Source organism: Copadichromis virginalis, linkage group LG3 (assembly GCF_057382275.1).
Source record: "Copadichromis virginalis isolate Kocher_CV1m ecotype Utaka linkage group LG3, C_Virginalis_male_GT1.1, whole genome shotgun sequence".
Lineage (NCBI taxonomy): Eukaryota > Metazoa > Chordata > Actinopteri > Cichliformes > Cichlidae > Copadichromis > Copadichromis virginalis.
In genome coordinates, this window is record NC_140620.1 from 29,811,078 (window position 1) to 29,915,455 (window position 104,378).

The following is a 104,378-nucleotide window of genomic DNA, read 5'->3' on the forward strand; positions in this document are numbered from 1 at the left end:
ACGAAACAATTTCTGGTGCCTTTTTAGTCACATCAATACAGGATTTCTAACAGGTCTAAGAATTAATCCTTGGAGACCACAGAAAACCTCTGCTATGAGTAAAGAGTAAGTATCCGTTAAGTATTCAGTAAATCAAATTGCCCCCTGTGTGCTCATATAATGATCTGTTGTACTGTTATAAAGTATTAGATCATTATTACGCATGCATTGATGCTTACTGCAAGTAGAGCTGTACTCTTTTGATGTGGCTGATGTGGAGCTAATTTATAAACTATTTTGTATTAAAACGTAAAAAAAAAAAAAAAAACAGTGAGAACTCCTCATCAGTAACACAGTGACAGTGTCCCGTTGAGTCCCAGTAACTTGTTAAAAAGTATCAAATCACCACATTTCGTGCAAATGATGATATTTTTAGTCTAAATAATCAACTTTTAAGATCACAGTGTTAGAAGTCACTCTAAGCACTTTTTAAAGGTGAATGCAGTGAAATGCGAGTAAAGTTTGTTTATTAGGCGATTTTTAAAGACAAAGCCCTGTGAGTGTAAAATAAATAAGAAATTGTCACAATAGCCAATAAAAAGACACATAGATGAGAAGGTGGGAGCTGTATTACTCCTCTAAAGTACAAGTACATGAAAGTGTGTTTAAGCGCAGTAATATTTATGTGCAGTGAGTTTAATCCAGTGATTTCTCAGTGAACGAGAAGCTGGATGAGGTCTGGCTGTCTGGAGACAACGTCAGCGTGCCATTGCGCATCCGGAGAGCGCGCGCTCCAGCGGTAGGAGCGAAGGGGAGGATGAACACGATCGTGGAGGTTTTGGTGTTGATGGTAATGGCGGGGAGCGCGTGAAGCCGTTTCTCGTGGGATTAACTCTCGTGGACATGGATTTAATGGACGATCGTAGTTGTTTTAGTTGTTACTTCTCCTGAGAGACGCAGACAAACAGAAAGGAGCGGGAGAGATGGGGGACCGACAGCGGCGGACCGGGAGACTCGAGAACCTCACTACCAAGTCCCGGGTCTCCAAGGAGACCAAGCTCCGGTTGCGCGTGGTCTTCCTGGATGACAGCGAGCGCACGTTCGAAGTGGAGGTAAGCCCTTCACAGGGGGCAGTGAAAACATTCATATTTACTTTTCTGAGTGGATCCACATACAGCACGTGTCTCTCTTCAAAACAATATTATAAATGATCAAATGTGTCGAATATGCGTTTTAAATCTGTCTGGATATTATTTTTTCCCCGTTTTGATAAAGCTTTCTGTCACTTTGTTTGCAACTTTCTTCCCCTCCTTCCTGAAAAAAGAAAGAAATCAAAGAGGGGGAATCCACCACGGGCTCTGTTCAGACTGGATTCTTCTCCAACATTTACGCTTTAATATAATATTGAGGATTATTATCTGGGAGTACCTGGTCATGCACTTCTCTGGTCTGACAGGGTTTAATCTGCTGTTTAATATAAGTTAAACCTGCTTTATAGACACTATTTTAGGTTTTTATAGCGTGCTTTATGCAGCAGAGAGTGTGTACTTGTACTAAAGTATTTATTTAGTTAGACTGCAAAACAGAAACTGACCATTTAAGCATAAATGTGCTTCACATTTATGCTTACGAGTGTTCCTTATTCTTAGGCACCAACATCCGACACAAACCCCGTGTCTCTGATTATCTCTGTTGAACAATCAAAAACAGAAGAAGAGCGCTGCAAGTTATATTTAAATAAATAGCAGATCTGTGGTCAGTATACTGTAGCTATACTACCATATTCCCATGTACTTATTTTTTCAGGTGGGTTTCAATCAGTGGCAAAACTGCAATCAAAGATACAAAAGCACAAGATTGCTGCACTCAATAATCAATTAATTTATCTATTACAGATAACCACAGACTGTATAAAAAGATGGAAAGAGTTTCAGGTCTGTCAATCTGGTCTTTCGGTGATGACGTATGAACCCTGCTTCCGGGTCCAAACTACTCTGAGTTTATTAAGGCTGTTGTGTTTTTAACATGTTTTAATGCTTTGCATCTTGTTCTATTTAATCTGAACAAGCACCTTTAAAAAGTCAGTGATAACTGTGAGACTCTCTCTGTGATTATTGCCACTATTCATTTTAGAGCTCGGTTTTTAAAACCTTACAATGTAACTACAGCCCAGCCCATGCAGCAGTATATGAATGTCTAACCTCGTATTGTGGATGGATTATCTCAGTTGTTCTCCTGACTGAAGTTTGGTCCGTTTACATGCAATTACATTTGCCCCCGGCAGCTTTCACAGCTTTTGTGACATAAAAGAAATGATGGATTATATGATATGGAGAACACACAGGAGATAAATGTGTGTTATGTCCTTTCCTGCTTGCACTTACATAACACCGTTTTACCTTAGTGGCTCACAAAGAGAACTACAATGCGAGTTGCTTGCCTACTAACATTAGCAACTTGAGTTTTAGTGTCATATCCAAGTGCAGTTTAGCACAAGTGAGGAGAACAATCAAAACCTCTCCCACCTGAGTTACTGCCACTCTTGACTCTCTCTCTGTGTTAGTTTGTCCAGTAAAATAGGGAAAAAGATGAAATAGGGAAACAAACTCTCAAGCTTTCTGACAACACTGGTACAGCTGTAACAGTTGATTGTTTGTCTTGCAGGTGCTGTTTAGCGACAGAAAAGTGTTTGTGAAGGCAGGTTTGTGTAGATTTATGCATTGCTAGGACTGCTCTCCCCCCTAAAAACTGAAATTAATGCATTAACGAGGCTCAAACCCCAGTTTCTTCATTAGAAATGGTGTGTTTGAACCACCTCCTGTCTAAACTTTCATTCTTTAAAAATGGAAAAGCTCCAAAATGTCTTTTCAGAAACTCTTACGTGGGCTGTTTCACATGGTAGGCACAAATGAGAGAAATTGTCTTTAAATATTAGTATTAGTCATCACAGTGACTAATACTGCCATTACTAATACAGTTTAATTTTCACTCAGCATTAAATATACTGATGCAGTCTTCAGTAACATAATGACAGGCAGAAGTCAGTTAAAAAATACCCTGTAACCTGATTTTTAAAAAAAAGTTTCATTACAGTTGTAGGTGCTTCAGGATTGCTGAACAGCATCCTACAGGAGTGCTTCCAAATCCGCTGTTTAGCGTCAGATTCTCCCAGTGTCCCTCCGTGATCGTCTCAGCAACAGCGTGATACGTAGTCAATGTCACCAGCAGCCCTCAATGGAAGAGTGGATTAGGAAGTGACTGCAATGATTTGGCCACATCTGCCGCATCACCTTTTGATGCAGCAGCACCCCGCCCACTGGAGAATCAAGCGTGGCTCGCCTAAGAAGACTTGGATCAAGCAAATTGAAGACGATTTTAAACAATGACGCCTAACCCTTGAGCAAGCAAATGTGAAGGCAAGAGACCACAAGGCCTGGGAATGCATCATTGACCAAAATGGAAACCCTACGGCACCCACAGCGATGTATTGGCTTCGTGGACAACCACCAGCTAGGGACAAAAGAAGAAGAAGAAAGATAGCCTGTACTGTTTGCATTCATACTTGTGCATTGATGTTCCTGATCTGCCATCAGGACTGCCTGAGCTGTTCATGTTGGACTTGGAGCTGATAAATGTTGAATGACAGCTGATTTTACTGTCACAGCAAACAGAAGACTTCAGAATCACCCCTGGCCAATAAGCGTGTTATTAGAGCTACGGAAACCAGAAAAATGGCACATGTCAACATTGTCAGAGAACTAGCTATTGGATTAGCGATGTTGGCGAGCTACTTTAAAGTTACCATGATATAGATTTCAATATCAAATCTATGCTGTGGGTGTGCTGGAAGTTGATAGGTACCTACCTAGAAATGTTACTATATGTCAAATCGGCGCACTTTGATAGGTCTTTTAAGTGCTCCTGTTTACTCCTATGCATTTCTGGTTGTTCTTGAACTCATTTTTCTCTTTTATTAGAAGAGAGAAACTTCACTGCCAGCATGTGTTTTCGCAGTGAAATAGCCGTACAGCAGAGAAACGCCATCCTGAGGGATAAAAGCAGGCCACAGCATCAGGCTCTTACATATGCAGATGCATATACATATATGCCATGCAGTATCATCACTGTGCTAGCATGTTTCCAATGTTAGCATGTCAACAATTCCAGTTAGAGACACATATAGCCATTTGGGGTTGCATCAGGAAGTGGATCTTTCATGAAACGCTGCCTGATCTATCTGACATTATCAAGTGATACCAAGCAGAAATATCACAGTTGTTAACATCTGCATTGCTAAAAGTTATTGGAAAAAGTTTTGTGGTTGTATGTACAGTGTGTCTCTGAACACCTCCTAAAACCTGAATGTTGTTACCAGCTTCATAAGTCATGTGGCTGTAAGCACATCCACCACAAAGTAATGACAGAGAATTAAACTTAGATGGAAAATTCAATTTAATTTTATTTAACCTCCTAGGACCTGTCGTCCACATATGTGGACATCACATTTTGGGTTATTTAGACTAAAATACTCAATTTTGCTCTACAAGGGCCTGATATCCACTTACGAGGACATTATACTGCTACTGTTCTATCAAAATATGAAATGAATATCCTCATATGTGGCTCTTATTTTTCTTAAAAAAAAATAAGGTAAAAAATAAAATAAAATCTGGTAATTCTTTGTTTTTACATTCATCAGGCCCCAATCAGCCCAAATATCAAAGAGAAATTAAAAATGCGTGTCGTGGAAGAGTTCGGGTCTTAGGAGGTTAAAATCACAACAACAGTCACTTCTTGGTGACTTAATTAAGTCTGTCAAAAGAAAGATTTATTTTATTTTTTTAATGGGCCAAACAGCTGCAGATGTTTACCAGCTGTGTGAGGTGTAAACACTCTGCTGTCTATGAACAGCCATGTGCTGCTCTACTATCCAGGTCAGAAAAAGCAGACCAACAGGCCTCTTTTTCAACATGGTAACGTCGCCTGCAAGGCAGTATTGCAATCTAAAAAGAATCTGTGTGTGAGTGTGTGTGAGTGTGTGTGCATGGCTTGCAGTATTGTGCTAGCAAAGGAGCTCCATTTTTCCATGCCCATGCTTTCTTCCCTGTCAGTTTCCCAGCGGCCTCCGGGACATTAGCAGAGTCTGTACAAGAGGAAAGAGAGCTGAAGGAAAAGGCATGGATGGACAGAATAGGGAAAAAATAAAATGTGATAAATTTAGTAAACACCCTGATCAGGCATAACATCACAACCACCTGCCTAATATTGTGTCGGTCCCCCTCTGTACTGCTGTGGGGTCTTTACCTTATGATATAAAGAACCTAGAGGTGACTGTAGTTGGGAATTAGTGTGATATGAATAAAATTTAATTTAGCTTAATTTTGCTGCCAAAACATCCCTGACTCACTGAGGCATGGACTTCACTAGACCCTTGAAGGCATGCTGTGCTATCTGGCATCAAGATGTTAGCAACAGATCCTTTAAGTCCTGTAAGCTGTGAGGTAGGGCCTCCGTGGAACGGACTTGTTTGTCTAGCACATCCCACAGATGCTTGCTTAAGATATGGGCAACTTCAAGGCCAAGTCAACACCTCAGACTCATTGTTGTGGTCCTCAAACCATTCCTGAACCATTTCTGTGCAGTCCTAAAAGATTGATTCTATTCATCTGTATGTAGCATTTTCAGTGGGAGAAACGTTTCGTCACTCATGCAAGTGACTTCTTCAGTCTCAGCTGACTGCAGGTTTCCCCAATCTTATAAACAGTACATTTGCATAATGACTGAAACCAGCCCACTGAAGGAACAATGGGCTGGGAGGTCAGTTCCTTGATCATTAATATGCAAATTCTCTTGAGCATTGATCAACACCACTGATCAAGGCTCATTGATCAAAGATCACTGATGAATTGCGATGAGTACCATTCACAAAGAGTTTGGGAATGGCTGCAATCACAGCATTGTAAGATGGTGAAAGATGTACCCTTAGGCCCCCTCCTCGATTCAGAGATGGTCTTTCCCTTTTCAAGTAAATGGCCTCATTGACTCCGCGCTCATACCAGCGTTCCTCCCTGTCCAGGATGTGTACATCCTCATCCTTGAAAGAGTGTCCACTGGCCTATAGGTGTAAATAGACTGCAGAGTCCTGGCCTGACGAGGTAGCTCTTCTGTGTTGTGCCATCCGCTTCGCCAGAGGTTGTTTGGTTTCCCCGATGTATAAATCCTGGCAATCCTCCTGGCACTTAACAGCGTACACTATGTTACTCTGTTTGTGTTGGGGGACCCGATCCTTGGGCCGGACCAGTTTTTGGCGCAGCGTGTTTTGGGGTTTGAAAGCCACAGAGACCCGGTGTTTAGAAAAAAATGTGTCTCGACTGCGCCGATACTCCTGACACATATGGGATCACTGCAGGTTTTCGCTTGGGCAGCGGTTGTCTTTCTCTCCTGGATCAGCTGGAGCTTTCTTTAGGTGCCTTTCCAGCTTTGACAAAAGTCTAGCTGGGATAACCACATTTACTCAGGGCCTTCTTGATGTGATGCTCTTCTGCTTCTGTGGCCGTTGTGTCAGTGGGGATGGTGTTCGCTCTGTGTTGTAGCGTCCTGATGACACCCAGTTTATGCTCCAGTGGATGATGAGAGTCAAACCTTAGATACTGATCCGTATGTGTAGGTTTACGGTACACGTCAGCTTTTAGATATCCCCTATTACTGATGGAAATCTCACAGTCTAAGAAGGCTAACCTGCCACTTTTCATATCCTCCCTGGTGAAGTTGATGTGTTGGTCCACCGAATTAATGTGATCCGTGAATTGTGGTCCATCCTCAGATTTGATTTTCACCCAGGTGTCATCCACATATCTGAACCAATGGCTTGGTGGTGTTCCATGGTAGGATAACAAAGCCCTCTTTTCCACTTCTTCCATGTACAAATTGGCCACGATGGGTGAAACTGGGGAGCCCATGGCACACCCATGTTTCTGCCTGTAGAACTGACCCTTGTGAAGTAGGTTGAATGAAGACACAGTTCCAAAAGCAAACACACTTGGTTGATGCTGAGAGTGGTCCTGTTGCTGAGGTTGGGTCATCCGGTAATCGCTTACGAACTACCTCCAATGCTTCCGTGACTGGGATGCAAGTGAAGAGAGATGTAATGTTGTACGAGACCATGGTTTCATCTGCCTCCATAATGACATCTCTCACCTTCTCAACAAAATCCAGGGTGTTCTGGATGTGGTGTTCAGAGCTGCCTACCAGCGGGTTGAGGATCAAAGCCAGAAACTTGGAGATGTTATAGGTTGCTGGAATTTATTCTGTTTCAACAGGAAGAACTGAATATGTTACTCATCATAGCTTAATGGTACAGAAATACACAATAGTGTTTGTTTGCTACAGTCTGCTTAACAATTATGGCAGCACCTTGTGGATATTTAGCAAAGCTTGTGGTAGCTAATCCGTAAAATGTTAGACATGTTCTGTCATGCTGAATTTTTCCCCGATGTGCATGGTTCAGTCACTCAGGTCATGTTTTCTTAACCTTCAGATTAGTTTATCAAAGCTGTGACACCAAGACTGAGGTGAGTCCGCTGATTAAAACAGAGAACTGTGACGCGTCACTGGACCATGACAGCAATTTCTATGTTTGGTTTATGAACAACTTGTGAATAAAGCTTACACGCTTGAGTTTCCTCTGGAGTCTCTGGTTTCAGTCCAAAGCTTTTAAGGTTAACTGGTTTGGGTCAATGACTGAGTTTTAATTTGTATTATTTTTGCTACATCTGGCAACTTTGTGCCCTCTGGTGCATGAAATACTGATCCCTGGTGGATTTTCTGTGAACTGCATGTGTCCAATTCACAGAAGTAAAATAAATAAAATGATGTGAAAGAATAATAAGAAATAGAAATAAACAGCAATAATGCAAGAACTATATATCAGGGTAGAATTAAGTCCAAATATAAAGTACAATTAGATGTACATAGTCATACTAAGGTAGGACATACAGATTGTACAGGTGTTATTATATAAAACTGTATTATAATGTGTACATCACAGTTCAATAATCAGGCAGTGATTCAGTAGCCTGATGGCCTGTACAACCGCACATGTTGAAAAATAATACTTAACCAATATGTTGAAATTTAAACTTGTCCGTACGTGATGAGCTGGACATGTTCAGTGTTACTGCTACCTCGCAATGTGTCATGACACCTATGACAAAGGTAACTCTGTGCCTGTCTTTGAGATTTGACAAAACTGCGTTTGTTCCTCTGGAACCAGCTTGAACGAGCTAACACTCCACTGCTGTATGCAATGAAGGCCCTTCACTAGTCAAACAAACACGTGTAAGCTTGTGCAGATATCATTAATGAAACTGTTTTGCTGTTTTCTGCTTTGAATTCACATCCAAAGTTGCACATCGCTCACTTTTTCCTCTGTTCTGCTCTGCTGGAAACTAACTGCTCTGCTGATCTGTGGGCGGCTGTTTGCTTCCAGTAATTATCAGTTAGGCCTATTCTTCTCTCTATAATCAGTTACAGCTGCCATGTCCTTCGTCATCCTCCCTCTCCCCTAATAACCTTTCTCCTTCCCTCATGACAAGTTAATGAGGGACGTCCAGTGACCCCCCCAACAGGGCACTAAACACCAGCTATAAGACGGTGAAGGCTAAAAAAAAAGCAAAAACGTGTCACTGCAGTAAGTGAACACCGCACAAACACCAGAGACAGGTTCAGGGCTTCATGTGGGCACACACTACTACTTTGATTTAATCCTGAATTAAATTTAAGACACAGGGTCTTCAAAATAGATAAACAATAAGGCAGTACTTTTACATGTTTGTAGTGTCCTTTGTATTTTTGTCTAATGTGGTTAAAGTGACCCATTCTTCTGATCTGACTCCACATTTCTATTCTTGGACTCTACTAGAAAAGCTTTGCATGATCCAGAGTTCAAAATAATCATGACGATGTGGGAGATGCACCTGACTTTACATTTTCCAGTGTGGCTTGACGCCCCAACCTCGCTTTAACTGGACTTTCTTCTGATTGGCTGCCCCTTAAATACAAAATACTTAAATAACAAGTGATTAAAATAGTAAAATATCTGGTTATATAAGATTGTGACAAGATTGAATAAATATCAGTTTTTAGAAAATAACAAAAGGGGGGGGGGGGGGAATAGAGGAAATATAACTGTTAGTTTAAAAGACAGAAATGGAGGTAAAAACAGGACATATCAAAAATAATCACCCAGTTTCAAAGTGATTTAATTTCTGGCTGGAGTCACAAACTTCATATGGATGTAGGGGGTCACACCAATTAGGTTGGTGTGCAAACAAAAGTAGTAGCAGAAACTCTTAAACATTGTAATTTAACAACAAACATTAAAGGAAAGATGCACAGCTTATATAGACTGCGTTCCAAATTATTATGCAAATTGTGTTTAAGTGTCATAAAGAGTAAATAAGTTGTTTTTCAATTAAACTCATGGATGGAATTGTGTCTCAGGGCTCTTTGTATCACTGAAATCAATCTCGGACACCTATGATCATTTGTTTGCCAGGTGAGCCCAATTAAAGGAAAAACTACTAAAGAAGGATGTTCCACATTATGAAGCAGACCACCATTTTCAAGCAATATAGGAAGGAAAAATGATCACTCTGCTGCTGAAAAGAGTGAAATAGTTGAATGGCTTGGACATGTAATGAAAACCTTAGATATTTCACGAAAATTTAAGCGTGATCACCATAATGTTAAGAGATTTGTGGCTGAGTCAGAGCACAGATGGGTTCATGCAAATAAAGGCACAATGAGGAAGGTTTCTGCCAGACAAATACATCAGATTAAGAGAGCAGCTGCTAAAAGGCCATTACAAAGCAGCAAACACATATTTGAAGCTGCTGGTGCCTCTGGAGCCCTGTGAACATCAAGGTGTAGGATCCTCCAGAGACTTGCAGTTGTGCATGAACCTTCTATTCGGCCACCCCTAACCAATGCTCACAAGCAGAAATGGCTGCAGTGGGCCCAGAACTACATGAAGACTAATTTTCAAACAGTCTTGGCCACTGACGAGTGCAGTGCAACCCCGGATGGTCCAGATGGATGCAGTGGTGGATGCAGTGGTGGATGGCTGGTGGACGGCCACCATGTCCCAACAGGGCTGCGTTGTCAGCAAGGAGGTGGTGGAGTCATGTTTTGAGACAGAATCACGGGGAGAGAGCTGATCGGCCTCTTTAGGGTCCCTGAAGGTGTGAAAATGACCTCTGCAAAGTATGTGGAGTTTCTGACTGACCACCTTCTTCCATGGTAGAAAGAGAAGAACTGTGCCTTCTGCAACATAACCATCTTCATGCTAGTCAATGCACCATCTCATGCTACAAGGAACACCTCTGCATCAAATCAAATCAAATCAAATCACTTTTATTGTCACATCACATGTGCAGGCACACTGGCACAGCACATGAGAGTGAAATTCTTGTGTGCGAGCCCCACAAGCAACAGAGATGTGCAAACACAACAACACAAACGAGCAAAATACAAGAATGGCCAACCTGAAACTAATAAATATATGTACAATATATAATAGTGTATGCATTTCTGGATGTGTATACTAAATATTTTCCTACGTGTGTGTGTGTGTGTGTGTGTGTGTGTGTGTGTGTGTGTGTGTGTGTGTGTGTGTGTGTGTGTGTATACACATTTTTACAAATTAAATAGTAAAAAAATAAAATAAAACAATAATAATAATAATAATAATAAAATATATAAAATATACAGAGTTGAATATGTGCAGAACAAGTGGCATTTATATACAGTATGGAGTGCATAATGTTGAAGTTCCAGTAGTGAAGCTGAGGTGTCTATGACGTGTTCAGCAGTCTGATGGCCTGATGGAAAAAGCTGTCTCTCAGTCTGCTGGTACGGGACCGGATGCTGCAGAACCTCCTTCCTGATGGAAGCAGTCTGAACAGTTTATGGCTGGGGTGACTGGAGTCCTTGATGATCCTCCCCGCTTTCCTCAGGCACCGCTTCCTGTAGATGTCTTGGAGGGAGGGAAGCTCACCTCCAATTATCCGTTCAGAGCACCGCACTACTCGCTGGAGAGCTTTGCAGTTGTAGGCGGTGCTGTTGCCATACCAGGTGGTGATGCATCCAGTGAGGATGCTCTCAATGGCACAGTGATAGAAGGTCCTGAGGATGCGGGGGCTCATGCCGAATCTTTTCAGTCTCCTGAGAAAGAAGAGGCGCTGCTGCGCCTTCTTCACTGTTTTGTTTGTGTGTACTGACCACGTAAGATCCTCAGCCAGGTGTACTCCAAGGAACCGGAAGCTGCTCACTCTCTCCACAGCAGCGCCGTTGATGGTGATGGGGGTGTGTACTTCTCTGCACCTCCGGAAGTCCACTATCAACTCCTTTGTCTTTGCGACGTTGAGGGTGAGATGGTTGTCTTGACACCAGTGGGTCAGGGCGCTGACCTCCTCCCTGTAAGCCGTCTCATCACCGTTGGTGATAAGACCCACCACTGTAGTGTCGTCCGCAAACTTCACAATGATGTTGGAGCTGTTAGTGGCTGTGCAGTCGTAGGTGTAGAGTGAGTACAGGAGAGGGCTCAGTACACACCCCTGTGGAGCACCAGTGTTCAGTGTGATGGGGGATGAGGTGATGCTGCCCAGTCTGACCACCTGGCGTCTGTCAGACAGGAAGCTAAGGATCCAGCTGCAGAGGGAGCTGCTCAGTCCTAGATCCTGCAGTTTCCTGTCCAGCTTCGAGGGAACGATGGTATTGAATGCTGAGCTGTAATCTACAAACAGCATCCTCACATACGTGTCTCTCTTCTCCAGGTGTGACAGGGCAGTGTGTAGTGTCAGGGCTATGGCATCATCAGTGGACCTGTTGTGGCGGTATGCAAACTGTAGAGGGTCCAGTGAGTCGGGTCATTGGCTGCTATCGGCGTAAAAGGAGAGGAACTCATGTTGTGGTCCCCATCCTGACTTCAATCCTACTGAGAACCTTTGGAGCATCCTCAAGCAAAAAACTATAAGGGTGGGAGGCAGTTCACATCCAAACAGCAGCTCAGGGAGGCTATTCTGACATCCTGCAAAGACATTCAAGTAGAAACTTTCCAAAAACTTACAAGTTCCATGGATGCAAGAATTGTAAAACTGCTATCAAATAAGGGGTCCTATGTTAATATGTAACTTGATCTGTTAAGATGTTTTTGATTGAAATAGCTTTTGATTTCAGTGAAATTGATCTACTAATGCTGCAAATTCAACAAATGACTATTTTGAATTCTCTACAACCTATAAAATCTTTTGAAGCTCTGTGTGCGTAATAATTTGGAATAGTGCATTTTAAGTTTTTTATTTTTGAAGAACATACTGTTTTCATTGGGAGTTTTGTTCAGCAACATTTGAATTATATTCTGTTGGTCGATGACTCGAAAATGATGCCGACTGTCATTTGAATCGACTATTTCGGAAAAACAGAGAAAAATATAATTTGCATAATAATTTGGAATGCAGTGTATATATCTGTTATAATCAGTTCATTATTTCCCTTCAAATGGAGCCACGTTTGTAAGGGAAATACATTTGTGAGTTGAGCAGCAGAGTTGAGTATGCGGGTTTTGTCCATGAAAAACAAGCCAGACCTTCTCTGCCAAGGCCAAACAATTTATTCTTGAGTCTTGTTTGGTTTAATTTAATGGATTGGATAATTGAAGTCTGAAGAAACAAGACATAGCAACAGTTTACAGTCTATTCATTGAACAAATGGACCTCAGTACCATGTGGAAGAACCATACACAGCCTGGTATCTCCTCCTCATGCTGGTCACCAGCTCGTTCACACACTGCTGTGGGATGGCATCCCATTCATCAACCAGCATTTGTCACAAATCAGCCTGTATAGTTGTGCTTTTGGCATTGGCAGAGAAGACCCCTTAGGTTTATATATCTATACATATCTGCCAGCAAACTGAGTTTCCAATGACCCAAAAGTCACTGGAATCCAGAGTCAGGGACATTAGTTGAAATACACCATTTTTACAGATTTGTAACCATGACGGCAAAAGAAATGTGTGAGACTTCATGTTTAAGGCAACACCTTCTAATATTTGAAAATGTGCCTAATTAACAAACTAGTGAAAAAAACAAACAAACCTAATCTTAACCTTTCGCCTGACGTGTTCACCATTAGGAGGTTAAGTAAGACGAGCAATGAAGGTCTCAGTTTCCATGGATACAGTTCAAAATTTTCTGCCGTTGTCCTCTGTCATGCCTCAACTTTTTCTGTCTGTTGTCTTTTAATCATTTAATGTCCCCTATGCATATCTTCCACAGATTAATTAAATATGAAAGAAAAAAAATGGCCATGATTATGCAAACTCTCATTAAGCAAAGTATTAGTGGATAAAGTAACTGAGCTGTAGCACATTTTTCTGGGCTCCCAGGAGCACTCCCGGACTTTAGTTTTAAGAACGTCTCAATTAAAAAGTCCTATTATCCTTCTCACTTTAATTCTCTCCCACTCTTTCAGCAAAAGGTTTTAGGTGGCGACTTCTACAACAAAGTGTGCGGTCATCTGAAACTGCTGGAGAAGGAGTACTTTGGCCTGGAGTTCAGACACCACAGTGGCAATTATGTAAGAAATGCTGGATCACACAGATACGCACAGATCAGTGCGGGAGGTTTTTAATGTCTTAACAAGTTTCTGTTGCAGGTTTGGTTGGAGCTGCTGAAACCTTTGGTCAAACAGATCAAATGTAAGTCATATCTGTCCTAAGATTAGTGCTCTGACTTCATATTTCCTCCAAATATTTCCAGATCTCAACGTCTCCGTTGGCACCATTGTCCTACGTCTATAATCTCTTTTCTTTTCCCCTCTGTCAGACACCAATGATTTATTCTTCAGGTTTATAGTCAAATTTTTTCCACCAGATCCTGGACAACTCAAGAGAGGCCTCACCAGGTAAAGTCTGAGCATAGATGTGATATATGTGAAATGCCACAGTAGGTGTACTCATACTGTTTTGTGTGTGCACAGGTATCTTTTTGCCTTACAGATCAAGCAGGACTTGTCTAATGGCAGTCTGACCTGTAATGACAACAGTGCCGCCCTGCTGGTCTCTCACATACTGCAGTGTAAGCATCAAAGTGCATCACACCTGCTGTAATTTTTTTTTTATTTTTTTTTTTGCGGAAGATTCAGAAAAGTATGGAGCCCCGCAAGGGACATGGCAGAAAAAAAAAATTACGATGAAGTTTTGCGAGATCTCGCAAAACAAACTCGGGATCTCGCAAAACTTTTGCGAGATGTCGCAAAACTTTTAAGATATTTCGAGGTGTGAATGTAGCTATGTAAACGTCAAATATCTGCTGGGTTTACAAGACATCACATATTTGCAAAAGTGCTCCGACGTTTTTGGAGATCTGACACCCACCATCTCGAAGCTAATGGGAGGTCGAGACCTACTACAGCCGGGAGGAACACCGCTCTCCCGGCACATTGTGCCTCGACCTCCCGGTCGGCTTCGAGCTGGCGGCCACCAAAGAATGCGGCTAAAACTTTTGTGAGATCCTGAGTTTGTTTTGCGAGATCTTGCAAAAGTCAGTCTTAATTTTTTTTTCTCCCATGTCCCTTGTGGGGCTCCGTAGAAAAGTACTGGAAACGTTCCTCAGACATTTTGGTCCATATTGACATGATAGCATTACACAGACGCAGGTGCTCATCCCAGAGGTGCTCAGATTCAGATGTGGTGATTGTGCAGCGCGTTTGAGTACAGTGAACTCATTGTCGTGTTCAAAAAAACAGTTTGAGATGATCTGAGCTTTGTGACATGGTGTGTTATCCTGCTGGAAGCAGCCATCAGAGGATAGGCATAGGCAATGGCATTTAAACAATGTTCAACTGTTTAAATGTGTATTTTAAGAAAGTATCCTCTTACAATTACACCGGCAGTTTCTTGGCCTTCACTGACAACAGTGGCACCTGGTTTGGTCTTCTGCGGCTATAGCCCATCTGCTTCAAGGTTCAGCATGTTGTGCATTCAGAGATGCTCTTCTGCATACCTTCATATCACGTTATTTGATTTACTGCTGCCTTCCTATCAGCTCAAAGCAGTCTGGCCCTTCTCCTGTAATCTCTGGAATCAACAAAGTATTTTCACCTACAGAGCTGCTGCTCGTGGGATATTTTATCTTTATTGGGACATTTTCTGTAAAGCCTAGTGATGGTTGTGAGGGAAATTCCCAGTAGATTAACAGTCTCTGAAATGCTCAGATGAGCCCATGTGGTACCAACAACTGTGCCACACTAAAATTTGAACTTTGGTAGGAAATCTATATGTTTACATGGCTACATGCATTTTTCTGCATGTGTACCTAATAAAGGGTCCGGGGAGTACATAGTCATTATATACATTATGTTTTTGAAAATGTGTTTCATATACTGCATTTACTTAGTCAAAGATTTCCCTCTAGAGCAACGACCCATTCCGATTCTCTCCTTCCCAAATGGCTCAAAAATGGTGACTATACTGCAATTAAATATTTAAAACGCAGAGAAACTAAATATGTGTTTGCATGCATTTGCATTTGTGCTACAGCAGAGATAGGGGACTATGATGAGGAGCTGGACTGCCAGCATTTGGAGATGAAGCACTATGTTCCCAACCAGGAATATCTGGACCACAAAATCATCAAGTTTCACAAGAAACACAGGTATGAAGTGAAGCAGAAGACACTGGTGCTCTGTAGTATGCGGACAGTTTTGTCAAACTAGTGTTAATTTTGACCAGAGAGAAAGGGCAAAGTATTAACTGGACGTAGGACTGCGCCTCTTTCCCCCATCCCACCCATAGATTCTTTTAAAAAGACGATAGATTTGAAAATATGATGGTTTCCAACCAAAATGCCACTTTTGAAACATGTGTTTGACGTGTTGTTTGAGTCTAACTAGGAGAAATTTTGTTGGAAAAGCAGAAGTGACTGCTGGGTCAAATTGGCAGCAAAACAACAGCAATGCATCCAACTCTCCATAAATCAGAGGCTGGATTGTAATTGTGATTCTTTGTTTCTGTCCATAGAGGACTCTCTCCAGCAAACTCCGACATCCAGCTGCTGGAGGTGGCGAGGAAGCTGGACATGTATGGAATCAGGCCTTACCCTGCCTATGATGGGGAGGGAATGAGGATCAATCTGGCTGTCACACACTCTGGAGTGCTAGTCTTTCAGGTGTGTCCACTTCCACATAAAAGGACAAATCTTTTTATTTTTTTCCATCAGAAAAATTTCCTCTTCTTCTAAGCTAGGAGTTGCTGTTTTAGCATAAAAAAGTTGGTTTGTGAAGTTACAACACAATAAATTTAATGGATCTAATAAACTAACAATCATTCATTGTATGCGAGATAAAACAAGATATGCGAGATGTGTAGAGATAAAACCTGAGGACGTCGGTGATCCTTTTTAGTTTTTACAGTACCAATAAAAGTTTACAATTTCCATGTGCATTTCTCAAAAATCAACTAACAGGTTTAGGAGAGGAACACTGTTTGAGGCTAAATATGTGTGCAGATGCTACACTACACATTACATATAATCTCTCATTATTTTTTTCTTGTGTTTTTCCAGGGAAACACAAAAATCAACACATTCAGCTGGGCAAAGATCCGCAAGCTAAGCTTCAAACGCAAGCATTTCCTCATCAAACTACATGATAAAGTTGGGGTGAGAAACTGGTCCAATTTGGGCCACACGGTTTTGCTTTTTGTCCTATGAAGATTTATCTTTGAGGGGTGTACCCTGCCTCCCACCCTAAGACAGCTGGGATTGGCTCCAGCTCCCCCGCAACCCTGAAAAAGGAAAAGGGGAAGCAGATGGATGGGGGTTTTTTTTTGTCCGTTATTCAATAGTTGAGCTGTTAAGAGTAGAAAAGAAAGGGTGGTGGTGGTGTGGGGTAGACATGTAGAAATGAGCCATGGGCCAGACTCGATCCTGGACATCTGCATTTCAGCCATATGGCATGTGGTCACCTGCTCTACCAGTTAGCTAAACTGGCACACCTACCATTAGTATTTAGTATGGAATAATGAGTGAGTTTATGTCTCACTCCCCTGTGAGTGAACAGGGGACTCTTGTGATGGATGCATGAAAAATGGGCAGGTCCAAATATTTAAGAGATCTTTGGAAGGAACAAAACATTCTGGCCAAAAGAGTAAGGCTTTTGTGGAGCTCTCCTGGCCAGTAGTTCTAAGTACTTGTGAACAGCATGCAAATAGGCAATGTAAAGATCAAATCCGATCCATAGCAGCTACCAAGTTACTAATGTAAAGGTTCTACAGCTAGAGCACTGGTGCCAGTTCCCACAGAGCACCCTATGGGGGCTTTTAAGTTCTCCGGTAGAAGACTTTTTGGGACTTGAAGTGCAGACAGCATGCTATACAGAGGCGGTTGTAAATATTTGACTCATCATAGTCTTATTTCATGTCCATCCAGCCCTCGTGTAAGGATACACTAGAGTTGGCCATGGCCAGCCGTGATGTGTGTAAATCATTCTGGAAGATGTGTGTGGAGTACCATGCTTTCTTCAGGCTGGCTGAGGAACCAAAGGCCATACACAAAACTCTGCTGTCATGTAAAGGCTCCAGCTTCAGATACAGGTAAAATGCAGACAAGTGCACATAATGCTATAATCTGAAGGTGCATTCAGGCTTTTGTATAATACATATATATATATTAATCATCTTTTGCCCAAAATCAAAGTCATTTACTTCCAGTGTCTACTATGCATGAATTGTTCTCCAACCATTTAGTGGTACATCATCTGGATTTAAGCTTGTACACAAATATTTTGACTCACAAAACTTTTTACTTACCTACTCTTGTAGTGTTTGAATAAACCATCCTGAGCTTTCCAGCTTATCCAAAGGACAGATCATGTCGTGGTGATCAGTCTGTCCACAACTCACAAGAATCCCTACTGATAGTATTGGTTAGAATTGAACCAAACTGTGCTCAAAGTCATTTGCTGATTTATAAGCAAAAACCTGAGAAATATGATGGACTGTGAGCGTTTTTTTATTACCCTTTTCTTCTGATGAATATTCAGACTCTTTGTTTTCAGTCAGGTGTGGTAGTGTGTCCATCTGATGTTAGTAATGTTGTTTGGCAGTGGTCGGACCCAGAAGCAGCTGCTGGAGTGTCTGGGATCAGGGGAGAAGAAGCCTTCACACTTTGAAAAGTGAGAGAGAGATTTTATTGATGCTTCAATTTCCTTTTCATAAGCAAGAAACTTGCATAAGCAAGTTTCATAAGCAAGAAACTTGCTTATGCATGTACTTCAAAAGCAAGGCGCTTTAAGTACTTGAAACGGCAACATATTTTATTAAGCCATCTTATGTAAAGGTCAAAGGATCTGGAACAGAGGAATATTTTGTGATCAATTTTTATAGTCTGTGTATAACATCCGTTATTTTATTCCTTTCTCTGTCTGTCCAGGATGTACAGTCAGACTGACTGTGACCCCAGACAATGTCGATCTTCTCCTGATCTCCTCACAGATGTCTCCAAACAGGTAATAAATATGACTGTTCAGTCTTTAAAACTATTACTTGACACACAAAGCATATTCATGTCTGACAAAATTAAAACAGCTACTGTTCTATTATCTGTTTTTAATGATTTTGTTTAATTAACTTGAAGAGCTATGGGTTTTTCAAAATTTCATTACATGTTCTTGGGCCGTTTTTTCTTCTTTTTTACAGTTCTCTGATATTATCTAATACATACATACTCTGATATCATATGAGCGAATTAATTAATGGTAGCATAATCAAAATATTAGTAATAAAAACAACTCGAGTGTTCGTGCCTTTTCTTCTCAGGTGTACGAACATTCCCACCCATTCCCACGGTCAAGTCGTGCTCTGGCAATACACAGCCAGGATCAGCTGGACCCGCATCATCGAGACAATGATATTGAAATCAACGAAAGAGTGGCTAAACGCAGCCATTCATGTGTTGAGGTCAGCCAGAGGCCTCGCCTCCTCTCCCAAGTCACTCCTCTTTCTCCATCTGTCAACCAGACAACGCCGCCTTCACCCTCACTGAAGACGAGATCTGCTTCGATATCTGTAGTAGAGGACGCAAGGGGGGTACGAATCGGGACACAGCGCCAAGCCCAGCGGTTAGCTGGTGTCTATGGAAACCGATCTAGACGTCGACCCAACCCTCAGCCACATCCAGATGCAGGACAGCAGCTGGTCCTTCTCTACCCTAACAGCCCTGCCTACCAGTATCATCCTGTCCTCCCATCGTTCCCATTAGGTGGCTCCTCGCCACTCAACCGACATCCCTACTTGTCGGAATTTGTTACCGTTTCCTCACTGGAACGAATTCCACATACAAGACGGCGGGATTATGTGACAATGGATGGCATAACACGGCCATCTTTTTACCCAATGTGTCACGATTCGCCATCTAGTTCACCAATCAGGAGAAACCTCCGCTCCAGTGGTTCAGGTGGGCTGGGATTGGCCAGAATGTACCAACCAGGAAGCAATGGTGCAAGAATCAGGGGCGTTGGACATACAGAGGCGGGTCATTACAGCGATGACTCCAACTTCCTTCCTGGACTGCCTCGCCGTGTAGCCAGCCAACCTGATGTCAAATTAAACCTCTCGAGGAGCTCAAACACTGCCTTTAACCCTGCTTCTGAGTTTCGCCCTCTTGGTTACTACCCCCACCTGACGCGCCCCTCCAGACCCACCTACCTCCCACTAAACTCTTCCCCTCTGCCTGAACGCCCCAGTTCACTATGTATGATTGGCAGCACTGCGGGAAGCTACAGCGACTCAGACCCGGAGGTTTTCTATCCATACTACTGCCCTGCCCCTCAGGTAGGCAAGATGGTACGGTCCGCTGGACTAGCCAGGATGAGGTTTTCATCGGGGAGTCTCCAACTTGATGAGGAGGAAGAGGGGGAGGAGGAAGAGAAGGAGCATGCAACAGCAAAAGAAACTGCAAAGAAGGAGCCAGAGGGTGAAGAGGAGAAGAAAGAAAAGAGTGAAGGAGGAGCGGATACGAAAGGAGCGGCAAAGGTTACTGAAGTGACGCTGTAGAAAAGATTAAAACATTAAAGCGATTGATGATCACAGTCAAAACTGGAAGGATAATTTAAAATAGCACATCCTCTGCAGACTGTAGATAACACGATAAATGTATTAGATAAGAAGTGTGTCGTTTTGAGGTGCACTGGCAGATGAAATGTATTTTTTTGCCTTCTTCAAGTGAAAACCTCAGATTTTGAAAAGGGGCTACTGTTTTAGTGGCTATTTTATAGGTGCAAGCTTACAAAAACAAGTAAATAAATAACAATAATAATAATAATAATAATAATAATTAGTATTTTAGAAATTAAAGATGTTTGACAAATTAAAGCAGACAACAATTTAAATTTTTTGTTAAGGTGTTTGAGCCACTACAACATTAACTCTTCAAACATTCCTTTACCAGAGGGGTATGGGCACCATGTTTCTTAAATATTTTCCCTCATTTCATGTCTTGATGATGATCATCAAATGGAGACACATTGGTCTCCTGAAGATGTTAATTTTAGTTGCAATCTGGTGACTGTGAAGTTCATAGGCTACTCCTTAAGCCGTGTTAACTATAAGGTAGGCCCATATATAGGTGGAGGCACTGTCATCCTGAAATAGACCACTCACATCCCATACAACTGGTCAACCAGAACAACTTTCTATTGGTTTTCATTTTTCGTTCCCTCTAAGGCAGGGGTGGGCCAATAATTTTTCCAAGGGACTACATGAGAAACTGGGACTGCAGGGCTGCATCAATTAAGCTTATTGGTGTGGCCATCCAAAAAAGTCCCAGTTTCTAACGTGGCCCCTCGGAAAAAGGAAACCGCAAAATACCCCAAATGTCTTAATAGAGCCAACAGATGCTCTAAGGGCCGAGCATTCTAGGCTGTGCTTTTCTCTTGATGTCTTTATGTGTGTCTTTTATGCAGTCTCTCACTTATTGACAGTATGGTTAAGGATGGCTCACCCAAACGTATCACTTTTCCACATTTCTGCAGACCAGTGCCTATGTTGCTTTTTTGCTTTGTAACCCCTTTCATTGAAGCACTCTATAGCTATGTGCAGTACATGTGTGAAAAGCATACCTAGGTTGAAAAAAAAAATGGATGAAGCAACTGTGACGTTAGCTTTTCGGCCACTGTTACACTAGTTTTTGGAGCCAGAATTTACCATATCTGGACAAGTTATCAGTTGCTGGTAAAAAAAGGAGAGTGTTTGGTCACAACCCCCCTGAAATCTTGGTAGATAAAGAAAATCTGTATTCCCCAATTGACTGGGCAGTGGATGCCAAGTGAGAGCCGCTAAATGAATATGGTACTGCACTGAAAACCTCTTTTTGATTGATTTGCTCACTGGCAGATCACTACGGTGATCCAGTTTGCGTGGAAGACGGAGACTTGACTACAAACAATCACCTAGTGGTGGTGAAACTCTGAAAAGTGCATCTATTGGAAAGTGTTGATTTTATCATCTTTGACGTTGCTAACCACAGGCAGCAACCTCCACTGCCAGCTGGTAAGGGAAAACATATTTTTTGCATACTAAATAGTTGTTGCCAAGGGAACAACAACCGATCTGTGTGTAACTGAGTTTTAAAGTACAAAGAATACGCCAAGAATCTGCATTCTTGGCATTACCTTTAATCGTCCATAATTGTCTATATTTCTATGTGATCGTCCTCACTGACTGTCCAAAGTAAAACATAAGCGACATGTGTATCAACAAAGACCCTTGTTGCTACATCCAAAAAACAAACAAACAAACAAAAAAAACACTAAGAGAGAATGAAATCCCTGTTGCCGTTTATATGCATTTATAGTTATATGCAAACACTAGCCATACCCTTATCAGTTAATCCAGCCTATCAAGCACTGGAATCTAACATTCACAGATTGTGTGGATTGGACTGAAATCATGTGGAGTCTGTTTTGATCCCACTGGACCAGCGAACTATTAGCAATGTGGTAGTTGTGCTGGCTTTAACCTTTCCCACAGACTAAAATGGTGGTCAATTTGATCCCGATCAGATCATCTGAATTTCAGGTTGTGTTATTTAATGTTGACATACTGCTGTATTTGGAGACATTATTTCAGACTAATGGCAATGGTTTAAAAACAGAGCAAAACAATAATAATAAATAATCAAACACCAATAAAAATAAATAATTTTTAATCTGTGTGAAAATGACTAAATTAATCTTGATGTCTGTTGGAAAAGGACCTTCTAGGACTTAAATATAAAGTCTTTGTGTGTGGGTATGATGCCTTCATAATGTTGGTGGAATCATTTTCTGGGTGATGTAGTTATATAATGTATTGTTACTTCTGTAGAAAAAAGTGAACTTTGGGTTTATATATATATTACAGTCGCATTTTGTCATTAAAGGATTAAAAACAAGAAGACAATTGTGTTAAAATTAATAAAGTGCAAGATTGTAAAAAATATATAATAAAGGAACTCATAATCACTGAATAAAACCCAGTGAAAGCAGTTGAATCAAACTTAAATATTTATTCATAAAACTCTAAATCCCGCTACAAAAAATGAGTACATTGCTGTAAAATCTTACATCTTTCACTTTACATCTACCCCTCAACAAGCATTGTATCCCTTATGATATATATAAAAAAAACGAAACAAATATACAGCGACTGAATTTTATATAGTGTCTTTGGTACAAACTATCAGTAACACCTTCAACTGCAGGTCCCTTCATGCCCTTGAAAAAACCTGCGCTACTTTCCAATGTTGTCTATTAAGGAAGATATCGTAAAACTTTCTGACACAATCTGAAACTTACCAAGTTTTCCAAAATGCTACATATAATGAAGCAGCCACTGGAAGACCTTTGTGTCATAACTACATGTCAACATGTATTCTTTAATAAAAAAAAAAAAAAATTAAAAAAAAGATTCCTTCAATCTTACTGGGTGTGGGTTATCAAACGTAGTTACACTCACCAAATGGCAGCCATTTTCATCATTTTAACATCCTGTACCTCAGTCAAAAAGACTGGTCAGTGACTGCATGGTAACCTCCAGTTGCTAAGAATGAAGGCGTATCCTCCTAATCAGTTGGCAAGTGATAAACGTGTTTGCATTGAGTGTGTTGCACTGAAAGACTCGTGACTGCTTCAGTCACTTGCAGCTTGCCATGTTTGCCAGCAGTCTGCATGGAAGATGGCGACTTATCTGCAAACACTAACCAAACACCGAGTGGTAGTGAAACTGGAAAAAATTTGTAATGGAAACAGAGGACATGTGCCTAATGAAATGTATTGGTTTCAGTGGTAAGGCAAAACTTACAAAGGAACGTTCTTTGTTTCCAGTTGGCACCACATTTTTCAAGGTTTCATTACCACTTGGTGTAGTTGATCAGTGTAGACAATTTTTGCATCTTCTGTACAAACTACAAACAACTGTGGCAATCTGCTAGCAACCAAAGCAATTGGTAGGAGGTTTGCATTGAAGCTAGCAAGTGCAAGAACACTCCAGCAACCACTTGCCAATCAATCGGGGACTACACATTTCTTTCCCCCCTCTACTAGGTCACCGATTGGTCTCTAAGCCTCTGTGATTAAAGCCTTAACTGCTGCTAATTAGAGAAGGGCAGTAACAACAACAGCTATCTAGCTTACTGTTTAGCAAGCTACTAACTATTTGGCTAGCAAGACTAACATAACAAAATAAATCTGGACTAACAGTTGTGTGCTGCCAGTGGCTTTGTTACTAAAACTAACTAAACCAGCCTTATTCACATGGCAGCCATTTTCAGCATTTTAACTACTCATATCTTGCCAGCAACTTTGGGTAGCTACAATAACAGCTAGCCTACCAGTTAACAGGCAACTGGCTACCTAGCCAAGCTAGCCAGAGACTGGAGATAAGCTATTAAACTTGATGGGGAAATTTAAAAGTTTAGGAACATTTGGACATTAAAAAGTTCCATAAATTCACCACATTTGTACCATTTTAGAGTAGGAGGCTTTTCACCTTGAATATTCAAGAAAGTCGCTGTACAAAACAGTAAAATTGAAGGATCTACACTGCTTTAACAGAAACCACCTTGAATGAATTCTGGGATCAGGGAACTGTAACTGAAAGACATTACTGAAAAACAAAAATAAAAAACAAATGTAATATTGGCATATCATCTGTCTCAAGTGCTACTAAACAAGAATAAAGACATCTACAGACTCCAGGCAACTCATGACACAAAAACATGACACAAAAACATACCACTGCTGATGGACGAGAACCTTCTTTGGTATTACATTTCCTTCGTGAGCCATTTCTACAAAAACCTCTTAAGAAAACAAGTGACAGCAGAAAATGTAGAAAATGACTGATAACAAAAAGAACTAAGGCACATTATGGTAAAGGCAGATCAGAAATAAAAGCTATACATCAGATTTTATTTTCGTTATTGTTGTGGATTTTTTTTTAATTAACCATAGGGAGATAAAAGGTTTTCAACCAGCAGCAGGGAATTTATATGTATATGTTTAATATAGTGTATATATTACATTGGTAGTGTGTGTGCGTGCATGTGTGTGAGTGTGTGTTGAGATGTGTGTGTGTACAGCAAGCAGATACTGCACAGCAAATCTGCCTTATTTTCATCATCCAGCAGCGTCACCGTAAAGGAAACAGTCTCTCTCTCTTCATGTTTTTTCTTTTTCCTGGGTCGATCCATCCATCTTTCAATTTGTTGTGTATCTGAGGAGGAAGATATTTGGTTAACAAATGAAGGAGGATACAAATGTTCTGTTCTGAATAATGTAAAAGAGGGAGAAAGAAACAGGACGAAGGGCAAATAAAAGCATCATATTCTGGCATAAATAAGAGAATTAACTTCCAATAAAAGAAATTGAGTAATGAGAGAAGGTTGTCATAAATAATTGAAAGAAACAGGAACGCAACGCTGTATTTAGAAAAGGTTACACTTCTGGTACCTGGCAATGATATGCGTGACCATCTTGTCCGTGATGCCTGGACAGATATCTTCAGCTATTCGAATGTTACGTTCCAGCTCCTCGATGGCCAACCGCTGCTCAGAGTGCTCCTTGTGCTGTTGCTTCAACTACAGAAGAAGTTGAACAATAAGAATCATTTTTGAAAATCTTTTATTTTATTTTATTTTAGCTCACTTCTCTCAGGTTACCACAAAACCCTCCAACAAAAATCAGCACAAAAGCCCAAAATCAATGGCAGGATAACTACATATTCCCTGATCCCAAAAACAGTGTCTGAAACAAAAGGATGAGTGTATTGATGTTTAGGAGACTTGTGTATACCAACCTCTGTGAAGACGGGGGAGATGACTGTGGTGAGACTGGCAGATTTACTCATCTGATCCTGAACCCAAGGATGAAGAGGACAAGAAAACAAAAGACTGTGAGAATCCAAGTTATACTGACCTCCGACTTCCTCATATTGCATTAAAAAAAAAAAAAATCCAACCCAGTACTAGCAAGGTGTAACTAATAAAGTGGCTGGTCCGGCTAGATGATTGAGACTGAGGCATTACTAGCGAGACCATTATGGACCATACTTCTGATTTGACTTTAAAATACAAGTAAAAACAACTACAAGTTAAAAAACAAAGTAACACACACAGGTGGTACTAACATTTCCATTGAGGATGGTCCTGCTATCTGACTTGTCCTGCTTCTTCTTACGGACAGTGGTGAAGGACCACTCTGGAGACTCGTTGTTTTCCTTATTACTAGATTCACTTAAAGAAAAAATGAACACATTTAAATGCACAGATAGATGTCGGACCTCTCTGCTCACACACACCTGAAGACGAAGTTCCAGCTAAATCAAGAGACAATACCTGTCAGAGTCGTCTGAACTGTTGTCACTGTGGTCCTCCTCCTTCCACCTCCTGTACCTGTCAATCAGCTCGCTGAGATAGGACGTCTTCTTGCAGTGTTTGACGATGAACTTGTGTTTGAGCAGCTCCTTGGCTGTGGGACGCTGCAGGACAAGAAAACTGATTGTAATTTTTTTAAATTTTTTTTTTTTTTGAAAAGAGATAAAAAACAAAAAACAAAAAACAAAAAAAACAGGTCATGATGTTATTAGTCTATAGATTTAAGATGAAAAGTTAAAAAAGCTTCAGCTTTCCTGGAGGAGATGGAGAAAAAGAATATCAGAAAGATAGGCTGAAAACAGAAGTGACCAGCAGGGGGCAGCAGGATCCAACGTAAATCACACACACAGAGAACAGGGAAGCTGTCCTGAAATATTCAAACCACCCTAACTGTAGGAAATGAAGCCATCTGCGCCAAGCTCACAAAATACTAAAGGGGGAGTTTACAAGGATGGCGGCCCAGCAGGTAAAGCCACCAATCAGAAGCCTAAGTTGCCCTTGATGACCAATAGAGTTTGTGTGTGGGTGATTGTTAGATATTACGGGCTGCATGAATGGGACTTTTAGCAGAAAGCACTCTGTGTGCTCAATCAGAGTAAAAACGCACAATAGAAGTCCCAGTCCATGCTACCATTTCCCAACACTGACACAGCTTATGAATAATCTGGGGTCAATAAAGCCACATATGTGGTAGCGCGTCTCTCCATACAGCAGGAAATGCTAACATTTATGACTGATATAACATTAGTACAAATGTAAACTAACTTCCTTAGTTATTCATATTACTAGCTAATGTAAACACAGTCTAAGACGTGTATGCCGACAGCCTCGTCACTGCCAGGAAATTGAACTCGTAAGCTTTGCTAGTAAGTATACAAAACACTGTAAATAGTGCCTAAGTATTGACACCAGCGCCACTTATCCAAGTGCTTCCCACACCCCGGTGGGCCCAGCTGGGAAGCAGATGGTGTTGACTCAGGCTACATTAACTCAGCCCCAGGTTCACCTTATATCGGCCAGATGTCAGGTGTGTGGCGATACCTGGACCACGTTGAGCTAACACAACTTCTAGGTCCATAAATGAGCTGTAAACGCCAAACGTAGCCCAGGTTTGACACCTGGAAGCGACTGCCATCTGGAACTTGTTACAATCTAACAATTTTCTTAGCTGTATGTGGTCACCAGTGTAACAAATACCAAGTAGCAAATTAGTTTTGTAGTTCAACCTACTGGTTATTAAGTTAATTTTTCAAATAACCAATCTGCTTCTGTTACAGTGTTTCTGGATGCTGCTCATAATGTTATTCAGTTTCTCAGACTTCTTTCTAGCTGAACAGTGACAAACGCACGTGCCAGAGGCAAGATTAGGGGAAAAATTAGTCGAGGTATTGCAATAAAAAAAACAAAACAGTGGACTTTTTGAAAGCAGGTGACTCATAATGTGTCATTGTCTCATAGACATCCAGAGTCTTTTGGTGACTCACAAACTAACAGATAGTAAAACTAAGGATGTTTTCCTTTGCATTTTTATTTTAGCTTAGTTCTCTAGGAAGTTCAAAAAATTGTTTCACTTAGTTTTCATTTTTTTCAAAAGTTAATTTTTTTTATTTTATTTGAGTCAACTAAACTGTATGTTCCACAATGAGTTTTAGTTTTAGCTAGCTATAATAACATCGCATCTTTTACACTGTCAGCTAGTAAGGAGCTCCATCAGCCAGCTACATACAGACCGAGTGGGCTAAATTAAGGGAAATCAAAGCTAGTTTCTCGTGATGTGGTGAAAGAAATGCTGCAAATATCAAAACGCTAAGCAGTGAGTTAAACTCAGTACATTTAGAGGTAAATGTACAGAAGGCTACATGAACTCTGGGTTTACAACAAAACATACAAGGCAGCTTATTTTGGGTAATTGAAACCCCCCCCCCAAAAAAAAAAACGACCTCAGAAAGTTACCAAGACTGTTGGTCACATAAATGCAACTGCTCTAGCTCTTTCCCCATAAAAACAAGATCTGATGACCTCTCCTGTACACTCAATGGCATTTGATGCCTCAGTATATATCAATAAAGACACGGTTTGACAACCATTGGGATCGTTTCTGGGTTTTTCCGAAGTCCAGAGACCACCCTCACTAACTTGTGATGCACACAAAGTTATTTTGTTCGACAAGCAGGAGCGAAATGTGACAGAAATTACTTAGTTCAGAAAAGAGAAATATGGATTACTCCAAGTAGGAATTAAAGGGATAAAGTGCTAAAGTAAAACCAGAAATGTCACAGAAATGCAGAGAGAAAATTTTAAGCACTTTCCACCAGTGTTAAAATAACATAGATTTTTAATGTGAATAGAACTCAAAGGATATGGCAGCTAAATACTTTTAAATTACAAAACCCCCAAAGGTTTATTGCATTAAATGTGTGTGTCAGCTGTGAGTCTTACAAAAGAAGGGTCCTTGTTGAGGCAAGCTTCTGTGAACTCTTTGAAGCTTTTGGAGAAATCACCAGTCAGTGTTGGAGGAGGGGATTTGGGGATGTGGAAGAGCACTCGCATTGGATGCATGTCGGAGTTCGGCGGTTCCCCCTTGGCGAGCTCGATGGCCGTGATGCCCAGCGACCAAATATCCGCCTGGGAGGGGCAAACAATAAACACATTTACATGTTATTGACAGTGATCAAAGCTTTAAACAGACTTTTTGCATGTTTATAGGTGGATTATGGCTATGTAAAGCAGACATACTCATACCCAGACAACACAGGGGATTTTGTATTCTTAACAACAAACTGACAGAGACACATGAAGGAATCTGATTTTTTTTTTAACCTTATAAATGACTTTAAACATTCATGTGATTGGGTAAAGATTATTTTAGCACAACTTTGATACAGGAATACAGGCTGTGCAGCTATTAATACATAAAGGCAGAAACACGCCAACATGCTGAGTCAGGCTGACTTTCTGTTTGCACGGTGGCTGTGACACCCACTAAACATATGTCAAGCTGGTAAGGAGGAACACACTCACACACACACAAACCTGTATTTATATCCTTGTGGGGACATCTCATTGACATAATGCTTTCCCTAGCTGCTTACCCTAACCATCAAAAATGAATGCTTAACCCTGACCCTTACCCTAAACCTAACCACAACTTAATTTTCAACCTGACACTAAAACCACATTTTGAGTCTCAAAAATGCCTTCAAACTTGTGGGGACCCTGATTTTGGTCCCCACAAGGGCTGTTTGTCCCCACAAGTATAGTAAACTACCAATTTTTGGTCCCCATGAAGATGTTAATACCTGTCCACACACACACACACACACACACACACAGCCGTTACTCATGCATGAACGATTGAATATCCCATCTTCTCAACTTGCTCTAACAATCATGTGGCAGACCAGACAAGAAGCAGACATTGTCTTATATATGCACACACAGTCACAAAGACTTCAGCTGTAGCAGTGCTGTTCAGGGTCACATTACTACAGGATGCTCAGTCACTATTTGACTGTTAACTCTGCCAGCTCCATTACAGTCACACTGACCATATGGCAGCATGTGGTAGGAATACACACACACACACACACACCCACCCACCCCGATGGACACCAAATGGTATAAAACAAGTTAATTCTCAATAAATACCTACAAAAATGAGAAAACTACTCATCTAGAGATTATTCATGATAAGGTTTTATTAGATTTCTTCCATGTAAAGAGGAAAAAGACCAAATTTGTGCCTGAGTCTGGGTCCCGTAAGTTGCACTCAAAAAAAAAACGAATAAAACTCCAGCAAATAGAAAAATGCTGCAAAAGCACTAAAAATACAGAGAAAGTAGAATAAAATTTTATTCATATTGGCGCAAACCAGGAACAGCAATGTGCCGTGACAGATTTGGCGTGAGGGAAGAAAGACAGGGCAAAAACAGAAAGGTTCCTGGGGACACAATATCGTGACGGACCACTGGCAGAAGAAACAAAAACCAAAACATGTAAAGGACTGCACTGAGGCACGCTTAAAAGAAGCACAGATTTCATCATTGTTGTGAGAGGAAAACAAGACGAGGTAACGTGTGTTTTAATCAGTGATTCATATAACACTGTATATTCATGTTAGCCATTTACTGCTAGCTTGTCACTTCATCAGGTCGAACATTGCATTATTGTTTCCCCAATAACACGTCTGCTTTGTTTCATCATTTATGTATTTATTTATTTTTTAGCTTTTGCAGTGTTTTCTTTTCTCTAATGTGATTTCATAAATTCTGTGATATGTAGAAGGATTTAACAAAAATTTGTTCTGTGCCTGGAAAGGTTTTTTTTTTACGTAGAAGAATAAACAAAAACTATCCAGGTGAGTGTATGCACAACTCTCAACTGTAGCTCAACACAACATAAAGTGTAGGAGGCACCACCTTTTTGAACTATTACCCTAGCTGGAGGCAGACCACTATTATTTAAAAAATAGATAAAAAGAAAAAAAAAAAAAAAAAAAAAAAGGCGAACCAAGCCTCTTCCACCTCTAATACAACCAGTGATGCAGAGCAGCTGATCTGTGCATCAGATGAACCCTTACACTTATCTACAGTTCGATCTAGCTGAGGTTCCCCCCACTTCCGGTCTGCTTTTTTTTTTTTACTTGTATGGACTAAACCCCACAGGAAACTGTGGTGTTAGTGGCAAACAGTAGGGCAGAGTTAAAGAAACATATTCAACTTGTAAAAACATTTACATTTCTCAGTCATGTCACTGTCCTGAATCAGCCTCTGGCAGGCTTTACACTGCTCTCACGCTAATGGCTGTTCAGGCCAGTCACTGAAAAACAGGGCAAGACTTCTTAGAAATATAACTGAATTATGGGTTATGAGTGGCTGTAACATCAACTAACAAGATTATTTTGAGAAAGTTGAAAATACTGCTGGTTGACAGAGGAAGTGCTTCTGTAAATGGTGCGGAGATTCAAATACCTCTGGTCAAAGTCACATGGTTGATGTATTAATAGGACAACTGACAGTCTGTGACCGAGACTGATATGAGATTAGGCAACACACACACACACACAGCAAAGTACAATGGCTGTCTTCTGTTTGCAGGCTTGTTCTAACTTCTCAGGTTACATTTACGTAACCGTTGGCAAAGTCTCCAAACCGCCTTCGGTATTTCAACAAGTTGCACTTTGTCTTCCTTCCCTTTAAAGAGGATTTTAAAAACAAAAAAACAAAACAGTACAGACTCAAACATTCATTCATACTTGAACCTGTTTTTGTTTTTCACAAACTACATGATTATTCCTTTAAAACGTAAAAAAAAACCCTTTAAATCAGGGGTCCCTAATCTCAGTCCACAAGGGCCGGTGTCCTGCAGGTTTCAGATGTGTCCTTGATCCATCACAGCTGATGTAAATGGATAAATTACCTTCCCAACAAGTCTTGAAGTTCTCCAGAGGCCTGGTAATGAACTAATCATGTGATTCAGGTGTGTTGATCCAGGGTGATCTAAAACCTGCAGGGACACCGGCCCTCGTGGACTGAGATTGGGGACCCCTGCTTTAAATGATGGTCTCCTGCAGATATTTGAGCAATTAAACTGTGCCAGAGAGATAATGAACGAGTCCAGCTTAAATGAGTTTTTGGTCACATTTCTAGATCATTTATAGACCTTTTTTGTTACCTGATCCCTCTAAGGCCAAAATACACAATATAAATCACAAAGGCACATGAAGGCAGTGTTACATATACGCACAAAGACACATGAACCAAACCACATCAAGAGGTCAAGTGAAAACACCCTAATGGATCTGCCTTATTTCCAAAGAACACACTTATAAAACAAGCAGACAGAAAGCAGCTCCGCCTCTTTATACAAATTTCATCAGTTTTGTTTGCTCTGTGACTTGCATCAAAACCTGCGTGTTTGATGCCAGCAGGTGCAAGGTGCATTTCTAACTCCATTCACTGCTGAAGTCATTGTTTTGATACACAAACAAAGGACACGGTGAGGGAATCCCTTCTAAACTGGGGACCAAGTGGACGATCATCATCATCATCCTCATCAAATAAAAGCTAAAATCGCCACGATGGCAGCAGCGTCTCTATTGGATGCAAATAAACCCTAGAGGACTGTGGAAATAATGCAAAGTGGGCCACAACAACAAATCCACATGTGTTGGGTTGCTACAGCAACACGCAAACAGAGTAGGAGGAAAATCACAAAGCGGGATAGTCTATTGTTTTTATTTTTTAAGACCTGGTGGACTTTTAAAGGGTGAGAAAATGCCTGTCTTGGTATAAGGATAGGTGCTGTTTGAATTAACTAGGAAAATTTGCACTAATCTAAAAGATGGTTCTTTCAAAATAAGTCTCAAACACTGATTAGAAGTTTTCTGTTAAAGGCTGTTATGTGACTACCGACTACCAATGCAGCATCACAATCAGGCCTTTAGCTAGAAATGCATGCTAACATGCTAACAAGCACAGGTTTCTCCATTCCTTAGCATTTGTATTTTTGACTATGAGAAGCTATTAGCTTAACATAAGAATAGTTTTATACTTTATTTTGTTGTGAACCTTGCCCAAAGTCATTAAACTTATGAGAAAATAATTTTCTCTCAAGTTTAACAAATTTATTAGACAACCACCCAATATTAGGATAATGCCTAACTTAACAGTATAGCTAATACACCAGTATGTGCAAGCTCTTAATTTGATTAGTTTTCTTAATTTTAGCGTATATTTTTTGGAAAAACACACCCAAAAACTATATGCAAAAAGCAACAACAACAAAATAAAGTCTAAAAATAAATGTGAAAATATGCTTTGCCTACTGTCCTTTTGTGCAAATAAGACATATATAGAAAGGTATGTCTGTCGTGCCTTGCATACTTATGGCACCTCAGACATAATTGGATAATTACAGTTTCCAAGAGAAGCTGAGTGGATGTGAAGAAGGGCAGCACAATAGAAAGTATTTTGTTTGTTTTACATTTAACTCTTTCGTGTTATGCCTCCAGGTCCAGTGCAGACGCAGTTTGTACAACTGCAACTATGTTAATGACATTTAATTCTGATCAAATTTGGCAGTTTTCTTTTGTTTTCAAGCACATGCTCAGCAGAGTCGTCAAGCTCATTGTTACATGGCTGTTGTTGACTTTAAGTTAGAGTTTCATTGTTAGATGGAAGTGGAAGTACAAGCTTCAGGTTTTGATGGACATTTTCAAAAGTTCACGCTGTCCGGGTGATGTAAACAAGCAGAACTGTTGTATAAGACACTTCCTCTAAATGTCTCTTATTTGTACAGCCAGAGTTTGCTCATTTTGAATGAATATGAGGTGGTTCTGCATTCTGAAATTCCCACAACTACCTTCTAGTTATAAGCTAAAGATTATGAATGGCCTTTATGAAATCTGCAACGGTATAAACAGGTGTCTTACCTTGGAGTCGTAGGCGGACTGCTGGATGACCTCAGGAGCCATCCAGAACGGCGTTCCCACAAAGGTTTCCCTCTTGATCTGCGTGTCTGTCAGCTGACCTGCCACTCCGAAGTCCGCCAGCTTCACCTGACCCTGCTCCGACAGCAGGACGTTGGCAGCTGCAGAGAAGCAAATAATTTAACCTTTCTGCAACATCATCGGACTGAGTAACATCATCAACTAATGGTAGTTATTTTGTGCAATAAATGTAATTCTGATTCTAATGCTGTCAAATTAAGTATAAAAATCGCAAAAGAATTCCAGATTTCCACTAAAGCGGCTGTCCTTCATCTCTGAACCCCTACAGCTAAGATGTTGAGTACAAAGTTAGCACATATTAAAGAATAAGTATCAAGTAAGTATCAATTTCACAGGTTTGAAAATTTTTTTTTCCATTTCCTCCTTCTGACGACTTCCCCTGTACTCTTAAAGATGACTTTTGACACATCAGGATATATCAATAAAGACGTAGTTTGACAAACATTAGAATCGTTTTCTGCGCTTTTCCAAGAATATCTGCACAGGCAGAGATCACCCTCACTAACTTCTGATGCACGCCCAGTCATTTTGTTCCATAAGTAGGCTGAAATATGATTTAAACACATCAGGGTGAATCAAACTACTCAGACCTCATGTTAAACCTGCTCTCAGGCCTGTGTGGGTGGATCAACATCCTGAGAGCTGTTTCACAGTTGGTAATGAGAACATGTTGAAGTTCTTCATTGTTTCTATGACAGTGTTTACTTCAATACCCAGCTCAGTAACGCTCGAGTGTCACAGCCTCGCAGAATATGAAAATCTTTTGTCAAATGTGAGAAAATCAAGTAGTGATCAGCGATCAAGAAAGCTTTCTGCATGGATCCTGCGACATAAATTAAATGGACGGGCTTCCAATGAAAGAGGTCGTCAATTGTGGGAAGTTTCGTTTCCCCTAAGGCACCAACACCTGCACCGATTCTCAGATTCTGAATCTTACTTTCATTTAAATGATATAATATTTGAATCGGTGTTAGAGGTCCGGGCGCTACAGTCTAACCAGCACCTGCCGCACCTTTGATGTCTCTGTGGATCTTCTTCTCAGAGTGCAGGTAGTCGAGCCCTTTCAGGATCTCCTTCAGCATGGTGGCAATCTGAAACTCATCAAACGGACCTGCCCGCAGCTGCACACACACACACACACACACACACGCAGAGTGATGACACGGGTATAAAATACACTGTGATATGCCGGAGGCTCACAAACACACCCTATTCCAGTTTCAATCAAGACAAGTCCCAACACAGAAAATTAGACAATCAAATGTTAATGAATCAGATTTTCTCATTTTAAACAGAGTTTTAAAAACTTTGTTTTTTATTTTGATTTAAAAGAATTAAAGTTTAATTTCTCTGTATTTATGTGCAAAGAGATGTTTATACTCATAAGTGAGAATTCTCCAAAACAGGGAGGATGAAACTAAAGGATAGGAGATTAAACGCTTTCTACATCTATTAGCGAGACCTCACAAACATTGGCTCTAGTCATTACTTGATATTATTTCACTTACTAGGTTTCATGGACAATAAATCCTCTACAAATGGACATAAAGACTCACCAAGTCGAGTGCTGAGCCCCCTCCAAGATACTCCATGATGATCCACAATTTACTTCCCTGAAAGACAGAATTACAAATAAACTTCCAACAATGTGCCTATAAAAATGACTCAACTACAATATACTGGGAATAAAAAAAAAATCCTTAGTTCGCAGTAGGTGAAAAATTTTCCGTGGGAAAATAACACTCCCCACTCCTGTGGAATTCCTTTTAAACCTGACTTAGATCGGCTTCCGGGCTGAATGAAAATATCCGCCTTACCTTCAGGTAGGAGCCGTAGTACTTGGTGATGTACGGACTGTCGCACTGACTGAGCACCGTGATCTCCTGCTGGATGTCCTCGATTTCATCCTCTGCCTCCTCCAGATCGATCGTTTTGATGGCGACGACGCTCTGAGTGCGATTATCGATTCCTTTGAAGACCTGCAGGAGGGAACGGGAGGCAGAGAAGTGAAAAAACATGGATGTAAGAAAACAAAAGAGGATCACCAGGAGAGGAAGAAGAGAAAGAGAGAGGTGAGAAAGAATAAAAATGAGGGGGATAAAGGAAGTGAATGTAGGAGAGAAGATGACAAAAAATAATAAATTACACCCACCTCTCCAAAAGATCCTTTTCCAATGCGATCCAATTTAGTGAACAGCTCCTCTGGATCGAGCTGAGTACTCTGAGGAGACGACGAACAAAGAGTTAACAGCTCCATAATAATAATAATAAAAATAATAAACTATTAGCAAAACTACAGGTCTCAAACAAATTAAGATAAATGCACCACACGGGCTGAAACACAAACAGACTCATGCTGCTCATTTGCAAATAGATTAAAAACACATTTCTATCATTTATAATATCCAGAAGCAGATATCCAAGTCATTTGCATGCTTGGAATATCGGACAGACATCATGACGTGGAATGGCCAGTCTGGTTAAGACAAACGTCTCTCTTATTATTAAATAAGCTGTAGCTTGAAATTGAATGTATTTTTACAATTCCAACAACAGCAACAGAAAACCAGATTTCTGTTACTGAAGCTCAGCAGCGCTGTGACATTTGACGTCAAATTGATCCAAAAACATCTGCACATCCTGCGTGTTTATTACACATTTGAATATTATATAACTTCCAGTAAAACTGTTGGCTCATGAGTGTTAATGCATCGACACACTGAGCCTATTCAGGCGCGCCACCAGGTGTAACAATCATGTGTAAACTGATCAGGAATTACTAGTAAATAATTAACTCTTATTTTGAAAGTTCAGGCAGTTCTATCGCTCCTTCCTTAGTTTAGGGACTTATCCTCTTAACTTCACATTCAACCTGTGCTTTACACTGTGCTTCTTCCCAAGGTGCATCACCACGGTAACTTGAGCTGCAGATGAAACCTCCTCCAGAGCAGGTCACGTGTGAGCTCAACAGGTATGCGTCTATTCCAAGAAAGGCCTGTGGATCTCAGCGCTCAGTTGCCAGGAGGGTTTCAAGAGTGTCTAAAGTTTTTGTCTGTCTCTGATGAGCATCATTAAGAAGTATAGCTTCATACGAGGATCCTTTTTTTTCCTGTTGGCTGCAAGCTAGTTAAAACAAAAAAAACAAAAACCAAGAACCTAAATATGGTAATATGATTGTAAAACAGGGAACCTATTTGTACCAGGTGACCTTACAGACTATTGTTCTTCATTTGCCATCGCAGCTGGAAAGAACAGGCCTAAAACTCTGTTAAGCATGTCAATAAACAGCCAGTTAATGTAATGGATTATCACCTGTTAGATCCTCCCTTGTTTGCTCTATAAATCTAACTTCTAAGAAAGACCTGGTCAAGGTAGCATCCACACCCTAGCATAAAACATTACAGGCCTTTCAATAAAAACATCCACCGGCCTCCTTCATTGCATACCTGATGATGCTTTAGATGCAGGGATGTTTAAAAGTTCAGGTGTGTGTTAATTATTCCTTGTCAAAGGTGCATAACACACACCAGAACCTTCAGCACATCAAAAAGCAACCATCAGAGCATCACAGCTGGTGCCTACTGGGTACGAAGACAAACTGGGAGTAGGGCAGGGCAATATTGCAAAATATTTATCACCATATATATTTGATAATTTGCGATAACGATATAACTGACAATATAATTGACACAAGACAAAATACTTTACAACTCCACAACTTTATTAGTGCAAAAAAACCAGCATCAATTTATTTCCACTTAAACAAGCAGCTGTTTCTTTATAATTGCATTAAAGCGATATAAAAACTTTACAGTGCAAATTCCTTGCTGACAGTTTAACCAAAAGGCATTTCCATTGGAAATGGGCCGATATATCCCGAGCATAACCATGTATGATATCCACACAATATAAAAAGAGGTGCTTTGCAACATGAAACTGCAGTGTGCCAAATAAATAAGTCAAATACGTATTTTTTTGGACCATAAGGAGCATGGAATTATAAGACGCACTGTCGATGAATGGGTCTGTTTTCATCCATAAGGCACACCAGGTTATAAGGCACATTAAGGGAAACAAAACAGTCAGATAAGTCAAACTTTACTCAACTTTCTTCTTGCTTCCTCCACTTGCGTCCCATTGATTCATTAATGTTGAATTCTTTCACAGCTGCTCTACTTCCATTAAATCACAGAATTAATTATAGTTAAAAATCAGCTGCTAATAGACCAGTCTACGTTTCTGATGTAGTGACCGACTTATCCAGCTGATAGCCGCCTTTAGTCGCTAAGCCTGATTGCAGATGTTAGTCTAAGAGAAGCCCAGAAAGATATTGTGGGTGTGCTGACCTTGCTGTGTAAATACAGGTGCCTGCTCTGCAGATTCGCTGCAAGCTGGAGAGTCACCCTTACTGGCACCAGGTACGATGAGGTCAGCGAGGCTGAACTACCCTCAGCTGAATTCACTGAACAAACAGCTGCTTATCATGCACAAAATATTTCAGCTATAAAGATTCGCAGAGGAGTTACTAATGAGTAATTGCTGCCCTTGTTTTTGCAGGATTTGTTTTAAATATAAAAATCACTGAAATTAGGCAGAAAGACAGAATAATAAGATATTATAGTGACTTTTAACATCTTGATGCATGCTCAATCTTCCAGGTAAGTAAATCCAAAAGATTGACTGTGTTCATCTGGACGTAGCGTTTCGTCACTCATCCAAGTGACTTCTTCAGTCTCAGCTGACTGCAGGTTTCCCCAATCTTATAAAGTCATTGCACAATGACTGGAACTAGCACCACTGAATGAACAATGGGCATTTCTCCCACTGAAAACGCTACATCCAGATGAACAGAATCAACCTTTTGGTGTAGTGACTTTTAACATTTTGCATTAATTTGAGTATTGAAACAGCATATATTGCAATTTATAATCATTTTTAAAATGCAAATTACATCCTCAAAGTTAAAATCTTTTAACATCTGATTTATTCAATAAGAATGATCTCACTTCAGTTTTATTTGCTGCATAATGAGACAGAAGAATGCAACACTGTCACTAAAACCTGCCATACGTAGTGCCACAGGAGTTTAAAGACGTACGGAGCTGGTTGTAGTATTTTTACTCGTGTGACTGAGCCGTTAGCTTGATAAAGCTACTTTCTAATTCAGAGCAAACCCAGTGTGTTTAGTGTTGGGTGGTTTTTCAGTTGAGTTAATGCAGTCTGGACCCCCAACATTAGTATCCTTGTATCGATACAATATAACAATGTAAAAAATATCAAACACTATACTGTCTTCCACCGCCCAAATGTTTTGTACGTTATATTTTAAAACATGCATGGGTTCTCTCCAGGTACACCAGCTTCCTCCCACAGTCCAAGACATGCAGTTAGTGCAGTTAGGTTAATTAGTAATTCTAAATTGGCCAAAGCTGTGAATGTGAGTGTGGATAGTTGTCTGTCTCTATGTGTTAACCCTGCGATAGACTGGCAACTTTTCCAGGGTGTTCTCTGCCCCCCCCCGTATGACCCTGACAAGGGTAAGCGGAAGAGGATGGACGGATGGAAACATTTGGATTTTTACATCCCTCAAAGCAAACTAAAACGTTTTGAGGACACAGAGAGAATTTTTTAAAACAGTATTTATCATTTGATATAATGACAGTGACAACTTTATTTATATAGCACATTGACTTGTCATGTAAATTAAATATACTTAACAACAAAAATGAACACGTAAAAATTTAAATGTTGGTTTAAAAACCTTTAAAAGGCAGTGAAAACAGCAAAACAGAACAAAACAAAAACAGCTATAAGATATAAGACTGTATCAATATGGATCCATTAGTGAAACCAAATAAAAGATGAATTATTAGAGCAACAAAAAAAAAAACCCGCAAAAAAACTTGATCACATTCCCAGCGACCTGCCTTATTTCCTCACACGCAAAACTTTGCAACATGAATGCAATGTTGTTACCACAGACTCACACAGACACACACAAACAGCAATGAGGTGCAGAAGGAAACAAGCATGACAGTTGAAGATAACAGGAACTGAACACACACAGCTGCGTGACCACACAAGCACACACACACACGCGCGCACAGTACTTATCTGAGTTACACTCATTTCCTAAAAGCTGCTGCGGCTCAAAGCGCAGCACTTACACTGAAATACACGTCATTTCAGTTCATTTCTCCCGTTTCTGCATTCGCACAGACTCAAAACCCTGCACGAGTTTCCAAGCAAAGCCGTCGTGGCCGTGACAGAAAAAAAAAAGAAGCCCAAAAAGGAGTCAGTGCTCAAAGCTGAAAACTGACAAGTAGGCACAGACAATTTCACAGAAATCTTGAAAAACAAAGAAAGTTTTGATCGACAGGAAGAAAACATCCGTGTTTATCATTGTGATGCTTCACATGTAGAATGAGCTCAGCAGTTCAGACTGATGCAACTTCCAGTTATATTTTAAGACTGCAACGTTCTTGGGAAATACATTTACACTCAAGCCACACTTAAAAGTTTGACACTTTTAATCACCTAAACCAATAAAATGTAAAGCACACCATCTTCATTTTGCTGTGCAAAGTAATCAGAAACACACATTTAATTCTGTGTCACACACATTTAATTCTGTGTCACACACATTTAATTCTGTGTCACACACTGCGTTAGGGCTGGGCGATATGGCCTAAAATCCATATCGCGGTATAATTTGAAGCACGTGCAGTAACGATATATATCGCGATATATTCTTTTCTTCTGTGTAACGTATTTTACACACTATAAGGCACACTTAAAATCCTTTAATTTTCTCAAAAATTGAGAGTGTGCCTTATGTATGAATTCTGGTTGTGCTTACTGACCTTGAACAGATTTTGGCGTGCAGAAATCTGTTAAAAAATGTTTTAGTACAACTTTGGTAAGCCGCACTGCTTGATGGATTGTCAGAGCATTACGGCTGCCGTAGTGAGGAGCTTAGTAATCTGGGTCCAAAACTCCGTCCGCTTCAGGTCCCAAAGTCAAATGAACACTGAGTGTTAAAAACTGACTAAATTATTTCATATAAAATGATCAGCGTTGCTGCTTTACCAGGTGTAACAATTAAGTTTAACATCCAGGCATCCATGAAAACTGAATTTATTAAATTTAACGAAGTTAGAAGTTTACAGGAAGTTAGCTCGCTAGTTTCCACCTAAACATTTCATACCATGTTCTGACTGAGAGATTTTTTTAAACTAATTAAAACGTACAGCTCTGCTACCACTTCCAACATAAATGAAGACAGAAAACTAAACAGCAGTGGTGTTTGCAGGGTTACTGAAGTTGGACTACCTGGTATATAATGTTGTGCTACGTGATTGCTAGCGACACAGCTATGTTAGCATAACATTAGCACAGTGAAGCTGGAGGATGAACTTTTTTTCCACTCGATAAAAGTTAATGTGACGGATTCTGGTGGTTAGGGACAAATGCAATTGCATAACAGGATGCTATACACGGGGCAAACTTCAGTCAGGAGAACAACTGAGATTATTCATCCACAATACAAGGTTAGTTATTAATATACTGCAACAACATGGGAATAGAGCAGCTGCGAGAGAATTCAACATTAATGAATCAATGTTACGGAAGTGGAGGAAGCGCAGTTTTTGGCTTTCCCCATATTTCAAAAGTGCTTCATCTCTTTGCTATGACTGTCGCCCGGCATAATTTGCAGATGATAATGGTTGTAGCCGCTGCGATGCTTTCGACCAAAACAGGTGCAGCTTGATGACATCGTCAACATGCGCTATTGCGGTAGAGCGGTATAGTCAAAATCTCTATTGTTGGCCAAATTTATATTGTTTCTATTGTATATCGTTTATATCGTCTACCTCTACACTGTGTGTAATTCACTATTCTCTGAGCAGTTTCTACAACTATGGCTACGTTCACACTGCAGGTCTTAATGCTCAATTCCGATTTTTTGATCAAATCCGATTTTTTTGTCTGCTCGTTCACACTACAAATAAAATGCGACAGCAAACGCGCTCTAGTGTGAACGCTCAAAGCGGCCCGCATGCGCAAAAGAAGACGTCACACACAACGCGCTCTGTTTAGACCCAGAGCAAACTATATTGTTTGACTGATGGCCCTTAATATAAATGGTAAATGGCCTGTATTTATATAGCGCTTTACTAGTCCCTAAGGACCCCAAAGCGCTTTACATATCCAGTCATCCACCCATTCACGCATATAAAGACTTCGGACTTCATGTTTCCCAATTTTTGCTTTAAGTTATTTTGTTATTTACATAATAATGTAGATAACCTAATAATGATCCTTATTGCTGTTTTAGGGGAGCGGTGCTTCAAAGGATAGTTGCAGATTTCTGTCAGAATCTGCAGGTTATGCAGTACAAATAAAATGTTAACGTTTCTCCAACGTTGTCTTCCCAGCAGTTTCACCGGATGGCCAGGAAGCGTTCGCGATGTCTTCTCTGGCACTTCTCTGGCGCTGATAATTGGCGTCTGTCTTGTGTCAGTGACGTAAAAGACGGATTTAATGCGACATGACCATTCACACAGCAGTCGCTTTCTGAAACATCGGATATGTATTGGATTCAGTACCACATACGAAAGTGACCCAGATCGGATTTGAAAATATCGGATTTGTGCCGTTCACACTGTCATACCATGATCGGATATGGGTCGCATAGGGTCAAAAAAAATCGGATTTGATGCGCTTTCGCCTGCAGTGTGAACGTAGCCTAAGTCTTCTCGGAGTATCACGGACATAAAATGGCTCGAGTTTTGCAAACATGGAAGCTGCATTTTTGTTAATGACCAGCAGGAGGCAACTCATCTGGTTGAAAAAAGAAGCCAATGGAAAAATGTCCCTCTGCTATGACCGCAATAAACACCTTTTCTTTATAAGCTCAGTCTCAGAATAAAATACAAAGTAAATCTGCAGATTTTTCTTTTATTGAGAAACTTCTAAAAGTCACAAAAGAGGATAATCCAGGATGTCGTCACTGGCTAATGCCTGGCAAATTGTGAGATTTCCATCTGATATTTTATTTTCTGGTTAATTTTGTAACTAGGTTTAATGACTGCATCAACAATTCCCCAACATCACTGTGAGAAAACATGACTGATGTTCGGGCTTATCAGCTTCCTAGCACTCTGTGTCTAAAGCTATGTTCATGCAGGAGGCCGTTTGCAGCGAAGTGATGGCCAAAGTCCGCAGAATGTTGTTGCTACGATGGGCGAAAGAATTGAAAGGATGTGGACAAAGATAAACTTCTAGACGAGCGACTGAACAACTACCTACCATGAAGAGTGAAGAATACTGGTGGCTGACATATGACATAATATCAATCCATTAGAGGCTCAGCTAGGCAACCAAAAAAAAAAACGGTCCTATTTACCAGCTTTCTTTCTGGTTCACAATCAAATTCTCCTACGTTTCTATAAAGAACAGCTCTAAACTCTCGGACTGTTCCCACCTACGCTCTCTCAAACCTGCTATCAAAGCCTCACTGCCACAGTTCGCGGTTGGGTTACGTCATGTAACTCGTTCTTACTCTGAGCACTCCATAAACAGACATATCTGATAGATCTAGATCTCTGAGGCAATCATTGCTGCAGTTTCCTGCCTGTTTTTCTTGATTTTTACCACAGTTATGGGACCAAATCTGCTGCTGCTGCTGGTCTTTCTGGTTTTATCCATGTCAGTCAACAGCATGACAGCATAACCGACTTCCTGCAAACAAGCAATGCTTTACCTTTCCTCTGACCTCACTTGACTCATCTTTATTTCGCGGCCATTTTTTGCAACGGGTTTTATCAACCCACTTCTATTATAATCTGTGGGTAAGCATGTGGTCTACTGCATGAGTTACAGATGAGAAGCAAGTCTGTAACTTGTCCATGTGGTTTTTTTAAAACCTTTCACAATAAAATGTTTCAATTTAGTTAGATTACATCATGTATAATATAGATCAGCGGTCCCAAACCTTTTTTGCGCCACGGACCGGTTTATGCCCGACAATATTTTCATGGACCGGCCTTTAAGGTGTCGCGGATAAATACAACAAAATAAAACTAGTACCGGTACCGAAAAAAAGAACATTTATTCATAACACACGTGAAAAGACCAAGGAAAACCGAGTAAATGATAAAAACGATAACAAAATAAGGCTGAAAACCGATAAAAGCCCTGACAACTATACATTTCACACCTGAGCCTCAACTCTCGCGGCCCGGTACCAAACGACTCACGGACCGATACCGGTCCGAGGCCCGGGGGTTCGGGACCGCTGATATAGATCACACATTAAAGTCCAGAATCTTTGTAAATTGCCCTTCAGCAGACTAAATGGAGATCAAGCTATCCAGCACAGAATGTGAGATAAAATTAAGATAAGGGAGAGACAGGCCTCTTGTTAACGCTTTAGAAATGGACACATTTACATTTCAGATCTCTTAAAACAACACTAACTAACTGTTTACTAATCATTGCGTACAGTAGGGGTGGGCGGTAGAAACAGTAGAAATTATATGAATTTTGCCAACGGTAGAGATTTTGACTATACCGCTCTACTGTGATAGCCGTGTTGATGGTGTCATCAAGCTGCGCATTTTTTGGTTGAAAGCATTGCAGAGGCGGCAAACAACATCATCTGCAAATTATGCCGGGCGACTGTGGGCGGTCAATCCTTCAAGCTCGGGTCCTCTACCAGAGGCCTGGGAGCTTGAGGGTCCTGCGCAGTATCTTAGCTATTCCCAGGACTGCGCTCTTCTGGACAGAGATCTCCGCTGTTGTTCCCGGGATCTGCTGGAGCCACTCGCCTAGCTTGGGAGTCACTGCACCTAGTGCTCCGATTACTACTCGAACCACTGTCACCTTCACCCTCCACATCTTCTCGAGCTCTTCTCTGAACCCTTGGTATTTCTCGAGCTTCTCGTGTTCCTTCTTCCTGATATTGCTGTCATTCGGAACCGCTACATCGATCACTACGGCCGTCTTCTTCTGTTTGTCTGCCACCACTATGTCCGGTTGGTTAGCCACCACCATTTTGTCCATCTGTATCTTGAAGTCCCACAGGATCTTAGCTTGGTCATTCTCCATCACCCTTGGGGGCATCTCCCATTTTGACCCCGGGACTTCCAGGTTATACTCGGCACAGATGTTTCTGTATACTATGCCGGCCACTTGGTTATGGCATTCCATGTATGCTTTGCCTGCTAGCATCTTGCACCCTGCTGTTATGTGCTGGATTGTCTCTGGGGCATCTTTACAAAGCCTGCACCTGGGATCTTGCCTGGTGTGATAGAGCCCAGCCTCTATGGATCTTGTGCTTAGTGCTTGTTCTTGTGCTGCCATAATTAGTGCTTCCATACTGTCTTTCAGTCCAGCTTTGTCCAGCCACTGGTAGGATTTCTGGATATCAGCCACCTTCTCTGTCTGCCGGTGGTACATACCGTGCAGGGGCCTGTCCTTCCATGATGGTTCCTCGCCTTCCTCCTCTTTCTTGGGTTTCTGCTGCCTGAGGTATTCACTGAGCATGCTGTCAGTTGGGGCCATCTTCGTGATGTATTCGTGGATGTTCGTTGTCTCATCCTGGACTGTGGTGCTGACACTTACCAGGTCCCCGGCCCCCTTCCTTCCGCTTAGCGTACAGCCTCAGGGTGCTGGACTTGGGGTGAAACCCTCCATGCATGGTAAGGAGCTTTCTTGTCTTTATGTCAGTGGCTTCTATCTCCTCCTTTGGCCAGCCTATTACCCCAGCAGGGTACATGATCACGGGCAGGGCGTAGGTGTTGATAGCCCGGATCTTGTTCTTACCGTTCAGCTGAATCCTCAGGACTTGCCTGACCCTCTGCAGGTACTTGGTGGTTGCAGCTTTCCTAGCAGCTTCTTCATGTTTCCCATTCGCCTGCGGGATCCCCAGGTACTTGTAACTGTCCTCTATGTCTGCAATGTTGCCTTCTGGTAGTTTGATCCCCTCCGTTTGATCCACTACCTTCCCTCTCTTTGTTGCCATCCGACTACACTTCTCCAGCCCGAACGACATTCCGATGTCATTGCTGTATAGCCTGGTAATGTGGATCAGTGAATCGATGTCTCGTTCACTCTTGGCATACAGCTTGATGTCATCCATGTACAGGAGGTGGCTGACAACTGCTCCATTATGTAGTCGGTATCTGTAGCCAGTCTTGTCAATTATCTCACTGAGGGGGTTAAGGCCTATGCAGAACAGGAGTGGGGACAGAGCATCTCCTTGGAAGATCCCACACTTGATGGTGACTTGTGCTATGGGCTTGAGGTTGGCCTCCAGTGTTGTCCGCCACATCCCCATTGAGTTCCTGATGAAGGCTCACAGGGTCCTGTTGATCTTATGTAGTTCTAGGCATTCCAGGATCCAGGTGTGGGGCATTGAGTCATAGGCCTTCTTGTAATCAATCCAGGCAGTGGTTGGTCAGTTTGGTCCTGCAGTCTCGGCTGACTGCTTGGTCTGCCAGTAGCTGGTGTTTTGCGCCTCTGTTATTCTTGCCCATCCCTTCCTGTGCCCCGCTCATGTGTTGACCCATGTGCCTGTTCATCTTAGCCGCTATGATGCCTGACAGGAGCTTCCACCATTTTATTTATATATATATATATATATATATATATATATATATATATATATATAAATAAAAGGCTTTGTGCGATGTGCATATTCAGTTCAATTAAGCGTCCATTAAGTGTATCCATATCTGGCCCTTAATATGATTCCTATCTCGGTGTGATATACTCTGGGCTAGGGCTGTGCGGTATGACCAAAATCTCATATCCCGATATAAGACATCTATCGTCCCGATAACGATATAAATCCCGAAAATTTTACATTTTCTGAAAATTCTGTGAATCTTGGGCAGCTCGACTTGCGGGAAGTGTTTCCAGGTGGGTGTCGTGTACCTGGAGTCGAGTGTTTTAACCGATGTATGAAACGTTACATTTTTAGACAAGTTGTAACGGCCGCCGTTTTCTTTGTGAGTATTTATTACACGGCGTGCTGCGGGGAAAAGCCTGTTCCAATGTTCGAGTCTAAGGTTTATTTTTTAGCACCTGTCGGCTCTTGGTAAATGGTAAATGGCCTGCATTTGTATAGCGCTTTTCTAGTCCATAGGACCCCAAAGAGCTTTACACTACATTCAGTCATTCACCCATTCACACACACATTCACACACTGGCGATAGCAAGCTACATTGTAGCCACAGCTGCCCTGGGGCGCGCTGACAGAGGCGAGGCTGCCGGACACAGGCGCCACCGGGCCCTCTGACCACCACCAGTAGGCAAACACGGGGTTAGTATCTTGCCCAAGGATGTTTGGCATGCAGCCAGGATGCAGCCTGGGATCGAACCACCGACCTTCTGATTAGTGGCTGACCTGCTCTGCCACCTGAGCTATAGCCACCCCTGAGGATCCAGCTCTTTTTTGCTTCTCACCCGTAAATACTCTGCAAACTATTTCACGTGATTCAGTTTATTTTGTAAAGTCTCAACAGGATCTTGAGCTTTATTCTGAAAGGTTTATGTGGAAAATAAACAAGCAGACACGGGATGGTCTTATCGTTGTTGTTGCTAACGACAACGCATAAAAACAGGTGCTTGTCTATCCGTAGTGTGGTTATATTAAATATAAGAGAAAGAGAACTTTAAGAAATTAATATAGCCACTACAGTGACCATCAAAATGGTGAAAAAATATTGCCGTAAACAGTTTATTTTGCCACACCACGAAACAAACGATAGCGTAAAATGAAACTATAGACGTTTTTATATTGTCATCCGATATATATCGTTATATCGAACAGCCCTACTCTGGGCCTTTTTTGTGTTTTAAGTGGCCTCATGCACTTGTTATGAAACACACTCACATTTTGTCCTCAGACTTGGAGTAACATGTAAAAAACGTGCTGGTCACAGAAGTGTATGATATTCCTATGATTCTGTTTGAGTTTCCTCTCTGGACTAAAAAAAGAACGCACACACAGAAGCGCACTCAGTACCCACAATGCTGCCACACCCTGTCAGCAAATACAGCGGTTACTGTTTAATGATACTTTTAGCTTGGTGCAGAGAGGCGAAGAAAAGAAAAAAAAGGATGAATGCAGAAAGGAGAACACAGCAATGCAGAGCATGACAATAACTTTCTGTACAATAATTTAAATTAATAACCTAACCAACAAACACAAAGCAGTAAAAGCACCATGACGCAGGAGCAACTGAAGGAAAATATGCCTGTGTGACTAAGTAAAAAAAACATTTTGCATGAAAGCACAACTAACAGCTGAAATGACAAAAACTGCAGTTATATCTTCACATTTAACATCTAGGCACACTAGGACAGGGCAGTTGTGGTAGTAAAGCAGGTCATCTAGCAATCTGAAGGCTGGCAGATTGACCAACTCAGTTTGTCAAGATACTTAAAGCAAGTGGATCCATCGGTCTGTGAATTTTAGAGAAAAGCACTGTATGAATGTGACTAGGATTATGAAAACAGTTTGTGTGCTCAAAAAAGGTAAATCCATTTAAAATGTACATTAAAACAATAAAAAGCAATAGATAATTAAGTCAAGGGAATAACATGACAGGATGCAATAGAAACAGGAGATAACTAAATCATATTTTTATACAGGCCATGGTGCCTGTCTGAATCTAAAGGGATGCAGTGGTATGGCTTTTCCGACAACCTCCCCACCAACTTAGTTGTTGGAGCCTCATGACACCGTATAAAAAAAAAAACAAAAAACAAACAAACCTGGTGACGCCCCTGCTATAGTGGAGGGAATAAAATGTATTTGGTTATTGAAAAACGTGATTAAAGGTGAGAAATTGCTGCCAGTATAAGTAGGGATGGACCGATCCGATATTACGTATCGGTATCGGTCCGATACTGACCTAAATTACTGGATCGGATATCGGAGAAAAATAAAAAATGTAATCTGATCCATTAAATATCACGAAAGCACCTCACAAAACTTGCAACACGCCGTAACTCGCCTCAGAACGTTAGCACTCGGAGCAGTATGCATCACGTGATAGAGCGGCTGTGGCATGCAGGACCTGTCGGTGGTCTGGATAGCATTTGGAGCTTCGCTAGCAACCTGGCATTTCATCTCCGACAAAGTTATCCCAAGAGAAGTAAAGCAAGTGTGTAAGTGCATCTCTGAATGTTTGTAAAGCATTCCTGCGTTAAGCTTAACAAGCGACTGCCTCTTCTTGCTGCTACTTCAATCATGAAACTGATCAATGATCAGCTGATCGGCTTTTCTGTCGCGACTCCGTCTCTCTTCTTTGTTTTTGGCCCACTTTGCACCAGAAAGAGGAAATCAGCAGCTGAACAACAGCAGCACGTTTAAGCTTGATCAGCTGTTGTTAGAATGTATTTAATATTACTTTCTACACCAGGATCCTTTTCTACGTAGCTGACGCTGGTAACTGTGCAGGGGCGGATCTAGCAAAGTTTAGCCAGGGGGGCCGATAGGGCATTAACAGGGAAAAGGGGGCACAAAGACATACTTTTCTTTCTTATTCTCATTTAAAATGTCGAGCTTTTAATAAATAATTATCTGAATCTTACACCCAAAGTTTTAATCTGATGTAAAATGTATAGAAGTCCATTACTGTATATAGTAACTGTTAAGTCGAATATACAGATCAACAGCTTTGGCACTGATAGATTTAATGGAAAAGATAACGGAATGTATGGATAATAAGAGGTATGCGCTCGGAGTTTTCTTAGATCTAAAGAAGGCGTTTGATACTGTTAATCATGAAATTCTATTAAAAAAAAAACTGGAAAAGTACGGGTTTAGGGGAGTGGTTTTGGAATGGTTAAAAAGCTATGTAGGGAATAGGCAACAATATGTACAAATAAATGAATATAAATCTAATTTGATGGATATAGCTTGTGGAGTACCTCAAGGTTCAGTACTGGGTCCAAAAATGTTTATTATGTACTTAAATGATATCTGCAGAGTATCGGAGATTTTAAAGTTTGTAATATTTGCAGATGACACAAATATACTGTGTGCAGGTGGGGAATTGCCACAGGTTTTGGAAATGATCACACAGGAATTAACGATATTAAAGAAGTGGTTTGATATAAATAAATTATCATTGAATCTCGATAAAACCAAATTTATGTTGTTTGGAAACCAAAAGAAAAACATCGAAGTAGAAATATGTGTTGACAATGTATATTTAGAAAGAGTAAATGAAATAAAATTTCTTGGGGTGATCATTGACCACAAGCTCTGTTGGAAGCCACACATTACTTATGTTCGGGGGAAATTGGCACGGGGCATTGCCGTCCTGGGAAAAGCAAAGCATATGTTGGATCAGAAAGCACTGCACATTTTATACTGTGCTTTACTACTGCCATATATGAGCTACTGTGTAGAGGTCTGGGGAAACACATACAAAAGTAACACACAAACAATAACTATAATACAGAAAAGGGCCATTAGATTAATAAATAATGTAGGGTACAGGGACCATACAAATGCACTCTTTGTCAAAATGCAAGCTATTAAATTCCAAGACTTGGTGAAGCTTAAAACAGCGCAAATAATGTATAAAGTCAGAAATAAATTGCTTCCCAAAGAAATCTGTAAATTGTTCATAGAAAGAGAAGGTGGGTATAACTTAAGAGGGAAATGGAATTTAAAAATACAAAGTGCTAGAACAACTTTAAGAACTATGTCAATCTCAATTGCAGGAGTTAAATTATGGAACAGTCTAACAGAAGAAATAAAAGACAGTCAAAACATAAAACAGTTTAAAGTAAAATATAAAAACCTAATTTTAAATAAGTATAAGAATGAAGAAAACGGGGTTAACCCAGGACGGTAATGTTGCTGGTAATGGTGTTGCGGTTCTTTTTTGGTTGTTTTTTTGTTTTTTTGTTTTGTTTTGGTTTGTTGTTTTTCCATAACTTGTGTATCTGCAAATATACACATTCTGTATTTTTCATATGAAAGAAACTATACTGTGGTGGGGCTTGCTAATTTCTTGTTTTTGATTTATGTATGTTATGTTTTGTTTTACTTCATATGTTTATATGTTTCATATGTTGTTTGTTTAATTTAAGACAAAAAAAATTTAAATGAATGAGAGGTAAAACTTGAGGGGGTAGGGACAAATAAGTAAATACTTCAGCCTACTCCTTTTCAAACAAATAATGGAATGATATTTTGTAATGATTGTGAAGGCACATGTTTGAAATGTTTGAAATAAAAATGAACTGAACTGAACTGAACCCTAGTAAGCTATAGTACATTTTCCTTTGGGAAGGTACCATCTGTGCAGTCTGCAATTCTGTTGAAGAAAGATGTTGAATCTATTTAATATTTCTTGAAAAATAATTGATTTCTGTGCATTTTTTTTCCACACTGCATCAAATTAAAGTTAATTACGTCGATTAAGCATCATGAGGTGGAGCGTGAGGGGTGGTTCCCTATTTTTTATTTATTTATTTTTGTTGTTGCTGGGAGTTGGAACCCTATTAGTTAGGTTGCTTAATATTTACGCTAAGTACTCTTTAAAATACCAGAATAGGGAGGATGGTGTAGGTTTAAGTTTATTAGATTGATCAGTATTGCTGAACTATGAAATATTTTTTTTTGCATACAGGTATAACAGAATAGCCTGAGTGTAGTTGTTGTTTTAAACTTCAGTATGAACTTATACAAAATGCAGCAATATATTTAAAAAACAGTTTTGTTGATTAAAAAACACTATATCGGATTCATATCGGTATCGGCAGATATCCAAATTTATGATATCGGTATCGGACATAAAAAAGTGGTATCGTGCCATCTCTAAGTATAAGTACAGTAAGTAATTTTTTTTAATCTAGATCTTTTCATGACAAGAAACCAGTCACAAAGAGTCGTTATAGAGGTGTCAATAAAAACATTTTTACTCTTGTCTAAATGTTGAACTGCTTCTAGGTTTGTCAACTGGCCTGATTGTTTAGTTTTTTTAAAATTTGACTTTAGGGTGGTCATCAAGAACGTAACTAAGAAACACAGATCAGGAGGATTACATGACAGCATTTAACTGAGTTGAGCTTCGTGGTAAAACAGTTTGAGGTAAAGAAAATACACATTGTTGGAGAGTAATGGAATACATGTACCGGCATTATGTATTTAAAATACAAAATATGAATGTATTTTGTTACAGATACGGTTTAAATAGGTGATAATTACAATGCAGTTACTTTGTTGGAATAAATGGATTTCATGGGGGTCATTTCCGTTTCTAATTTTGGTAATTAAATGCATTGCCGGAAACCCAAACAAAACACGCAATAAGAGACTAATGTAAGCATTCTGTGTATGTTGATGGCGTCAGTTACACAATGGACCTGGAGCCAGCACAACAGCGCCAGCAGTGCACGGGCAGGAATGCATTTCTTATTTGGAAATTCCACCACTTCATATTTAAAGAAGAAAGGGATGAGCGAAATCTGACCGTGCAATGCAAACTCTGCCAACAAACAAGCTGCTCTCAGCGTCAAAAGACTCCAACCTAAAGAAACATCTGGAAGAAGTTCTTTTTAAAAACTAAAGTTAGCCTGCTGCAACTACCTTGCTTTAGTTGTGGTAGCTACCTGAGTTATATGGCACTTCAGTATTTTCAATGTTCTATTGCTGTGCGATTTATTACTATTACTGAAGGCTACTCGCCACCAAGCTAGCATCTTATCTTGACATACGTCTTTTCTCCCCTAAAGTAAATAAATTGTCTACTCAGTGAGATTTGGGCTTACAAGCCAATTGGTAGAGAAAAACAAACAAGAATTTGCAGGATGTCATAATATGCTAAGTAACCCAAAGTATTCAGAATACGTTACTCACATTGAGTAATTACATTTTGGGCCCTGTATTCTACAATCTGTAGTGAATTACATTTAAAAGTAACCTTCCCAACACTGAAAATGCTTTAGTATTATAAACATGTATCTGTATACTAGTCACATGATCATGTTGTTTATGCAGCTGTAATTAAGAACATCACAAAATATTTTTGCTCTAATTTTGATGTAGTTGACGTCTTTACAGAAAGAGCTCCAGACTGCAGGCCAAAAACTGAGATATGAACTGAACCGTGAATGAACAACTTTAAAAAGACTGAACAAAAACAAGAAGAGGCTAAAGAAAAAATAAAAGATTACTCTTTTCCAACTCAGGCTGAAATAGTTATTTCTACTCTTGGATCTGAGTGATCTGAGTGATGTCTTTATCATTCCCTTAAATGCGTTTCCTGTAATTCCCAGCCCAGCTACACCCACCTGTCACAGCCAATTAAAATACCTGTGTGAGTGTGACAGCCCTTTGACATATTTTCGGTTTACATAGCTGTTTGTGGTTGTAAATTAGCCACTCCTTCTCTTTAAAGGATCAATATTTTCAGGTTCCAGCATTTAATATTTTTTACATATTAAACAAATGTAATATACCCAGGTTTAGGGTATCTGATATATATATATATTTTTTTTTTTCTGACACTTTATGGACCAAAACTTAAATCAAGGAAATAAACAAAAAAAAAAAAAAAAAAAAGAGAACAGAAAGAATCATTCATGTAGCACAAAAAGGGGTAAAACCTAAATTGTAAAAGCATCTAAATAAAATGAATTCTATAAAAATCTACATTAACATCTACATCTACATTACAGTAAGGCAAAAGTTACCAAAAGCAATTAAAGCCTTTGGTACAATCTTGTTTGCCATCTGGGAAATCCATAATCGCCTGCCTCATAATTCACTTCAAGCCAATAAGGAAGTCCTGAAAGTGACTGTTTATTTATCAATTATGATCTAAGAATATGATAAAAGAGCCACGTGGCTTCCTCAAAGACAAACAGAGACAGACGGAGAGAAAGTGTCTCTCCCTTCCCTCGTCTATTATCCAATCAGCATTATTTATCATTTTCAGTCACATTATTTTAGCAGCATGAGCTCAGCGTTGTTTTTACCCCCGAGCCATCATAAACCTGCTGATGACAACAAAGAAAAATAGAGTTCTTGGCCCTCATGGCTTCACCCAAATGACTTTAACAAAACTTTAGCACAAAAATATTTGAATCAGATGTTATGTTTAACCCCACGAATCTAGAAGTATGAGCAGACTGGGGATTTTTAAGTGCTGTTATTCCTCTTTGGCCCTTTAAATGTTCATATTTCAAATACTTTCAGTGTTGGGTGTTCTCCTCCTCAGGCCACAGAGTTTAGGAGACTCTTATATGTGAAACTAAACAATAGAGGTCTTTAAACATTAAATTGCAGATGTTTTAACTTTTCTTTCTGTGCAGTAAAAGCGCAGAGGCTTCACATTTAGTATAGTCGCAGGAAATACGCTAAAATCCACCGTCTTTCAAACTGTGCATTTTTGTCATCACCGGAGCATAAATGTAATTTTAACTGCAAGTAAATAACATGCAAAAACACTAATGGGCGGTAAAACCAAGAATAGCACCCACAGGGCCCTGGTGGTCTCTATGGGTGGTTTTGAGAGAGTGTATGAAAGCTGGAGCTCCTGAACCTCTCAGCAGCAGCAGCACGCTCACGTCTGCCTTCAGGGAGGAAGCACGTCAGTTGGGGGCGTTTCCACCGGCACAGAGACGGCTCTGTTCTGGTCGGGTGTTCTGTGTTTCCATCAAAAGGTTTGGAAAGCAAACAGTCACAGCTTAAAATAGAAACAGCTAAAGCAAAAACCAAGACATTAGTCTTCAGAGGGGAGAAAATAGAGAATATTAAATATTTTAGACACCGTCTGTTTTGCAAGCATTCCTATCTACACCTGTACAGTAGCCATGACTAAACTGAGAATTTTATTCTTAACGAGCATTTTAAAACTTAATTTGAACAAAGTAAAAAAGTAAAAAAAAAAAGACTACTAAAGTTTAGTGTGTAACTTGTGTAAAAGTTTAAAAAAAAAAAAAGCTTTTGTTATTCATTTCAAGTCCAATGACCTATAAATTCAAAAAAGTCCTTTCATATATTATAGCCCGTTTTGACCTGTGCTACATGGTGATATGACCCTTTCAAATTTTGATGTGAATTATCAGAAAACGGGTAAAACATCCAGCAAACCAATTTTTACTATTGTTCCTTTACATCACAAACATTAAACTGGATCAGTTTTGCTACTGAAACACTGAACCTGAACAAAAACATGATTTTCTCTTCACAAAGTGACACTTTGAGTGGACGCTGCAGTTTTAAACACAGCTCAAGGCCCAGATTTACTGACATGTTCGCTCAGTGAAAATTTTTTTTCCTTCATAAATGTCTAAATTTAATAAATTTTATTTTTAAACAAGAAAGAAACTTGTCTTTAGGGCTGTTCAATACAACGATATATATAGGATGACGATATAAAAACGTCTATCGTTTCATTTTACGCTATCGTTTGTTTCGCGGTGTCACAAAATAAACTATTGACGGCAATATTCTTTCATCGTTTTGATGGTCACTGTAGTGGCTATATTAATTGCTTAAAGTTCTCTCTTTCTCTTATATTTAATATAACCACACTACTGACGGACAAGCGTCTGTTTTTATGCGTTTTCGTTAGCAACAACGACAGTAAAACCATCGCGTATCCGCTTGTTTATTTTCCACATAAACCTTCCACAATAAAGCTGAAGATCCCGTTGAGACTTTTCAAAATAAACTGAATCCCGTGAAAGAGCAGATTATTTACGGATGAGAAGCAAAAAAAGAGCCGGCAGGTGCTAAAAAATTTACCTTAGACTCAAACGTTAGAACAGGCTTTCCCCTGCAGCACGCCGTGTAATAAATACTCACCAAGAAAACGGCGGCCTTTACAACTTGTGTCTAAAAATGTATCGTTTCATGCATCTGTTAAAACACTCGACTCCAGGTACACGACACCCACCTGGAAACACTTCCCGCAAGTCGAGCTGCCCGAGATTCACAGAATTTACAGAAAAGGAGTCTTTAACAAGCAGCACAACTGTTGTAATTCACCTGTAAAGCTATCTACTGAGAGCATGTAAACACTATTTTGCCCTGCTTAGCAAATCCACTGCGAAATGTGATTTTTTAGGATTGCTGTAAAAAAACAAAAACAAAAAAAAAACAAACCACACCCTCATGTAGCTTAAAGGCCTGTAACTGCTACCCTTTAACGTAACAGCGTAGACAGAAAGGATTATTTTGAGTATAAAACTCATATACAGTTTGATACATTTCCATCAAGTCCTTGCACATTTACACTTTTTCAATTCTTTATTTCATATTCGAAATAGGGCTGTGCGATAGGACCAAAATCTCATATCCTGACATAAACATTTATTATCCCAATAACGATATATATATAACAAAATAGTGCATTTTCTGTAAATTCTGTGTGCGGAGCCACTCAATAGTTTTATTGTCGTTATTGTTGTTGTTAACATAAGTACGCATAAAAACAGTGGCTTGTCCATCCATAGGGTGGTTATTTTAAATATAAGAGTAAGAGAGAACTTGAAGAAATTAATATAGCCACTACGGTGACCATTAAAAAAATATTGCCGTAAACAGTAAAAATGCTCAACATTCCATCATGCATCCAAACTGTGGTGACTGTGAAGTTGGAAAACTCATTTTGACATGAGGATGATGAAATGAACATGTACATTTCAATCCCAACAACTGGGGAGTTACTTTTGTTTTGTTTTGTTTTTTTAAACATGTCGATGTTCATATAGATGTTATGATGTTTCTGCAAAGTTTCGTTCAGATAGGTTCATCCCTTAAGGAGGAGACGTGGTAAATACAGACATATTGCATATGCTGATCATAAACTACAATCGACATAGTAAAAAGGTGTAGAATCGCCGTTTCATAGATGTAACTGAATCATGAAGCATCAAAATAAAAAATAAAAAAAATCCAACAATGACAGTGCTAACATTCACCTGTCATGTGAAAACACTGACAGGGAAAAACTGGTTTGGGGTTCACATAGAGCTGGGCGATATATCGAGTTTTTAAAAAATATCGATATATTTTTATACGAGATATAAGATGTGACCATATCCTTTATATCGATATAGTCTATGTTACGTTATAATTATACTTGCGGAGCCGCAAGTTTGCCTTTCTTTCGTCCACTTTCGTCTTTACGCAACGTTACTCGGCCTCGCCTCTCCTTCACTGAACACAACTCCCCCTCCTCCCCCATCGCTTCACCTGCAGGAAGCGACAAGATGGACACGGCAAATCTCCGTTAACGAGTTACTGCGCATCGCCCCGTGCGTGGGGCTGGACGGCGTCAACGTGTTAGCTAGCTAACCACGCTAACGAGCTAACCACGCTAACGCCATGCAGCCCAGAGGTGCTGCACGGACTAAAATCCTTTCATTTTCTCAAAAGTTGACAGCGCGCCTTATGTATGAATTCTGGTTGTGCTTGATGGCCGCGAACCGATTTTATGTGGAACACGGCACTCAGCAATCTGTCAAAAAATGTTTTAGTACGACTTTGGTAAGCTACGGAGCTGCACCGCTTGATGGATTGTCGGAGCATTACGGCTGAGCCTCGCGGAGTGATACGTACTGTGCTTCAACGTAATATTACCCTACTGTGTATAAGGACCATAAATGGCACCTGTTAAGAGACGTGGTTGCGAAGCGGATTACAAACTCCAGGCTGTCAGTCACGCAGTACAAGTTGGGAACAGAGCAGCTGTGAAATCTGTCTTTGTTATAGTGCTCGTCTTTTACTTTTCATTTTGACTGCACATTTGTGAGCTTTTTGTTATGCACAAAAACAACATTGTTTTCTTTTATTTATGGAGCATTATTATTTAATAAATGCTCATAATTTATTTTTGAGTAAATTTTATGTACAACTGCTCTATGTTAATAAAAGTGCCTGTGTGACATCTGGGACACAGCTTTGACTAAGAACTCTCTTTTTGTTCTTACTTTATGGCTTTAAAAAAAGATATATCGAGATATATATCTTATATCGCCATGCAGCTAAAAAATATCGAGATATGAATTTTGGGTCATATCGCCCAGCCCTAGGTTCACACTATAAAAATATAAATAGATCATAATAAAAGCAGGATTACGTGACCCTGAGAGGTCACACTTTGCCCTTTCTGTCCCCGGGTGCTCAAAGAAAAACAGTTGGGTAACAGGAGGAAGTTAAAGATTCAACAGCTGCTCAACCATTACTGACCATTTTACAGGCTGTTAAGTTACTGTTAAATTATCCATTTTTATAAGACTTCAAAAAAAGAAAAATGGCTCTAGTTATTGTTTCACGTTGGGTCTGATTAGACATGCAGCAGGGGAATTTTTAATGTTGGCTTATCAGTTAGAGGCATTCAGGAATTAGACAAAAGGTAAACAAACCAAGTTCCCATACTCAGAAAAAAGGCGTTTCATGCTAACGTTTAAGCAAATGCAAAATAGCTCAGGTGTATTTGCATTCTGTTTGTCACTTCGATAAACATTTTAACTGGCTTTAACATTGTTGATATCAAGTGGGTACACTGGAAGACTATTAAATAACCAGCACCATTAGGTCACAAGCACCATTAACCTCAAGAAACTGCTGGGAAGCTAACCAGTCAGCAGGATCACTGGTTTAATACATTATCTGGTGCATGACAGCAAAAACAAATTTGAAAAGTAAATATTCTCTGAGGGTCATTGCTTACTGTAAATGACTTTAAATTTACAGACTTCCATAAATATGTACTGGTGTCTCCTTAAAACTATGTGACAAACAGAAAATAGGCATGTGAAAGGTTTTTGAAGTGAATTTAAGAGTTTATATGCAAATGACCGAGCTTGAAGCATGCCCTAAAAATAACACCACAACTACAAATTAAAATAGAATAAATGTAGTAAAAGAGGAACTTCATCTGGTCATGCATGACTGAACACGACTAAACCACACCTGCTTCTCACAGTTGTTCAAACAGCGAACAGTCAGTGACTCTTCTGATCGAATCATTGGTAAAACACCGACTTTGTGTATCAGTATATCGATCGCTCAGCTAATTAACATAGCGCCACTCATTCTATGAAGCGGAAACACCCAATTGCAAGTGTAATTATATATATTAAATTATTTACAACTTCCAGATATAGATAATAAAATGGGTTTCTTTAATATAAGTTGGAACTGGTTCACATTTCCAAACTTCCTGAAGGAATTCCTGTTGAATCAGCAGAGCCCATTTTTCCATTCTTTTTATAGCCTCTTACATGCTTTTGAGATAAGATACGCCGTGTTTTATATTTAGACTGATCTCACACAGAGACTGATGATGTATATATAGTGACGACACACATGCCTCAGAGTAGGGCTGGGCGATATGACCCAAAATTCATATCTCGATATTTTTTAGCTGGATGGCGATATAAGATATATATCTCGATATTTTTTTAAAGCCATAAAGTAAGAACAAAAAGAGAGTTCTTAGTCACACTGTGTCCCAGCTGTCACACGGGCACTTTTATTTACATACAGCGTAGATGTACATGAAGAAATTACTCAAAAATAAATTATCAGCATTTATTAAATAATCATGGTCCATATATAAAAGAAAACAATGTTATTTTTGTGCATAACAAAAAGCTCACAATTGTGCAGTCAAAATGTAAACTAATAGATGCTGAGCATAATAACAAAGAGACAGATTTCACAGCTGCACCACGTCTCTGAACAGGTGCCATTTGTGGTCCTTATACACACACAGTACGGTAATATTGCTCAAACCACCGCTACTAGCGCTGAGCTAGCCGACACAGTGCACCATCCAGCTGCTGTGTCCCAAGATCCCGCCAACAGTCAACACAGGCTCTCAACTTGCGTCGCTGGTGCTTCTGCCAAGGACGAGAACTCCTGGTTTCAGCTAGGGGCCAGACCCAAGGCTCTGGTCAGCTCCACTCCACTCCAACCAGCGCCATGGACCATGGTTGAGACGCGTGGTGGCTGCAGAGGGGGCAGGAGGATCCGTCTCTCGCACCCTCACCCCTCCGGTGCGGTAGTATTGGAGAATAAATTCAATGTCCTGGATCCTGTGGACTTTCCTCCTCTGACCGCTAGCCCTCGCCATCCCGCTGTGTCGCTGAGGTCTGCGCCATCTCCACCACTACGCCCCCGGAGCCGCGGCGGGCAACCCGACGCTGTGGTGCAAACTCACCACGGAGAGCTGTGCTTTACCCCGGCTCCTCGGAGAAGAGGACCCATGGCGCGGCTACCTGGGAGTCACTCACGCAGTCCGGCTGGCGCATCTCCATCTGAACACCCCCGGTGTCACGGCGCGGGCGTCTCAGATGGCCAACAGCCCTCGGTGGCACCTCCTCTCTCCACGCTGGTCCTCGGGGATTCCATCGTCAGGAACGTGCGGATGAGGGGGGCGCTCACGCTGTCGTTCCCGGGAGCCACTGTTGTTGACATAGTGGACAGAATTCCCAACATTCTGGCATCCCACCCACAGGTTAACCGGCTCATCATCCACATCGGCACCAATGACATCCCCAAACAGCAATCTGAGCTGCTGAAGTTGGACTTCCTCGAACTCTTCAGCCTCCTTGGTCAGTTGCAGGTGAGTGCTTTTATCTCTGGGCCCACCCCCACCTGTGGCAGAGGGATAGGCCGTTTCAGCCGGCTGCTCAGCCTTAACACCTGGCTTTCCTCTGCCTGTATCTCCCACGGCGTGGGTTTTATTAACAACTTTGATGCCTTCTGGGAGAGGAGGCATCTTTTTGGGGCAGACGGGCTCCACCTCAACGCCTGGGGACGCCGTTTGCTGTCCGCCAATTTGGCATTTGGCGTACAGCACTCCCGCACATCGCCACTGTCTGCCACTGACTGATGTTCCCCTGGTCCCAGCTCCTATATTTGTTCCACTTTTAACAGTAATACACAAAACTCTGGACTAGGACCTTTCTCTCCCACAGTCAACACAATACCCGTCATAATCACAAACAGAGAGCAACAGAATTATCATAAATCCAGTAACTCCAAAAACATTAATAACCTCCGGCCTCTTCAAAAATATCAACATCCATTCAACTCTATTGTCAATAATCCACCAGTCTCAATCAGTATGGCACTTTTAAATGTACGCTCTCTGTCGAACAAGTCTTTTATTATTAATGATTTAATTTTAGATAATAAACTTGACTGTTTATTTTTAACTGAAACATGGCTGGGTTCAGATGCACCAGTTGTTCTCACTGAGGCCTCCCCACCAAATTTTAATTTCTCTTTTTCTATTAGAAGTGGTAAGAGAGGTGGTGGGACTGCATCTTTAGCCAACAACACACTCACCACCAAACAAATTTTATTTGATCATTTTACCACTTTTGAATTCCATGCTATTGTTTTCAGCAGCCCTCCAGTTTTATCTGTCACAATTTATAGACCACCTAAAGACAGCGCTGCTTTTATCAAGGAATTCTCAGTATTTTTAACAAACATAGATAATCCTTCTGACCCTGCAACAAAAGAATTCTTAAACATTCTTCACTGTTTGGATTTTATCCAGCACGTCACGCAGCCGACTCACAACAGAGGACACACTCTGGACCTGGTCATCACCCATGGGCTGTCCACCAGCGTGTCCTCTGTTGTTGACTTGGCTGTCTCTGACCACTACTGTGTGTTTTTTAACATCACCGGTTTTATTCAGCGGAAGACCTCGGTGCGAACTGTGAGGAGGCGCTATCTAACCTCTGAAGTGGCTGCAAATTTTACCAGGGTTTTAGTCAAATGCCCCCCTGTGATTTTACCTGCACCCTGCGATTTGATTTTTAGTTATTTTAACAGCAAACTGAAGAAAAGCCTTGACTCCGTTGCTCCACTCACCACCAAAAAGATTAACGTAAAACATGCATCACCCTGGAGAAATGAAGAACGAGAAACTCAAAAGAAATTGCAGGGCAGCAGAAAGGAGATGGAGGAAAAATAAAAATAATATCAACCATCAAATATTTTCCGAGCAACTTAAAACTCTGTGAGCAGTTTGCAGACCACTTCAGGAGAAAGATCAGCGCCATCAGATCTGATATTTTATCTAATCGCGATATGATTGTAAACACATCTGAGGGCTCGATTGTACCTGAGGAGACACTGGACAGCTTTGTCCTGGTTAATGCTGAGAACTTTCAGAAGGTTTTCTCCACAGTGAGACCCACCACATGTCTTTTAGATCCAATTCCTTCTTCACTCTTTAAAACACTTTATGGATTTTTTGAGGCTGAGCTTTTATACATGATGAATTGCTCTCTTCAGTTGGGTGTCTTCCCTGCTGCCTTTAAAACGGCGGTGGTGAGGCCCCTTCTGAAGAAGAGCAATTTGGATTGTAATGATTTTAATAACTACAGACCTGTATCCAACTTACCATTTTTAAGTAAAGTCTTAGAAAAACTTGTTTTTACTCAGATTACTGATTTTCTCAATGATAGACAGATCCTGGAGATATTCCAGTCTGGATTTAGGGTGAACCACAGCACAGAGACGGCTCTCCTAAAGGTTTTAAATGATCTTAGATGTAACTGGGACGCCCAAAAGCTCTCAGTCCTGGTGCTACTGGATCTAAGCGCAGCCTTTGATACAGTAGACCACGCTATTCTTTTAAACAGACTGAAACACATGGTGGGCCTCTCTGGTGCTGTACACAACTGGTTCACTTCCTATCTCTCTGACAGATCTTTTATGGTGAGTATGGATACATGCTCCTCTAACATCCATAAAATGACATGTGGTGTGCCTCAAGGGTCGGTTCTAGGCCCTGTACTTTTTAATTTGTATATGTTGCCTCTCGGCAGTGTCATCAGGAGGCATGGAGTGAACTTCCACAGTTACGCTGATGACACGCAGCTGTACATCTCCGTGTCTCCTGATGACACCAGACCAATGGATGCCCTTTTTAACTGTATCTTGGATATAAGATCTTGGATGGCAGAAAACTTTTTACAGCTTAACCAGGACAAGACTGAAGTTTTAATTGTCGGTCCTGAGGCTCAGAGAGAGAAACTCTTGTCTAAATTAGAGGCATTTTCACTATGTCCTTCGCTACAAGTGAAAAACCTGGGTGTTATTTTTGACTCTGAGCTTGGTTTTATCCCACATGTTAAACATGTAACTAAAATTGGATTTTATCATCTAAAAAATATAGCCAGAGTCCGCCCTATTCTCTCTCGGGCCAACACGGAGATGCTGATGCATGCTTTTATTACCAGTCGCATTGATTACTGTAATGCCCTGCTCTCTGGTCTTCCTAAGAAGAATATTTCAACTTTACAACTCTTGCAAAACTCGGCAGCTCGTGTGCTGACGAAGACCAGAGGGCGGGCCCACATTACACCGGTTTTAGAATCGCTGCACTGGCTCCCCGTGTGTTTCAGGATCGATTTTAAAGTTCTTTTATTGGTTTTTAAATGTCTTAATGGTCTTGGGCCTTCTTATCTCTCAGATCTGCTTTTACCATACAAACCCTCGCAGACCCTGAGGTCCTCTGGTACTGGCCTTTTGATTGTCCCTAAAGTCAGGACACATACTCACGGAGAGGCAGCTTTTCAGTGGTATGGTCCTCGTCTGTGGAACAGCCTGCTGGAGGAGCTCAGGGCCGCAGAGAACGTACATGTTTTTAAGAACAGGCTCAAGACCCACCTTTTTAATTTAGCTTTTACTTAGCGTTTATTTATTTTTTATGCTTATTTATTCTATCCTGTTATTCTATTATTAATTTAGGATTTACCTAATATTTCTTGATTTTATTCTTATTCATTTTTTAATCTTCTTACTCTATTTATATTTATATTTATATTTATATTGTATCCTGTTCTTATTTATTTTATCATTTTACCCTGTATACATCGTATTGCGTCATATCTCCAGTGTTTCCTCGGAGGGCGCTCTCTGCACCGGGGCTGTTATTGACCGTGGCTGCTGGGTCTCTGGGGTCCTCTCAGCCTGGTTGGGGGGCTCCTTTGCCTCCCTCCGGCTGTGTGCCCAGCCCGGAGGCTGCGGTCTGTGACCGGCTCCCGGTGCAGACGGCTCTCTGTTATAATGTTTCCTCACTTGGCTCATGCGAGCCCAGGCCAATTTTTACTCTTTAAGTGTGCGCGTGTGTGTATGTGTGTGTGGGTGGGGGGATATATGTGTATTGAGAGTGTGGGGAGTGAGTTGGAGGGTGGGGTGGGCTGCTTTTAACTATGTAAAGCACTTTGTGCTACATTTTTTCTGTATGAAAAGTGCTTTATAAATAAAGATTGATTGATTGATTGATTGCGTTGGAAGCACAGTACGTATCACTCCGCAAGGCTCCTCCCCGGTAGCCGTAATCCTCCGACAATCCATCAAGCGGTGCAGCTCCGTAGCTTAGCAAAGTCATATTAAAACATTTTTTGACAGATTGCTGAGCGCTGTGTACCACATAAAATCAGTTCGCGGTCATGAAGCACAACCAGAATTCATACATAAGGCGCGCTGACGAGTTTTGAGAAAATTAAAGGATTTTAGGCCATGCAGCCCGGAGGGGCTGCATGTGGTTAGCGCGGTTAGCTCGCTAACACGTTGACGCCGTCCAGCCCCACGCACGGGGCGATCCGCGGTAACTCGCTAACAGAGATTTTCCGCTTTCATCTTGTCATTGCCTGCAGGTGAAGCTATGGGGGAGGGGGAGTTGTGTTCAGTGAAGGAGAGGCGAGGCCGAGTAACCTTGCATAGAGACAAAAGTGGACGAAAGAGAGGCAAACCTGCGGCTCCACAAGTATAATTATAACGTAACATAGACTATATCGATATAAACGATATTGTCACATCTTATATCTCGTATGAAAATATATAGATATTTTTAAAAAAACTCGATATATCGCCCAGCCCTACCTCAGAGCAGGTGATAAGAGGTGGAGTCGGGTCAGGTAGAAGCACTAAAGAGAAGCGTTTAAAGTTTAAAGTTAGAGGTCAGTGAGCTGCTAACACAAACATGACACTGCCCTGGAAAACTTGGACAAAGCTGTGGAAACTGTGCAACTGAGCAAGAAAGGACCATGTTTTTACTAACAAGTGCTGTCCAAAAACAAGAGAAGTCTGTGTACAAGTATGTCCCTGTTGGAGGTCAAAGGTCACAGCTGCTAGAGGAGGAAGTACAAACACAGCATTCTCCAAAATGACCTTTGCAGACAGCATCATGTGAAACTCTCAGCACTCTTTAACATTTCCTCTTTCCTCTTAAACATGACATGATGCGTTGAATCACCCAAGATGCGAAATTTCCAAAACAACTTTTGTAAAATGATAATGGCACCATGCTTTCACCTTACATACCAACATATTTTATTATATACAATAAGTTAAGCACTTCACTACTGCTTCCTCTAAGTCAAAACTCTAGAGTAGCTGCTGGAGGGTGAGAGTGGTTCATGTCATATGACAGCAGTGCAGTACATACATTGTATGTATGTATGTATGTATGTTGCATACAATGTATGTATGTATGTATGTATATTTTATTTGAAAATTAAGTGAGTCATGATTCATGTGCTGAATCATCGTACATTTGCCAAATAGTTCAGTGGGATGCAGTAGTGTTAGCTTAACTGGTGATTCTAAATTCCCCACAGGTGTGAATGTGAGTGTGAATGATCTCTTTGTGGTAGCCCTGCGATAGACTAGCGAGCTGTCCACAGTGTAACCAGCCTTTTGGCCTAAGACAGCAGGGATAGGCCCAGCCCACTCTCCACATACTAGACTTTGAGGAGAGGAAGAAAATATCGATCCAATTGTGCTAGTATCAATCACATACTGATACCAGTGCAAGTATCGATACTATCAATATTTATATTGAGCTGCCCACCTCTACCACCTACACAATGATTGACTACAGCCCTCATCCAAAGCTTACAAAAGCCACCAACAAAGACTTTTTAAGCACTTATAATTTCTACGGATATTGCTTTTCTAAAAACATGTTACTCCTCTGAAAATATTTTCTTTACTTTGTGGCAAATACCTTCTGCAACACTTATCTGTCTGTTCTCCTATGGTGGGACTACAACTCCACATCTTAGACTGCAGGTGCAGATGGCAGTTCTTTGTCCTCGAGGAACGTCGGTGAGCGGCTGCATGTAAACAGCTCTCAGCATACTGCAGATTCTGGTTTGACTGGCTCTCCAGCTAACAGCAGATCCTCCGAGCAGAAGACCGTTTATAGCTGACAGCTACAGCTCCATATGTTGGCATATGTCCAGCTGCAGGATGAGCAACTATGTGGGGAGCAGGTGAACGATATTTAGGATTCTTGTTTTTGCCCTACAGCCAGTACTGAAAAAAAATCAAGGACAAGTAGGACCAATAATAGGTGATTGGCAACAAGTTGACTATTAAAACAAGTTAAAAACAAGTAAAGTCTAGGGATGTGCAGCCAAAATAATATCTACTTCTGGCTGGTCTCTTTTTCACAATGGGTCACCACTGTGGCTGGCCCTGCACTTTTTATTTGGCAGATGTTTTTGCAAGATGCCCTTCATGACGCGGTCTCCAAAGAATTTGTGTTTCCTCCCGCTCTCAAACCAGATAAAATTAGGTAAATAAGTAAACCAATGGCTTGCATTTAGTCAAATATATATCAAAAATAAGTACATATTATCTACAAATAAAATTATTTGACCATTATCCAAAGATTTTACTCCAAGCTCCTGCAAGCTTTATCTGGCAGTATCTGGTATTTTAATGAATTTTTATCCAAATTTTGAGGCTGGGAAATGGCACATATTTCTGCCACCTGCCAGCACTAGCTGCGTATTACGTACAGTAAGTGGGCAGTAAACTACGTTGTTACTACAGAGCACCGATTCACACTAAATCAACCTGTGCCAAATTTCCAAAGGAGAACACATTCAGATTAGAAGATTGCAAGACCATGTGACGTCACTCATGCAATATAATGAAGAAAAACAAGCACCAAGCACACAGGGCAATGGCAGCAGTAGAAAGCTGAAAGCTGAAAAGTGTACTATGTTTTGTAGTCTGAAAGCCAAAATCACTGAAAGACTTTGAGCTAACTGAACATCTTGTCAATGTATAAAAAAATGGAACCACATTTGGCTGGGGGATATGGCCTAAAATCCATATCACGGTATAATATGAAGCATGTGCGGTAACGATATATATCGCAATATATTCTTTTCTTCTGTATAACGTATTTTACACACAATAAGGCACACTTAAAATCCTTTAATTTTCTCAAAAATCGACAGTGTACCTTATGTAGGAATTCTGGTTGTGCTTACTGACCTCGAACCGATTTTATGTGGTACACAGCGCGCAGAAATCTGTCAAAAATATTTTAGTACGACTTTGGTAAGCTATGAAGCCGCACCGCTTGATGGATTGTTGGAGCATTACGGCTGCCATAGTCAGGAGCCTCACGGAGTAATCTGGGTCCTAAACTCCGTTAAATTCTGGTCGCAAAGTCAAACGAACACTGCAGCATCACAGAGTTAAAAACTGTCTAAATTCTTTCATCGTTAATAAAATGATCGGCGTTGCTGCTTTACCAGGTGTAACAATTAATCCAGGCATCCATGAAAACTGAATTTATTAAATTCAACAGAGTTGGAAGTTAGCAGGAAGTTAGCTCGCTAGCTTCCACCTAAACATGATATAGCATGTCCTGACTGAGAGATTTCTAAAAAAAATTAAAATGTATAGCTCTGCTATCACTTCCAACATAAATAAAGACAGAAAACTAAACAGCAGTGACTTTTGTAAGGTTACTGAAGTCGGACTAGCTGGTATATAATGACGTGCTACGTGATCGCTAGCAAAACAGCTACGTTAGCATAACATTAGCACAGTGAAGCTGAAGGATGAACGCAAACTTTTTACCACTCAGTAAAAGTTAATGTGAGGGTTTCGGGTGGTTAGGGACAAATGCAATTGCATGGCAAAATGCTATAAACGGACCAAACTTCAGTCAAGAGAACAACTGAGATAATCCATCCGCAATACGAGGTTAGTCAGGTTACTGCAACAACATGGGAATAGAGCAGCTGCGAGAGAATTCAGCACTAATGAATCAATGGTAGGGAAGTGGAGGAAGCGCTATTTTTGGCTTTCCCCATATTCCAAAAGTGCTTCGTCTCTTTGCTATTACTGTCGCCCGGCATAATTTACAGATGATGTTGTTTGCAGCCGCTGCAATGCTTTTGACCAAAACAGGCGCAGCTCGATGACTCCATCAACATGCCCTATCGTGGTAGAGCGGTATAGTCAAAATCTCTATCGTTGGCCAAATTTATATTGTTTCTACCGTATACCGTTTATACCGCCCACCCCTCCACACGTACACTGGTATCTTTCAAAACGCAGCTTTTTCTACATGTTTGGGCCTTTCATCCACACGTAAATGGAGAGTTTTAAGAAGTCCTGCCAATGTGAAAATTTTCAAAAACTTTGTCTGGCCGTTTACGCGTGGATGAGGAAAACAGAGATTTAGTCAAGCAATGTAAAAGGAGTGCGGCCTTTTTTGACGTCACACTGTGCACCACTGATTTAGACAGAATTCACATAGACTCCCGATTGTCCACCTGTTGCTTTGGTGTGCTCTTAAGAGCTTTGACTTCGTTTTTTGCATTTACATGCCGACAGAGATATTATTTCCATAACTGCACGTGTGAACGGGATTTTGTTTTTTGTAAACGAAAACAGAAAATCTCTGTTTAGAAAAAATACCCGTGTGCGTGGAAGTAGTTTTGCTGGATAACCTGCTGTCAGAGAACTTATAACTTACTAGCTTTTATGTTGTTCACCCATTCAAACTGAAGCTTTAGAATAACTATGTTTATAAGGTTGACTGGTCTGTAAATTGTTGAGTCTGTGGTTCTTAGGTTAACTTTGAATCTAAAGGAAGCCCGGTGCAGTCCAGTTATTTTTTGCCACCTGAAAAAACATTTTATGCTAAAAAAGACTGGTCAAATAATGTTTTATCACAGATTTGGTGCTTTTCCATTGGTGGAAGGTAAAATCCTCTTTAGTGGTTGGCTGTTTTTATTTTAAAGCAGGAAACAAAAAAAAAAAACATATTTAAAATCAATAATTGGTCCCATAAGCTATTGGAGCTGTGGAAAGGAGCTGGAGTACCTGGAGGCAACATGCAGAAGTCCACACAGAAAGGTCCCACTCAGCTGGCGAATACAAAACTTCTTGCTAAGACGAGACAGTGCTAACCACCAGACTACTGTGTCGCCTATAACTAATCCAACATTTAAAAATTATGCCCTAATCTAAACGCAGGCAGCTGCACAAGATGATAAGCAATGCAATGCTGAGAACAATCAGCACCACAATATTTTACTGTCAACTGAAAAAAACGATAACCACAAATTATAAGTGTTAGCTATATTTAGAGTATTTTCACCATTTCATCAGACAGCCGTTTCCGATGAGGAACTGAAGTAATTATACTGCTCTCTCAAAATCCCCCAGACTCCACAGACAACAACAGTAATTTTGTCATTTTACCTCACAGGACTTACCGATCTGCCGCTGCCTTGTTTGAGTTACTGTGTGGCTTTGAAAGACCACCAACTCTTTTTGTTTTGATGGGTTAATGGCTGATTTATCTATCAATTCTTCAAAAGAATCAACTAATTGTTTGGTAGGTTTACATAAAACAACTCAAACCACAAAAATGACCAATTTCAGTCACACAAGAAATAAAAAAACATCTCAATTACAACAAAGTGGCCAGTTTTATAACTTGCCAGTCATTTCTGTATAATTTGTATCATTTTGTTTCCTCAAAATGATGTTGAAGCCAGCACTGAGTGAAACTGAAGACTTGAATGACTCAAACTCCGTCCAACACAGGAGCCGCTTGTGCCGTCAGGCGGTTTCTGTTTATACGTCCTCATCCAGGAAAATGTGAAGATAAACAAGACAAACGCATGAACAGAGGGGTGTGAGAATGCTCTACTATGATTCAGGCTGCAGAAAGACTGACTCACGCTCTATAATCAAAACTTGCAGGCAGCTGGCTGGTAGCTGCTGATAATTCCTCACTCAGGAAAACACAAACACACCACCTTCAGGGTGGTGGAGCCTGTGATTATATATAGCCACAGATACGTACAGGCTGTGAGAACTGGAGCGCTGAAAAGGTGCAGCCGTAAAAATGACAAAGAGCAGAAGGAGAAGCGGCCACTCCCAGGTGTTTGATCAGGTGTATGCCACTTTGACAATCCGATTGTTCAGTCTGACGTCACTAGCCGTGTCTGGGTCTAAACTCCGCTGCAGGTCCATATATCAAACGATCACTATGGCATTACTGAGAGTTGAAAAACTGTCTAAAGTCTTTCATCTTTAATAAAATGATCAGCGTTCTGCTCTACCAGGTGTAACAACTGAGTTTAACATCCAGGCATCCATGAAAACGGAATTTATGACATTTAACGGAGTTAGAAGTTAGCAGGAAGTTAGCTCGCTAGCGTCTATCTAAATACAATATAGCATGTCCTGACTGCGGGGTTTTGGAAACAAAGTAAAACGTACAGCTCTGTTATCACTTCCAGCATAAATGAAGACAGAAAACTAAACAGCAGTGACGTTTGTAGTAGGGGTGCAACGATACACAAAATTCACGGTTCGGTTCGGTTCGATACTTTGGTGTCACGGTTCGATATTTTTTCGATACAAAAAAAATGTTCATGCCTTCTTAATTTGTCATTTATTAAAATTATAAATATATATTTTAACTCAAAAGTACAGTTTTTAAATTTAACCCTAACCCTTGTGCGTGTTTTTTATTTTGACAGCGAATGCGCACCTGCGGACCACTTATGTGCAGCCCTGGTTATTTAGCTCGTCATATTGCAGCCACAGAAATTATTTTGTCCATGAAACCATAAAGCTGCACTTTCTTTTTGCCTTATAGTCTGATTTGTCATAACTTCTCCGTTTTGTGGTAAGCTTTTCTTTGGCTGTCACTTCTTCACCCTGACCTGTCTTATTTGGCTCAGCAGAACTAAAATATATATCTGTCTGTGAAGGTCATCGTAGTCAAATATATATCCTGCTGCTTTTACAGACGCACTCACATAAGCTCAGCGATTCTCTGCGCGATCAACCTCTCACATGTTTAAGCTGCGGGAGATTTCACTTGTCATGTTTGCATAGTAAGCTAACGATTAATAAGACGATGTCAGAGGAATTGGTGCGCAAATTATCATCACTCACAGATCAGTGCTGTCGCTCTCTATACACAGTTCGCACGATTGCAAAGTGAAAGCAAAAAAACAAGCGCAAATTCAAACGCGATTTCAATATGTCACATATTGACAGTGGCTCACCGATGCCAATGACATAATTACCCAGCTACATTTCTGAAAGAATGCAAAAGCATTGACATATATTTTTCCTACAATAGCCCGACGGGCAGGGAAGAGATAGATTTTGGTAGCCCGACTGAAAAAAATCGCTAGCCCCAGGACGTCGGGCTAGCGATATTGCAAGCCCTGTATCTGATTGAGGAATCACTCATCTTTGGAAAAGAGAGTTTATTACAGAGAAATGTCTCTTTCCAAAATAAAAGCTATACTATCCGCTTCTTCTGGGCTATATTCTCAGCAGCATAAGGAGAATCATGTGCTAACAGCTGTCTAAATGACTCGGCTAAAGTTAGTAGCATGCTTGTTGTTTTTGTCTTTGCACTAGGATGATGTCGGCGTAAATGTGCAGTCATATTCGTTGTGTTCCCACTAGTGCTTTCAGGTTAATCTCGTTGAAATGACCTTAACGCCACAACACGGCAAATCTCCGTTAACGAGCTACCGCCGAGCTAGATGCTGCGCTGACATCCTGAAATCTTTAGGATTTCTCACTGCTGCTAAATGTCCTAAATGAAGTTTGAATGAAGAAAAAATTTTGTTTTGTTTTTTTCAGAACGCACTCAAGAGGCCTCAAGAGGCTCTTTTACATTACAGTGCATTAGGGTTGTGTGACTGAAATATATCTGCTTCAGGCAACCAGCTGGGTCAATCGCTGATTGGTTTTTATTCTAATGACAGTTTTATTTGCTAATTTAGTAGTTCACCTTATGACAGTTGGTATCTGTGAATAATTAAGCGATGCATCCACATATGTGGGTTTTTTGTTTTTGTATTTTAAGGCCAGTAAAGTCCTGTAGTGGATCAGTGAGCAGGAATCAAAGTAAAAAAAAAAAAAAAAAAAAAAAAAAAAAAAAATGGCAGGAACAGGAAAATGCCAGACGTTTAACACCTAAAACCCATGTTTAGTTTTTTCCTCTCTCCATACGTAGCTCCATTTTTTATGCTAGTCTGCCAGCTGAGTTAACTTTAAGTTGGTTTTTAAGTTGCTGCACTTCCAGTCTAATAAAACTTCAAATCTACACCAGCCATACTTCAGGTACTAAAATTACACAACTGTTACTCAGCGAGGCTGATAAAATGCTATTGTTTGATTGGGGTAAAGTTTCCATTAATCGTTTGCAGGGATGCACTAATCTGATATTTGGATTGGATATCAGTCCAATCTAAAAGCTGGATCGGGTATCATCAAAAATGCTCTGATTACACAAATTAGTGCCATGACACTAATTCAAACCAGCAACTGTTGTCAAGTTAGCCGACACAACCAAAAAAAATTGTAACTTTCGTTACAAGCGGTGTAAGACTTGCTGAAATACTTTATGACACTTATGGTAATATAATGTTCTGCCGTCACCTGGCTTTATATTTTTCAGCTTCCCCTCTACAGGGGAGAACCAGGGAAGGAGAATCTAACGTGGCCGTTATTAACAGCAGCAAAGACTAACAGACAGCTGAAAATAAACTAGAGTGAATAAATTAAAGGGATAATATAAATTAATTTTGTTTTATTATGTTCATCTGTACCTTAAATTTAGAAAAAACAAAAGAAAAACCTATTACCAGTACAGTTTATATTTGTAGAGATAATTGTTTTGTAGTTACGAAGTTACGAAACCAGTGTTCAATTCATTGTCTTACACAAAAGAACGATTCCCGGTTCTTTTTTTAAAAAAACATAATCACAGCTCATTAATGTGACACTGCTATCAGATTACTACTGGATTTCAGCTGATACCCAAAGTCATTGATCATTATCAGATCAGAACTGTAGAAAGTAGGACTGGTACATCTCTGGTTGCCATTTCTTGGCCAAATGAAGGCTGGCTGGAAATCCTAAGTATATTTGACTTTGAGGGTGATTCCCTGGATTGACAAAATATGTGATTCAACTAAACTGTCATATTTAGTTCAAAGCCCAACAGAGTGACAGTTCTAATAATATTCTGCGAATTAAACATAAATTCATATTAGATCAACAAAATTTATTAGTGTAGCATGAGGCAGGAGCCCAAGGAGGAAGGTAGGCAAATGTCCAGAATCAAACTCTTGGGGAAATACCTTTAAGTGGTGGAATTTGCCTCAAGTTTGTACTGTTTGACAGGGAATGACCTCCTTAAACCGCCATGGGGCACTAAAACTGAAAGCCCATTACTGAAAGAACAAACATAAAAACATGTTCCTGCATACCTGCCAGCACGCAATCAATCACAGTGCCAGCTGAGTCATTGGATTTTTCTTCTGTGACAATCAACAACTCAAACCATACTGTCAAGATGCTTCTGATTTGCAAGTGTGACATCATACATTAGTAGCTGTGTTTCGTGGCGCCACTAGATTTGATTTTAGGCATCAGTGGAAATTTGTACATTTCACCAAAGATGGAATTTCGCCCACAGTGTTAGGATTCTGTGGAAAAATAAACACAATTTTTATATCCCAACATTGCAAAATTTTCCACTAATTAAGCGTTCAATCCCGCTAATGAGATTTTATGATCAATGAAGATTAGGCCTCGCCTAACCTTGCGTAATGTAGGACTATTGATATTAGAGAAGAAGTTTGTCGATCACTTTATAAGTTCAGTGATCTCAGATGTGAATACCTTGTGCTTTCCTTTTTTTCCCCCCATGTTGGTAAAATGGAAATCTTACGTTTTGCCATGTCTGCACGGTTAAAAAAGAAGAAGAAAGCGTTTCAATATAACAAACATGTATTTTTGAGGGCATTTGTTAAGAGAGTCATTTCCATTTTAACATAGTGTGGAAACCCATGAAAGAGCTGACACAACGATGTGATGCCCAAGGCAGCAAATATCACAGTCAGACAGTGAACTTATTATTCGTAACAGACTGTAAAAGACATAAACAAAGGAGTCAGCTGGGGGCACTTGTGTAATTATAATGATAGCACTGTTTCAAATGATATCAAGCTTATTTTTCTGGATTATGTAAGATTTCTTTCAAAAGAGGCTCTGAATCATGGTCACAAGCCAGAAACCAACGTAAGAGTCAGCCGAGTGATATCGTTCAGGCTTTACACAACATTTTCCATGGAGCTGGGATCTCTCAGCAGCTTCCACTGATAGCAGAAAGGAAGGACTAGAGGAACTAGAGGTTCAAAGTATGTGTGAAACTGATATCCTGAGCCACAAATCATCCATTATGCTACTGTACCGCTTTTGTAAACTCATTCATTTAAGCTAAATACCCCCCCACCTGTTACAGGATAATTCTTACAAAATGAGACACTCCAGCACAAATTTTGGGTTATTTTTTGAGCTGTCTAATAACAACAAATGTTGCAATAATGGCAACCATGCGTCTTAAACTTGATTTAAAAGAAATTTTTGGCTACCTAGGGGCAGTCAAAACAAGTTTTAGACATTATGCGAAACAGATATGTTGTTTCCTCTTCCAAGTTTGTTTTGCTTTAGCGGGGGAAAAAAATATCAAGCCCTTTAGCTTAGGTAACTTTGCCCATTTGGCTAATTCAAGTCACTGTACTGGACCTTTTGACTCTATTCATGACTTTAACACTTTAACACCTTTAATCCATTTTCTGCTAAATACAATTACTGGATTTGCAGTTTATTAGACCACTAGCCCATTCATTTTGTTATTATCATCATTTTTAGTAAAGTTTTTATCATTTCTTTTAGTTAGCATGAAATTAGCAAAAACGCTTATCACCTGATACTTTCATACACTATAAAGATAAGATAAGATAAGATAACCTTTATTAGTCCCACACGTGGGAAATTTTTTTGTCACAGCAGGAAGTGGACAGTGCAAAAGTTATGACGCAAAAATTAGAATACAGAATTAGAATAAATTTAGCTTGCTAACCAATCTTGTCACAAGGGCTCGCCACAGCAGCTTGCACTGCATGTCTAGTTGTACGCTGGATGCCAATGGTCAGTTGGTTAGCATTATAGTGATGCTAGGTACCTTCATCTTCACTACAAATTCTGGTATTATTTCCAAGTGGTTATAATATAAGCACCCTTTTAACGCACTTAGCGATTCAATTCTTCCTTAACATAAAAAATTATTTATATCACCTTTAAGCTACCAGAGATCAAAGTGGCAAAGTTACTTATACATTTAGGCCAACAATACATAATTCCCAGCCACATAAGCAAATATATACATATTGGGGTTTTTTTTTTTTTTTTAAAGCGATCTGAAAGCCACCATAACTGATATTTATGCTTAAAAGAATAACTACCCAACAAGTGATAAATATCCTATCACCTAATCGACTGATCAGGTAGCTCCAGTCTTGCACAGCACTTTCCACTATGCATCATTGCTCTTACTGGCAGCAAACCTTGCTGTCTGTCTCGATGCTGTGGCAGCTGGTGCCAGGCGTTGGGTGTGTTGATGTAAGCAGCCTGTGACACCATTTGTGGCCCCGCCCACTTGGGACGCACAGAGCAGACACGGCGAGCCAGTCCCACAGGTAGACACACCTGAAAGCCGGCTGAGCAACAGGTTGGAGGCGTTTACACACTTTTAGTGCACGTTAGACACCTTTTGTTTCTTACTGGCACAAGTCTGGCATACCTGAAGATTTTCCTCTAATATGACTTCCAAGGGAAGGATGATCCCAGAGTAGATTTTAATCAACTAGACTAAAGGCAGTGGATGTCCTATAAAAGATATCAATCAATGCTCCTGAGCAACAGATACAGAATGGGCCATTAACACATGGAGTGTTACGGGAAATCATGAAGGCTAGACACACCTTTTGAGTTACGCATAGCTCACATCATTAAGGAGATAAAGACAGAGGACTATAAAATGTGTCACTATGGAAACATTACATGAACACAAAAGTGATACAATCAGAAAATACATCAGGTTCAGGAGAATTAAGGTCAATATAATGTGAGTCTGCGATATCAGCTGATAATAACTAAATATATGGATGTGATAAGAGGCAGAAACATTGTGTCATCATAAAGTGTGCCTGGATTACAAGCAGCACATTAAGTCACGGTAAATCTGGATTATTTAGAAGTCTTAAATCCTAAATACACAAGAGAGTTAAATAAACTCGTTTATACAGCAGCAGAGTCACACTGTAATTCATCGCATGTATATATCCGACGGTACGTAAACCACAGTCACACTTCACCTTGGGTTGGTAAAACAAAGTCACAACACAAGCCATCGTGACACATTACACGACACTGTAAAGTACATATGAAGCAACAAAGCCAACACATAAGCCACTACAGAAACACTATTTTCACACTTTTACAGCTGTAACCACCTTAAACATACAGTAAACTCAATAATGAGGTAATATCGATAAATATTAGTTCACTTTAAAAAATGTGAACACCATGAAATAAAACTCGTTTTAGGGAACCGGAGAGACATCATGGGTACACCTTAAATTGTATAAACACTACAAATTCACTAGTTCAGAAAGCTAAAAGTCACCTTATAAATCATCATACACACATTATAGGTCGCATTAAGAGGTAAGGGCACTGTGAACTATGTGTATGCAAGTATCACAGTTACCACTGAAGACACAAAAACACCCTAAAAAGTTACTGTAAGCTTATTTTGTAGAAGCCGAGCCACCTTATAAACCTTTCTATGAAGATTACAGTTTCATTTAAAAGATTTAAACATTAGAACTAGGCGCACTTGATGCAACAAAAACTTCAATTCAAAATTTAGACTAAACTTTGAGCACCAAAGTCACAATATAAGCTAGTATAGATTATAGTTATACTTATTATAGATGATAATAACGCAAGGTTATTATCAAGTCGACTTGGAGAAGTTAAGTCACATTATTAAGCAATTATTTGAGTAAAACACCCAACTTTAAAGTGATTTAAAAAGCACAAAATAAAAAGGAAACTCAATTTATGGCCCCAGAGTTCCATTATGAGTACACTTTAAACGATATAAAATACCACAACCTCACAATTTCAATAAGCTAAATAACTTTATGGGTCATTAAATCCACACTATAGGTCACATCAAGAGAAAAGGCCCTGTAAACTAAACTTTGAGCACCAAAGTTATGATATAAGCTGGTATAGAGGTATTGGAATTACACTTATTACAGATGTAAACACACAAAGGTTGATAGAGCAAGGTATTGAGCAACTATGTAAATATAATGCCAAAACTTAAGGGATTTAGACACCATAAAATAAAAGCCAGCTCAATTTAAGGAACCAAAGCTACATTTTACACAAGTGTAGCTTCATTTCACAGCGCAGAGCCACAATCTGGGGAAGCTACATCACTTTATGAGTCAGCACATGCACATCAAAGGTCGAATAAACAGGTATAAATACACAATTAGACACCATGTGAGATTTTGACCATAAACTCATTTTCCACAGCTAGAGAAGATCTGACGAGTCACTTTTCCCTGATGTTTGTTTAACTGGATGTGGAGACCTACGTCTGTTTATTTGAATACACAGCGCTGTATGTTAGTATGTTCCTATGGCTCATATACACAACAGGTAATCACTCTTACAAAAGAAAGAAACATGCAGCAGCAGTTGCACAATCTCCCCTCCACTTCTCATAAAGACCCGCTTCAGTTTTCTCATGAGGACGATTGAAAACCCAGAGAAGAGCAGCAGCAGCACGTCCACCTTTCTCCTTACCTGCATACCAGGAACTTCCATGGTTACTTCGAAGTATGAACGCCCTGTTCCTCCTCCAGGTTTGTCACTTTTTATTCTCCTCCTTCTTTGACTACTGCCTTCTACTATATATATTTTTTTAATCCTCGTCGAGCTTCTTCACAAGGAAATAAACTTCTCGAAAGAAAAATAAGTAAAGAGGTTTGACTTCGAAGTGGAGGAACTGTATCCGAGAGGAACGGCGGTTTAACTTGCAGGCGGCTGAAGTGAACAAACTACAAACACACAGTGACAAAGTGAGCACAGAAGAAGAAGTGCACGGAGAGGATGACGCGCAGCTTTCTGCCTCCTTCAAGGGAGGAGCGACGGTGTGTGAATGTCAGCTTCGCACACACTTCTACTGCCACCTGCTGTTCATAACTGTTCCTATCTGTGGTTCATGCTGCCTTCAGGTGCAAGTCCAAAACTGCTTCGAATCAACAGCTGCCTACACTTACCGGCCACTTCATTAGATACATCGGTTCAGGTCAATTCAATTTTATTTATATAGCACCAATTTATAACAGGAGGCACCTCGAGGGCTTTATACTGAAGGGTTTAAGAAGAAGTTCCAACTATCAGATGACCCACTATGTGCAGATGCTTGGAAACAGTGGGAATGAAAAACTTTGAACAGGAAGAAACCTCCACCAGAGCCAGACTCAGGGAGGGGTGGCCATCTGACACAGCTGGTTAAGGGTTAAGGGAAGGAAGACAGGACAAAGGCATAGTGTGGAAGAGAGCTAGAGATTAATAACAACTAATATTTAAATACACAGTGTGTGAAAAAAGGCGACTGAAGAAGAAACTGTGCATCGTGGGAATCTCACAGTAACCTAGATCTAATGCAGAGTAACTAAGGGAGGATTCAGGATCACCTGATCCAACCCTAACTATATGGGTTATTAAAATCCTTTTATACTATATAAAACTATGTAGTATTTATTAAAATAATGTAATAATCCCTAAGGACAAATATGCAACAGGAGTGCCCAACATGGGGCTCCAATCGACAACTCTGAGATTAAGAGGCTCATGCTCTTCCAACTGAGCTGGCCAGGCTTGGAAAGTTTGAAGCCTAATCTTAAAAGTAGAGATAGTGTCTGTCTCCTGAATCCAAACTGGAAGCTGGTTCCACAGTAAAGGGGCCTGAAAACTGAAGGCTCTCTCTTCCATTCTATTTTTAAATACTCTAGGAACAACAAGTAAGGTTGCAGGCTGAGAGTTCAGTGTTCTAATGGGGTGATATGGATTAGGATAAGATGGGGCCTGATTATTCAGACCTTGTATGTGAGGAGCAGGATTTTGAATTCAATTCTGGATTTAACAGGAAGCCAACAATGGGAAGCCAGTATGGGAGAAATATGCTCTCTCTTTTCTAGTCCCTGTCAGTACTCTTGCTGCAGCATTTTAGTTTTTAGGACAACCTGATAATACTGAATTGTAGTAGTACAGCCTAGAAGTGATAAATGCATGAACTAGATTTTCAGCATCATTCTAAGTGGGCGTCTAAATTCATAGCCTGCATCCTCCTGAGGCTGCATTTGTAGGTCGATTACGTCACAGCAACGCGTCGACGGCTGTCCCAATTCGTAGACTCCTCCAAATGCAGCAGACCTCCTTTTCCCCAGATTTGAAGGATGGGTCGGGTGTATCCTTCATGGCCCACCATATCCCAGAATTCATAGCGCAGCCCAGCCAATTCCACTTTCCAACAATGGCAGAAACTACTTAGTTTTAATATTACTCTTATTCCTCTTTCTGGGTCACAAAATAAACTTTTAACATATTTTCAGGCGAGAATGTAGGTGTGTAAACTTCAAATATCTGCTCGATTTATTAAGACATCAATATTTGCAAAAGTGCTCTAACTTTTTTCGGAGACGTCTGTTACCCACCAGCTTGATAGCTAGCCGGGGGATCAAGGCTCACTAGAGCCGGCAAGAACATCAAACTCCTGGCACATTGTTTTCAGTCCCCCGCGGTCTTTCGCTACTCAGGTTAAACATAATATAATATAATATATTCACTTAGATAACCTAAAAATTTTATTGTTTGGCTTTTTCAATGTTTTATTTGTCCATCCATCCATCCATTCGCTACCGCTTATCCTTTTCAGGGTCGCGGGGGGTGCTGGAGCTAGCTGTCATAGGGCGAGAGGCGGGGTACACCCTGGACAGATCGCCAGTCTGTCGCAGGGCTAACACACAAGGACAGACAACCATTCATACTCACATTCACACCTAGTGGCAATTTGGATTATCCAATTAACCTATCCCCACAAACTGCATGTCTTTGGACGGTGGGAGGAAGCCGGAGTACCCGGAGGGAACCCACGCAGACACGGGGAGAACATGCAAACTCCACACAGAAAGACCCCGGCCTGATGGTGGAATTGAACTCAGGACCTTCTTGCTGTGCGGCAACAGTGCTAACCACCATGCCACCGTGCTGCCACGTGTTTTATTTGTTTGTGAGTAAATTGGTTTGGCTGAGATTATAGCTAAATAAATGTCAAACGGAAAACTGATTAAACAGCAGTGTGACATGATTGAGAAGTTACACCAATATCCTGTTATATTTTAGATAGCAAGGAGCAGACGGCTGAGTTTATTAAACTCCACTGAAACAGCCGGTGATGCAAATCTGAAGACTAGACGGTCCAATTTCACAGCCACTCACTTCCAGCCTTCGAAGGACCTGGTCCACATAGACTGTGAAGGCCAGGTCCTCAGGAGGATGCAGCCTATGAACTTGGACACGGCTAAAGACAGGATGTTTCTAATTTTAGAGAAACTGTCCAAATGCAAGAAAGCATTATATTGAAATAGAAGAAATATATTGGTTTAGCATGCTTAAAAATTCCTTACTGTGTTACTGGAGGCCAAGGTAATGCCATCCAGATTAAGTGTCTAGTTAGAGACAATGTTTCTAAGATTGTAACTGATTGCTAAAGACAAAATCTATTCAGCCAATCACATGGGAGCAACCCGACAGAATTGGGCAACTGTGCTCAACGCGATCTGAAGTTCAAGTCAAATCAGAAGAGCGTCTCTGGCTGACTTCAAACCTGGCAGCAGCAGAAGACCTCACCGGTCTTTTATGCTGCTCCTTTCAGCAAAGAAAAGGAACGTGAGGCTACAATTTACATGAGCTCATCAAAACTGGACCATAGAAGGTTGGACAAATATTGTCTGGTGTTTTTGCATGTCAGTGTCTGCTGAAACATTCCAATGGTATGGTCACAGTTTGACATAAACAAGATGAAAACATGTATCCAGTCTTTGAACCCCACTATACCAGCTGAGTACCACAGCCTACCATAGTATTACTGTTCACCACGTCCATTCCATGGTGACCACAGCTTACTCCCCGTCTACTAGATTGACTGGCAGCTCTGTGATCTGAAAAACAAATCTGCTTAAGGGTATCAATAAAAAAGAAACACGGCAGATCAGAGGTGAAGATTTATTTGTTGAGTCAAATATTCTTTAATCTCTTTTGAAGAAAAAAAAGATGAACTGGCCCTTTAAACATGAATCGCCTTTTCTCGACGGTCCTGGAAGGCAGCTTCAAGTTTCCATCTGACGTCACCCGGAAGCGGGGGACGGGGGACGGGGGTGGAGCCCGGGAGAAGATGGCGGTTCTTCGCTGTAGGCGAGATCCCTGCGGCGTTATCTGCCTGATTTTAACTTATTTCAGCGTGTTTTATGCGGACTATGTGGTCATACAGTACGTGCTCATCCCCGCGTACTCGGACAGGTGGGTGTTTTGCATTTCCACGCCTTTTTAAACCCCTTAAAATCCCTCAATATGTCGTCCGCCTCTTTGCTGTGCCTTCATTCATTTGACAGCAAACAGATCAACAGTAACGGTATCTTCACGATTTCACCCTCGGCGCAGTGAAACTGAATCAAATCTCGTTTGTTCTCACTGTAATGTGGCTTTAATCGCGTTCCCATTCACGTCTTTGGTTTTGTAACCGGGCTCGCGCTCCATCACAGGTGGCTTTCGGTTTGTTTTCGTAGCTGAGGCGTTTCATTAGCCTACTCCGGAGCCGACGAGTCCAGCTGTCGTTCAAAATTTTGGGTGATTTAAAGTTGCTCTGCGTGTCTGAGAACAAAAATCCTCTTTAAAACCAGAATCGCAGCTTCATCTAAATCAACGAGAGTTGCTCTTTAATTCGTCCTAAATTCAAAACTGCGTTAACCAAGTCTTCATGCCAAATTCAGACTTTCCTGAGCTGAGAAGCGCGCACTTCCTCAATTTCCACCCAAATATTTTAAATGTTAGCGTCACAAAATGTTTGTATGTACTCTTATTTTCAGTCAAATGTAGTGCTTTTTGCTTATTCTGTGCAGTTTTGTATTATATTGGATGTAACCAGGACTATTTAGAAAGCAAAGGAGTAAAACGTATTTTATTAAAATTGTAAAGTTGTCAAAGTTACAGAGCAGTCATCCAGCCCCTTCAGAGAAACTTATGCTCAGTTAAGTTGTAGTTTAATGCAAAAATAAATAAATAAATCGGCTTTTCTTTGTCTTTTGTGATCATGAACATTTACAGGATATTTACCCAATTTTCCTCGGGGTCAACCTTCAATTCAATAAAGTTTTATTGAATTGAATTGAAATGTACCGTGGACTCCCTAAAGCTCTAATAACTTGCTTTACTTCTGTCATTGTACTGCTGTAGGGTCTTTACCTTAAACATAAGCACCCAGAGGTGACTGCTGTTGGTATTTGGCGTTATCTAAATAAAATTGAATTGAATTCTATTAAGAAGATTAAATGATGAAGTGTAATAATCGCATGTCTCTTCTGTCTCTGACAGTGTGTGGTGTACTCTCCACGGGTCAGTGTTCAACCTGATTCTGCTGCTGCTGCTAGCCTGCCACTCTAAAGCTGTTTTCTCAGATCCTGGTCAGTAAGAGACACACACACACACACACACACACGCCCTGTGTGTCATATTTATCTCTCATAAAGTTAAAGTCTGTCTTTTATACCCCCAAAAGTTGATTCTGTTCATCTGGACGTAGCGTTTTCAGTGGGACAAACATTTGGTCACTCATCCGAATGACTTCTTCAGTCTCATCTCACTGCAGGGTTCCCCAACCCTATAAGTAGTACATTGGCACAATAACTGAAACTGTGTCGCTTTTTAACGTACTGATAGTTCATTCAGGGCTGGTAGCAGTCTCCCTTTGTTTCAGGGTAAGGCAGATAACTTTTTATAAACCGCTAACTTTCCTCTCTGAAAGGTTTTCAGCTCTTCATCATAATTTCTTTCACTATTCAGCTCACAAACACGTAGCACGAGTTTCTCACTGCTAGTCCATCTTTCTAAAGAAAAAGAAAACGCACACGCTGTGGGTTCTGGGTGGAAACATCCAAACAAATGTCTTTTGTGTCTGTGTGTTTAGGCATGGTGCCTCTTCCTGACACGGCCATCGACTTCTCGGACCTCCGCTCTCAGTCGTCTCGGATGAACGAGCGGGTGAGTCGCAAGAACACAGAAATCTTTGTGATCCTCCTGATGAGACGCGCACACTTACACAAATTAAGTTTCAGGAGAATCGGTTTGGGGACGTTTTCCGCAGTTTTCCTCGGTCACGGGTAGCACTGAGAGCGTAACGACAGCATCAGACGCGTTCGGACTGCTGGAAAAATCCTCCGTGTGGTTTAGGGGAGAAAGCCGCCAGGACAGAGCAGGAAGGAGGCGGCACAGATGACGCCCACTCGCTCGGGAGAAGAATGTGATTCTCACATGAGCGGAGGCTGAGATCACAGAGCCGGCAGGTTGAAAAACAAGTTCAGCCTGAAAATGATATCACGATACTGCAAGCGGGGAAATCTGATATTTCTGACGATGTAGAGGAAATACCGGACAGTGTTTTATTGAAGCCTGCTAGACAACAGTATTTCTAAGTGCAGTTAAATAAAAGGCATGTTCATCCTTCCTTTGATGAGCTGCTGTCACTGATGACAGCACGACCTGGTAAGTTTGTTGGCTTGGGCTTGCTTAACCAGCTGCTCAGAGCCCTGCTTTACCCCTGCGTAACTACACCCATCATTTCAAAGCACCGTCAGCTCTTGTCATTCTGAGATTTTCAGTGGGAGTGAGCAGAATGAACAGGATTAGAAACGAGTCCGTCAGAGGGACGGCTCAGGTCGAGCTGAGATGGTGCGGACGTGTGCAGAGGAGGGAGAGTGGATATATTAGACAAAGGATGGTGAGGATGGAGCTGCCAGCCAGGAGGACATGTAGGGGTTGGTGTGATAGTGAGATGGAGATGATCCATTGTGATCACTCCTAAAAGAAGCAGCAGCTTGAGCTTCCTGTTGTATGGAGCACAGCTAACAAGCGCTCCAGGTCACATGGTCAGGTCTTTCAGGTCACACGTCTCCAGTTGCTAGCATCACCTCTTTGGTAGCCTGGTTGTACTCGACAGGTGTTTATTAAATTCTTTCCACACCAGTTTGTGTTTGGTTGAAGCGGCTCTTTTATTTTGGTACTAAATCTAAATTGCTGGCTACCACACCGCTCTCACCGTCGGTCGGGCTCGGCCTCGTCTCGTCGCGCACGCTACGAAACATAAACGTGTGGCCGGTGTCGCTGTAGTGATGATGTCAAATAAAAATTCAGACACATGCGGCACAGCTGAGTGTCAGTTCATGCCAGCTGAGGATGATGGTAAAAACGGTAGGGTCTTGGGTAGGGCTGTTCGATATAACGATATATATCGGATGACGATATAAAAACGTCTATCGTTTCATTTTACGCTATCGTTTGTTTCGTGGTGTCGCAAAATAAACTGTTTATGGCAATATTGTTTCATGGTTTTGATGGTCACTGTAGTGGTTATATTCATTTCCTAAAGTTCTCTCTTTCTCTTATATTTAATATAACCACACTACGAACGGACAAGCGCCTGTTTTTATGCGTTTTCGTTAGCAACAACTACGGTAAAACCATCGCGTATCCGCTTGTTTATGTTCCACATAAACCTTTCACAATAAAGCTCAAGATCCTGTTGAGACTTTTCAAAATAAACTGAATCACGTGAAAGAGCAGATTATTTACGGATGAGAAGCAAAAAAGAGCCGCCAGGTGCTAAAAAATTTACCTTAGACTCAAACGTTAGAACAGGCTTTTCCCCGCAGCACGCTGTGTAATAAATACTCACAAAGAAAACGGCGGCCGTTACAACTTATGTCTAAAAATGTGTAGTTTCATACATCGGTTAAAACACTCGACTCCAGCTACATGACGCGCAGCTGGAAACACTTCCTGCAAGTCGAGCTGCCCGAGATTCACAGAGTTTACAGAAAATGTTACATTTTTGTGATTTATATCGTTATCGGACGATAGAATTCTTATATCGGGATATGAGATTTTGGTCATATCGCACAGCCCTAGTCTTGGGTAACCTAATTGGCCGGCTGCTGGCCTATTTGGACCAATGACTGCGTTTCCATCCATCGAGTTCACCTACACCAAACTGACTGAAAAGATCCGTCACTAATCTGTAGCGTAGTTTGCTGCAGGCTGACAGCAGTTCACCTCTCAGTATCAGTGAAACCTTTCGAGTCGGGGTGATGTGACGCCGCGCCGTCTGCATTTTTAATGACCTGGAGGTGAGAGAGGGAGGGAGAACTGAAACGTGTGGATGGATTTCTGCAGGTTTGAGGGGGGAAAGTGCTGATTTTTATATGTGGGAAGTAAGACTGGGCAGCTTTAAAAATATATTCTTTACAGCTAAGAGCAGAACCAGAATGATAGCTGTTGTTTTTAATCCCACAGATTATAAAAACTTGTATGAGAGCAAGACTGACGCTAAAAGAACAAACACTGGAAGAGCTCCAAATTCCTACTTTTGTTCCCACCCTGAACTCAGCAGTGATGTTTGTGGCTTGAAAATAAGCAAAAACAAGCCGAACGCTAATGACAGAGAGGGAGTGTCGGTGGATGGCAGCTGTACTCTGAGCTGTAATTTTACCAGGTTTGCACCGTGTTTATCTCAGCGCGCCTTCATTCACGTCCCAGCAGCTGCACTCGTGTCTGCTTCACAGCGTGTTATTATGCGCTTACGAGCTTACAGCTGTCTGTAAAGTGTGTTCCTGCCAAAAAAGGAAACCCTGAATGCGTGCCTATAAGTTTGGATCATATTGTATGATTTTTATTTTTTATTTTTTTAAACTTTAAAGCAGAAATGATTGGTGCACGTGCAGCTGCTCATCCTCACCCTCAGCCTGCACTTGGGAGTGTTTGAGGTTTTAACACATGAACTGCTGCGCTGCTGTGTTCAGGGCTGCGAGGGCTGGACGGTGTGCAGTCGCTGCGAAACCTACAGACCCCCCAGAGCGCATCACTGCCGCGTCTGCCAGAGGTGCATACGCCGCATGGACCACCACTGTCCCTGGTGAGAACACGCCCTCGTCTGTCCATCGGCCTGCCACCCCCCACCTTTACCCCCACCTCTGTTTTTACACCTCCAGCATCTTCTCATCTGTGCTTTTCTGATGTGCGTGTGTCATTTTTAGGATCAATAATTGTGTCGGGGAGCTAAATCAGAAGTATTTCATCCAGTTTCTCTTCTACACTGGTGAGCACACAATTCACACTGCCTGTCGAAATGATGACTTTTTAGAAAACACACAAAAGTTTTGTGTAAAGTTTGTGAACACCTCCAGCGTGTAAAGTTTTCACACGCTGGAGGTGTTCACAAAAACACAGACAAAGGTCCGCTCTGGGAATGTGGTGAGCTGCTGCTGCTGCTTTCACCTCAGTCTGAAAAGTGAAGGTAGAGATTCTCAGGCTGTGATTTGTGACGTGATGTCTGTGCGCAGGTATGGCCAGCCTGTACTCCATGGTGCTGGTGGTGTCGGCGTGGGTGTGGAGAATAAGGAACGAGCGAGGCGGTGACGCAGAGAAGGAAAGCGAGGAGACGCCCAGCAAACACCTGATAGTGTGAGACAGAGCGACCTGTGACGGCTGGTTTTCAGGGTGAAGCGTCAGGCTTGTGACAGTTTCCTTCTCTTTGTCTCAGGGCGCATTACATCATCCTCCTCGTGGAGTCGGTGCTGTTTGGTGTGTTTGTCATGGTCATCTTCTACGATCAGGTACACACACACACACACACACACACTTTTAAGTATTAGAGATCAGTCTAATGAAAACATGCCGTCAGTCAGAGGTGATGCAGGCATGTTTTAAGTCGTCCCTCATGCAGTACACAGCTTCTTCCTGTCTTTGTCTTTCACAATAAAAGCCCTACACATACAGATTGCATTCCTATTATGTAGATCTTTGGATTAGTAGAGTAAAACACTGCTGTCATTTAAAAACCCTAAACGGTGTTAAAGAAACGTTACTATATCGCATGTTTGACCGGTGGGTAGCGCAGGTCAAACATGTGAAATTAAGAAGACGACTGTCTGTTTTCTGCCAGTAACGTTGAAGCTCCTTAAAGAAACAAAAGGAAAAAAATCATGTGCCCTCGTTTGTGGTTTGTCTTCTCTCAGCTGGTCTCCATAATCACAGACGAGACTCCCATCGAGCAGATGAGAAACAGGCTGATGATTAAAGACAGGGCTTCTTCGTCCTCTTCATCCTCCACCCCCTCCTCACAGCTGCCTCACCACCCTTCACACACCCGCAAGCCGAAGCTGGCCCTGTTGCGGGAGGTCTTTGGGAGAGGTGCGCTGATCTTTTGACACCTACGTCTCGCCGGCGCTCCAAATACATAAAGCACTGTTTCATCTCTCTTTCCGTCTTTGCAGGGTCGGTCTTTTGCTGGCTTCTCCCGCTCCACTCCAGCCCTCCGTCAGTCGGAGGCATCACCTACTCTGCCCTGCCTGACTACGACGTCTGACTCGTGGGCACAAGAGGGGACGGAGAGGAGAGAGAAGAAAAAGGGAAGGCGAGGGAGGTTTTTGTGTGCTTGTGTGAGCGCGTGAATGAATTTTTTGCATATTTATGATGTCTTATCTCTGGAACTGAGGGGGTGAGAGTAAAAGGGATGAAGGCCGAGGTGTGAATGAATGAATGAAGAATGAATAATGCACCAAGTATGACTCTCCTCCAGGACCTAAACACAATGTTCATGAAAACCTATTTCTCATCTTTCCTGGCACGAGGAAAGAGCACTGACCGCCCCCCGATGTGTCCTGATGTGCAGTTATAGGAAAGAGCTACTCCTGTGTGGACTCTGGGATTTGACTGGTGTGGCTTTTAGACAGTTTCACACTAAACAGGCTGAATTAAAAAGGTCTAAATATAATGTCCACTAAACCCAACGACAGGCGCTGCTAAAGAGACGTAAATGCAACATGCACATCAAGTGCGTCCAAAGCTGTGGGAGGGGGGAAAACGAGATGCGCAGTCGCTTCAATGTTCTTTAAAGAGTAACTCAAAAACGGGTACAAGTCACCTGACCAGGGTTTAAATCCTGACAGGCGAAGAACTTGACCTTGTGATTCCTCGTGTTGTGAGGGTGAGTCGATGCCTGTCTTTCATGTTCAGTTCAAACGCTGATCACCATCAGCTCTGCCTTTAACAATAGATTTCATATAGCTGAGTTATGAAACTGAGCTTGGCGTCATACTTGTGAGACATCTCTCTTTATGGCACGATGCTTAAAATTTAGTTAAACCTCCAGATTTTTATTCATGGAAATTACTTTTCTATTCGGTTCAATTCAGTTTTATTTGCGTAGCGCCAAATCACAGCAACAGTCAGCTCAAGGGGCTTGTAACGTAAAGACCCTCCAGTAATACAGACAAAATCCCAACAATCACATGACCCCAGTGAGCAGGTGAAACTACACGACCAGCTTTGCATGATTTAAAATTAAAAATAAGCCTTATTTATATTAAATAAAGCTCCTCCCACTTTAAGACAGCTTTCTTCTCATTGGCTGCCCCTGGTCACTCTGTGCATTTGTGTATGTGCGAAACGTATCATTTGTACAGAGAGCGTGTAACCTCACCTGTCCGAAACTTCCTCCAAATATGGGTATGGAGCCGTTCTTTAATCCCGTGAGTGTAAGAAGAGGAAAACCGTCCTTTGAGTTACTCTTTAATTAAAATGCCTGTGACGTTTCAGCTACTGTGACCAGCTGATGTCCACTAACAGTCAGATATCGGTCAAATCCCAGTGCTTTACTGCTTTATTCAACCAGTATTTATGCTGGTGATTGTTTTACCACTCAAGCTTTCATCAGCCTCCACAGGAAGTTTCTAAAATAGGTCAGTTCAGCTTCCTGGTTCATCTCAGTGTTTCTTAATCATACACTGCAGCACGATAGAGAGACTATTTGAGTTTTTATGTACAGTCGAGCTTTAATTATTCGGGATGCACTGATACTGAATTCGTTAGGTTCTGTGTGTTTTGTGTGTTTTCTGTTTGTTTTCCGTCCACACTGGTGAAGCCTTGTGGTGCAAAACATGTCAAGCTTTAAATTTTGTTTATGCAACTACTGTTTACCATGGTATGCTTTGTGGCCATAAGTACTTAGGCTTCTTCAATCTACGCTGGTGTTCAACCAGAAAGTTTATCCACAGGGATATTTGTACGTTTTGATGGTGGGGCTCTATTGGGAATGAATAAGCCCTCTAACTGAAGCATCCAAATACTTTTAGTCACATAGTTTATTAACGTGTTTACGTGGAGGGCAATTAATTATCTATTTTTATTCTCGTGCTCAACCAATCTTAAATGGTTTCTATATTTATAACATTCATTTGTTTTATTCTGAAACATAAATGCATTAGCTTCCTGTGCAGTCATGTCCAGGATGACAAGCGTGTGTGGGAATGTTGAATTCTTGTTTTAGGGTTTTTGTTTTTTTACTCATTCTTCTGTTTGACGTGCTACTAAACTTTGTTACATTTGCAGATTTCTTACACTATTATTACGCACACATGCACACACATATATAGTTTGGTGCAATTGAAGGTATAAAAAAGAAGCTGCTTTTGGGGGGGAAAGGATTTACTACACTGAAATCTGTTTGACAGTGAAACACAAACTCAGAGTTCACCAGTGAGTATTCTGCGTTATCTCAGTGAAGGGACGACTCTTAACTTAGTTATGGTTTCTAACTATTCTGTGGAATTAACTCTAACAAGTGTGTGTTTTTATGTGAGGGGTGGGGCTGCCTTTCACTGCTGACCTGTTACTTGGATATATTTGAAAGTATATATGACCAGAGTCGGGTGATTTATCAGCACATTGTATTTTTAACACAGGAAACAGTCTCAAATGGATGATGGTGATCATGTGATACATTTTATAAAGTAAACTGGTGGCTTTGTATTGGAAAGAGTCAGAGGTCAGACATGAAGGCAGCTCCACCCTCTGTGTGTTTTATGTATGTTTGTATATATTTTTTCATTTCCTTGTCCAACCTGGGCTGAACAATATTCTGCGAATTGTCCATTTTCTCAGAGTACTCGCTGCAGCCCTCAGAGGTTTCGATCAAAACTTTCCAGCTGAGAGATGAAGTTACATGACTTAATCTGCCTTTTTTATATTTTAACATGCTTTTGGATATTTATTAACAATTTAAAGGCAAAATATTAAAGATTAGAGAGATGTTATGAAACAGCTGTAGAAAGACTTCTAGTTCTGCATTCACATTGTGAACAACGTGGGGCTGCTGGTGCAGAAATGCATAGTTTATTTTGACCTTTAAACGTTACACTTGAAATTATACTAAATATTTTTACAGTAAGAATGAGTCAAAAAAATGTTGAAGCACACATGTACTGCTACGTTTTTTTGTTGTTGTTGTTAATGTGGACATCCCACATATCTGAAAACATATGTAGATCTGGGACTAGTGGCCGCTTAGCTTAGCTTAGCTTAGCTTAGCATTGGACCTAGAAATTAGCTTATCCAAAATCAGCATAGTGATGTGTGGTGTCAACCAATGAAAGTGGCTTGAAGGCCAAAGGTGGAGCTCTACGTCAAGTGCTACTACTGCCACTTTTGTCTAGCCTGCAGGTATCTTCTTTGGAGTCACACAATATTGGACGATCACAAGGGGTTTTTTCTTTTTCTTTTTTTTTTTAGACTTAGCTAGAAAAATTACTTGGCTATGCTAAAGAAAACATTGTTTGACTGTGCAAGTTGAGAAATTAGGCTAATTGTACCTACACTGCAACAACATGACAGAAATTGATTGCAATAAACTTGTCAAAATGTTGAATTCAAGCATCCTTTCAGGGCCAGGGCTAACTAACATAGTAAGATTTTCCAAAAGAAACACCAGCATTTTTGTTGCAAGTTAAGTCTGCTATAACAATATTTCCAGAGAGAAGCTCATCTTTAAATGGGAATTGATTTGAGGTAGACTGGAGGCCACTGTGGCATTGCACTGGCTCAGTCTGAACCAGTCTCTGGCCACTTTCAGTGTAACTGGGTGGCTAGCTGGTTTAAGTCCTGATTATACTCGGACATGGACAGATGGAGACATGATGGCAGAGTTGCTATATTTTAATGTAATGTCTCAGCAGATGAGTCCGTTAAGTCAGAAGAAACATGCAGGTCGGCAGATGTCTGGATTAGACCCTGGCACTCACTGTCTGACGAAGAAAATTTATGTCACTTAAATACCCGCGGACTGGCTGCAGAAAGTATAATTAAGGCTTAACAACCAGCATAGGCTTTATTAAGAACTCCGTAGACTTATGGGGTCAGGTGTTTCAAAGCTTTACGGAAAGATAAGCTAATAAACTGCTAGCTTAAGTGCACACCAGGAAATTATTCTTAAACACTTGCACAGTTGGGTGATTCTCACAAAGATCCCCCCACACGAGGAAAAATACAAGGCTTCTGGAACATTGATACTATTAAAGATTCAGTATTTTCTAACTTTCAGATGTTAGTTTAAATTTTGCCTTTAAGCTCATCATTTTCCTCCAAACTGTCAAAGAAAGTAGAATCTCGTGTTGCTCAGCTGTGAGGCGGGCCTTACTGCCAGGTAAATGCAACATGTGGACCGTGTAAAGGCTACAAATGCTTGGGACAGTTCTCCAAGGCTTTTGGACCTTTTAAAGAGAAAAATCATACGTGTATATGAGGCTTTTACTGTTCGTCTCATTCTAATTTATTTAGAATTATGTTGCACATTGGATCTTAAGTTTAGCTGCATGTTGTTCACAGTGTGAAAGCACGTTCTTCGAGCTGTACGCTGCCTTATTTCTGTGGGATTTTGAACTTTTATAGTGACTGCAGAGGATGTTGGAAAGGTTTCCTGAAAGTTTCTCGTAACTTCTCTCATGACAGACAGAAACACTCAGTCCGCCCAGGTCGGGTCTCTGCTAGCTGTAAATAGGAAAGTTCATATTTTCTATCAATGATGTGCAATTCTCATGAAGGGACAGTTCCTGCAGTCTTTTTTTGTTTTTGATCAGTTTGAAGCAAAACGAGGTTTGAAATGTTTTTGATCTTGTGAACGTCAGAGAAGTCCAGAGGTACACAAGGTTTGATGTTTTAATTATTCTCTCCTTAAAATTATTTTTGGTCTAATTGAGGGTTTATTCAGGGCTGAACAAAGAGTCTAATATAATCACTCACAAACGAAACCAGCTGTACCTCAAATTTGTCCAACACCTAAAACCCCCCCACAAAAAAAAAACCAAAACATTTTAAACTGTAAATGTTTTTGTCCAGGTGTGTGTTTGTATCATCAGCGCTTGTTTTTGTTGATCCATGTCGGGGCAGTCGCCTCTTCATAACTGATTCTGTTAAAATCCAGCATAGATGTTGCTAGCTAAAACAAAACAGGCACATCTCGGTGCTGTTTTACTAGACAGCGAGAAGGAATGTGCGCACACACAAAGAGGGCCTGAAATTCATAGCTGGCCGCCAGTCAAACACAAGTGCTAAATCAGAAGATATTTTTTTGTAATTTTTTGTTTATTTGAACCAAATCCAAAAAACTTTGAAAAACAGTATTTTGAGATCTGGGAAGATGTGTTTTCAGATTGGGTTGTTGGTTGGCTAAAAAAAAAAAAGTTTCAGAGCCCAAAAAACAGAGTTTAATATCATGCGGCTTCATGATGAACAAGTTTACAGCTCACTGATGTTTTATTTATGTCATGTTACAACCTTGAAACCGTGACCTGTGTATCATTTCTTTTGATATGCTGCTCTGGATCGTTCACCTGGAATTAAACTGATGTATTTTAAACTACTTTGGCTCCTTTTGGTTTTTCACGGTGGTTTGTGGGGTTTTACTTTATTTTAGCATTACATGTACATCCAACAGCGGTAACAACAACAAAGGCACGAATTTCTAAATATTCTGAACATTATCAGACATGAAACACGAGTCTTTTTAAGTTTTTGCTGTCTCACAAGTGGGCGCTGCAGCTGCACCAGTCTGAGACATGCTGCCGCTCAGCATAGTGACATCTTGTGGCAGCACAATCTTGTGGCAATTGGCATTTTTTTTCGGAGCTGTGATCACAGAAAACAAGTCTGACGCTAAGCTTTGAAACATGAATATTTCTTCCATAATTGAACCTACTCAGTCACTCCTGAGTAGGTTCACCGCTTTTACACGTGGTCTCCATTTGTGTGTGTGATAACTTTCAACTTATGAGCCACACTTTGCTCATAACCTACCAGGGGTGTTTTCACACTTTCCGAAACAGCAATTAAGCCATGAAACCATTTTATATCATATTTCATGATTAAAACAATCAGCCAAGGTATACACGAATCCTATATCTGAATTAAAACCATTTAATGTTAATAACAGCTAAAAAAAAAAAAAAATCCAAGCACCAAACTTTCTCCTTGGTCCCTCCCAGAACCTTTAAGAAGCATTAAACTTCCTAGATACACATGAATACCCCGGAGAGATAAAGGAGAGTGACTGCTACTCCACAAATATATTATTCACACTTTTTGTAGCCACATCATAGTAAATTACATTCATGGACAATACTGTCTCTTTATCTTAATATGGAAATATTTTCCTAAAGTCCTACCTAAATTGGAAATGTGCCCAGAACACCATTAGCTAATGCAATAATGCTAACTCTAAATGAAACACCTCTGTCAGTACAACAACCAACATCTGGCATCATCAATGATTTTTTTCAAAACTTGCTAATGCTGAGAAATCATATCAGAAGTATATTATTAAGCCCCAGCAGACATCACACACTAGTCACTGTTTATGCTGCACCACTAGAGGGCGCTGCAGCTGCACCAATCTGCGGGTCACTGCTTCTCAGCTGTAGAATGACGTCCTGTGGGAGTCCATTTTTCACCAGTGCTGATTTAATCTATGGATTAAAAAAAGGAAGACCGAGTTAGAGTCACTACTTTCTCTGCTTAGTGTATGCTACACTCAGGTCCACTGGGTCCTTTTATGCCTCATTATGTGGAGAAAATGTCAGGCACACTGGGAATGCCAATGAGTTAGACTAGGATCTTTAGTGTTTAGAGCAGAGCACAAGAAAACACTCAGAGAAACGTTTAATAGATCTAAGAAAAACATTTATTGAGGCAAGACTTTAAGCAAATTTTGCATTTTTTAATCTATAAAATATCAGTCTGGGATTACGAATTTTTTCAGTTTTCCCCAAGTACTAAGATTTCTGATGAGATAAGAACAGACTAACCTGATTTAGGAGGGTGTCCTTATCAATCTGAGACAAGCCCACTAAAGAGGAAAGCTTCATTCTGAGACCTGCAACATCTAGAAACACAAAGATTCCACGTTATAGGTCAGAATTGTCTTCTGTCTGTTTAATCAGTTTAATCACTCAAAACATGAAAAACAATTTGCCTAAATCCATTTATAATTTGGTGACAGGCAAACCAGTCATACAGTGTGTTGTAATCTGTCCATGAGTCTCTGCTTTACACAGCTAACATTGCTGCAAGCAGCTGCATTTGACAAAAATCAGTGGATCTTACATTTAGATAAAACACAATGGTAGATATACAAGGTAAATTTAACACCATAAAAGATTTAATCCAGGAACTTGTCTGATCATTATTCACACTGTAGGTTAGCTTCCTAGCTAGATGACATAAAAGCCCCTAAAATTTCACCGCCCCTGTATAACATTTGTTACTCCCTAACTTACTTTACATTAACTTCTAGGCTTTGTTTAACAGCTATGAGTTAACTGAAACAAACAAGTCATGTTGCCCCAAATCTGTCAAGCTGGACTAAGTCTCATGAATTACTCACAAACTGGTGTGTTGGCTGGTGTAGGTGTTGATAATTCTGTACACAAAGTAAAAGTCAAAATAAAGCTTGTTAATGAACGATATCAATCCAGTAAATAACTGCGGAGCCGCAGTATAAAGACTAAAGAGCCGCATGCAGCTCCGGAGCCGCAGGTTGCCGACCCCTGTGCTAATCGAAAATGACCCCCCAAGTTTCCTCACAGTCATAGCTGGACTGGCCATCGGGCATACCGGCCATTTGCCCGGTGGGCCGCTGGCGATTTTTTGTTTTTATGGGCCGATTGATTTTTTTTTTTTTTTTTTTGGAAGGGTATAAATAATGAAAGGTGTTGGATTGGCCAATTGGTCATGATCGACTCATCATAGTCGGAACGGAATACGTTACAGAATACATTTTGGGGCATGTATTCTGTATTCTGTAATGGAATACATTTTAAAAGTAACCTTCCCAACACTGGGCGGGTGCTATGAAGTTACTGATAGTAAATTTTATTTTATGCTTAAGGTTAGTTTCTCATGGGAGCCCATCCCTGGCGCAGGGTGCCGCCGGTGTGTCGAGTCGCCTGTGGGGCTCTTCAACCGGTGGGGGAGATTGTTACACCTTGCAGGAGCTTTCCTCCCCTCAGGAACTCTCTGCAGGAGGGGGAGATACAGGAGAGGTGGAGGAAGATCTCAGCCTGGGCGTCTATTGTCTCATGTAGTCTGGAAGACGAGTGGATGGTGGGGTGGGTGCAGTTTTCTCTGTGGTGGGGTTGGGTGGACTGTCCCGGGCTCTGTGGGGCCGGGGGGCGCTGCTGCGCTGGGCCCCGGTCTGGATGGGCCTGGGCCCCCTTTTCCCTGGCGGGTCGCAGAGTGTGGGAGTGCCTACTGGGGTCAGCGGGGGAGCTGGCCCCAGGGAGGGGTCACCTGCCCCTCCCTTCCTTCCCTCCCCATCTCCAGCTGCCTCCCTCCTCCCGCTCCACCACAACCACCCACACATGCAGGGCCTTGGAGTAGGGGTATGTCACCAGGATGCAGAGGAGGCTACCCCCCCCCCCCCCTCTGTCCCCTTCTGGCTGCCTCTGCCTCAATTTTATCCCACAACTTAGACATTCACATTACTCACACCCTCATTACACATACATATAGGATCTTGGGGGTGGGCACGATACATGGAGTCAAAGTTACCATCAGGGTGTACACCTCACCCCTGGCATCGTTGCCCACCTCTCAATTTTAAATACACGTAGACATTGAGGGCTAACAGGAGGGACCATGCGCTTACCTGCTGCTCTCTGGCAGGTAGCTCCATGCCCTCCTGGGTTTTAATTGCACCTTAGAACACACATGCGTCAACACTACAATGAGCGGGTGGAGGGAGGTTTGGAGTCTTCTCTCACCCCCATTCTCTGCGGCCTGCTGGAGCGGGGGGGCTAGGAGGAGTTGGCCGTCCGGCTGCGGTCTGGGGTGTGGGGCCTCCCTGCTGCTGCGGAGTCGGGGCGGTCTGCCTCTCCCCACCGCAGGGAAAAGGGTAACACCACCTGGGTCTGGGTGCAGTTCCCCCCTCCAGGGGCAGGGGTACCTAGACCCGGTTTGTAGAGTACGCTTGGGGAGTGTGATCGTGTGTACAGCGTCTCTTTATATTTGTCTCCACGTCGGTTGAGTGTGAAGTGCACATGAGAGCATGAGGGTGGGAATGGATGTTTGTGTCTATATGTCAGGTTGGGTATCAGACGCCACCTCTCTGGGGACATCTCGGGCCTTCCAAGGTTTGGAGGCCTATCTCCACCCACCACCACTTCCCCTGCCGGTGGCGGACTCCCTCAGGTGTCGGTGCGTTGGTGGTTCTTTGTATCTGGGGGTGGGCGTCTGGGTACACACCGGCTCACTCCTTGGCGGCCGCTTATTGGGGCTCGCTCGGGCCATTTCGGAGGTGGGGTGCCCCCGGCCTCTCGGCCTGGGGCTCGGTCACTCAGGCACAGCTGGCTGCCGGCGGAGCCCACGGGCGCATCACTGCAACTCCCCCTGGCTTCTGCTCCGCGGCTGCTGAATGAGCCCTCATCTGGGACTCTCCTTAGCTCTTACTGGGACAGTGGCGCAGCTTCCCCTCTGTGGGTCTTCCTTGGTCTCTTGTGTTCTGGGGGCCTCTGGATGTCTGGAGTTTTGATCTCCTCCATACCTGCTTCATACCATAAAGGACAGGGCTGTGGCTCCCCACACTCCCTAGCAGATCATTACATGGAGAAACCTTTGGAATGCAAGCATGCTGATCCACACAGGTATGCACACAGGTGTACACACGGGTATTCACAGACGCGGACTACAGCTTTCTTGGCTGCTGCCTCAAAGCACACTGTGCGCTGTCTATCTTGCGTGCTGAACAATATCGTCTATTATTTAGTAACTATTAATATCTATGACTAGCTAGTTTATTGTGATGGTGCTTTTTTTTCTATTATTATGTTGCTCTTTGTTGTTTGCTGTCTCCTCTGTTTGTTTTTTTTTCTCCATACAGGTGACCCAGGAGTTTTTTTTGTTGTTTGTTTTTTTCTCTCTCTTCCCCCTTCTCACCGTCTCTTCTCCCCTTTGGTTTTCTTTCTTTCTCTCCCCCTCTTTCTTCAATTCTTTCCCCCTGTCCTATCCCACAGTTATGTCTGTCCCGTTTGCAACTGAAAATAAAATAAATTCATAATTATAATAAAGGTCAACCAAATGGACCAATATGGCAAGGCCATGATGATCCACTTGGTAAAATAAATCCGCTTGGCATCTCTCTTGGCCTCAAGACAACAATTCTGATGGCTATAGATCCAAACGTTACACACACACAAAAAAAAAGGTTAGTTTCTCAAACTCCTCACAATCTTAACAAATTGTGCCAATCCTTACATGTTGCACCAGGCTGATTTATCATCAAAAGTGGAGGAGACAGAAGAGCAGCAGAGAGAGATGGAGAGATGACTTTATGTCATCCATAAGGGATGCATTTGACATATGTTTCACATATTATAGCCCAACAAGTTACTTATAGCAATTTAAATATGAGCAATCAGTTTTTGGCAAATACCGGAAATCAGTTTTTGGCAGACAATCACTTTTTGGCACAACACCGGCTATTGCAGTTAATAATACAACAGCTTCTTGCCATTTTTTGTGTTTCTTTTTATCGCTGTGTAACTGAGTTCAATTGAAAGCCTGCATGCGCTAGTACCTCTTGCCACAAGTTCCCAGAATCCTTTGCGGTTGTACCCCTGAATGACGTCACATTTTTGGTGGGCCGGTCTCTAGTCAAAATGCCCGGGCCGATTTTTTTGTGCCAGTCCAGCCCTGCTCACAGTGTTACTGGAGGCCAAGCTAATGCCATCCAGAGTAAGCATCTAGTTAGATGCCATATTTCTAAGATTTTTAGTCCCAAGTACAATGACCTCAATTTTATCTGAATTTAAAAGTAGGACATCAGAGGTCATCCAGGTCTGTATGTTGAGAGCTTGCTGATGAGCTGCATTACAGTTTGGTATGGAAGCTCCTCTGCCAGCAGCCGCAAATCACTACAGAGGGTGGCGAAGGCAGCAGAGCACATTGCAGGCATGAGGCTTCCTTCCACTCAGGACATCTGTCTTATACGGACTACAAGACTCAAAAACAGCTTTTACCATCAAGCCATTCGACACCTCAACGACAACACTTAAACACACACACTCCACAGGATGCACTCAGAATATGTCCTACAGTTTCTCAAGTACATACTACACTCTGCACTGGTCACTTTATTTTTATTAGTATTTAAATAAAAATAAAAACCCTTACTCCGTGCAATACTGTACCAACTGCCACTTTAAATCTGCTACTGCTCAGTTGTACTGCTGCTCACTCCTGCCACTTTATCCCATGTGGAACCATAATTAACCTTTTTGTGTGAAGGAGGCTCCCATTTACATCAACTAATTTGAGTATATTAGCTGTATAGGATAGAAAATAGTGTGATTAACAATATTGACCACTGCACGTTCTAACAATTCTAGCAGGACAAGCACACATGAGTAGCTGGAGATAGCACAGATTACATGGGATTAAAAGTACCTTTATTCAGTTAAAGCAGTTGAAACTTCAATAAATCTTTTTATGTTTGTTTATAGTATTTTTTTGTGTTTCTTCACAGCTTTTCAATGGATTTGTGATGGTAAAATCATAGTCAAATCTAATTCTAAAAAACTTGAACGTCAGTACTTAGTATGTCCAAATATGAGGACATTCAAAGCTCTTCTTTGCAAGTTGGCTGCATTTTGTTGTGCTCTCTATCAAGGTGATCTCACACTACTTGAATAATGTTGAGGTCTAAGATTTAGGGAGGCCAATCCCAGAGTGATAGCGTTCTATTGTGTGTGTTTTCTATCCAAGTGCATTTGCTGCATTTTACTGCATTGACAGTGTATTTGTGATTATTGCTATGCTGAAAAATGAAGCAGTTAGCAATCACATTCTTTCCAGATGGTACTGAAACACAGGGCTGTGGTGTTCAACAGTCAGGTCATGGATTTCAAAATTATGAGCCCAGTCACTCATCCTTTCTCCCAAAAATCCATCACATTTCACAGACCCACTCAAAAACACACTGCCAAATTTGCTCAGCACTGACTAAATAATGGGATGAATTAACTTTAAATAGCTGACTTAAATTATTTTTCAAATCCAAAGCTTGCTCTTGCTGAGAAATCACATCAGAATCAAGCCTTGCAGATATCAAACATGAGTCATTGATTTGATGTTTATGTTGTGTCACTAGAGGGTGTTGCAGTTGCACCAATCTGTGGTTCGTGGTTTCCCAGCTGTAGTGGTGTCTTGCTAGAGTCTACAAATGAGTATTAGGAACCTTTGTGTCTCCCGCTGTGTGTTTAGTGATGTGAGTTATTGTGCTTTGCTCCGACTTCTTGTGTTCCATGTTTACCTCATCCCGTCATGTGCTCCTCTCGGCTGACTCTGTGTGTTACGTTTAAGGTTCGCGTCTTGAGTCAGTATTTTCAGCTTCATGTCCTCCCTGTCTTGTTATGTGTAATCGTTATGTCCTTCGTTAGCCTTCTGTGTATTTACGTCAGAGTCTCCCTTAGTTCCGTGTCGCTTCGTCCATTGTCTTTCACTGTGTGTTCTATCTGCCTGTTAGTCTCATGTCCAGTTTAGCCAGTTTTCTGTTTTGCCTGCAACCAGTAATAAAGCTGAGTATCTACAAGTTCACGTTGCCTCCGTGTGTCCTGCTCTTGGGTCCAGCATTTCTGCCTGCCCTTGCACAGCCATGACATGTAAGGCTTATTTTAAAGAGATTCACAGATTTAAGATTTAACAAATGCCAAATATAATTATTTTTATTAGTTAAAATGTTAATTTACAAATCTTAATATAGCGGCTCTGTGGGCACTAGTGACCTAACAGCAGCGAAATAAAACCAGAAGTAATTGGGTAATTGCCAAAACCTTAATATCCTGCTGCTGATGAGCCACACTTTGCTCATAACCTGCCACGGCTGTTTCCACATTTTCTAAAGTGGCAATTGAGCCACAAAACCATTTTATATCATATTTTATGATTGAAACTATCTTCCAAAGTATACATAAACCCTATATCTAATTTAAAATGATATTATCTTGTTAATAATTTCACCTCCTCACTACGTACGACTCTGGATACTGTAGCTCCTGTGAAAACTAAGGCCTCAAATCAGAAGTACCTGACTCCATGGTATAATTCTGAAACACGTACCCTAAAGCAGATGACTCGTAATCTGGAGAGGAAATGGCGTGTCACAAATCTAGAGGATCATCATTTAGCCTGGAGAAATAGTTCGCTGCTTTATAAGAAAGCCCTCCGCAAAGCCAGAACATCTTACTATTCATCACTGATTGAAGAAAATAAGAACAACCCCAGGTTTCTCTTCAGCACTGTAGCCAGGCTGACAAACAGTCAGAGCTCTTTTGAGCCAACAATCCCTTTAACGTTAACTAGTAATGACTTCATGAACTTCTTCACAAATAAAATTTTTATCATTAGAGAAAAAATTACCAATAATCATCCCACAGATGTAATATTATCTACAGCTACTCTTAGTACCATTGATATTAAGTTAGACTCTTTTTCTCCAATTGATCTTTCTGAGTTAACTTCAGTAATTACTTCCTCCAAACCATCAACGTGTCTTTTAGACCCCATTCCTACAAAACTGCTCAAAGAAGTCCTGCCATTAATTAATTCTTCGATCTTAAATATGATCAACCTATCTCTAATAATCGGCTATGTACCACAGGCCTTCAAGCTGGCTGTAGTTAAACCTTTACTCAAAAAGCCATCTCTAGACCCAGCAGTCTTAGCTAATTATAGGCCAATCTCCAACCTTCCTTTCATATCAAAAATCCTTGAAAGAGTAGTTGTCAAACAGCTAACAGATCATCTGCAGAGGAATGGTTTATTTGAAGAGTTTCAGTCAGGTTTCAGAGCTCAGCACAGCACAGAAACAGCTTTAGTGAAGGTTACAAATGATCTTCTTATGGCCTCTGACAGTGGACTCATCTCTGTGCTTGTCCTGCTAGACCTCAGTGCAGCGTTCGATACTGTTGATCATAATATCCTATTAGAGCGATTAGAACATGCTGTAGGTATTACAAGTACTGCGCTGCAGTGGTTTGTATCATATCTATCTAATAGACTCCAATTCGTGCATGTAAATGGAGAGTCCTCTTCACACACTGAGGTTAATTATGGAGTTCCACAGGGTTCAGTGCTAGGACCAATTCTGTTTACATTATACATGCTTCCCTTAGGCAGTATCATTAGAAGACATAGCATACATTTTCACTGCTATGCAGATGACACCCAGCTCTATCTGTCCATGAAGCCAGATAACACACACCAATTAGTTAAACTGCAGGAATGTCTTAAAGACATAAAGACCTGGATGGCCGCTAACTTTCTGCTTCTTAATTCAGATAAAACTGAGGTTATTGTACTCGGCCCTGAAAATCTTAGAAATATGGTATCTAATCAGATTCTTACTCTGGATGGCATTACCTTGGCCTCCAGTAACGCGGTGAGGAACCTTGGAGTCATTTTTGACCAGGACATGTCCTTCAACGCACATATTAAACAAATATGTAAGACTGCTTTCTTCCATTTGCGCAACATCTCTAAAATTAGAAATATCCTGTCTCAGAGTGACGCTGAAAAACTAGTTCATGCATTTATTACTTCCAGGCTGGACTACTGTAATTCATTATTATCAGGATGTCCAAAAAACTCACTGAAAAGCCTTCAGCTAATCCAAAATGCTGCAGCAAGAGTCCTGACAGGGACTAGAAAGAGAGAGCATATTTCTCCTGTTTTGGCTTCCCTTCATTGGCTTCCTGTTAAGTCCAGAATTGAATTCAAAATCCTGCTCCTCACATACAAGGTCTTAAATAATCAGGCCCCATCTTATCTTAATGACCTTGTAGTACCATATCACCCTATTAGAGCGCTCCGCTCTCTCTCTGCAGGCCTACTTGTTGTTCCTAGAGTATTTAAAAGTAGAATGGGAGGGAGAGCCTTCAGTTTTCAGGCCCCTCTTCTGTGGAACCAGCTTCCAGTTTGGATTCGGGAGACAGACACTATCTCTACTTTTAAGATTAGGCTTAAAACTTTCCTTTTTTCTAAAGCATATAGTTAGGGCTGGACCAGGTGACCCTGAATCCTCCCTTAGTTATGCTGCAATAGATGTAGGCTGCCGGGGGATTCCCATGATGCACTGAGTTTTTCCTTTCCAGTCACCTTTCTCACTCACTATGTATTAATAGACCTCTCTGCATTGAATCATATCTGTTATTAACCTCTGTCTCTCTTCCACAGCATGTCTTTTATCCTGTCTTCCTTCTCTCACCCCAACCGGTCGCAGCAGATGGCCGCCCCTCCCTGAGCCTGGTTCTGCCGGAGGTTTCTTCCTGTTAAAAGGGAGTTTTTCCTTCCCACTGTCGCCAAAGTGCTTGCTCATAGGGGGTCATATGATTGTTGGGTTTTTCTCTGTATCTATGAAGCGCCTTGAGGCGACTTTTGTTGTGATTTGGCGCTATATAAATAAAATTGAATTGAATTGAATTGAATATAACCCTACAAATCCCAAATACGAACTTAAAAGCTCCTGCTTCTTTCTCCTTAGTCCCTTCCAGAACCTTTAAGTATCGGTCAGCTGCTTCGATACACATGAATACCTGGAGAGGACAAAGGAGAGTGACTGGTACTCCACAAATGTATTACCCACACTTTTCTTAGCCACATCATAGTTAATTTCTTTTATGGACAATACTGTTGCTTTTATCTTAATGGAAATGTGTTCCTAAAGTCCTACCTAAAGTGAAAATGTGCCCAGAACACCATTTGCTAATACAATAATGCTAAATAATCTAAACAAGTAAAGAAACACCTTTTCAGTACAATATCAAATATCTGGCATCATCAATGACTTTTTCAAATCCAAAATGCAATTTTTTTTTTTTTTTTTTTTTTTTTTTTTACATCAGAAGTATTTAATCAAGTCACTAAAATGAAATGCATATTTTTATGCATCATAACAGGGCACTGCAGTTGCACCAATCTGCATGTCACTGTGTCGCAACTGTAGAAGGACATCAGGTGGGAGTCCCTTTTCACCAGTGCTGCTTTAATTTCTGGACTAAGTGACTCTGAGTTAGTCCCAGAGACAGTGACAGAACATGATCTTAGAAGCTGTGTTCATGGAAAGCAAATTTAATGAATGAGTTTATGACTTGATGCATTCTGGTTAAAGAAATCCTAAAAAGTTGATTCTGTTCATCCGGACTTAGTGTTTTCACTGGGAGAAACGTTTCATCACTCCAATCTTCTTCAATCTCACCTGAATTCAGGTTTCCCCAATCACCGTGATTGATCAATGCTTATGACAATTTGAATATTAATGATCAAGAAACTGACCTCACAGTCCATTGTTCATCAGTGATGCAAGTTTCGGTCCATATGCAAATGTACTGTTTATAAGGTCGAGGAAAGCTGCATTCAGCTGAGACTGAAGAAGATTGGAGTGATGAAATGTTTTTCTTTGAGGAAGTGCCACTAGTAGGCACAGTGTGAAGGGGAACGAGTTAAACTGTATGATTATCTATAGTGTTTAGAGCGTTTTAGAGTGTTTATCCCTGCTGTCTAACATTTTCTGATATGGAACCCGACGTATTAGCCAGAGGTCCCTTTACTATGGTTCGGAGCTGCAGACCTGTTTTATATACGCACAGAATAGTTTTCTATACGAAATCGCTGCAAAAAGTGCAGCCTTACCTAATGTCCTTAAACCTTAACTAATAGTAATAAATCACACAGCAATAGTACATTCATGTAGTTGTAAAAAGTGCGTCAATATATTAAGTACTCCTAAGTATTCAGAATATGTTACTCTTATTGAGTAATGTAACGGAATACGTTACAAAATACATTTTGGGGCATGTATTCTGTAATCTGTAGTGGAATACATTTTAAAAGTAACCTTCCTAACACTGACTAAGAGTGAGCACAGCCTAAGTGGAAAACTGGAACTCAAAGGCCTGGGCTCCCATTTTTTTGGGATTCTCCAAGTTGCCCAAAGTCTATCAAGGTAGGCT

At 40.9% G+C, this 104,378-nt stretch overlaps 3 protein-coding genes across 3 annotated transcripts; 2 read left to right on the forward strand and 1 right to left on the reverse strand.

Moving 5' to 3' along the window:
* Positions 1–791: 791 nt before the first annotated feature.
* LOC146714016 (FERM domain-containing protein 7) lies at positions 792–20,313 on the forward strand. The gene is made up of 12 exons (XM_085452710.1): positions 792–1,091; positions 13,512–13,616; positions 13,695–13,737; positions 13,865–13,943; positions 14,019–14,116; positions 15,580–15,694; positions 16,060–16,207; positions 16,604–16,699; positions 17,468–17,631; positions 18,144–18,212; positions 18,470–18,545; positions 18,856–20,313. Exons 1-12 carry the CDS (start codon positions 963–965, stop codon positions 20,089–20,091), a joined length of 2,358 nt encoding a protein of 785 aa, XP_085308836.1. The 5' UTR covers positions 792–962; the 3' UTR covers positions 20,092–20,313.
* Positions 20,314–22,567: 2,254 nt separating this feature from the next.
* LOC146714017 (serine/threonine-protein kinase 26-like) lies at positions 22,568–77,896 on the reverse strand. The gene is made up of 12 exons (XM_085450608.1): positions 77,518–77,896; positions 35,611–35,679; positions 35,276–35,437; positions 35,015–35,071; positions 34,471–34,579; positions 33,381–33,538; positions 28,388–28,573; positions 25,910–26,052; positions 25,702–25,807; positions 25,372–25,428; positions 25,026–25,153; positions 22,568–24,789 (listed from the first exon to the last, which is right to left on the reverse strand). Exons 1-12 carry the CDS (start codon positions 77,536–77,538, stop codon positions 24,774–24,776), a joined length of 1,212 nt encoding a protein of 403 aa, XP_085306734.1. The 5' UTR covers positions 77,539–77,896; the 3' UTR covers positions 22,568–24,773.
* Positions 77,897–81,070: 3,174 nt separating this feature from the next.
* On the forward strand, positions 81,071–92,740 carry LOC146714018 (palmitoyltransferase ZDHHC3). The gene is made up of 9 exons (XM_085450609.1): positions 81,071–81,297; positions 82,369–82,457; positions 82,961–83,034; positions 85,848–85,960; positions 86,082–86,143; positions 86,388–86,508; positions 86,588–86,660; positions 87,063–87,237; positions 87,321–92,740. The coding sequence occupies exons 1-9, from the start codon at positions 81,071–81,073 to the stop codon at positions 87,410–87,412; spliced, it is 1,026 nt and encodes a 341-aa protein (XP_085306735.1). The 3' UTR covers positions 87,413–92,740.
* The last annotated feature ends 11,638 nt before the right edge of the window (positions 92,741–104,378 follow it).

Bases quoted from the DNA above. Each gene is read 5' to 3' on its own strand.
- LOC146714016 (XM_085452710.1), top strand. From the start codon at position 963: ATGGGGGACCGACAGCGGCGGACCGGGAGACTCGAGAACCTCACTACC. The intron at 14,117-15,579 runs GTAAGCATCAAA...TTTGTGCTACAG, and splicing joins GGTCTCTCACATACTGCAGT to CAGAGATAGGGGACTATGAT. The intron at 18,213-18,469 runs GTGAGAGAGAGA...CTGTCTGTCCAG, and splicing joins AAGCCTTCACACTTTGAAAA to GATGTACAGTCAGACTGACT.
- LOC146714018 (XM_085450609.1), top strand. From the start codon at position 81,071: ATGAATCGCCTTTTCTCGACGGTCCTGGAAGGCAGCTTCAAGTTTCCA. The intron at 85,961-86,081 runs GTGAGAACACGC...TGTCATTTTTAG, and splicing joins ATGGACCACCACTGTCCCTG to GATCAATAATTGTGTCGGGG. The intron at 86,144-86,387 runs GTGAGCACACAA...GTCTGTGCGCAG, and splicing joins CCAGTTTCTCTTCTACACTG to GTATGGCCAGCCTGTACTCC.
- LOC146714017 (XM_085450608.1), bottom strand. From the start codon at position 77,538: ATGGAAGTTCCTGGTATGCAG. The intron at 26,053-28,387 runs GTAAGACTCACA...CTTGTCCTGCAG, and splicing joins TCAACAAGGACCCTTCTTTT to CGTCCCACAGCCAAGGAGCT. The intron at 25,154-25,371 runs GTTGGTATACAC...CTTCTTCTGTAG, and splicing joins TCTCCCCCGTCTTCACAGAG to TTGAAGCAACAGCACAAGGA.